General features: G+C 32.7%; 1 protein-coding gene across 1 annotated transcript; it reads right to left on the bottom strand.

Annotated features, from left to right (window-relative positions):
- Nucleotides 1–6,435: 6,435 nt before the first annotated feature.
- Nucleotides 6,436–113,882, bottom strand: LOC127712863 (uncharacterized). The gene is made up of 8 exons (XM_052219469.1): nt 113,776–113,882; nt 113,439–113,538; nt 112,883–113,135; nt 112,447–112,578; nt 111,461–111,990; nt 110,541–110,590; nt 10,694–10,814; nt 6,436–6,477 (listed from the first exon to the last, which is right to left on the bottom strand). The coding sequence occupies exons 1-8, from the start codon at nt 113,880–113,882 to the stop codon at nt 6,436–6,438; spliced, it is 1,335 nt and encodes a 444-aa protein (XP_052075429.1).
- Between the last annotated feature and the right edge of the window lie 30,297 nt (nt 113,883–144,179).

Below are 144,179 nucleotides of genomic sequence, written 5' to 3' on the forward strand. Positions count from 1 at the left end.
CTTTCGCCCTGGTTGAACTGGTGCCTTTCTTTACCCAACTATCAAACCAGGTTAAATCCACAATTTTTTACATAAGGAAATGACTGTACCAGTTCAGGAAAATGAGATCCTGAAGACAGTTGTTTTCCATTCGATAGATATGTTTGAGATTTGGAATTTTTCATTATACATGTATAATTGGTACTCATATCACATCTTCCTATATCTATATAAGGTTGAAGATCGATATTTTTGTTAATTTTTTTTTCAATGCCAATGATATCAGATTGAGAAGATTATATGACAAAATTGGAGTTTAATTGATTATTTGTTGGTTGCTTAACGTCTGCATGTTTAGGACGAGAACAAATTAATTATGATAACAGTATGAAGGTCATGCAATAGAGGCCATCAGAGATGAAGGTCTGGAAAATGAGGACAGACATTTAGCGTTGTAACAGACTACCTACGGACCCCTCAAAGAGTTGTCGCAAGGGTTCTAAACGTGCAGAGAGAACATGGCATTTTTACTACAAGAGACATCTGATTAATCGTCTATATGTTGATGAGACGTGGTTTCGTACTTGAACATCCCGCATAACCAAACGGACGCCCCACTTCAGCGAGGGTTTCTGTCGGTCGGAAGAAGACCTGTAGTGACCATATTTCTATTCTTTAGTCACTTTTGAATTGTCCGTCTTAATATATATATATATATTATTTCATGTCTTGTAGATGATCGGATACAATCAAGTTCAGTATAGTTACAGCTTGAATTTCAGGATGGATCTAAGTGTCATAAGTTCTTCTTGAGTAGATGCAGTGTCTTGTGGTGAATATTTTAAACATGTTCATGAAAGAATTTGTATTTCTATTGAAATTTTGAATAAATTCAAATCTGTTGTAAAGGAAGTTTATATTGGTTTTATTCGAGAATTGAGGTCAATTTGTCAATTGCAAAGTGATGACAAAGGTATTTTACAAACGTGTGACTTTAACGAAAGCAGCGCAAGAAGAAAATTATAATCGTTAAATAAAGTTGAAAAAATGATAATAAAACAAATTTTTTAGATAATATTTTTTTTTCAAATTTCCCGAAAGGAGGAAAGATGCATACATTTTGTATGTTGGTTCTTTCAGTGATGATAGACGTTTGCAAAAAAGGTTATATATAAAACACGTTGTAACAGAAAACAGATGTTTGAAGAGGAAACTAAAAGAAAATTATGAGGACATTCATGGTGCGTGAAAAAAACCAAAAAAAAAAACAGACATAATGGGAAAAATGTCAAAAATAGGGTAACATCAGTCAACATTATGTTGTAATCTTAATCACTATAAAAACAAACATGTGTCAACAAAGAAAAACAATATGGCATATAGACAAAGAACACTAGTAAGCATAAAAGATAAGAATAAACAAAACGACCACATCACAAAAACCACATTCGCGGGATGCACAAGTACCAAGCCACGCCTAAAGGATAACCAAACAAAAAAAGCTGAAAGGCATACAATTTCAGAACAAAATCAAGTATTAAATAAGCAAAATGTTGCTTTACAATAAAAATTTCCAAAAAAAAATTTGAGAAAACTTAAAGAAAATAAAACACTCAGACAACAAATTGAAATAGAAAATGGTGAGAAAATAAGAAATCAAGAGTAAGTAAATAATACTTCAGAGTGCCCCAATCCCTACTTTAAAAAAAAATGAAATATACAGACGAAATTGGAGAATGTTGCATGCAGCCAGTAACAGTTAGTTTGAATAAAGTTCAAATTAACAGAAAAACTAGCAGAAAAGCTACCAGAAACTTATAAGTAAACTTATGGTCCATGGCCATAGAAATAATTTATACTGCACTCGTTCTATTTGAACAGTCAAAATGCGTTGACTGTATATTCTATGTCATATACAGTCACTGACCTGATATCACTTTTCCTCATGAATATTTGAATAGTAGAGCCGGAACTATATTAAATATTCATGACGACCTCTTCAATCTGTCCTTGTTTCCAATGTATACAACGAAGCTTGGAACAATTCAAACTTATTTCTTTTACAATTGTTGGAAAAACATATTTCACTTGTTAATAATTTTTGTTTAAAACCTATAAATCATTGTTTTATGCTTATTGTTGATATTTTAGTCCATACTCAAACGAATTCGTTTACCACCGATTGGTTTCAATAGGTAATGTACATTTCATCATGTTAATTGTGTTGTATATTTCCCCGCCAGGTATGAGGACTTTTCAAAGGGGGATTTTTCCCAAAATTTTAATCAAATAAATAACAATAACACAATAAACAACAATTGAAAATGTTTTTTTTCTTCTCTTGATTGCAGTATAAATACAATAAAAGTGTATTGACTTGACATATAAACGATATATAAATTCGGCCCGAAACGGGGAAAAAGCTCGGCAGAGCCTCGCATTTCCCCGTTTCTAAGCCTCATCCTTATGTCGTTGATATGTCAAGTCAATAGACTATTATTTTCTATGTTATGATGTGCTGCTTTTTAATTTCAAAGAAATGATATTTTGGATCTCCACCATGATTACCCTAAACCAAATGGTTTGTTATTATATGACTTTTTTTTGAATATAAAAGCCGAAGTTTGTATTATTGGAGCTAGAGTTTAAATCATGTTAGATAAATCTAAAAATCTAGTAACTGCTCTTTGTCGGAAGATATGAAAGCAAGGATGCGACATCTTAGATTTCAAAATCATTTGCTGCAAATGTAAATTTGTCTTAGTCATTGGCCAGCTGATGGTTATGAATCTTTTAGTAAGGCATGCTTAGTTTAATGTCAGCTTGTTAAATTAAGATGACTTGTACATTGAACTTTCCTCTTGAAAAAAGAGGGTATATTAGTATAAGAAGCAATTTCCCTTGCAATTGGTCTCTTCTTGAAACGAATATTGTGAAATAAAATTAACAGTACCAATTTTTCTGCACCAGATGCGCCTTTCAACAATAAATGTCTCTTCTGTAGTGCTGAAGGCCAAACTATTTGAAAATATCAAGCTTAACGAAATGATGAAGAGCTACAATCTAAAAAGGTACGAAAAGTATAGCCAAAGCCGGGCAAGTAATCAGAGCTTTGCATAAGGGAGATACATTCTTTAAGGATTATGTACCCTTGTGTTTATTCAATGCTAAACATATGGAAATTTAATAGAAAATCCACAGCTTTTCCCTTTGTACTCTCATATTTGGCAATTTGGTGCTTGATAGATAGAGGATTATTGCATGCACTGCTAGCAATGATTTCCTTAAAACAAGTTTACAAATTTAGATATTGGTTAATACAAATACAATTATGGACCCATTCGAGTACACCTTCTAAGGTGCGCTTGACTTTAGTGACTCCGCACGAGGTTTTTTGGAATTTAAAGGTTGTTTAGGACTTTTTGTAAACAATAAACGCTAGCACATCATAGAAAAACAAGTGAGTAATCTTTGTTTAAATTTCTATAACACAAATCTCTGTATGACAGTCTGTGGATTTTCTACAAAAATCTTGGTTTTATTTGCCACAAAATCCCATTTTCTATTGAGGCAATGAAACAATGAAAAATAATTCTTTGCACGAAGTTACCCCTTGGTATATTTACAAAATGGCCCATCTCTATTATTCATTATCTTTGCTGTTTTGATATTATTGCTATTTGAAAATTTCGTAATTAACATGGCTACAGAAGGGGTCATAAACCTTAATTTAAAATAGTTTCCAACATTTTGTAAAAGTAAATTATAAAAACAAAATATCCGTATTTTCATGCCGGTACCGAAGTTCTGGCAACTGAGCTGGTGATACTTTCGGGGACTTGCAGTCCATCAACAGAGGCATCGAACCAGTGGTAGCTATAAAATTGACGGTACCATTTTTTCTCCACCAAATGTGCATTTCGACAAAAAAAGTCTCTTCAGTAATACTCGAGGCTAAAATATTTGAAAATCCAAAGCTGATTAAAAAAGATAAAAGACCTGAAAATAATTGTATACACCTTATCGCTATTTAGTCCAATCCGGGAAAAACAGTCATTTAGACAACTTCCTGTTTGGGTCAACAGGCCGCAAACAAAGGTCATCAGTAACGAGCTGAGGGAGGGAAAAATTTAGAAAGCGATCAATAGGAAACTTTGATAGATTATGATCCACTTTTTCCAAACTCAAATTATAGTCAAAAAAATATTGTGTTTGAAGTATTTACGATGTTTTAAACAGGTCTCATTAAAAAGTGTCATGCATGGTGCATTGTTTAAACAGGGTCCCAGATAGCGTCAACTGGATGAAAAAGTTGTGTAATTTTAGAACTTATCCGGAATGGAATAAATAGCGATTAGGTGTATTAAATTCGAGATTGCATGTTAGTTAACCGAGCGCGTCACTGATATCATGTGGTGTTTGTCGTTGATGGAATATGTTCATTGTTCTGCGATTGCATGTTGTATCGGCTATTGAGATGCCATTATTCCAGGTTCAACACACCATTTTTTCTGTAAATGTCATAAACCAAGTCAGGAATATGGCAGTTGTTATCAAATAGATCGTTTCTATGTGTGTTGGCTTTTGTTTTTGTTTCCCTCGGTTTTGGTTATTAACCAAAATTTGTTTTCTCTCAATCGATTTATGACTTTTGAACACTGCTGTTGTTTCACTGCAATTTCCCCAACCTTAGTAGCAATATACCATCTTCACCTGCACATGGGATATACATTTCCCAACTTATTCGGTATTCAAGAGCTTGCAGCTCCTACTCAGACTTTGTAAAACGTCACCAGTGTCTGAGCAGAAAGTTGATGAACAAGGGGTATGTCCAAGAACGTCTCGTCCTTTTTCTAAAAACGTTCATCGGAAGGTACCAAGACCTTGTTGATAAATATTCCGTATCAACTTCACAAATATTACATGATTGTCTTGGAGTATAGATTCTGCGTACTGTCGTTGTTTATCATCTTAATATTGTGTTATATTGTTCTTTTATTTGTCTTTATTAATATTACTTTTACTGTTTGGTCTGTTTTTGGTGATATCCATTTGACGTGGCTCGGTACTTATGCATCCCGTCAATGTGTTTGTATTATCTTTCATTTTTGCTAGTGTGCTTTGTCCGTGTGACTTTTTGTGTTTCTTTGATACCTATGACGTTGCTCTGTACTTTTAAACATCCCGCCGTTATGTAATTGTTCTATTAAAATTTTTGCAAACTTTGAACGACAAAATTATTTTATATCTGTACATTGTACCGGTGTGACGTTTACATTCTGAAGTCAAACACGCGATTCCAAACCAGAATTAATGTACATGTTAATCCAGCCATTCGGTCATAGGACTTATACATACATAAAATGCAAAAATAAGTAAGCTATGAACGTGGTTGTTTAATTTGATATATGCTTTTTTGTGCTTCTTTGTTAGATATTTGTTTGTTTTTGTTCTGATTGAGATGAATTTTTAGGCTGTGGCAATTATGTTGACTTACTAGTTTGTATGATAGTTCTTTGAAACTTGTTTGCAATGAATTTGGAATTGGTTTAACTGGAAACATCATTTATTACCATGACATTTGATATCAATGGTAAATTTCAGAGAGTTCACCAGCGTTGATTTTTTTTCATTACAATCAAAATGGATTGTTAAACGAGTAGAATTATGAGATAGAAAGTGATTTTTTTATTTTTGTTGACCAATTATTCCACACCTTTTCTAACAAAAAACACAAGAAACTGTCACCACTTCTTATTACTCTCACTTTCGTACAATAAATTTAATGCACCTATCTCTCACACTTGTCACATTACGCCAAATTGGTAAAGATTTTTAAAACTACAACTCAGTCTCACCTGCTCCGGAACAAACTTCTTGCATACACAACACTTTTCATCCTCTTATTTCTGACTCACTAGCACTCTATCTACCGTGCACTCCCTAAGTTCTTACTCCACTTCGTCCTGGCTCCTGAGAATCACCGTCACTCTTGCTAAATTTTACAATATTTTCTTCACTTGTTTATCTTCTTCCTGTATCCAACTAGTCCATTCTGGCCTTTCTTACTATCTTTCATATTGCTGTCACTCACACTACTACTTACCTTCTTCCCAGGATACTTGTGCAAATGTTTGATCACCCTCTCTAACAGATTATCCTCGGTCACTGTCTTTCCACTTATAATCCTATTTAAAACAATCCTCTTCTATTTCCCTCCCCTTTTACTCTCTTCATGGCTACCACTTTCTATACAAAAAAATCATTGTCATTCCCTTTTGCTATCCAAACTTCCTGACTATTTATCATTCTACCACTCACAGAACTTTTATTCCCACTTGCTTTCCCAGCTACCTCAAAACCACCACTCACTTCACCCTCATTCTCCTAATCACAGATAGAAAGCTTGTCATCATTTACAGCGAATAAGCTCTTGTCAGTTGATGAACTATAAGTTCAATACTTTGCCTTTCCACCTGCCAGATGAACTTGATTGATCTACAAATATAATACAAAACAATAGTAATTATACTGACCCATTTGTGTTTAAAAACAGAAAGGAGAACATAATTTATTAAAACATTTGATATGTATCTAGATTTAAATTACTTTATAAAACCAAAGATATTGTTTTAAATGCATTTTTTATTTATTTATTAAGGAACATGATAAAGTAGTATCTAATTTATCTATGTTTTACTAGCTATTTATTATTTCGTCGCTTGTCAATAACCTGTGAGAAGTTCTAATTCTGCTATGTTTTAGTTTAGGTTTGCCCTCATTTATTGAATTAACAGAGAAGGTGTATCCAGATCTTGTTGATAGACAAGTTCAATTATTGAATGTGCAGTTTTGGAGGATGATAAATCCGTTAAACTAGCTAAAATCTCTGCGTCATTGTCAACATAAAATATCTGTCATGAATGCATCGGCGTCTGAAGTGGCGTTCACGCCGAAAAAATCATTGGAATTGACAAGTGTTTGGTGATCACCAGTGCGATTAAGTCTGTGAAAATATATTTGAGTAACTTGTAAAGAAAGTGAGAAAGCCAAGCGGACTAGTAATTTGTGGTGACACAACGGTAGCTGATATCATATGGTAAGTTGATGGAGTAGAAAGATCATTTGTACGTGTGCATGCCTGTGAAACAACAACAGTAGCAAGAGAAACAGCAGTAGCAGTGTGGGAAACAACAGGTTCAGATAGAAGTAACTTTACGCTCAGCCCATAACAATGGGTGTTTGTCACCGGGCAATCCTCTCTCCAACTCGTCCAACTCAATGTCCTGATTGTTAAATGCAGAAGCGGTTGCAAATGCAGACACTTGAATAGCAAGGGTATTCTAATCAACTATGCCTGTTTCCTCAAAATCGGACAATATTCGACCTCTTGAAAGATTTCTCGTATGCTCATAGGACAGTCATCCCTTCCCTACTGTTACCTGTTCTGCCAGGCACACTCATGGCTACAGGTGATACCAATACCTTGACGTGTCGATGTTCCACATTTAATTGGTCTCGTCCATGTTCGATATTTCTGTTGGAGATGGATCTTTGATATATGTGTGTCAATCAACAAAATACCTTCCAACCTTGATGGGATTCAGCATTCTAATTTTCTCTGGGTTACGAAGAACAAGCACAGGGTGTCTACGACGCAGAGCTGCAAGCCATTCCATACAAGGGACCCCATCCTTGAAGATGTTTTTCGACATCACCAGGATTGACCGGTTTCTTGACTGGTTTGGTGTCCACGGAGAACTTGGTCAGCAAGTTTGATACACGAAACTTTACGCTGGCTTCCCTGACGGGCATGTCTCCAAACTTTCTTAGTACAAAGAAGTAAAATGATCCCAGTTCAAGTCTGACAGAAGGTTATTTATTTATTTCTAAAGTACGGAATGTTGCATATCGTATAGGCATAAAACAGACTTCACCAACAGACCAAGGTTACACACACACCTACACTACTTCCTTATCTGAAGAAAACTACTTCCTTATCTAAAGAAAATACAAGAAACACAAAAAGAGATACAAGTAATTGATGGTTAGAACAATTAAAACATGTAAAAATGTAATATTCGGCCAAATATAACAACATAACTACAACACAGCAAAAAAAAAAAAAAATACAATAAGATTATCTAATGATTAACAATATCGCAATCAGCAGAATTTGGCGAATGGCAACTGCTGAAACCTTCAAAATGGTTCTTGGTCTGTATTACAGGGTTAATGACAATATGCTAAACTCTAGAAATACATAGTCAGGTGAAACTTAAACTATCATTTGAAAACAGAAAAAAAAAATCTAATTCTTACTTGTCATAGTGGGCATTGCAAAGATGTTTAGAATTAAAGTGCTGATGAGATCTGGTAATTTTAAACTGCCTTTATGTACGTTTACTACATTCAGACACTTGACAGTCTAAGATGTACTTCTATACCATCTAAATGGTCAATGTCGATATCTGGCACCTGTTTTGTCCATCCTGGCAATGCTGAAACATCCAAAATGGTTCTTGATCTGAATTACTGGGTTCATGACAATATGCTAAACTCTAGAAACATATAGTCAAGTAAGACTTGAAAAAATCCAACTTTAATGGTTGATAACTGGGTTATAGGAGACATTGCAAAGACGTTCTAGAATCATGGTGCTTGGTAATCCCTGGTAAGTTGATACTGCCTTAATTGAGTTTGACTATATTCCGACACTTTAGGAGGTACTTTTTTATCATAAAAATGTCAATGTCCATATCTGGCACCTGTTTTGTTAATCCTGGTAACTTTAACAGATAGTTGGAGCTCGTTTAGTTGCTTACTATCTAATAGGTTATTTTCTATCTTTGGTTCTTTCATGCAAAAATCTTTTTTTTTCACTGGTACCATAATTATGTTAAAAAGTTCGAAACATAAACAAATCTCCAACGAGTTGCAATCAACACCATCAGTGCAGAGGCGTTTATAATCCCTAAAATTTAAAATCTTTACATGTTTATATGTTTGAGGTGTTAAAAGACGAGGTTGTATAATGTTGCTACTTTTTGTTGCCGATGGAAGACATGCTGTTGTCTGCTCTATGGTCGGGTTGTTGTCTCTTTGACACATTCCCCTATTTCCATTCTCAATTTTATGGTATTCTATACTAGTATTATATATTAAGGCCACAGTTGTGTTTTTTTTTTTTTTTTTGCGTCAACTGAAAATGAAAAAACCTACCAGCCAGCCAAGAAAAAAAAAACACACACACCAAAAAAAACACAAAAGTTTAGAGCACCAAAAATGCAAAAAGGACCATAGATATTAGGAACAAAGTAAGACAATTCCATGCTAAACCCATTTGACAACATATATCAGGCAATAGGAGACGTTTAATTGGTATTAGATGATTAAATTAGTTGATAACATCTGTTGAAGATCTCATGGTGAACCCTTAACAATTTTAATTCACTTGAGTTGGTAAGATAAACCTTGTGCATATGTTACCTTTCAGGGATGTTCCAGAAAAAAAGACATCATGGGGCTTTGAAGGCACTTTTTATAGTACCCACCACCTTTAGATTTTATATCAATGTCTTTTGATGATGAAAAGACAACCCCTTGTAGTGTTTAAAATGAGGTGCTATCAAAGGGTCCCATGTATTTTTTTTTTTTTTTTGGTGCAGCCATTCTTTCTCAACCTGTAATAAATAATTATATAAATCATTTTTTCAACTTTTAATACTAAAAACTTTTAAAAATACAACAAAATTTATGACAATATGAAAAAACTGACTAGATTGGAATGTAAAATTAAAACAAAAAAAATGGGACTAGATCAAACAAAGAAACTGACTAGATTGATATGTAAAAATATACAAATAAAAATATGGGACAAGATCAAACAAAATAAAAAAAAAAATTGTTATATTTAAAGTAAAAATGTAAATTTAGTTTGATGATCCCTCAAAAGAAAGGAATGGTATTAACAAGAAATATTAATCTCAGAGGAATTGTCACTTAAGGCTATAAATCTATAACATTCTAATAAAACAACATATCAAATTCATCTTCAAATTTAAAATGTCTATTCAAAATAACTCCAACAACACCATGAACTAAATCAACTGTCAATGTTTTCTTGTTTTGGCTTTTTTCTCTCCTCTCTTTCTGGAAAGATGGCCAGAGTTAAAACAGTTTGTGCACACTGGGTAGACGGATTGATACGAACTTCTTTCCTCCACAGAAATGTCTTTTAGAGAAGGGTCAATTCCACGAACGTAACAAACGGGACGAAATTTCAATCTCGAACTATAGAAATGGGCAGATACTTCCGTTGCACAATTTATACCATCTAGTACACAACAGATCAGAAAGATAGGAAACACATTTCATATTTTGTCTCTTGACACATGAGAGTGATATGAAGTACCAGAGAAACCGACATAAATACAAGAATGGAAATATTTAAAAGAAAAAAACTGAACACCAATTGTTCATTTAATCAAGCATAATATTCATCAATACAGAATCAATTGTTGAAATATAAAAGATCCACACATATCACATATAATAAAAGACATTGTCTCAATGTGCAGATAAAAAGTTTTATTGAAAGTCTTCTTTTTTGCTAGTGTTTGCATATTTTAATAATGTACATCCCATGTTTGTTTTCACATGTATTGATATAAAGAATAGAGGCCCAAGTTGTAAAAACTACAAGATATAATACCTTCTGAAGAGGATGATCATCAGGGAAGAAGTCCATTCCACAGATGTAAGAGATGTCTTCCTCCAGGCTCTGTAGCAATATCAACTGGTCCTTGTCTAATTTCCTATTGGCATGGACACATCTGCAATCAATAATGGGAATCATGTATTTAAATCATTGTCAATAAAGATATAAGATAAACAATATATTCCTAGAATGAAGAACAAATTCTTGACATGTGATAAAACATGTAGTAATAAAAACTAGAAAAATGACCTGTCATAAAGGGCCCTATTGGCCTAAGTCCTCAAGTCCATAACTCGGAAACGAAAAATCTGAAACAATTCAAAATCGAAAGGGAGCTTTCTCTGGGAATGCTTTATATTGTTTTAAATAAATTTTATTTCCATTGGTAAAATATAGTTTCAAAAATACATATCTACATGAACAGTATATGGCATAGGATAGATACAAAAAAAAATGTGGTATGATTGCCAATGAGATAACTCTTCACAAGAGACCAAATGACACAGAAAATAACATGTATAGGTCACCGTACGGCCTTCAACAATGACCAAAGCCCATACCGCATAGTCAGCTATACACGGCCCCGAAATGACAAATGTAAAACCATTCAAACGTGAAAACCAACGGCTTAACTATTAAATGTACAAATAAACTAGTTTATTCCAGTTATCATACATTGGTTTATTGCAATCCTCACATCTTAGGACAGCTCTGACAGTTTTGCCTGATATTCTTATTCCTTTGTCTTTTGCTACACTCCCTATGGATGCTTTTTTCTGTTGGAGACTGGGTCTGTGTTCCTCTGAGGTGTTTTTTCCATATAGCTCAGAAAGTTTCTGATAGTGGTCTGGGTCTGTAGGCATAGGTACTGGATCTAAAAATAAAAGGATTGCTACATGCACGATTGAAAATTTAAAAAATAAAATGTCAAATTCTTACCATACATCATACATGTACCTATATGAAAGTTCAAGCAAAATTTCAGAATCCTGTGATTCATAGTTTCCATGCATGAGAAGTGTTCATCACATCTTGGAAAATCACAGATGGATGGGAAACTGATTCAAAGACATTGGCATCACTAAATACTACCGGCTTTTGAAGCGGAGGTAAAATTACATATATATATATATATATATTCAATCCAACATTGTAGGGATAAAAGAAATATATATGAATGCTTAAGTAAATGTATGCACAAATACATCTGCAAAATTCCATTCAATGCTTTATATTACATGTAAATAAGTACATGTACCATTATAGCTGTCAGAAGCATTGAAAAGATAAAATAAAATGAATCTTTAATACCTGGAAGGAAATGGACCTCATTAGAAGCCTCCTGTCCCCATGGTCCCCGTACTGGTCTGCAGAGCAACAGACTGCAAGGCTAGGTTCATGACAGAGTTCCATCTTTCTGCAGGGTTTTTGAAGGGCAACACCTCGCTGCCAACAAAACATCTAAGTCATCAATCAGAAATAGAGCAACAAGGGCCAGCTGAACAGACGGATATGTTACCCTATGGTCAGGACCTCCATCACTATAAATGACCCTGATCGGTTTACCAAAATAACCAGTAGCCCCTAACATTTGTCGAATTTCAGCTGAATGCCTTAACGGAGTTGACGACTGAAAAAGGCTATCCTTGAGTATTGTGCAGACAGTTCCTCTGTAAAAAGATCCATCCTCAATAGAATTCGGAATGTCTTGGATGAGAATTGTTGATGTATCATGATCAGCTACCATAAATGGCATGTCACCTTGAACGATTGTTTGTTTTCCCCCTGGCTACGGTTGCCATGGAAACACCAGGTTCGCCAATGGGTAAAGAAGCTTTGTCATCAACACAAACCAGTGCAGTAAATTCTTTGAATTTTGTACAAAATTCTTTCAAGTATCTGAATACAGCCGCACCATAATGTGCATCTTGGTGGTCAATGTTGAACTGACGAGACTGAACTTTAAATTTCATGTTAAATCGACCAGTAAAATGAAGCGCTGACTTCTGATAAGGATTTTTTGGTTGAAATTGTAAGAAAAGCCATTTTTCTGACGGAACAGGTACATTTTCTGGTAGTCAAGACTTAATAATCTTCCGTAAGTCAGGCTCCGACATAGCAATTCCACTATGACAAACTGTCCCGTGACGACGGTCACCAACAGCTTTTGCTGTTTGTTCATTGAGATATTTGTCAAGTTCTTCCCAAAACACTGTGAAACTTTCTGGTCGGCCTTCATTTATGTTTCTTAGATCATATACTATATCAGGATCATGAGAATCAAGTAACAACTTGAGTCTAGCTTGAACATCTTTGCTTGCTTGCGCTGACATTACACTCTGATCACCTTTGAGGTACTGATATAACTGAGTCATGATAGCGGGACTGATTTTTGTAACAAGACTAAATCTGTACATGAACTCTTTTCTCATAGCTCTGGTGTGAAAACTTGGAATAGTACCACTACTTTCAATTTTGTGTACAACTGCATTTGTTTTGCAAGGATCAACTGTTCCTGATTTCCAACAAAACCACAAACTGAACGATCGAGCCCCTGGGTGATATGTATACATTTCAATTTTATATGACAACTTGATACCTGTTATGTAGTCAAACCTATTCTTTCTATGTATAGTGAGAACATCATTGATAAATACTGGTTGGTAAGGTTCAACATCTTTTGTTATTTCTTCAAGATCTTTGTATTTTTCAATTTCAAATTGTATTCTGACACCGCCTTTGATGAATTTAACCTGAGATGATGTTCCATCGTCAATGCTTCTTGCTGGTTGTAAACTTTGATGAAGTTTCTTTTGTCTCTCATTGGTCTGAGTAAGATTGTCTATGTACACTTGAACGCCCCTGAGAGTGCTTTTTGAATCTAGGATTTGATAAAGTAACCGCAAAGTTTAATTTAATATCATACAATCCCTGTAGTTTCTGATCAAGGACATCTGCGCTCAATCTTGTTTTATTTTTGTGATTCCCAGGATTGTTGTATGTCTGTTCCAAGGTCATGGAATCGTTCAAGAAACAATTAAAAAGTTCTGGAAATTTGAAGCTCCTAGAGCATATTTTTGTTAAAAGTGGCAAAATATAAAACAGCACATATAAATATGCATCGACAATCGGTTTACCCACAGTCTTTACTAACCCACTAGGGAAGCCCATACTATTTTGCTGAAGAACTAAATCTATGAAGTCATTTCTCAAACGATAGTCTCCCCTAGTGCATTCATCTGGATTCGAGCCAAATTTTTCAGGGTATTCAAGCTTTACAGATTTTCCTGCAGACATCAGAACGTCAAATGCATTTTGTTTTGCTGTTAAGGGTTCATCAAGTTTGTAATCTTTAAGAATAAAATGCACAAAATGACCAAATAATTGGCAACCTTGTTTACATTTTACAGACAAGTTTGTTTCAATTCTGTCTTTCATATCTGCAGCTTGTGACACAAAGCACTTAATCAATGTTTTGTCCGAAATGGCGATGGCCTGTTTAAAACGAGTATTTGACGAGTCTCTTGCATTGGCCATAAAAAGGGCGTCCAACAGTTGGGAATATGTTTGATGTTGTTCAACATGGAAAGCGTATGGCGGCAAAACATCAACATTGTTATGTTTAACTGACACGCATACTAATGCTGCTTTGGAGGCAGCCGCCGTCATAGTTTTATTATTTTTTCTTCTCACATTTCTTGTCCTTTGTATCCTTGACACTTCCGAATCATTTATTTCCGTTAACACGAACGTTATACCACCGTTTTTGAAATCGCAAAAAAGATCTTGATCGAGGCGCCAATAACATTAGACATGTTTCCGGTAAATTTTCCGGAATTTATAAAAAACAAAACCGTTTCCGGTACATTTTCCGGATTTTTTTCTGTGTTTGTTTTTACGATTTCGGCAGTAAAAACCTAACCGCACGCGGACGCAAAACAAAGAAAAACACAACTTTGGCCTAATTGTCCATTTTTACATCTTCGCCGCCTTGTTTACATTTTACCGGAACTCCGCCAACGCGCTGTATTATGGGTAACTGTGAAATAGACTATAACCTCAAGTATTGCTCAAGTATACCTATGTACGTTTCATTGGCAATCCTATCTCATTAAATTTTGTTTAAAGAGGTCACGCAAGATTTGTTTCGGTTGTCCTAAAGTGTTGTTTAAAATCGTCTATTTGTGTGAGTATGAATTTTTTTAGACTGAATGTTCTTGACAAAATACATGCCAATTAAGTCTATTCGATGTTGGAATGAAGATCATAATTCTGAAAACAGCCTGTTGATATAGAATACCTGCATGTATATCATAGTTTCAAAGTTATTTGGGGGAAAGAGGTAAAATGAAACGCATTAAAATATTTAAATATATCAAAGGAGTAGGCCCAGTAAGACCCCTTTTTGGCCCCAAAATATAGCAATTTTACAAAATTGTTAAAATGTAAATTCTTAGCTTTTTATTGGAAAGAAGAAACTTCTGTTACATAAATATGGGCTGTTTTTGGCAATACAATGCACATGTATCGGGTACTAGCATCATTAAGTCATGCTAAATTACTGAAATCTTCGAAATTTTAGCATTTTGGTTAATTTTTAGACGGTTTTCGTCTGAAATGGAAGTGGCCGCATTTGTGTTCATTCTTAATATTTAAATGTAAGTTGTATTTGATGATAATACATAACATATATAAAGGTTGAGAATGAACACGGATGCGGCCACTTTCATTTTTGACAAAAACCGTCTGAAAAGTGACATATTATGGCATATTTGATAGATTTTTCATATTTAAGCTTGAATTTGAGCGTCTTTAATGACTAAATCAGTTCAAATCTTTCACATAAACTAATTGAATCGACTGAAGTAGACACTTAAGTGTTTAAAAAGTGTCCAAAATTTTTCATCAGATGAACCTGAATTTTGAGGCCAAAATCGGCCCTTACCGGACCTACTCCTTGAGGGTAAGCAGATTTTGAATATCATTCTCAAAAATCAATTTTGTAGTCCAGTAAGTATTTATATGTAAATAAAAAAAAATATTCAAACTTCCAATTATGTTTATACCAGACGGAATATAGAAACTAAAGGTATATCTGTCACACCAGACTCTTTGATGGTCATCGTCATAAAACATTCATGAATTTGGAAGTACACAGTACATTTAACTGATATACTTGAGTTATCTAGATTGTATTTCACTTGCACACTGGAGAAATAAAAAATATATTTTTCATGCATTTCCGGAGTAATAAAATAGTTCAAAGCTTTTTTATTGATATATTTAAGTGCATTTGCAAGATCGACAAATTATGTATAACTACAAACTTTTCAGGTAAGCACTTTAACCATTCAAACCAAACAGATAAATTAGATTGGTATTGAATGAACTTATCTGAGATACTAGGATATATATTTTAAACGCAAGACGCGCGTTTCATATACAAAAGAGTCATCAGTGACGCTCGGATCAAAAAAATCAAAAGGCCAAATAAAGCACGAATTTAAAGAGCATCGAGGATCAATCTTTTCGAACGGTTTTGACAAATAAATCTAAGGTTATCTATTCCTACGGTAAAAAATCCTTAGTATTTCGAAAAGTTCAAAGTTTGATAAACAATTAATTTTTAATAATGACAACATCACAATGATAATTATGTCAACACTGTAGTTGTGATTTAACAGAGAAGTTCCTGTGTATGATTCATTTTCATGTCTTGAATATAGTTATTTGATTTTCGCGATATGGTCTCATTGGTGTTTTCCGAGCAGCAAGAACACCCTTGCCAAAGTAAGTCGTCAGATTCGCCATGATTTCTGGTCAGAATGGGAACGTTAACTTGTGCGGCCATAGATCAGATATCAACCTCAATGCAAACGACATTCTGTACCAGCAGTTTAATCAGCCTGAGCATTCCATCGTTTCTATGACAGTTCGCATTATCGATAAAATATACCACAAGACTAACAATCCTCAACTTGCAACGCCTCTCCGTAGACAAAAAGAGGACTACTGGATTTGATAATTAAGAACTGCGACACCATATGGTTGCAATGACAAAATTGATGGTATAGGTATTCTATCTAGTCCTTCCTGTAGCTCGGTGAATGTGATGAATTTTCAACTCTACTCCTCGACGTAGACGCAGTCATGGTCATCGTCATTATACATCACCTACTCTGCATGATGTCTCTATTAATGACTTGCTGCCATTTATACAAAAGCCGTTAGGTATTAACCACATTCGCACGAAACTTCATTCATTACCCCTTTTAAAACTTCATTATCTGCTCAATTTATGTTTGGAAACCGCTGTTACAAATCCTCATTCAAACCAATACAAACTTACAGCTATCATTTCGGATATTGCAAGTCACAGACTTTTCAAACCAGTTCGCATTTGAAAAGATGAAAAGGAGAAAAGATCTTTTCTTAAACTTTCCTTTGCCAACAAAGGTCTCCATGGCGTCAACTTAGGCAATATCCTTCATCATAAATTAGTTCAGTCGAAAATACCTCCTTATTTTAAAGATCAGTCTGTACCAATAATTTCTTATACCTATACCAAACCAATTGCAACTAAAATTTTCAATTACAAACACGTTTTGCAGGATCTCAACATTGACGACAAGTCTAAACCTCCTGATTGCACCTGTGCTAGATCCCAATTCACATATAATCCGGCTGGCCACGTTATTACCGGAGACCTCAACATTGTCAATAACACTTCCCTGCGAGATTTGTTATCCAAAGGTCCGAAATATCGTGAGCCTAAATCCATCAATTGGAAATACAACTTCAAAATACTGATGGATTCAGTCGAGGATTATGCCAGGAAATGGGCTAAACGCGAGAAAGAAGATGTAGATACTCTTTCTGAATGGATTAAGTCTGTGAGGTCGTTGATACAAATCCGAATTAAGAAACTAAATGAGTCAATCAATACCCATGCTACGTCAATCTTTCAAGACCCCAAATGTTGCAAAACACTTGTCCTATCTCCATGACAAATATGTTGTTGTCCCCGCAGATAAAGCCCCAAACAACATCGTTTTTGTATGTAAATATCATTACATAAACTGCTTGATAAATGAATTAGGTATTGACAATTCACTTTGAAACTCAACATATACCCTCACGACACTTACCAAAGAGGAAATCCTTGATAATCATAGGTATGTTCTGTGTTCCTTTGGAATTTCAACCAAAGATGAAGAACTGGATCTTCCATCACTGTATTGGATACCTAAACTACATAAGTGTCCTTACAAACGACGGTATATTGCTGGGTGTTCCAAGTGCCTCACGAAACCTCTTTCTAAATTATTAACATCTATTTTATCAGCAATCAAAGCCAGGCTTCAAAGATATTGTGAAACTTCCTATTCTAGAGGTGGCGTGAATCAGATGTGGAAACTAAAAAATTCCAAAGATCTTTAAGAGTACATACAATCTAAGACTCTTTCATCTTGCAATAGTATTAAACATTTGACTTTTCAACACTTTACACAAGTATTCCCCATTCCAAACTAGAAGACAAATTGAGAGTTGGTATTGCTTTGTTTCATAAAAAAGAATGGCGAACGTAGATACAAGTATCTTGTCTTGGGGAGGGATACATCCTACTTTGTAAAGAATCACTCTGATTCAAACAAAAAATTCTCTGAAACTGACATTATCAAGATGCTTGATTTCTTGATTGACAACATATTTGTTACGTTTGGAGGACGTGTTTTTCAACAGACTTTCGGAAATCCAATAGGAACTAATTGTGCCCTTCTTCTTGCCGACTTGTTTCTTTATTATTATGAGGCTGACTTCATACAGGAACTTCTTAGAAAGAAAGATAAGAAGTTAGCAATATCCTTTAACTTTACGTTTCGCTTTATAGATGATGTTCTCTCACTAAATAATACAAAACTTGGTGACTATGTTGAACGAATCTATCCCATCGAACTAGAGATAAAGGATAATACAGATACAGTTAAGTCGGCCTCATATCTTGACTTACATCTAGAAATTGACAATGAGGGTCGGTTGAAAACAAAACTTTACGACAAAAGAGATGATTTTAGCTTCCCAATTGTGAACTTTCCATTTCTATGTAGCAACATTCCAGCAGCGCCTGCATACGGAATTTACATCTCACAATTGATACGATATTCCTGGGCTTGTATTTCCTATCATGATTTCCTTGATAGAGGGTTGCTGCTTACAAGAAAGCTTTTAAATCAAGAGTTCCAAATGGTGAAGTTGAAATCATCCCTTCGTAAATTTTACGGACGCCATCACGAGTTGGTTGACCGTTATGGAATAACCGTTTCACAGATGATATCGGATATGTTCCTTATGTCGTAACTACAATACCCTTCCCTTTTCACGAATGAGACCTACCGAATTAGACTATTTATCGGATTTGTAATAACATAAGCAACACGACGGGTGCCACATGTGGAGCAGGATCTGCTCACCCTTCCGGGGCATCACCCCCAGTTTTTGGTGGGATCGTGTTGCTTATTCTTTAGTTTTCTATGATGTGTCTTGTGTGCTATTATTTGTCTGTTTGTCTTTTTATTTTTTTGCCATGGCGTTGTCAGTTTATTTTCAATGTATGAGTTTGGCTGTCCCTCTGGTATCTTTCGCCCCTCTTTTAATTCCAATTTAGAGTGACGAGATGTTAGCATTGTCTTTGCGCGCTAAAGAACCCTTGCAACAACTCTTTCGGGGTCCGTAGGGTGCCTGTTGCAAGGTGAAACAGTGACAGTTCAAATTTCCGCTCTACGGTTGACGTCTTTCAAGCAGAACCTACCTGCTAGATTTATGGTTATCGTTATTTCGTCAGGCACATGCATGGAATATTTGCAATTGGACTTTCAACAGTCATCAATCAGAAAAAAGTTTTTTTTCGCTATTTAATAAAAAAAAAATCTTTTGATCTTCTTTTGTGGTAATTAATCATTTCACGCACCTCGGGGTGATGTGGGTTTTTCCCAGTCTAGTGGAAAGAAAATGTATAACATAATAAACGTTGTCCAGGAAAACAGCGATTTACAGGTACATGTAATAAATCGTCTTTAAAATCTAGGATGTTTCTCAGCTTCTCCCTATCCCGGACCTATCGTCGTTCGATTGTAGTTGAGAAATATCCTCTCGTTTTACAAAAAACATCGAAAAGCTTCAATTCTTTGATGACATTATTAATGACAATTAGAAAATTCACACATGATTAAAACAAGTTTATTAAATCACAAATGATTTACGTCATTGCAATTGATATTGTAATCAAAAAGACAAGAAATGACACCAGTTTAGGGTTAACTGTTTGCTATTTAACAACACGAAATGTTACCAGGTATATGCCTAGATAAAAATTCAGTGTTTCGAAATTCCAAAATGGCCGTCATTGTTATGGACTCAGCGGAAAAGTTTATCATTGACCTTAAGGGAAAGCAAATAAAAGCAGTACTAATAAAATATAATGAAATCTAATAGGTACGTAACATGTAATGGGTCAAAGTGATACATGACTTTGGAATTTTGAAATTTGCTAACGTTACCATGGAAACGACGGAAAGTTTGGAGCAAAACTTTATGAAACTTCACAAAAATGTTAACTGGGAAGTGCAGAGTTGACATATGAATTTAGAATTTTTAAAATGGCCGCCGTAACCATGGAAACATCCAAAATATGAAAAATTCAAAGTGGTCCAAACTTTCTGAAAATTAAGTAATAAAACGGGCATGCCGTAATTCTGGAAATGTGGAATTAGTATGGCATCCGTTATTGCTAGCAATTACAAATCTAGTTGTCGATACTTTTCTTTTACTAATCTTTTACAATTATGCATGTACGAATGTGAAAAATGAACGGCGTTGATAATTGAACATCACAACTCTCATTTCAAATTTATTAAAAACACCAATTTAACAACACAACATTTTTGAGATATAAATTTCCTTGAACAAATGGTATGTAAACACAATTTGCAATGCTTTCCTCGAGACTTTCTTATTAAATCTCTTCTAGTTAAGGGTATTGTGAAGTATTCACTTGAGTGGCCATTCAAAGAAGATTTTCCATAGTACATTTATCTTTCATTTTTTAAAGGATGAAATCAAACCATGAAGGTTTTGGTAAGGTTCGTGTTGCTTAGTCTTTTGTTTTCTATGTCGTGCTTTGTGTACAACTATTTGTCTGTTTGTCTTTTTTGTTTTTTAGCCATGGCGTTGTCAGTTTGTTTTCGATTTTTGAGTTTGACTGTCCTTTTGGTATCTTTCGTCCCTCTTTTTTAACGGTAGACATGCACAACAAGATAGATATAAGAAGATGTGTTATGAGTTCTAATGAGACAACTCTCCGTCCATGTCAAGATTTGTAAAAAGTAATCCATTACAGGTCAAAGTACGGCTTTTAACACGGAATCTTGTCTTAAACCGAACAGCAAGCTATACAGGGCCCCAAACAATTACTAGTGTGAAACCATTTAAACAGGAAAAACAACCGTCTAATCTATATGAAAAAAACGAGAACTGTTATTATCCACATCAACAAACGACAACCACTGAACAAGAAGTTCCTGACTTAAGACATGTACAAACAAATGCAGCGGGTTTAAATTTTTTAACAAGCGCCAACCTTCACCCTAACCTGAAATAGTATAACATCTCAACATAGAAAGACACATTATAAAAATATCAATTGAAATTGCTTAACTCAATCAAAAGACATATTAACAAAAATAAGTGAACATACACTGAACAAATAGATTTGATCTATGATGCAATGTAAATATAATATTAAATAAAAAAAAAAGGAGGGAGATGTAAAACAATATCAGAAAGACAATTTTAACCTTGGATAAAATGACGTTAAATAAAAGAACGTATACAGGTGAATATATTATTTTTGTTGTTGTAAAGAGTACATGGAGTACGCAAATACTTATAACAAGTTAAATAAATGTGTTGTTCAAAGTAAGAGAACAGCAGTGAAAATGTATCGTCATACGAAATACTTATTAAAGGTTGTATATATCAAAAATAGTGAGACGCGATATAACACAAAATTGCATTACAAATTGTATCAACAGGTCAAATTAACACACAAGAACGATTTGAGATTACTTGCAGTTACTCAAAACTAGTTAAGCTACAAACAATTAATAATAAAAAATCATATATCAAAACATAAAAATCAACTAAAAAACATACCATTGATTTGGTGTTTTAACGCCATAAACAGTCAAAGACGACATGTCATGTGCAATGTCAAAATAACAGTATCGACAGCTGTAAAAAGTAAAATCACAAAAATACTGAACTCCGAGGCAAATTCAAAACGGAACGTCCCTAATCAAATGGCAAAATCAAAAGATCAAACCTTTTAATAAATATGTACTAGTATACTGTTATATTTAGATAAAACAACATCTATATAGAAAATGAACGTGGATGTGTATTTATACATCCAAGAAAAACAAACTTCGAAAACAGTACAAATTTAGCTATGTTATAATTTGTTAATAAAAAATTTGATATTTGTGCCAATGTAAACAAAATTCAAAGATCTAATTACAACATTGAAATTTTTTTAAAGGATCACATAGTCATTTCCGCGTTTTATGAACAAAATATCACCGTTAAATTTAGGATGTGAAATACCGTTTATAATAAGTTCCAGCTAATTTTACAAATCAAATCTTTGTAACTATGAAAGAATTTTCAAAAAGTTAATATTTAATAATGTACCGGTGATGTATTGATTATGTTCGTTAAAATCTATGACATCACTACGCACACGGGCACAACGAACTAGTTCGGATATATAAACACCGTATGATGGATCAAAACGAACATTGCCGTCTAAAAAAAGAAAAATAGAGAATGAAAAATCGTCTCTTTTGTCGCAAATTTTAGTATAAAGATTCCCTTTAGAAATTGAAAATAATTAGAGCCTTGTGTCGCTCACCTTGATCTTTACAATGACATCTAAAAAAAAAATCATCAAGAAAGAGTTATAACTCAAAAAAAGAAGTCATACCCCTAAAGATAATACAAAACTTGCCTGTAACCCCTAATTATTAATTTTGACAATTTCGACTATCTTGGTTTTTAAACAGATCATCGGAAATATTGCATGTATTGTTTAAACACGATAGCGAAATTGCCCACGTTTGTTTATTTTGACACAGTAGTTTAAAGATTTTTTTGTTAAATTTTTGGGATGATGACGAACGCCAAGTGACGAGGAAATCTGACTTGGCCATTTGAGCTACATGTACAAAAAATGTAGACGAGGTAAAAATAAGATAAAAATGCACACCATGTTACAATAAAAAAATCAAACACTGACTAACAACGATTCAGTGATTCTTAAATTATATGTGCGAGCCATTAAAAAAAAAAAAAAATTTCAAGTAGCATAAACATTTTAGATCTGACTTCATACATTACAATACATATCAACAATGGTTGATACTTTTTATATTGAGGCATATGCTTTACAGGTACAGACAACGATAAGATTTCCATTACAACACATAAGATGATGACTTAATAATATATCTATTTCACATACATATTAAACATAATTAAACTGGTCCATATCTTTATATAGCGCGAATTGAAACAGGTATCTTCTTGATTTTTTGTCTAAAAAGGGTTTAACTTATTAACTGGTACTTCTGCTCAATGAAATGAAAAAAAAGATCCTCTATATTTTGATAACCACAACCTACTTATCATATATACGTGTTTTAACTATTTTCCGAAAAGGGTGACTGTGGGAAAATATTTAGTCACTAAGGTCTTCTTTCCGACCGGCGGTAAAAACTTTGACAAAGTGGTGCGTCTGTTTGATTGTTCGAAATATACAGGTACACAGCCACTTCCGGTCAAAATTGGGACGTTTTATATTACGCCTATCCTATAAGACACCTTCATAAACACGTTATCTGTCTATGTATGTGTGTACTCTGATAGTATGGTTGATTCGTTATTCTTTTAATGACTAAACGAAACCAATTGTATTTATGTTTTTATAATTCAAATGATCAGTGCTTCCATGAATAACGGAGATATTGGCTTCATTATCTGATATCACGAGGTACATTTAAAGTCTACAAATTACAATGTGAATGTTAACTACATGATACAAGTACACAATGAAAATAAGTTAAATCTGGTTGTTGAAGAAGTGACACAAAAATCAACATGATCAAACATTTTTGTCGATGAGAAATTCAATAATTAAATAATTCTCACTTGTGTGGCATCTGCCTTCTTTAGATGAATGTATATATGACGATGGTATACGAATTTAGTCTAAGGTTTATTTTATCATGTTTTATGGACTTTTCCTATTTCGAAGTCCTTTAAGAAATATTGTGATTGCTTAACTCTAAGATGTGATGACAATTAAATATGTTTAGCGTTAACTACATATCAAAACATATTTCAATTTAATATTTCAACCGATGACTGTGTGACTCGCAGAGATATTGTTTTCTTTCGTTTTTATCACTGTCATTGTCGCCACAATCTTTCAGTGTACTAAGTTAGTATTTGACACAAGGTCATGTTTTTTTGGTTTTTTTTTCTCAGATAATGTATAGTTCAAGGATAAAGCAAGTCAGACTATCACTCAGATAATGCGCATGCATTCTGAACCCCTCATCATTTAATTGAAGCATTTAGTGTAAAATGTCCAGTCAAGATCAACAGACTTGACAACAGGTTGACCTCTAGCAACGAACTGACATTCTCTGGTTTTATGATTCATGTTGATTCCCATACAATCTTGTAATGATTCACATCCTAATGCGCAGCTTAGTTCACTGGGTTTCGTTGTAATGGATAGTAAGGTCATATCTCCGTATGTTCCTTTTACACCACAGTACTGTCCACTGAACAGGGCTGAAAAAAATCAATCACCATGGTAAAACAGATATATAAGATACCAAAGAGACATTAAAATCTCTAAAGCATAGAAAAATAAACAACGCAATGACAAAAAAACGAAAGCCGACGAACAACCGATACAATTTTAACAACACTACATACAAACATTATTGAGCAACCCGAATCCCACTAAAAAACGTGGGACTGATACAAATGCAGTTATATTACAATCCAGTTAGTGAATGGGATTGTGGTAACGTTATAACGTCATAACTGGCTATCTGAATACTGTGCACACACTTGGTAAAGGTATAAGATATACACTGCTGGTAAGAGTAGGTATAGATTTTTGATCGTACTGATTTATGATGTAGAAAAAAATCTTAAATTGACAGTAAAGGAGAGTTTAAGAAAATATAAACTTTTCGTAGCATCTTTTACAAAATGTTAAAACAACCATTTTTGTATTTCTAATGAGAAAACTTAGTTATATAATAGATAGAGGTATGACCATTTTCAATTATTATTGTTGATGATCCCCTTAGTATGGTCTCCCCTTTTTATATTTTTATCCAAAAGAAAAGAGGAAACATATTTATAGGAATTAATACAATCGAACATTAACAACACTATATATATAGGAACAAACACTAACAAGATGCAAAAAACTGTCTCACGTATTAAGAATTAAGGAGCACTTTTGATATAATATTGCAAATACGACAGTCTTCTTAATGATTTAAAACAGGTGAAAGTAAGCAAATAGTCATCTGTCATGACAATATATAGTACACCTTTGTATTGAATAAAATATATAATATATTAAGACCGAAAAAAGTTTTGTCAGTATGGAGACTGATTGCCAGGTTTGAAGTATCATTCGATACCCCATAAGCAATGTATCGATACATTCCGTGTTACTTCTTTACATATCTTTAAATATATAATGAAATAAACGAAAACCTTTTTTTTTATTTTGCATTTCTTTTTTAAATATTTACTGAAATTACCTGTATTCTATTACATGTATTCCAGCTGTTTATTCTCGTAGATTGTGCAAATTTTCACTTTGTGTACAAAACATATTAGTATCTTTCATAAAACGGAATAAAATAACGTTTCTGATAACTAAGTTTTCTCATTAGAAATAAGGTTGTAACGATCGTTCCTCTCAAAAAGTTTTAAAATGATAATAAATATCAAATGTTCCATTCATCAATACTTTCAAAAAGTAAAATACGACTTTCAAATATAACTATTCAAACTTATTATTACTTACAAGAATTGATAGTAGTGTTGGCTACTGTAATTCGAACAATTTATCAATAACTATTGGAACTGACTGAAATGAATTGTAAACTAATTTTCAACATTCATACAGCGCTTACTTATTATTTTTTTTGATTTAATACAATAAAACCAAATAACTTACCAAAATGCTCAACAATCCATGTTCCTCCAGCTCCCCAACCGGTCATAAGTCCAACGCCTTGTATATCTATAGGTGATGTGTCCGTCCAGTTTACGAGAATTCCATCTTTTTCTGACCTTAAAGTTATCCAATTTGATATCCCCCAATTAAGTTCAAACATCCTGTGCTCTTCACAGCTTAACACATCATCAAATCCATTAAACCCAGACTGTAGTTTTATATTGTGTCTAACTTTACGTAGGAATATTCTGTTGTCTGTGTATGAAGTGATGCATACTTCGTAAAATTCGGGAGATTGTAGATTGATTGCACCAGAAAGTAGAATAAAGGCCGCTGCACATGTTTTAATTCGAAATTTAAGTGATCTTCTGAATGCGGGAAATATCTGGAATGTTGATAAACTGGTGTAATAGTTAGAAATATCTGGAGTCCTGTAATCAACCGCACCACTGTTTGCAGTTACAATCCGTACTTCTTCCAAACTATTGCCTGAAGCTACAATATACATCTAAATATAGTACTTTGGACATTATTAAAGCGTACATACTTTGATCGATAAAGACAGTGTGACTTTGTATTTAAAAGAATAGTAGTGAATGATATCCCACAAAATTGTGGAATTCATACGTGCATAAGTTTAATAAAATTGTTTGGTGCTTCCATATTGAAAACACCATGATTAACTTGGATATAGGACTATTACTACATACTTGGATTGTACTTATCTTCAGTAAAAGTCTATAAATATGCTGGGGTACGTTTGGCTGTGCATAGTGTATAAATTACTGGCAACCAATACATGTACGAATGAGAACGTTAAATCCGATATATCATGAAGGATGAGTGGATATCAATATGCAAATTAAAAAAAATTTTCAAAAGTTAAGTTGAAACTTCATCACTAAAATTTGTCATACAAGAGGTTCGCTGAGCTATCTTATTATGTCCTTTTTTTGGGACACATTTTCAGTTTTCGACACTCAACTAACCGAATACTTTATGGAAAACGTTACCTATTCTTTAGTCTATCCTATTCACTATATTAACGTAAGACCAATCAATTGTTGTGGGATATCGATTTTTATTAAGGGCAATCGTATTTAGTCGATACGATCGTGTCACATTGATCAACTTAATCGGAACTATAACTTCAATAGGTATCCATGATGAGTTTATTTACAACCACTTGGTCGATATCACTGCTGGTGGATATTTTATTCCCCGAGGGTATCACTAGCCCAGTAGTCAGCACTTCTGTGTTGACAAGAATTATCATTGATATGGTCATAATTATAAATTAACTGTTTCCAAAACTTTGAATTTTTGAAATACTAAGGCTTTTCCACTTCAGGAATAGGTAACCTTAGCTGTATTTGACTAAACTGTATTTTTGGTCCTCAATGCTCCTCAATTCGTACTTTTTTTTGCCTTTTTAATTTTTTTTTTATTCGAGCGTCACTTATGAGTCTTCTGTAGACGAAACGTGCGTCTGGCGCAAATACAAAATTTCAATCCTGGTATCTATGATGAGTTCATTTACTAGGGGCACGATCATATCCATCGTATTCAATTGATACGATCGTATCACAGTTGATCAACTCAATCGATTGTTTGCTTCACTTTACTTAAGGGAACGATCATATATAGTAATTTCATTGAATCGATAGGTTTGGGCCTCAGGTGATCTATTCAATCAATTCTTTTACTTCAATTTGTAGGCGGTCTTAGAAGTAAACAGAACAGAGGTTTGTCAAACCGAATATGGATTTATATGGCGGGAGCTGCATGCAAACCAAGAGACTCTTACCATGTCGACACACCCGGTCGCGTTTGTTTTTTAGTTCATATGGTCTTCAGCTTTGGTTGAATTAAAAAAAAGATTTACATGTTTCTTAAAATTGGAATACTACTGTTGCCTATTATTCTCCGCGAATTACTGTGTATGAATGTAATTCATCTAATTAATTGAAGTTTCTATGCTTACGTTAACGATCACATAATTATAATAATTACAGTTCTTTACATTCAACAATTATAGTAGCTTGCTCAAGTAATATTAATTAAAAAGTCCAAAAAGTCTGAAAGTGTTGTCTTGATTTGCATGAACACTTACTTGGTATTCTCAGAAAGTATATATATATATGACTTGTCTTAATTTTTCTTGACATTTTCTGACTTGTATAAAATTTGAGACAATATCTCGACATATTGCATACGGTCTTAAAATGTCTTGATAAATTCTCGGCATCAAAACTGTCATGAAATTTCTCGACAGTCTTTTTTTTACTCAGTATGGCTTGACATATTCTGAATTTGTGAATTGTGTCTTGAATTTACTTGAAAATTCTGAGATTAACAAATCACAACAAATAAACCAGGTTCAATCATCCATTTTCTACATTTGAAAATGCCTGTACCTAGTCGGGAATATGACAGTTGTTGTCCATTCGTTTGATGTGTTTTATCATTTGATTTTGCCATTTGATTAGGGACTTTCCGTTTCGAATTTTCCTCGGAGTTCAGTATTTTTGTGATTTTACTTTATACATTATATATAATGTGTTTTATTTCTCATTTAAAGTATACTGTTATTTCAAGACGAAGTTACACCAAAAACAAAAATTGGGCATGTAAATATTTTATAATTAAATTAGTTAGTATGTTAATATTTTTATAAAAACAAATATGAATATGAAAATATTATCAAATACAAATGAGTTTTATAATATAAACCAATTTATATGTGTGTTTGTAAATAATTACAATAAATATTGATTTATAAATATGTGCTAAATGGTTGAAATAAATCATACAGTAGACATATTTCATGTATTATAATCAATGTTAACATGGTGAATAAACAAATGCTGAATCAAAATACTGTTTTTTATAATAAGCACTGTATTATTGTATCTAAATGATAAGTTTCTTTTACCAGTGACAGAAATGAGTATATATCAGCATGAGAAAGTGTTGAGACAGTCAGGAATGTGTCGATACACAATTCAAACGAAATTTATACTGTCGAGACATATTTAGACATCTTTAAAGATTGTGTCAAGAATTTCATACAAAAGAGAATGTCAAAAAAAAGTTCAGTCAAATTCAGACAAAAATTGGACTTTTCAGACTTTTGTAGTGTACCCGGCCATGGTTTTGTTAAGAGAAGATCACCACGTTCTTTACAAGATCTGCTTTGAATGATGGGTAAATTTGAATAAATGTATTTAATACTGGTCACTCTTTTAAAATCAGTGACATAAGAAGACGTGCGGTTATTTTATAAATAATCACAAAATATATACTTCATTCTGTGGAAAATTTTTTACCAAACCAAAACTTCAAATTTGATGCACTGAATTCGGTTTTGACCTGAAACATTTCAAAACGTATCATTTTATAAATTTATAAATAGTAAAGAAGTAAGTGTTTCAACTTCCTCAGCCAATTTTGCTATCATTTTCAGGTCATATAGCTATTCAACTGTTTCGGCTCTTATACATTCTTGACTTTCATATATTAGGCAGTGAGCATTTCTGATAAAGGGTTAACCCAGAAAATCGTTTTTGACCCGTGAAATGTATCATGTGGTTTTTTTCTAAAACAAAAAATCATATCTATGAGCAGTAATAAAGAAAAAACAACATCATATAATTATATTCCGTTCCTAGTTTCAAAAGGTTTTTTTATTTGCCAAACAAAGATTCGTTGTCCATTTTAATTATACATAAAAAATTTAATATAAATCCTGATAATGAAAGTCATAAAACTTTAAATGTTACTTTACCATATCCAACTGTTACCAAAACAGCGAACTCAAACACCATTGTTATAATCATCTTTCCCCGATTCGTATAGCTCCTAAAAATACAAAGACACTTAATACGAATTCTTTGTTTCTATTATCCTTTACAATAAACAAATTCGTCAATCACTTCGATTATATAATAAACACCACAGTTCATTGCACAACATTTTAATTATTCAGTATGCTTTTTAAAAAAGAACATGACTGAATTCTTTAACAAATTATTATATTTTCATAGCTATGATATTCAAAAATTTATTAACACATTGTTTTTATTTGAGGTATGCCTGTAATATTTTTCTGTGTATGAAGCGATAACATATATATAAAAATAAGTGGTGCACACTGAATTACACGCGAAGCTGTTTACCTGAAAGTGTGCCCCACATTTTATTGTTATTTCGAAAAGACAGAAAAAAAATATAAGTAAAACATACGTTGATGAAGTCACGGTCACATGAAAAAATTATGTTAATGAGCTGATAGACAAAACACTTCCAGCCAATCAGAAGACGTAATACATCCAAAATTAAATTGTCAAAAAAAAAAAAGATACCAAAAGGAAAGTCCTGTACAATAAATCATAAGTCAAATAAATACAGACAATATGGTCAAAATAGAAAACAACGAAAATATATATAAACAATTATATCAAAACAATACACAGAAAAACGAAAGATTCAGCAAAACGCCACAAAAGGGTGATCTGAAGTGCTCTGGAAAGGTAAGCACTGTCTTCTTCACTTGTATATGTGTGACTTATTTCAATTAAAAATACGTCGACAACTCTTGTATCTTTTATCAAAAGCGATGATACTTTGCATGTGATATGTGATGGCATAATATAATGTTCGTGTGTTTTAGGCGCAGCAATGTGCAATGTACATGTTTAACAAGAAATCAGTTTTTGAATAAAAGGAGAATACCCTGCAACAAATCATCATTATATATATATCTAGAAATATCAATACTTCATCGATTGTGTATATATTTCTAGAAAGTAAATAGCTAAAAGGTAATTAGGATTTAAATCCATAAGTGCTAAATTATGTAAACAATTTCAAAGAAACGATTTCAAGAAAACGGAAGCATTTTAGTAGATGAATATTTCATGTTTGTTGATAAAAAGTGCAACACAAAATATGAGATTTTAATTGCTCCATGGTTATTTTATTTAACCTAACCCATGATAGTTTATTTCTCATAAAACCACTACAAAGGTTACAGAGAAGTTTAAAACATGCATTCAAAATAGTAGATAAGATATATATATATATAAATAATAAATACATAAATACAAATAGTTAAATATATAAAAATACAAGAATACAAAACAAGTATATAAACATGTTTAAAGAAATAGTTTTAGTGTTTAAGTATATCTCTACCTAAGAATCATGCAATACGAAGAAAAAGTGATTTACCTTATGTTACCAATGTGCTTAATATTTGGTTATGTGACACATTTTGGGTAAAAATTAACATATATTCAACCATAATTGTTGATACCTACTATTAATGTCATTTATACCCTAATAAAAATTCAGATGGGCATGTTTTCCTCACTATATAAGTATTGGAAATATGATGGATGTTATAACATATATCTGCTGTGAACAGGCTATCTGTAGTAAACCATTTAGCATAACAGAAAATATGGAATCTGCCAAACAACAACAGACAATATGGAATCTTCCAAACAACGTATCAATTTTTTTATTTGTAGCCTTGCACCTATCTCCAGTTATTTTCATTTTAAATTGTCCGCTTTTTCTAACTATACCAAGAAAGACAACTCTTGTTAAACTTTAAAACAAGTAAAAAAATTATTTCATATTGTATGCTGCATCTTTTGAAAAACAACAACTAACTGTTTTAAGAAATTAATAATTTAGTAAAGATTAATGTGTTTATGGTGTTAAATTGGATAGATTAATCATTTTTACTAATCATTTTGGCCAGTGCATCTTGTATATTGCCCCCAAGGGTGACTGGGGAATAGAAGTATGGTCACCATTGGTCTTCCTCCGACCGGCAGTAAAACCCGTGCTAAAGTGGGGCGTCCGTTTGGCTGTGCGGGATGTACAAATTTGCAGCCACGTCCGGTCAGAATGGGGACGTTAAATCCAATGCCTCGTGTAAAGCGAGTGCCACGCTCTTTGCACGTTAAGAACCCTTGCAACAACTCTTTGAGGGGTTCGTAGGTGACCTGTTGCAAGGCTAAATTTCTGTCCCTATCCAATATACCCTCATTTCCCGTGGCAGTCTAAATTTCTCCGACCTTAATCCCTTAATCTATTACAGAACCTACCTATTGTATTTATTGTGAACTTGTTCTCGTCCTGAATATGCATGAAATATTTGCCACTGGACGTTTAGCAACCAACAATCAATCAATCAATCTTGTATATTGTTTACATTCATCACTTCCGGTTCTGCTTCACTACATGTGGAGGCAAATTTACGATGTTGTTTATGCAGCTTTCTGCAAAGTAATTCTAGTTGTGGTCTTTACTAACGTTACTCTAAAGACACAACTGTTATTAAACTAAGTTTGTGTCACAGAGATATAAAATATCACTTGACATTTATAGCTGTTGGACAGAATGTAGAAGTATCGCTGCGTTCAAATAGTTTACTACAATCATGAAATAACAACTGAACTGAAGAAAGCAGACCTGTTTATAGTGTTTTCCCACAGAGAATGGATTTTTACTGCTAATATTTCACTCAGAGTTTATCCATTACTTTGTAACTAACTTGGTATAGAGTTTCGACAGGGTAAAGGTTGCTTTAACTTGTTCACATCCTGACTATGAAGGCAAAAGACAGACATTCAGAGGCCTTTCAAGTTTCCATAGCCAAAGGATCCTGAAGGAATACAAATATTTCTCCCAGTTGGAAGTGGTAGGTTTAACATGATTACTTTTTTTATTATTAAATGTGAAGTACAAGTACATTAATAATAGGATTATTTTTTATTTTGTTTTTGTTTTTTTTTTTTTTTTTTGGGGGGGGGGGGGGGGTGTCTCTATCTACACACTGTAGTATTTGTTCAAGTGTTCACTGTGTTTCATGTATGTGACCAATAGCTTTCATGTTGCTATGGGCCCAGCGAGATATGTCCCTACGGTCAAATAAAACAATATGTGTGTTTCCTATTTCCCTACCTACCCTATATTTTAAGCTTAATAGGAATAGCATGTATGGTACCTTAAAGTTTTTTTTTCATTTTTCAAATAATATTCAATAAACACTGTTAAAGTCAGAATTTCTCTCACATAGACTCAATGTAATAAAAAAATTCCCCACCTACAATGTACCTACCCTATTTTTTTCAAAGATGTAATCGTGGTAATAGGAAACACACATACATGTACATACATATTATTTTATTTAGCCTAACCCATCCATCCCTTAAAACTAAAATCTACCAGTCCCCGTACATATTATAATTATAATGTTGCAATTGAAATGGAATGCTAGACATGTAGTCATGAAAGTTGACTTGTTTAGTTAAATTATTTATTATTACTAAAACATGTAAAAATAAACCTACATGTAAATATTTGAAATATCAAAATAGGAAGATGTGGAATGATTGCCAATGAAAACATTCTCTACTAGACATGCTAGAGATCAATTGACAGTCACATAGAAGTTAACATGACTTTCTAGGTTACTGTCATCCTTCAACAGTGGGTAAACCCAGACTGTATAGTAAGCTACATGTATAAATAGTCCAGAAATGACAAATATAAGCATTTCAAATAGAAAACTAACAGTCTAATTTATATACAATTTAATTTTTTAATAAATAACAAATATGATAGATACAATGTACAAATTACATGTACCGAAACAAAGTACAACTGAATTACATGCATTACAGGCTTTTGAGGCTTCTTTTTATGGATTTACCATTGTATACTTCCTTGTTATCTTTTATGTTATTTTTTTTTTTGCCATTTACTTGAATATTGGGGATTTATGGATGCAATACATGTATATCTGGTTCTCCAATGTGCAACTCCAGATGTACAAAGACCAGGACTTGGATTGCATGAAACTTCAGAATTCCTAATTCATTATCATGATTACATGATGCCTTTGTGAAACTATTATTCTTAATATGAGTGAGGAATGGAAATACATACATTGTATTTACTGTATTTTTGTTTGTTATATATCATGGTGGACATCACTGAATTTATATCACTCTTTAGTGTTGCCACACTCACTTTAAGGAACCTTGGAATTGCATTTGTATTTCACTTTTTTTCCTTTTCCTAATTAAGACTTATACAAACAAAAATATTATTTGAGAAAAGGTATGAATATAAAAAAGAAGATGTGGTATGATCATGATGATTGCTAATGAGACAACTATCCACAAGAGACCAAATGACACAGAAATTATAATAATAATAATAAAATTCTTTAACGAAGGTAACACATTTAACAATGACATGTTGATCTTCCATGAGGCCTTCAAAAACTATTAATACAAATAGAAAAGAAAACAATACAAACAAAATAAAATACATAATACAGTTATATATAGCAGCTTAAATTATAATTAACAATAATAGGTCACTGTACGGCCTTCAACAATGAGCAAAGCCCATACCGCAAAGTCAGCTATAAAAGGCCCCGAAATGACAAATGTAAAACAATTCAAACCAGAAAACTAACGGCCTAATTAATGTGCAAAAAATTAACCAAACACAAATATGTAACACCAACAAACGACAACCACTGAATTACAGGCTAACAATGAACATGATGAATGAAAGTTATTTATCTATATTTATACATTTTTTTTGTTTTGCTTTATTTAAAAATCTTATGAATATTAACTTGTTTTTAATGTATCTAGCTGCTACCAGTGCCATTTAAAGTTACCAGAGAAGAAATTTAAGTTATGGAAAAAGTGATACACAAGGTAATTTACCAACAGAATTTTTTTTTTTTAAAGATATTCTTATATCAGAGAATTTACTTGTCAAAACAAATAGAGAAATGTTAGTAGATTGCGCCACTTTTGTTCTCCTGTGTACACTTTTTCAATGCCTTTTTTAAACTGCACTGATCCTTTTGACTTTTATACAAACATTATGTAAAAGTACATTAGATTACAACTGGGCTTGAAAAGTTCAATTTCATTGATATGAAACTTTGACCAATTTCATTTGTAACTCTATATCATATATAGACATGGTGACTGAATCAATGTGCTTGCAATTTTTGGTTAGAGTCTCATGAAATGGTTACAATGTACCATAGCACGCAGGGACTGGGTTGTTAATAAATTCAACCTATTGTGTTGCAGAACTTAAAATACTAACGCATATTACATTAACACTTCAAAGGGCCCACAATGTTTTAAAACTTGGATCAGATATATAATAAAGAAAAATAAATCTACTATCTACCTTCACTTTTCAATTATTTCCTCTGCCAGAGCAATACTGATTTTGATACACAAATATAATGTAGAAAGATATGAACTTCAAAAAAACAAAATTTAACAGTTGTTTTCGAGTTTTTTACATCACATGCTTGTTTAGTTAAACAGGCGATTTTAAATATTAAAGTCAAGTTTTAAATATTAAAAGTGTAGAAATGGGGTTTATTTTTTTTTCCAAATTTATTTGAATTGAATTTTGTTGTACACACTTGTACATAACCCGCTTCCAAGTTACTCAATGTGTACTTCAAGTACAACATTACAAGTACAACATTGAGTAGTTTATTTCTCCATAATAGAAAACAAAAGCTAATCATTTCTTAATCATCTTTTAAAATCCGTTGGCAGTCTGGCCAAAATGAATTCTTAAAATAAAATTTTCATGAACATGATAGATGTAGTTGAGATAGAACTAAACTTTGTATGAATTAACTTGAGTTGGACTTTCATTTCTGTTTTGCAGTTTTTCCAGAAGAACTACATAATGAGCTACATAACAGACATAGAGCTATCAGAATCACATATAAAGTCTTGGCAGCAGCATGTTATAAGATGTTTGAACCAAGACCGTGGAAATACTACCCTTTTGGATGAATTAAAGCCTGAAGAAGTTAAATTTTGATCATTATGGACTTAGCCATGAATTTTTTGCCCTAATCCTTCAAGGAAAAGGAATCAAAGTGGTTTGGTTAGAAGGGACTGGATTGGCTTGTGTGTGTCTACATCTTCAAAGATAATGACTTGATTGATTATTTCGAATAATTTGTATTCATAGCATTATAAAGAAAATAATGCTTTAAACTGGTTTTTGTCTTGCCTGTGAAAAAAAAGAAGCACTATGCGAGACTTAGGGATTACTATCTGGCTGCAGCAGTGTGAACTATTTGTATAAATCTTAAATATTTAAGAAGGGAGAAGTCCTTGATACTTCACACCTTGTATGCAGATACCTTATGCTAAGAAGTGTCCTTCTGTCATGTGTCCCTTTTCTTTGACCTCATTTTCATGGTTCAGTAAAACCATAAAATATTTATCTACCAGGTGGTTGGTGTTGAAAAACTATTAAAAAAAATCTGTTTTTTTGTCATGTGAATTTCTCACTTATGAATAATAAGATTTGTTATGCCCTTCTTAGGGCATTATGGTTTTTTTGGTTTGTACTTGTTAGTTCGTTCGTCTGTCTATTTGTTCGTCCATAGCCCACTTCAGGTAAAAGTTATTGGTCAAGGTAGTTTATGATGAAGTTAAAGTCCACTCAACTTGAAACTTATTACACATTTTCCCTATGATATGATCTTTCTTATTTTAATGCAAAATTAGAGTTTTGACCTCTAATTTCACAGTCCACAGAACATAGAAAATGATAGTGTGAGTGGGACATCTGTGTACTTTGGACACATTCTTGTTGTATATATGGGTACTTGTAATGCCTACATGTCTGTCAGAGAGGGTTCACATGACCTTGACTTCATTTCATGGATCAGTGATCTGTTTAAGTTAGGTGATTAGGTCCTTTTCTCAGATACTGGAAACAGTAAGTCAACTGTATGTGTAGTATGGTATGATTGTAAAGGGACGCAATAACTATTAAATTCAAAGAGGTTCATAACCCCCCCTTTTCAAAAGTTCCCATGGAATTCCTCTAAAATTTAAAAGAATAAGTACATTTTTCAATAATTTAAAGGGTATTATCCGTGCATTACAAACATATCTGAAAAGCTTTCATGTATTTATTATAGAGCTGATACTGTCAGAGTTAACAACCAGAAAGGGGGGTGACAAATATTTTCAAAAGGTTATTTGAAAGTATAGAGTCAATATTTAATATTGATGCTCCTAACAATGAATTTGTTCAGAAAATGACAGTTTGAACAAATGTTGTGATTTGAAATGAAAATTTTGTAAATCTAGGCATTTGTCTCCATGGCAAACAAATTTACTTTTCAACTAATTTCTTTATTTTGAATAATTTGATGATACTTGATGAAAAAAGTTGAGAAATAAAATGCTTAATTAAATATTTGATCATTATAAAGCATACATTTATTAAAAATGTGTATTTCTCAAAATCGTTGTGTTCTGTTTCCATGGAAACTGGTAGTTTGATTTGAGGATAATGATAAATAAATAACTGTTTTCTTTACTATGTTATAATGTTTAGGTATAATACAAGTTAAACAGACATAATCAAATGACTTGTGCTATGAATATATGAAAATAATTTAGCTTACTGTAAAAAAAAAAATATCATCAAAATAAAAATGAGACAAAAAAAAACTTTTTTACCCCAAAAATCTAAAGGAGGCTACAAACGATTATTTTTAATATGTTATAGAGGTCCAATGAAGAAATAAAAACAAACAGGTTATTCATAGGACCCTGTTCTTGGAAGAAAATAGAATTTGAAAAACGTTAATTTCACTCCTTTAAAGAAAATGAAAAACTGCAACGATTGGTTGCCATGGAAACAAGAGTTGCCATAGTTGCAACTTCTGTTTATCAACTTTAATTTTTAGAACAAATGGGGAACTATGATAATATGTATTTGTTTTATCGAAATTAATTAGCTGTTGATTAAAAAATCTGTGATGAAAAACGGAAATTTTTGAGGATTTAGGACTGAAATTAAAGGGTTGTTACGGTACCACTGTAACCATAGCAACCAAATGTACAACACACACATGTTTTATTGTTATTTGTTTTAGTTTTCTATCAAAATAGAACATATGAAGCCAAAAAAAGTCAATTTAACAACTATCACTGTATCACCCTCTGCATGATTCTTTGGTGGAGCCATACTTAATATGTTGAAATTATGGTTGAGAAGAAGGAGTAATTTTACTGTTGACATTGTTGATACATCTTATAAATTATTATACATTGCAAAGCTGTCAGAGTGTCTGGTTTCTAGGAGTAAAACAGTGTCTTGAATTTTAAAACAATATGTCTGCCTATTAGTTAGTTTGATAACTTTGTCGTGAAGAGGATTTACCATTTAATAGTTTTGAACATACATTCTACTGGGCTGGAAGCGCAAATTTTCACATAAAAAGAAAACTATTTACTAGAAGAAAACATTTCCATACTTTTTTTTTATATTAATCACTTACAAAAGTCAAAAGAGATGATTTCAGCTTCCCAATTGTGGATTTTCATTTTTAAACCAAGAGTTCCAAATGGTGAAGTTGAAATCATCACTTTGTAAATTTTACGAACGCCATCACGAGTTGGTTGACCGTTGTGGAATGTCCGTTTCACAGATGATATCGGATATGTTCCTTGTGTCGTAACTGCAATTCCGTTCCCTTTACACGAGTGACCTACCGAATTAGACTATTTACCCCTATTTGTGACATTTTTACCTATTGTTTTTGTTTGTTTTGTTCACACATCGTTGTCAATATAATGGAATTTGATGCGACTGTCATACAAGTGAGAGGTTTAGCTAGCTTTAAAACCAGGTTCAATCCACCATTTTCTATATAAGAAAATGCCTGTACCAAGTCAGGAATATGACAGTTGTTATCCATTCGTTTTATGTGTTTGTTTTTTTTATTTTGCCATTTGATTGGGGACTTTCCTTTTTGAATTTTCCTCGGAGTTCAGTATTTTTGTGATTTTACTTTTTACAATGACTTTTACTGCCTATTCAGACCAATACCAAATGTTATGTCCTCCTTAACACCAGATATTTTATGTTAATACTTTAATGTCTCTGGGGGCAATACACCTGCTACTGTCCACATAGCCAGTAAACAAGTAGATATAAGAAGATGTTGTATGAGTGCCAATGAGACAACTCTCCATCCAAGTACCAATATAAAAAAGTAAACCATTATTGGTCAAAGTACGGTCTTCAACACGGAGCTTTTGCTCACACTGAACAGCAAGCTTGAACTTACTTTAAATAAAACTAATACTAACAATGACCACTGCCCTTTCCTCGATCTTGATATATATATCACTAATGTAAAGCTTAATACTAAAATATATGATAAAAGAGATGATTTTTGATTTCCTATCGTTAATTATCCATTTTTACGGTGTTTATATATCTCAACTTGTCAGATTCGCTCGTGTATGTAACAATGTTTTAGATTTTAACGAGAGAAACTTATGTATAACTGAAAAATTATTACACCAGGGTTTTCGATATCACAAACCAGTCAAAACATTTACTAAATTTTATCATCGGTATAAGGACATCATTCGTAAACATAGCTCAACATGCAGACTTCTTATACGTTCAGGTATTTCACATCCAATTTTTTATGGAAATATTCTTTATAAAGCACAAAAATGTCAGTATTCACCTCTGAAGCTAACAAAACCTTTAAACAGACTTATTAAGAAGGGATATAGTTACGATACTGTTGTCAGGTCATTAAAGATTGCATATTTTGGCGTTATTATTGATTCACTTATAGGGTCTTTGCATCGGCACTAAGCACATTTATTTAAAAACCAGTTGTTGGCATGACACGGGTTATGTTCTTCTCATATATGTTATGATGGTATGATACTAAACCCCTAACGGGAAGGATTGTGCCTGATATTCATATGATGAAGACATAATCTTTCAATCAGTTTAATTGAAGTCTGGAGCTGGCATGTCAGTTAACTGCTAGTAGTCTGTTGTTATTTATGTATTATTGTCATTTTGTTTATTTTCTTTGGTTACATATTCTGACATCAGACTCGGACTTCTCTTGAACTGAATTTTAATGTGCGTATTGTTATGCGTTTACTTTTCTACATTGGCTAGAGGTATAGGGGGAGGGTTGAGATCTCATAAACCTGTTTAATCCCGCCGCATTTTTGCGCCTGTCCCAAGTCAGGAGCCTCTAGCCTTTGTTAGTCTTGTATTATTTTTAATTTTAGTTTCTTGTGTACAATTTGGAGTTTAGTATGGCGTTCATTATCACTGAACTAGTATATATATTTGTTTAGGGGCCAGCTGAAGGACGCCTCCGGGTGCGGGAATTTCTCGCTGCATTGAAGACCTGTTGGTGACCTTCTGCTGTTGTCTGTTCTATGGTCGGTCTATGGTCGGCTTGTTGTCTCTTTGACACATTCCCCATTTCCATTCTCAATTTTATTAAAGGGCCCCAAAAAATAACAAGTGTAAAACCATTCAAACGGGAAAACCAACGGTATAATCTATATAAAAAACAAGAAACGAGAAACACTTATGAACCACATCAACAAACGACAACTACTGAACATCAGATTCCTAAAAGTGTATACTATTGCCTTGAATAGAAATTTAAAGGACAGTTGCACTTATATTGTTGAAAATTGCCAAAATAGATCATAGTAAGACAATTTTTCTATAAACGAATATTGTTGAAGTCCTGCCCTAAAAGAGTTTTATCTAACATTGTCGAATGTTGCCCTGATTGACTATTAATTAATATATTTTTAAATATTGCCTTGAATGACTATAAACTAACATTGTAGAATGTTGCCTTGAATACAATAAGTATAGGACTTTACAACAATATTGTTAAACGTTGCTCTAAATAGAATATAATGGGACTAGTATCATATAAATTGTTGAATGTTGCCCTGAATAAAATATTATAGTACAATGCCGAATACTGTTGAATGTTGCACTGAATCATGGCTTCTTAAAGGGTCCTATTTGACAGACATTATGTGACACTACCGACAAAGTCTATCATGTGTAAGGCTGACATCAGATAAAGGTTTCCCATTTTGACATAATTCAGGGCAAAAGCCCTGGCCTGATTAAAATAATATATCACACCAGCTTGTGAGTACAATAAGTTATTTTGCAGATATACATGCAACAATAGTCATACGAGTACCCCTAAATTGTTTAACGGTACATAAATCTTATAACCAAAGAAAGTGTTTGCTTACATTGTCATTTCAACAAAATTAACATCCATTGGAAAACTGTGCAGTAAAATTGGTAGAGTTTAATGTTATACTGTCAATTTTTTATGTTCAACTTGGAATATTAAGTTACTCTGAAACAAAATACAGTCCAAGATTGGTGTTAATATCCCCCTAACACAGTTCCAAATTGCTCATTACACCATTCCCTTTCCTCAATTGAATCACTCACAATATTACACTATTAAAATTAATCAATACGGTAACCTTATTTCAATCCTGGTATCTATGATGAGTTTATTTATTAACTAGTTATCCTGCCAGCTATCAGGCCAACAAGCATTCATGTGAACACAAAATGCAATGTCAGTGTAAAAAAAAACCAGCAATGAAACCGCTGTTCCTTTGCTTTTTGTGTGTTTTTTTTTTTATTGTGTATGAACTGATTTTGTGTCATGGATGGGTACTCCATATCCTTTGTTTTTCTATTTCTTTATCATGTTAAAGGGTCTGTATAGACTCTGAAGTAAAGTTGTCAGACTCAGTTATTTTCAAACCATCTTGCTCAAAACACAATGTTTAATGTTTGATACCAGTCCTGGTATTCCTCAATGCAAACGTTGTCGAATTCGACAATCCTGTACGTAATCAACTATCGGCATGTGCCAATGAACATTGGCATTATCTCCCTTTCATAACAAATCGCGCCAGATATCATATTTTCATTTTGCCAGTTGTTAAAAGAGTTCTGACAAAAAAACATTTCTTATTTAATTAAGCTACAGTTTACAGCTGAGGTAAGTCAACATCAACAGGCAATAGGCCATCTAAGATGCCCTTTACCTCATAATAGAAGTCAACATGACTTTTTTTCACTGCAAGGATAAATTTTCGTCATTGATCTCTTGGATTGTCTGAACAATGTTTTGTTTTAATTTAATTATGGTCCAATTACTGGCATTATTAAAGTCAATTTCATCCTGATTTGTGATGAAAACAGGTCCTAACGCTGCAGCCTTTTCTTTCAGAAGATAGGACTTGTAGTTGTCCCGACTAACATGCAACACGTTCACTAGCCCAGGGTGTAATGTCGCTCCAGACAAAGAACGTAGTTGTGAGTCAACCTCGGGATACTCGAGCCACTTAGAAGTTCTTATTTCTCTTCGTAGCATTTGAACTTCATTATCTACGTTAAATGCCTGCTTGTCGGAAGACGGTTCATTTAAACCTGCATTTAAAAATACCTTCTTGCGAATTTTATCTTACCTGTCATTACGTCGGCTGGCATTAACCCATGACTGCAGTGTTGGAACACCGGGAGGAAGGTGATTTTTAAGAGCCTTATTTACATTTTCCGTGACATAATCACCCCCTCTGCACGCGCAGGATCGCCACTTACCGAGAACGATTCGTTCTTTTCCATATATTCCTTAATAGGATCGGGTGCATTTACACGAATCGCCATGTCATTGCATATCAAATTTTGATATATGGTATGTTTCTTAATAAACATAACCGGTACCGCGGTTTGTCTACCAGCCAACATGAATGTCGAGTTGTTTCTCCTAACCCCACTTCGAAAACATTTCATTGCAAGGAAAAATGTAAATACAATGTTGTACATCATGGAAATGTTTGGATTCCTTGCTTCAACCACCCACAAAACAAACCCCGCAGAAGTTGGAGTCTCGTTTTTCTCCAAGCAAGAAATTACGTAAGACCTACTTAGTTCCGCAGCAAAGGCATACAATACAATTTGAAATATTTGCCATGTCAGATGGTGATTGCCACATCCAACAATAAAATCTTTTGTTCTCTTAGACGCGAAACCGAGCTTTTCTGCCAATGTTTCTAAGAATACATTTCGACAAAAAGAAAAAAAGGCACGAAACAGGTTGATCTCCATGTGTCCAGCACCTGGCACAAGGAGAATATAGTCAAACAATATTTTGAAGGATATCTGATCACGCTGTTTTCCTTGAGGAACTTCCGAAATGTGTTCATCAATACTTGTCAAATTTGTGTCAATTTCATACCCACATTTGCTACACACAAAAACGCTTTATAGGTTACAATCAACCATTAGATTTTATGGGCGCAGCCATTTTATGAGCATAGCATTGTATTCAGAATTAAGAGTATAGTCAATCCTGATTGGTTGATATGTGCGCCCGTTATATTTTGTTATCAGAGACTTCGTGCATTCTGCATTATACCAAAGGCCAAATAAATTATTTTCCATAGCCCTAACGGAACTGAGATGTCTTTTAAACGCTAGGATGAGACACGTATTTTTCAGTGCAAAATTGATAGGCATGGGAGATAAGTACAAATTACACTAAGAAAAGCAACGCGAACCTATGTTTTTTTGACCAAAAAATACTGTCCTACTAATAACTTTTCTTTAATTCTAGCAAGGTTTTGTTAAAAAAATCAACTTTCTAAAGTCTGTATCTCGAAAAAGTCTATCATTGTCGCCTATGGGGAAATTAATTGTTTATTTCAATCTATAGTAAATTCTTTATTATATTGTACGGCACACCATCGCATCCGATCCTGACCCATGACCGATTTTTACCTATCTCGCATTGCGTGCCCAGTTCTTTAAGAACTGATTTTATCGTGATTTGACTGTTGGGGTTTACACCTATTATTTCAGTGTAACATTAACATGTTGAGTAAAGCCATTAGGAACATATCCGTACAGTGTGTCCCTTTCGATAGTACCGGATTCGTACCTACAACTACATGTAGGACATGCGGTTGTCGTTTTAGGGCAAGTTGCACTACACCAACTACAAATGCGTTTTGTAGAGCATCTTTCAGATAATGTTACATTGTATGAGACATGATCCTTGTATTCCCCAGTAATATCGACAACGATAAGTTCGTTCATAACTTATACTCAAAGACCTGACCAGAGACATTTTTCCCCAATTCAAAGTTAAAAAGTCTATTACTTTTTTTGTAATTTTTTCATCCGTGATCAGTTCTTAAAGAACTGGGCACGCAATGCGAGATAGACCCATCGAAACAACATCTGATACAAAAATTTAACAATACTTTTAGATATTTGGATGATATATTGGCTCTCAATAATGACGACTTCAGTATGTATACTAAAGAAATTTATCCTGTTGAACTTACTTTAAATAACGCTAATACTAACAATGACCACTGTCCTTTCCTCGATCTTGATATCTATATCATTAACGAGAAGCTTAATACAAAAATTTATGATAAAAGAGATGATTTTTCGTTTCCTATCGTTAATTATCCATTTTTAGATGGTGACGTTCCCTTGTCACCATCTTATGGTGTTTATATATCTCAACTTGTACGATTCGCTTGTGTATGTAACAACGTATTAGATTTTAGCGAGAGAAATTTATGTATTACTGAAAAATTATTACACCAGGGTTTTCGATATCATAAACTAGTCAAAACATTTACTAAATTTTATCATCGGTATAAGGACATCATTCGTAAATATAACTCAACATGCAGACATCTTATACGTTCGGGTATTTCACATCCAATCTTTTATGGTAATATTCTTTACAAAGCACAAAAATGTCAGTATTCACCTCAAAAGCCAACAAAACCTTAAAACAGACTTATTAAGAAGGGATATAGTTACGATACTGTTGTCAGGTCATTAAAGATTGCATATTTTGGCTTTAAAATTGATTCACTTATAGGGTCTTTGCATCGGAATTAAACATATTTATTCTAAAACCAGTTGTTGGCATGACACGGGTTATGTTCTTCTCATATATTTTATGATGGTATAATACTAAACCCCTAACAGGAGGGATTGTGCCTGATATTCATATGATGAAGACATAATCTTTCAATCAGTTTAATTGAGGTCTGGAGCTGGCATGTCAGTAACTGCTAGTAGTTTGTTGTTATTTATGTATTATTGTCATTTTGTTTATTTTCTTTTGTTTCCTATTCTGACATGGGACTCGGACTTCTCTTAAACTGAGTTTTACTGTCCGTACTGTTGTGCGTTTGTTTTATTGTGTTTTATGATGTATTGTAAACTAATTTTGTTGATGTATGCCTTAAACCCCATTGGGGTATAAATGTGCATTATTCAATAAACTTAAAAATATTGTTTTTTTTTAATATGACCCCCTTCTGAAATTTAAGTGGCTGAATTTAATAACATTTGGTCAAGTTACTAAGTATAACAGAAAATTTCTGTAAAAGGTTTTCAAAATTTAAGAAAAAAATTAACTTTAACATTTTGGTCATATTACCGTGGACATTTCCTAAGGAAATATGTACAAAACGACACTGTATTTTAACAAGTAGTTTGATCTATTTTTATATTCTCCAACTTAAATCACAGGCCAAAATAAGGGTACATAAACCTTAACCATTTTTCTCCTGGTTGCCATCTTTAAAAGTTAATCGGCCACAAAGTAGCAACACTTCATCCTCATCTCATAAGGAACATTTATGCAAAGTTTGAATAGAATATATTCAGTTCATAGTTTGAACGACAAAATTATTTTATATCCACCTGTTTGACGTTTTAATGCTGATCAACTAATGCACGTCAAACGCGCGATTCTACGTCAGAGTTAATGTTAACCTAACCATGTGCCTGTCAGGGTAAGGATTCGGTCCCATCCATTCGTTTGATGTGTTTGAGCTTTTGATTTTGCCATTTGATTAGGGACTTTCCGTTTTTGAATTTTCCTCGGAGTTCAGTATTTTTGTGATTTTACTTTTCATTCCGTTAAGCAGCATTTGAATGTATTTTCCATAGGTTTTGTGTTAAACTTTGTCCCCCTGCTGGCAGCCATCTGGGGATGATGGTTCGGCTATAAACGTCACAGTACCCAAATTGCACATATTCAACAAAAATAAGTGTTCTTTGAGACTAAACACTTGGTATTTTTATGATTTGACATTATACACTTCTTATACACGTCTTTCAACATAGCTGAATATAATTAAATATACACAAAACGTTCACAGTAAATATCAACAGATGAAGCGTTCACTGGAAAAAGTAAATCTACGGAAACGTCGTCATGCGGAGTTCTCAAAATATCATCTTATAAAAATGAGCAAATTAAATATGTTACAAGCATCCATTTCTTATATAATGGATAGTAAGCATGGACTAATGTCAAATTGTTCCAAATATTTGAAGAAATGGAACAAAACATCTGTTATTCAATTTTTAAGGATGTGAATTTAAACATGGATGCAATTTGGGTACTCCTCATAATGGAATCCTGGATCGTTTTGAGGTCGGTTCAACCCTATTTTTCTATGATTCAATATGGATTCAAAATTAAATTGGTGTAACTATATAGTAAACAAGGATACATCTACAAAATAAACACAGAATGGACCTCATTTGGAACAATCATTCCATGTCAAATACCAAATTGTAGAAAACGTCTCCATTTTCACACCAAATATGTACGTGTACATAAATTCATCTAGTATTGCAGGAAGTTTATTTGGTAAAATTCATTTATTTATTTTTTTATTATTAGTTTTGCTAGTCCCCACAATACCTCAATGTAATTCGTACAACAGCTTTCCTCGCTTTTAAATTCTGCGCCGGGGTTGACCGTTGAGTGTGTAAACCCCTCGTTATCAAGACTCTTGTATGTTGCCAACATATCCGGATTTTCCGGAACAGCGTATCTTCTAATAATAGGAATCAAGATGTTCTTATCTCTTCTATCTACAAAATTGCATAACATAATTGCTTGTGCCCCTCTCTCCCATACCAAAAAACCAAAAAAAAATGGTTACCCGTATGGCGATTGTATTTGCGTTTTTTTCCAAAAAGACTTTCATTAATTTCCATAATTGATGAATTAACACCATTTCCAAAAACTATCGGATTTTTCATAAGTCCATGTGAGCTAGCATCTCTCAGCATATCGTACCAATCAATCAAAGTTTTTTTAATCAATATCTGGCAAAATATTGTATCTTTATAAATTAATGTTTATTAAAATGGTTCAAATTCAAACGCAAGATAAAAGTAATGCAAATACGTAACCACTATTTTGCATACTTAAATATATTCATAAAATACAACTTAAACTTTAAGCGAAATTATATAATGCACACACCCCTTCAATCTTTTTTTCTTAAAAAAAACAACATACTGCGCTTTTGCACACATATTAAAACGCAAACTACGACGCTAGGGGACACAAAATTCCTTTCGCTTTAGTATCGTTCTCCATTTCAAGTAATGACGTCATTTACGCCAATTGATATCGCGTCATCGGCGTAATTTTTTTTATAGAACTCGAAATATGAGCACATCGTTTTAATACTTTTCATATATCAAAGATACGGTAACGTACCCCGTGTTTGCAACTCTCCTTTTTTATTACGACTCTGGTCGATGTTACGTAGATTTTTCTTATCAAACAACTTCACATAAGAATACTTGTTTTTTTATATATAAAAATAAGGAAATAGCCTGCTATCCCTTGATGCTTCATTAATATATCGCTCATTACTAGTAAAGAGAGAACGGAAACGGCTTCCTCCGCTTCATTTTAAGACTTATACCTCGAATTTGACATAAGCAGCCATCTCAGTACCAGAATCTAAGGCAAACGAGACGATTTCAGTTTTGAAATTATCAATTTCAACCAGCTTTGTAGTACTATTCCAACTTCACCTGCATGTGGGGTCTACATTTCCAAACTCATTCGGTATTCAAAAGCTTCCAGTTACTAATCAGACTTAACGTGTTATAGTGTTCTTGTGTTATTATTAAATTAACAACCTCAACTGTTTAGTCCATTTTTGATAATATCCTTTTGGTGTGGCTCGGTACCTATACATCCCGAAATTATGTTATCGCGCTATGGTCATGTTTACATGTGTCTTGGTGTTCGTTTTTGTAGCAGTTTAGTGTTTTTATTGTTCCGTTGTTTTCCTCTTATAGTTGTGTTTCCGTTGGTTTTGGTTTGTGACCCGGAATTATTTCAGTTAAAACGATTTATGACTATTGAACAGCGGTATACTACTGTTGCCTTTATTAACATTCTTGACTTTCATTTGCTTATGTGCCATTTTGTTCTTCTTTCTTGACATATTTGTTCATATAGTGATAAGATTATAACACAATTGTGGCTGTTGTATCCTTATTTTTTAAACTTTTACTTATGTGTCTATATAAAAATAAGGAGAAGTAGTATGAGGCAACTATCGACCGAAGTTCTAATGGAGTGGAGGAAACGGAAAAGTGTAACAATAGCAACTGGTTCTTTGGTTCACACATTATTGTCAATCTAATGGAGTTTTTGCAACTTTCATACAAGTGAGAGGTTTAGCTATTTTACTTTTTATTATAATGGCTGAGCTCTACCTCCTAGATCCCTCTGTATCACACTGCACGGAGTGAAACAAAAATCTGTGTTAATCTGATTGGCTTATCCAGCATACTAAGGCGATATTACGGCATTTCCATTGGCTACTCATTAGGCCATTAATGACTTTCAAAGGTTACGACGATGTACATTTCTTCCATGGCAACGGACATACGTGATTTCTTCAATAATATACAAAACACTCACACTTTTCACTAAAAATCTTCTTTTAGTCAAATTTTATCACATTCCAAAGCGTACAAAAATGTCTGATGTAAAAGTTTGACAGCGGAAAAGGATATATGACCTCGTACTGGAATGTGGAAAAGATAAGATCAACGATTCGCAGACTTTTTAAGTTAACACAATGAGAGTGTTGACCATAAAATAAATAGGTTTAACAATTTGTGAGAATTGGATATCGCTTGATAACAACTCCCGGTATTTAATTTAAAAAGTATTACTAAACTTGCCGAAGGTTCGTTTATAACTTTATATTGAAATTAAATAACTTGATTTGACATCAAGCAATATCCCATTCTCACTCGTTATGAAACCTATAAATATCGCATTGCTTAGTTGGATCACACAATAAACATATAAGGCTCTTGATTGGTGGTTGATTAACGCACATTGACAAATATTAAATGCATGTTCAGGACGAAAAAAAATAGCAAATAATATGGAATGTAAGGTTTGTATACCAGTCCGTCCGGGATGATGGTCGGGGAAATGTGGACAGCCACTGGAAAACGAGTGTTAATTGGGTACAGACAGAAATTTAGCCTCACAACAGCTAAAAGAGATGTTGCAAAGGCTTTTAATGTGCAGTTATAGTAACACTCTGTCTTCACGAGGCATCACATTTATGGTCCCCGTTCTGACCGGACGTGGCTGCGTACTTGATACATTCCGCACAGTTAGCAAGGGTTTCAAAGCTGGTCGGAAGAATACCCGTAGTTACCGTATTTCTATTTCCCAGTCACCAATAATGCGCCTCTTTCTTGAAAATTAAAGTTTAGACTGCTTGTTAAAGCTTCTAAGAGGTAAAATATGGAGGCTTCAAATCACTTTATTTTGTCCCGAATTTATACAAAAACTAAAAGTATAAACATAGAAAGAAGAAAAATTGGCAATTAACTCTTCTTGGTATAATAGTACAACTAAAAGACTGCCTTCCCTCAACTATATATTATTGCTTGTCTGTTGTTTTGGTTTTTTTTTTCATTTTTAGCCATTGCGTTGTCAGTTTTATTTTCGACTTATGAGTTTGAATGTCCTACTGGTATCTTTCTCCTCTCAAATTGTTAAAATCCTCCCCAAAATGGGATGTTGGTTTGGATGTGCGGAATGAAAAAGTACGCAAGCACGTCCTGACAGAATGTGGATGTTTCATTCGATGCCTCTTGTAATGAGAGAGCACCAATGTCCATTCTTTATAAATTTGTCGCAACGGTTCTGAATATGCTTAAAATGCTGGAAAAATCTTAAAAAAATTAATCACACAAATATTCTGCATTCCTCTTCGGCAAGTATGACATGTAATTATTGAAAAAAATCTTGCTTTTGTTTGGCTAAAATCGTAAACTATAAAATCTGGCTCGGTATGAATCCCCCCTACCCCCCCCCCCCCCCAAACCCTGAAAATAAAATGGTCCTTGATTTGTTTCATAAAGTACAGAGTCGAATTGTGAGTAACGAAAGTAGAGTTATCAGCATATGAAAGATTTGTACATTAAATAGAAATATATTTCTAATGAAGCATATGTCACGCACTATTTTATTTTTTTTAAGAGACAAAATCTGACATCCAATTTGATAAAAGAAAAAGCAAAATCTGCCCTTGACGATCTAATGATGTTTTTTTTTGGCCTACGAAACAATGGCTGTTATAACCCTTACTTGACGATGCGTTCCGATGCCCAGTAATGTCGATTACTCAGCTCATGGCCGGCGTCGTTCATACTCTGAATAGCTGTCGTTCCCAAACAGTGAAAGGTGTAGAACTTTCTGCATTTTTTTTCAACTATCACAACATCAAATGTCTGTGCGTTTTGCCAAAGCTTGGGTTGTATACAACACATTTGCACCTCAGCTGACATCTAAGTCCTTTATAATACGATAAAAAGGGATTTGCCACATGAGTTTTTTCAATGCAGAAAGTGGACATTAATGCGCACTTCCTTCACGACGGGGCATGACAACTATATTTAAGTAATGTAGTATCACTATAACTCCTGCTTGCAGTTAATTTTTATATAGCAACAGCAAAAATATTGCAATCTGTATTAATGTCATACCCTAAATAGTAATTGTATCTCAGCTTCATAAATTATTTGGTATATTTTTTGCAGTAAGTGGTATATTTCTTGCAGTAAGCACATTAAGCTCAGTTTATGAAAAATAATATTTTAAAATTTAGTCTTTTTTTACATGTATCTTTTTCTAACACCAACAGAGGTTGACGATAACTTTGTAATTTCTAAACAAAGTAGCGCCTATCTTTAATATCATCGATAAACCAAAATATGTATGTTGCTTCATGTAACTACCCATATATGAAAATAACTCAACCAGGAAAATAGCTCTTCCTTTTTAGCTCACTGGGGCCCGAAGGTCCCCATGTGAGCTTATGTCATCACTTGGCGTCCGTCGTCTGTCGTAAACTATTTAAAAAATCTTCTCCTCTGAAATTACTGGGCCAAATACCTTCAAACTTTAACTAAATGTTCCTAAGGGTATCTAGTTTATAAATTGTATCAGAAGTTTTGATCCATCGAAAAACATGGCCGCCATGGCTAAAAATAGAACATAGGGGTCACATGCAGTTTTTGGCTTTTATCTCAAAAACTTAAGCTTTTGGAGCAAATCTGATATGGGGTTAAATTGTTCAATTGGTCAAGATTTTCAGACAAACCGAACAACCCATTGTTGGGTTGCTGCCACTAAATTGGTAGTTTTAAGGAAATTTTGCAGTTTTTTGTTATTATCTTGAATATTATTATAGATAGATATAAACTGTAAACAGAAATAATGTTCAGCAAAGTAAGATCTACAAAAAAGTTAATATGACCAAAATTGTCAATTGACCCTAAAGGAGTTATTGCCTTTTAAATACAATTTTACGCAATTTGTTCATCAAGTTTGCTAACATTTAAACATCTTCTCTGAAACTATTGTCCTTAATACTTCTTATCTTTAAATGAATGTTCCTTTAGAAATCTAGTTTATGAATTGTATCCGAATTTTTGATTCATCAACAAACATGGCCGCCATGGCTAAAAATAGAACATAGGGGAGAAATGCAGTTTTTGGCTTATATCTCAGAAACTAAAGCATTTAGAGCAAATCTGACATGGGGAAAATTTTTTTCAAAAGGTCAAGATCTATCAGCCCTGAAATTTTCAGACAAACCGAACAACCCATTGTTGGGTTGCTGCCACTAAATTGGTTATTTTAAGGCAATTTTGCAGTTTTTGGTTATTATCTTGAAAATTATTGAAGATAAAGATAAACTGTAAACAGCAAAAATGTTCAGCAAATTAAGATCTACAAAAAAGTTTATATGACCATAATTTTCAATTGACCCCTTAAGGAGTTATTGTCCTTTAGAGACAAATTTACACAAGTTGTTTGTTTTTTAACTTTCAAATTTTTTCAAATGAATCTAGTATAAATTTTGTATGTTATTTCCTTGTACGTCAAAAAACATAGGCACTATGGCTAAAATGGAACATATTGGTAAAATGCATTTATTTGCTTTTGAAGAAAATATGACAGATACAATTAACATTTAAATGGCATTTTTAAGCCACTCATTTATATATATTGAAAAGCAAAAATAATCATTGATGAAAGATTTAAGCAAAAAAATAACAGTATCAGCGTTTCAGGCTCTTGAGAGCGTCTTGTTTGTGTATTATCATTTTCTAAGAATTGCACATTATCTGGTCGCATATCTCAAAACTTTAATCAGTATGGTAATAATATTATGGTTAAACTTCGGTGTAAGAGAGAAATTTTCTTCTTTTGAATTTTTTTTTTTTTAATTTCGTCAGGTGACATGAATCAACATTGTCCGAACATTTCAAAACCCACTTCACTGTAGAACATGGATAATAAATGCATAAATATATAAAACATACTTTGTTTTGAATCATGCATTTAAAACATATTTAATCATCATATACAAATACAATTTTAAATTATATCAAGTTTTGAAAACTGATTTAATTTATAATTCTTTAGAGCTGAAATTTATATAAATTTAACCACAGGGTTGCCCGAATGCTGAATACCTTACCACGAGTGATATCAAATAACTGATTCACTAATTCAGTGGTTGTTGTTTGTTTATGTGTTACATATTTGTTTTTATGCCCCAATTACGATAGTAGAGGGGCATTATGTTTTCTGGTCTGTGCGTCCGTTCGTCTGTCCCGCTTCAGGTTAAAGTTTTTGGTCAAGGTAGTTTTTGATGAAGTTGAAGTCCAATCAACTTGAAACTTAGTATACATGTTCCCTATGATATGATCTTTCTAATTTAAATGCCAAATTAGAGTTTTTATCCCTATTTCACGGTCGACTGAACATAGAAAACGATAGTGCGAGTGGGGCATCCGTGTACTATGGACACATTCTTGTTCGTTCATTTTTTGTACATAAATTAGGCCGTTAGTTTTCTCGTTTGAATTGTTTTACATTGTCATTTCGGGGCCTTTTATAGCTGACTATGCGGTACGGGCTTTGCTCATTATTGAAGGCCGTACGGTAACCTATAGTTGTTAATTTCTGTGTCATTTGGTCTCTTGTGGAGAGTTGTCTCATTGGCATTCATACCACATCTTCTTTTTCATATTAACAGCATAAGACATGATAGTTGATTGAAACAGCCCAAACAAATCATGACGTTGCCGACCAACTGCCATACAAAATATTTGTATTTTACCACGGGTGTGTACTTTAAGCGTATATTATCATCATATAAGAATCATCTGTTTCCCCAAAAAAATGAAAATTAATTTCCATTCAATGTTAATAAAAAAAAAATAAAAGTATGGAACGAGTTGTTTTTATAAATGTAATTCAAAATAGTTATATCGGAGCATGAGTAAACGTTTATAAGTATGTTCAATTTCATCCTGTATTATCATTGTCTAAAGTTTATTAGTACGCGTACTTTGGTCACAGTCAAAACGTTGTTTGTGTTCAAAAAGTCAACAGAATTTCAATATTAAAAAAAAAAAACCTCTAAAAATATATCTATTGATGTAAATTCAACTGAAGTATATGATACATAACTTACTTAACTTGCATAAAATTGAATGTTATAATAATAATAAACTTAAGTGAAAAAATGTAGTAAGCGTAACATTTCTTGCGCTGCACAGTGACTGATAGCTGCTTACATCCATGTCCTTTTGGTCACTTGTAGATAATTATATCGTTGGCAATCATACCACATCTCCTTATTTTTATACCTGTAGTAGGAGTTTAGTCAAATTATTTTATATGTAACACATAAGAATTGATATTTTGTGCACTTGACATTAAGAGTAGTATATTCCCCAGTGATCAAGCAGCTTTTGTGCAATCTCTTTGTCAGCTAACAGATTCGCTCTGTTCTCCTTTCCATTATCTTTTGGTGTCTCTTATTTCAAGGTAAAATATTTCTTGCTGACCTGAATTTGTAGCCTAGATAAAGATTGATCAAAAGTCAATATATAGGATTTATCTTCAATTCCCTGTTATTTATGCAATCATCCACATCTGATGATGGGCTAAGTAGTTGAACAACCAGTTCGAATGTCGTTTTCTATCAACATGATGCTGTATAAGTATTAAAAAAAAAGTATATACTGACCTATACTGTATATAGTAAAATTATACCGAGTTTTCACAAACATTTGTTCTTACCGTGATTTTCATTTCTTTTTTTTTTTGTAATTTCAAAGATAGCTGACTGAAAATTTATTTTTTATTCCTAAAATACAAGAATCAGATGCTGTATGCAGTGAGTAACTTTAACCGTATAATAATAATTATCTTCTTAGCACACAACTGACAACAAAATTGATTAACAACATGCATTATAAATACTATTTTTTGGTATTTACAATACCAATTAGATTTAAATAAAACTCTTCCGAACAATTCATTTCACATCTTATCAAGTCAGGAATATGACAGTTGTTATCCATTCGTTTGGTGTGTTTTGGCTTTTGATTAGGGACTTTCCGTTTTGAATTTTCCTCGGAGTTCAGTATTTTTGTGTTTTTACTTTTTTCTTACTTTGCCCCAATGAAACAAGAATCAAATTTCAGATAATAATACTGATATTTACCAATTTCTTGGTTGGAAACTTCAGAATCAAATAGTTTCCTTTTAAATGCTACATGTAATGGTTTCTTGGAACTGTTGAAATTTCAAGTTTTGTTTTGAAAAAGGAGTGATGCACAGCAATCAAACAACATAAAGAAAATGAGTAAACGTTCATAAGTATATCCCATTTCGTTTGATGGGTTTTATCTTTTGATTTTGCCATTTGAATTGTTCTCGGAGTTCAGTATTTTTGTGATTTTTTTTTCATCCTGTATTAAAAACAATTATTAAAAAAATACCTGTATATCAGTATTAAGGAAGAGAATATGAAGAATCTACCTGGTAATATTTTATCCTTATATGATTATCGTTGATATGTCAATTCAATACACTATTATTGTCTTTATACTGCAATCTAGAAAAAAACATTCTCAATTGTTTATTGTGTTATTGTTATTTATTTGATTTAAATAATGGGAAAATCCCCCTTTAAAAGGCCTCATATCTGGCAAAGTAATATTATAAAACTATAAAATGTGATCTGTTGAAACCAATTTGAAGGGGAACGAATTCGTTTGTGTGTGGACTAAAATAAGCTTAAAACATAATGATTTATAATTTTAAACAAAAAAACATCAACAAGTAAAATGTGTTTTTCCAACAATTGTAAACGTTTTAAGGAAATATTTAGTTTGAGTCGTTCAACGCTTCGTTGTTTACATTTGAAACAAAGACAAGTTAAAGAGGTCGTCATGAATAATTAAATATATTTCTGGCAACTACTATTTAAATATTCATGAGAAAAAAATGATATTGGGTCAGTGACTGTAACGCATTTTTGCTGCTCAAATAAAACTAGTGCAGTATAAATCAAATTATCTAAATACTATATAGAGATATGAAATACAACTTCAAATACTGAATGAGGTTTGACGGTTGTTCTGCCTCTAATGAAATTTACCAGATGTGTGGTTAGTAAAATAATTTATCTTTAGATAAAGGCAACAGTAGTATACCGTTGTTCAAAAGTCATAAATCGATTGAGAGAAAACAAATGATCAACAGAAACACCAAAGTGCAACAACAAACACCAACCCACATAGAAATTAAATATTTGAGAACAACTATCATATTCCTGACTTGGTACAGACATTTTCTTGTGTGAATAAAGTCTGGTTGTATAGCTAGATAAACCTTTCAATTGTATGACAGTCGCATACAATTCCATTATGTTGACAACGGTCTTTGAACAAAACAAACAGACATGCTATTCGGTGTGAGCCAATGCTCTGTGATTGAAACCGTACTTTGATCTATAATGGTTTACTTTAACAAATTATGACTTGGATGGTGAGTTGTCTTATTGGCACTCATACTACGTCTTATAATATCTATGTAACAAGAATAAATGTCAAATATTGGGGAACAGCAGTCAACATTGTGTGTTATTATTATTATCGCTATACAAACAAACAAATATGTATCAAAGAAGCACAAAAAGGCATATAGACAAATTAGCGAAAATGAAATACAAAAATTATACAATTTAACAATGACGGGATGTATAAGGACAGAGCTACGTCAAATGGATTTCTCCAAAAACAGACTAAACAGTAAAAGTAATATGCAAAAAGACAAATCAAAGAATACTATAACACGTGATTAAGATAATAAACAATGTCAGTACCTATCCATCATTAAATTCATTTACTGGCAGATAACTAGACTAGTGTCTCTAACCTATTCGATTGGTTCGTCATTCTCCTTGATAATTGTAATCGCTTCAAAAAGGTAAGTGCTTCTTTCATTATCAACCCTTGCTTTAATATTAAAAAGGTATGACAAAAAATGCAAGACATTCATGTTCATGTACCCATTTTATGAAAAAAAGCATATTTGTGAATCTTTGACAAACATATAGCTGATGTTGATAACCGATGCTTTGTCACCTGTAAAAGAGAAATTTATAGATTATTAAAAAAAAATATGCATGTTAGCAGTGTACAATGGGTCATCTCCTACTCATTATAATGATTTTTTTTACTTGTATGTATCTATATTTATTCAAATTCAATAATACAAATATATATATGCAACTTTGGTACCATAGCTTTACCTTCATAATCAAATATGTCAGGCTGATAGTTGATGGTGATATCTGATTCATTGTCATCTGTAACAGAGAAATTTATTGATAATTATAAAATTATGCATGTAGCAGTGCACAAATATATCCTTTTGAGAAGATTAAAACAAATATTCATTTAATTCAATTTATCCATAAAACAAATTGTGAAATTACATTTCAATGTGTTTTTTCCACAACAAGACACATTTTTTTTAATATCCATCATCATCATACACCTTAAGTTTTTTAAAGGTAGCAGTAAATATCCACATTCAAATTTATCAGCTACCTTAGCCCAAGTATATTTTAATTTTTTTCCCTCGTGACGTCTTTCGACTAGATGAGATGATCTAACATGGTGAAGTGACGGGCCTTCATGTTTCGAAGAGGGATAATTTATGTCATCAAAAAGACTAACCTACCATTTTCGAAGAACCACCAGCCGAGACATCTTGACCTTGCAACATTAAATCTGCAGTTCTCTCTAGATGACTTTGGACAAAGAAAGATCGCTTATTGAGTAGTTCAGCTCAAAATGTAGAACTTGGTCTTTCTGGCAACAGCCTTGCCTACCGGCTTATTGAATCCTGTATTTGAAATGACTCCGGTTTATCTGGTGCGTTTTAACTATTAAACCTAAGCATATGATTGTTAGCAATCCATTTGGTTTGTCTGTTGGAAGTAATTTCTGAAATTCTTATTAGGTCGCCAAAACATCTTTCCTCTTGTTCAGTGTGAACAGATCTTGCAGTGAAAATCCTGAAAGTGTTGGGAAGATGGATCGTGACACTGAATATGACTGTCATAAACTTTCTAGCTGTCATTTTAATGGTTTCCAATGTCATTCCAACATACCATACCAAATATTAAAGCCTGATTGAAAATTCGTAAAATCATCTTTGGTGTTGTTAATTTACTAGGAATGTATGAAATATTAACAATTGCAACAAGTGAATTTATTAGCTGCATGATGTTGTCTACTAGTTTTACATTAGCGTGTAAATCGAATGTTAACTGGGCTAATTTAATTAAAAACAGACGAGCATCTTATCCTTTATTCGGCCTTTTAAACTTTTTTTTATTCGAGCGGCACTGATGAGTCTTTTGTAGACGAAACGCGCGTCTGGCGCAACTACCAAATTTCAATCCTGGAATCTATGATGAGTTTATTGATCTGGTTTTTTAATGGATGAATAAGAGTTCTGAAACGGTAACTCTGAAATTACATTTTGGATTACATTCGTCAATTCATGTTTGGGTTAACAGCCATGAATTTCATATTTACCAATGTTTAGAGATCTTGAGATGTTGGGTTTCGGACTGTTGGTTTACAAATAACATGCAGTATGTATGTCAAAAAAGCTTGAAGGTCTGCTTTAAGGGAAAAGTCAAAATCAATTTTCCTGCAGTCTAACTCTTGTCATGATTTCATCTTTGTTCAGGTTTTGATAGGGGTTTAGACAGCTTTTTTCTAATTTCTGTAGGGAACTTAATGAATTGGCAAAGCTGCATCTGTCATCCAAATCTTTAGCTGAAACTAGATTGTTTTGTTGTTCAGCATGAACACCACAAACACATTGACAATTTCCCCCTCGTTATTGATAACCATTAAACTGTCTGCAGGTCCATCTCCGCTGAAAATCGTATATGTAAGCAGTCCTGTATTTCGTTGCCGTCATGTTTGATTGGTGTCTTTATCTTTCAGGTGCTCCACCCGAGTTTCTACATACGCCATTTGCTCATCATCTTTACAACCTGCATTTATTTAATATTTGATTGAATTAATTTTACGAGTGACAATTCACAGGCTAGCGTTTCACAAAAAGTCGTACGATTTACGTTTAAGATTAAAATTACGTTAAGCGTAAGATGTTAGCTACGAAAGTTTTACAAAGTTGATCGTAAACATAAACGTTTACTTGCGTTTACGTTTGTCTTTTAAGATGAGCTCTCTAATGTATATAAATATTTAACCTAGAATTTGAAAATTTACATGTTTTGAAATGTTTAGAATTTACAATATATAGGATTGCATTATGTGACTTCTATCCATCACCGAAATTGAAGACTAGTTATTTTTTATAACTAATGGATTATGTTTTAATAAACTGAGAATCTTGCTTATTTTGAAGTAAACTATTTAATGTTTTTCCCAAATTAGAGTTGGAACTAGATTTCACGGTTCACTAAACATGTCGATTTCATAGGTTTTCAGTTTGAAGTCACTTGAACATGAAAAGTTGTCAGTTAAATATTTGTGCCGAAATATGGCTTTGACAAAGTTTGATTGTTTAAATGAAAGTGGTAATTGATGAACTGAATAATGTGGTCGTTGGGACACATATTCCTGTTTTACTTTAAATTAGAGTTGACAATAGCCTGTACATTTATAGCTGGGAAGCCTTTTCTGCAAACATACGCATGCTCATCCTCATGTCTCTGTAGTGGAATGAGGGTACCATCTACTGCTCTAACCACGTTTGTAAATCCTCCAATTGCATGTATTGTGTAGAACCCTTCCTTAATGGAATCTATTTCTGCATTGCCCTTTGGCATTTTTATTTTATTCAATCTCTTGCAAATTGAGGATGTCACCTCCTCTACACACCGGCTAACCGAAGCTTTCGAAATCCCATGGATGTCTGCAGTTTCTGACAGAAAATCTCCTTTCGCCAAAAATCTTAGTGTAACCATAACCTACACATATTATATTTTGATGTTATTATTTTTTTTCTGAGTGAAATATGATTGAAAAATGATTGTATGATGTAAATTTTTATATGGCAAACACAATAAAATATCTTGAATATAGTAGTACATGTACCTATACAGAATTATTAGTGTAGAAAATATAAGTCTATTTTCATTTTTGTATTACCCCGCCGCAGCGGAGGGGGCTTCAGATTTACTCTTGTACGTCCCAAAATTGGTTTCCGTTCTCTTAACTTTAGTTTGTCTCAACAAATGTTATGAATCTTATACACAATACATCTACAAAACACAGTTCAACTTCGAATTGTGAGAGCATCACTTTTGCTGTTTTAGAGTTATGCCCCTTTACAAATGGAAACATTGCTGCATTTTTAGTTTCCGTTCTCTAACTTTAGTTTGCCTCAACTAAAGGTTATGAAACTTATAAACAGTGCTTATTAACACAAAACTCTGATGATACAAATTTGGATAGCGTCACTTCTACGGTTCTTGAGTTATGTCCCATTATAACTTAATGTGATGCTAAAGGAATGACCAAGTGTGATGTTATAGGAATATCCTAGTGGGATGCTATAGAAATCACTTAGAGTGATACTGTCGGAATGACTCACTGTGATGCTATATGAATGTAATAGTTGGCTGCTATAGAAATGTCCTAGTTTGATACAAGGATATTCCTATAACATCACACATAGTCTATCTTATAGTATCACTCTAGGACATTCCTATTGCATCCAACTAGGAATATCCTATGTGATGCTATAAGAATGTCCTTAGTAGATACAAAAGTTGATGTCCTAGTGGGATGCTATAGGATTATCCTAGATTTATGCTAAAGGAATTACTTAATGTGATGCTAAATAAATGTCCTGGTGTGACGGGATATGAATGACAGTGTGGTGCTATTAGCGTGAAGTTATAGGAATGACTTTGTTTGATGCTTTAGAATAGACTTTATGTGATATTATAAAAATTACTTAGAGTAGTGATATAACAATTGCTTCTTCTGTAATTTTTGTGTTTGAAACGCCTGCTGCTTATGTTAAAAGACAATTCTTATTGCGTTTAAGTTAGGACAGTAATTCTGTATTTGAAGCAGAACAAACGGGAAATCCATTATCAGAATTGACCATTGTCAAATATGGCTTGTTCATATAAAGCTGAATATGCTGTCAATGTAAATTTTGTTTCATGATTTTTCACAGTACGTCACTATTTTTTTTTTATCAATTGTAGTACATTGTAGTGATATACAGTAAGAGTGTTTATTATCAAGCGATTATTCTATTACAATACGATACAAATTAACCTAGGATAACGTTATAATGACATACTTCCGTCTTTATATACATACGCTTAATCATTATATATGAATCATAATTTTATGTATCATGCTGCGAAAATAAGGTCGTTAGTTTTCGCGTTTGAATTACATGTATTTTACATTTGTCATTTCGACGCCTTCAATAGCATATCTGTTTAAGCGATTTTTCATAAACAAACTTAAAGCATGATCTTTTATGCTTGTTGAATTTTTCAGTCCCACCGTCACAACGCCCTTATTATAAAAGTATCCAAATTGATAGACTATGCGTTTATAATTTATTTGACTAAGTACTTGTAAATGGTTTCATAATGAATTGACAGTCGAGGAAAAAAGTAATAAACGTACCAGTTGTTAAAACTTAACTAAGAGTTGCGACTTTATCCATCAAGATTATAATACATAATTAGACGTAGACGTCGCTTTAGTTTGAATATACTCTTGCCATATTGTGAGGATAATATTCATCTTGATTCATTAAAAATATAACTTTAGAAAAGGTAGAATGGCGTGGCATCTAGCTGTTTGTCTCTGAACATCAGCTTTCACAAGATCCGTTAAGGACAAAATTCCCTGACGAGGAAACCGGTAACGTGCAATTAATTCTCTATTAACTTTTTTGGATTCGAGCGTCACTGATGAGTTTTGGAGACGAAACGCGCGTCTGGCGTAAATACAAAATTTAATCCTGGTATCTATGATAAGTTTATCACTCTGTCAAAATGTCGAGCACGGTCGACCCCTCTCTAAACGTTTGCTCTTTCCTCAGTCTTTCTCCCTCGTTGTAAATTAGTTTAAGTGCAGCCATTTTGTCTAATTTTATCGTACGAGTACTAGTTGCATTACGATCAAACTTACCATAAAATCTACTTGCGATTGTTTATGAAATGGTCAAAAACTTACGATTTGACATACGAAAGACGCAGGATTGTCGTGCGATTTTAGTGAAGACTTTAAGGTTCAAATATAAATCAAATCAAGAGATTTTCAGTTTTCCATTCTTTTGGTGCATTTTTGTTTATAGGGGGTATATACTCTTTACAAATGACTGAGCAGGTATTGTTTTATTTTAGTGGTAAATGTATTAATATAAAAAAAAGATCTGGTATAATGGTAATTGAGACAACTTCATAATCTACCAAATTTCAAATTAATTGGTTGTAAACATTCATATGCCACTGACGGTCTTCAACAATGAGAACAACCAATACTGTATAGGTGGCTGTAAGAGGCACTGTCAAGAAAAATATGAAAGGATTTAATTAGGAAAATTCTACTTTTGACAAATCAGAATTGCTACTTCTTGAACATTAATGTAAATACAGTCAAACTAGATTTGGTTCTAAGTCCCAAATGCCACATGCTTAATGCAGCTACTGCCAATTTTAAAAAGACTTTGATCTGACCAAGCTTGGAATTCACTTAAGGTTAGCACCCCTTCCACAAGACCATTATCAAGAGGTCGTTCAAAGAAAATTGAAAATGTGCTAAATGTAGTGTGTTTTGAATATTGGACTATTACCTGATTGTCTAAATTTTTGGTTTTTCAACTTCTGCTTGTACATTATTTGGTGTTCTGTCTGGATATTTGTCCATGTACCCTTGATTTGTGAAATAGTTAACTGTTTCATAAAGCCAAGACAGCATAAAACAAACATTCGAATGATTGACAATATCGCTGTGTTCACGACATAGTTTATATATTTCTTTCACGTTCCACAGATGTTAGGAAACTTATGGCATTTTCTCTATTTGAGGGGTAGACTCTCTCGGATTCGCAAGAATCGTGATTTCAGCTCGTGGTCAGCTATTCCTCATCAGTGAAGAAGCGTAGAGTTCCAAAGTGGGTTTTATAACATGTTGTTCTGGAATTTTTCTACCATATATTTGTTCCTTCTCCTGATTAAAAGTACAGGCATCTCTTATTTTGGTTTTAATAATTGTTTTAGGGGCAACTGGTTCTCCAATAAGAAATTCCCCCGAAGAAGCATTTCTCTTGATATCTATCTTTAGTTTCCTAGCTGGTCTCTTGGTTGGTATGACAATTTTTATATTCCTTTGTATTATTAATTTTTTTAACCCTCCTGATCCTTCGCAATCTGAAATTTTGAGTGAAATTTAGATTTTTGGTTTTATCATACTCCTTCCAAACTTGACCGGCATTTCTAGGGATTATTCCATTTTTAGTTTAAACGACATACTTCCTAGGTAACCGTGACCAATCAATGGAGCTACCTGCTGGATTTTGTTGAATTTCTTCTTTGTTTAAAAAGTAAAATCACAAAAATACTGAACTTCGAGGAAAATTCAAAACGGAAAGTCCCTAATCAAATGGCAAAATCAAATGATAAAACACATCAAACGAATGGACAATAACTGTAATCTTCCTGACTTGGTACAGGCATTTTCAAATGTAGAAAAAGGTGGATTGAACCTGGTTTTATAAATTATAGTTGTCAAATGTACCATGATGTTTCTTTGGTTTGCATTCTGATTTTTCTCTTTCTAACCCAGACCGGACCCTTTTGCAGCCTTTTTTTGAACTCGAAACTGGAAAACATTATGTTCCTGGTATATTGATTGAAGTATTTTCCAGATGCAAAAAATACATGATTGTTTTCTCCAGCGTCATTTAAAACATCGTCCATTTTTTTGTTTAGTTTCTTTTATATAATGACTTTTGTCAATATAATGGAATTTTATGCGTCTGTCATACAAATGAGAGGTTTAGCTAGCTATAAAACTAGGTTCAATCCACCATTTTCTACATAAGAAAATGTCTGTACCAAGTCAGGAATATGACAGTTATTATCCATTCGTTGGATGTGTTTGAGCTTTTTGATTTTGCCATTTGATAAGGGACTTTCCGTTTTGAATTTTCCTCGGAGTATTTTTGTGATTTTACTTTTTAAGTTTCTTTCAGATTCCTTCCTCTTCTGATCTAGTGTTTATCTGCAAACCTTAATTGCGTGTTCAAATTTGATATTTAAGTTTTTTTTCTATCATCGGTTGCACAATTTTTACCATATTCTGTACAGCCTTTAGTCCCTTTGCTGTTGTTCCATCAGACTTATTGAGGGACGAGTACACTCAATGTGAACAGAATGGCAAAGATTGCAATTATCCACAATGCGTTGTATGTTTCTCTTGCTCTGGTAGTTTTTTTTTCAAATTATAATAGAGAAGTACTCCAGAAACTTATTTTGTTGTCCTTGTTTCAGTACTTTTTGTCAGTTATATAAAACTGAAGCCTTTAATATTTAAAACTCAAGTCCTTGAAGTTCATAGACATCTTTGGGTACTGGACTATGATTATTTCATAATTATGAAATCGTCCCAGGAGACTTATATGGCTCGAGTAGTCTTTTTGTTTTCTTTTTTCCTTCCAGACATTTATTGAGGAAATGTCTTTGGTTGCTCTTGATATAATTACTTTGGCAAAGTTACAGATGTTCATTTTGTGGCCAGAGGCTAAATGACACAAAATGAAGCAACTATATATTACTGTATGGCCTTAAACAATGAGAAAAACCTATTCTGCATAGTCATTTAACATTTGTTCATTATTTATTTTTTATTTGGTGATATTGTACCTTTCAGTTGAACGGTAAACGCCTGAATCTGACAGATAAAGGTCAATCTGTCGACACAAAAGGTACCCGTATGTAAAATGTTTACGCCCACAAACAGCGCCACCTATATATTTTTTCTTCGGCATCTTTGAGAATGATGTTCCGTTCTGTAGGAAATTAAAACATTAAATTAACTAAAACATAAAAAAGTAAGTGTTAAAAACTAATTAAATGATATATTTGCACATGACTGGCTATGTATGATACGATGGCAATGTGCGCAATGTCCTTTAATCCAAGATTAAAAATTAGTTAACTTTGTTTCCTACGTCAAAATGGCGGATTCCAATGTTTACATTTTTCCATCTATTTGAGAGCTGACACAAATGCGTATCCAATCATTAATTTGCATATTATGTACTGTGTAGGGTAGCTTATCCAATGAGATTTACTGTTATAAAGTGGCTATACGTTACCACCCATCGTTACAAAAGTAGGATGTGTTTTGTGTTTATAGCTCAGGAATGTTGTGTATTCACTTTTTGCATGTTTAACTGTCTGCTTTAGCTTAAATTCGTGTAAATAAACCTGATGGGTCGTTATGAATTCAAGCACAGCAGACAAACACGTGGTTGATCATTGATGTTTGTTTACCTAAATTGCACGTTGTTGTTACTTAATACTTAGAAATAACCAATATTGTGTTATTATTGTTTAACAGCAGATAAAATTAATCTTACAATTGCATTTTAATGCGTTCAAGAGTTTTATAATATACCTTGCCACTAATGTAAGAAATAGGTCTAGCTAGGTCCAGGGACTTCCTTTACTAGGTCCTTATTAAAAAAATGAGGTTGTAATGATGAAAATAACCATATTTACATTACAGCATTTTTTTTGTATTTGATATTTTTCATATACATGTATGTATAAATAGAACATATATAGTGTACATGAACATACATGGGTTTAATTCCCACCCTAGGCATTAATTTTAATACTCATTATAGGTTGGAGCAAATAGGGTAGATTCCAATTGGCCATAATGAAGTGTCTAAAAAGTGTCTAAAAATGCTGTTTGATGTGGCCAAGTCCTCAACATCCTTTTTTTTTAAGTATACAGCAGCTCCTCTAAGGATTAGTAAGGGAACACTTTATATATAGTCCAGTGTCTAAATCCTGTCTTTTTTGTTTCTCTTATTTGCTTATTTATTTTATTATAGTTCTCATATTCTCATGTAGTAAGCTAAGAAGCTACAATTCCTCTTTTTCCTCATCTGCCTGAAAACAATGAAATGTATTCATTGTTGATGTCTGTAAAGTGACTTATAACTGCTTACAGACATCACACACACATTATTTGGACTCTGGTGGATAGTTTTTAGTCTGTTATCTCATCGGCAATCATTCATGTACCACATCTCTTAATTTTAGTACAGGTTAAGTATTTAAAGTACTAAGTGACTAACAAACTTTAAATCCTTTGAAAGAAAAATTCTGCAATGATTTCAGTTTACATATATCAATAATAAAATTTGATTGTATAAATTGTGTCATTATGTTTTTAATAACCACTGTAATTGTGAACTGCCATGACTGTCTTGTGCAAAATTTCATTTAAATAAGTTTCATAATGAACAGTATATAGATGTTTAAAAAAAACAAATGTATATACTGATTCCAGGCTATCAATTCAAAAATAATTGATGTTTTTTAATTAATTGAATAACAACTTATTGCAATAATCATGATAATCATGATGATACAACTAGCATTCTGATATGTGATACATATATAACTTTATGCAACTTTTTCTGAAATTGTAATGTATGTCATAGAAAAGAGATTTTCGGTAAAAGTTAGCAAAATTGTCAATATTTCAACCACATTCATGACATTTAGGCCAAGGAAACTTAAATTTTTAAGCGCAGATATTGACAAGCTAAGTCATGTCATGACTGTAAATACAGAAATTATCATGAGGTTTTTATTAAACAAAATAATGTGATTAAAATGATTATCGCAATAAAAAGAACTTGCATTTTGATTTGATACTATGAGGTTTTTTCTGATATTAGAATAGAATAATAAATTTCTCATTGTTGTCCATTCTTCAAAAAATGTCTGAACATACTGTTTTTTAAGTCAGCTTTGTTGACTAAGACTGAGACTACTATAACATGGGAATTTACCAATCTCCACGTTAGTAGTCTCAAGTTTTTGTTTTGTAGTTCAATTGACTATGCATTTTAGAGCAGTTAATTGTGAATTTGGATTAAATTTGAAGTTGATTCAGTAAATTTTATGTCACAATAACACTCTTTTATTTAAACAACTTTGAAAGCATTTTCAGACTTTATTCACTGATCAGCTTAACTAATCATTCATTATTCAATCAATAATTTAATTAAAAGACTCAACAGTTGTTTGTAAGACTTTTGTATTCAAATTTATTAAAAACAAATTCAAAAACTTGTAATAATAGGAATAATGTGAACTGCATGATATCAGATTGCAATACAGCTTTTTGTTCAGTTTTCTCTGTGTTGATTATAATGTTTCAAATCCTTTTCTGGCTTTTTGGATGTTCAGATTTTTTCTCTTGATTAAGGCGAGCAACAGAACTTGTACATCTTATATAGTTTCTAATCTCGGGGGAGGATCCAGCCAAATTTGAAAGGGGGTGGGGGTATTCCCAACCTAGGATAAAAGGGGGGGGGGGTTCCAACTATATGTTCCCATTCAAGTGCATTAATCGTCCATAAAAAGAGGGGGTTTCAATCGCCAGACCCCCGGGATCCGCCACTGTAACGTAAAGCAGGTATAATATAACAAAAATTGTACATGTACTTCTGTCCACTGCAAATTGACTTTTTTTCATTCAATGTTAATGTTCACAATTTTGAAGCATGCATTTCCTTTTTTCCATATTTTTATTTTAATGTAATGCAAAGTTTAATTCTATTGTAACACAAGTTCTGCTGACAAATGGCTGATAAACCCCTCTTGAATGTAATTTTTTTGGTATGAAATAAAATATATGTTTCTGTTATATGGAATAATCCCCCCTCACTTAATAAAAGACCCTGATCTGCTAAAAAGTTCTTGCTTTTCTCAGAATTTGTCATTGTCACATCAGGAAAAAAGGCTACTGATAATCATGCCTGACGATCATTGAGGTCACACATAAAGAACCCATATCTTTGCAGATTATAGTAGAAAAACAAAGATAGTTGGTAACATAAATATATTGTTTAAAAACAACAAGAGAAACATTCCTATACAGAATCTCTGTCAATAAGTTACTTTTCCACTCTAAACAGTGAAATCTTAAATATGTAAATTGACCGACAAGACTCGCATCTTAAAACTAAAATGTCTGGAGGAGAGAACTATTGTTTCACAATTGATGCTAAGTTAGAATTTATAATATCACTCTTTTTTTCCCCATAAGATCAGCATACAAAGTGACAATCTATAAGTGCTTCAGTCTAAATAACTTTGTTAAATCTCATTTCTGATGCAACATTTTTAGTGCACCAGATTAAAAACTTTCTATTTTAGATAATATTTATATGTAAAAATTGAAGTCTAATTTTAGAGTGAAATTTTTATTTAAAAAAAATGTTCTACAAACAACCAACATGTACAAACACTGAGTTTATTTTCATATACTTTCTGAGAATATTGATACAAAGAAAGTAAAACAAAGACTTATATCCTTCAATCTACCAAAAGGGTGTTTGAGAATATTCAATAAGTCCAAGTTTCAGAGAAAAGTCAGTTAAATCTTTAATTTTTTTCTTTGGAAGTTTTCAAAAACCAGAAAGTACTTGAAAAAAATGCCATATTCAACCATTCCATGACTATTTTAATGTTATAAGAGTAGAGGAACATGAAATATTGAATAATTATTCAAGAAAGTGTCGAAATATAGCTACAATCATTAATTTTACTCGAATTTACTGTTGTGAAATTGCAATAACCTACGATGCGTGTACGGAGTTATCTCCCTTTGATCTCCACTTCGCCACGAATAAGCTGACACAAATTCGTATCCGGGATTTTTGTGATCAATAATGAATAAAATAAGAACCAAAAAATGGTTTTACTTCATATTTTATACCCCCCAACACGTTACCATACCTATTTAAGGAAAAGTTAGGGATTTTCCGTGGACCTACGCAAATTTTCAGAAAAAAAGTTTCATTTGACTCGTGAAATTATAATACTTTAACAACAATTTTTAATAATAATTATATAGAATAATGAAGCTTATTTAATATAGAATTGAAAATTTTGATTTTTATTAATGTACGAGTACAAATAAGACGATACGAGTAAAAAAAACACGAGGTATGCACGTTTACCAAAAAATCGTAAACTCTGACCTTTTGTCACGTGACCAATGCCTTGACCTTAGAAGCCATTAAATCGTTTGCCGTCCAACTGTTTTTAAACTTGCTTTTATCTGATATTTTGTAGTGTACTGCATCTATGATTGGCTATTATTCAAGACATTTTAATATATACAGGGACCTACTCAGAATAATCTGGTGTTGATTTTGAATCAGTTGCGGTTGGTATGCTCTGGTATAGTTAGCAGGGTGAACGAATTGTCCCTTGTATCGGGTCGCAACCTTAGAACCACAGCAAACGAAAGATGACCATTTTAAACGTAATGCCTAAAACCCCAGTCCTCCTAAATCGACTATGTATAGTTATTTTTTTTTAATTTTCATTATCATGTCATATAATTCCATTTGCTTATGGAATTGTTCCATTTGAGTCTGATTTTTTCAACTCGCTTTGCAACATCTGACACTTCATCTAATATAACCAAGTTGCGTCTGTTGCAGAGTTCTGTCTTTCTTCCTACTTGCACTAAAATATAAAATTGTAAATATGTGGTAAGTCTTCTATATAAATAAATATCCGGTATATACTTTAATTTTTATTTTGGTATGATTGTTTCCCAGGGGCCAAGATTTCTACAACTTCAACAATATTATCGTGTAAACCTATGACTAATACTCTTTCAAAACATGTGAAAACTTAAAGGGATTAAATGCATAAGAGAATAGTCTGGTCATAATGAATTGAGTGCTCCTTATTTAGATTGAAACAAAAGTTTCATGTAATGAATTCTACGAATGAGTATTTGGGATAATATATTTGAATCTTATTTTGAACATGTATTTATATTGGATAATCATATTTTGAATGATGTTACCTATTCACAGGACATATATGATCATAAAAGAATCAGTTTTATATAACAATTCAAAGAGATAGATAACTTGATTTTATACAGAACTCATAGAAGCACATTAGAGCAGTAACGTTTTAGTTAATATACATATAACATATTCACCTGACACTTCCCTTACTGTAAATCTGCATGAGAATCTACCATTTTATCTAATTTACTTTGTACATACTAAAAAAAAACGTCTTTATAATCAAGATACATTTTGTAGTATACACCAACAAAATCTCCCATTCTACTTTGAGTAAGGTCAGTAACACGCCGTTTTAAACAACAATAGATAAGGCTGGATAAAAAGATGCAGCAACATCGAAGTCCTCTTGAAACTTCCACTCCCAATCGACAAATCAAATCACCTTTACTGCTCCATTGCTTGCATTAAGTAAGATATTTCGGATCCCTAACAGCTGCTTAGCATTTACGATTGCCAGGAATATGCAATATTCGTCTGTTGTGATTAGACCTTAACTGACAGAAGCTATTTGGTACCTTTGAATATCTGCTGCTGTGTACAACTCTGTCGATAACTTTTTCCAGTTTTTTTTTCTAGGCTATTGTTCATCACTGGTTTAATTACATTTTCATACGTAATACGTTTGGACCTCCGGGATCACAACCGGCTGACGGCTAATTATTGCTGGTTGTTAAACCATTGGATTGTTCCTATATACATGTCTGTTGATCTAGTAGAGCCGTTGAAATGGTCATAAAGACTGGTACGCAGAGAATAGTTATTTCCTTTTTAAAATAATTTCAACCAAATCAATTCTTGAAGAATATGCTGATCTGTATGTCTCAAAGGAATCTGTTTGTGACAGTTTCAAACACCACACCATGTTGGTAAATTTGTCCACAATGCAAATGAACGTTGTTACTCCCAAGCCTCCATGATGTCTTTTTACTCTGGGAAAATTTGGCTGTACTATTTGAAGAGAATGGAACAGATGACGTTTTGCGTTGATTCAAAACTACAAAATAATTGGAAAACCAGCATATTTGATGCGGATGATTACCATGCTACTTACAACGTCTACGTGCATATCATGTATGAGTGAATTGTGTAAAAGCTAGACTTTATTTGCGAATAAGGAACCAAGACGACAATCAATCAACAAACGAAAAGACATCAGTGATGGACAAGATAGGAATTGCAACAACTGGCTTTAAAGAAGCCTATACAGACTGAAAAAGTTTTTGAGGTACAAATGTACTGTTTCCGAACAGTATTTCTTTTTTTGCAATCAATACTTTATCACTGGGGTTAATGTAATATCCGGAAATGCAGTTACGTATCAAAAGATGGCGGACGATGTTTCTGGTCAATATTTCTTCTGTTTATTCTGTAATAATTATGTATTATTCTTAAGTATTTTGTGTCTTTTTTAACGTATTTTTAAGTTTGAAACTGAAATACAAAGGGTTTTTTTTACATATTTCAAAAACTAAATGGAGAAATCAGTCTTCCAAAAAAAAAAACAACGCGAGGATATGGGTAACTGAATAGACTGATATCCGTAATTGTTGAGTTTCGTTGTTTCTGCTTAATCTAATTGGATTTAATTGGATGAACAATTTTTCGAAAATAAATTGTCTTAAATTCGTCAATAGATTAGAAATTATCGGAAATTGAAAAATATATATGCCTACAAAATTATTACAGTGTTAGAAAAATGCCACTGTTTATGACGTCTTCACACTAAATTCACTAGATGTTGGATATGTTATGATTGATAAGTTAGTCTGCGTTGCCTGATTTTTTTAAATGTTTTTTTTTTTTTGCTTTGAACTAGCTTTCAGTAATTGCGCGTACTCTCAAATCTGTACTTGGTGTCTTCTTGTTGTTGGGATGTACAAGTACCCTCTCATGTCCCCCTGATGAGTTAAGCCTTTTCAACTTATTTTTATGGTATGTTATGTTGTACTGTTACACCACTGTCCCATTATATGGGGAGGGTTGGGCGCCCGCCACTTTCTGCATGTGCCTGTTCCATATCAGGAGCCTGTAATTCAGTGGTTGCTGTGTTACATATTTGTTTTTCGTTATATTTTTGGTACATAAATAAGGTCATTAGTTGAATTGTTTGAGTTTTGCAACATTTGTCATTTCGGGGTCTTTTGTAGCTGACTTTGCGGTATGGGCTTTGCTCACTTGTGAAGGGTGTTTGGTGATCCATAATTGTTAATATCTGTGTCATTTGGTCTTATGGGAATTGTCCTTCAATTTAGATTTTAGGTACTGACGTTGTTTATCATCTTAATTACTTGTTAAAGTGTTAGATTCGTTAGCTTTTACATATTGTTAACCTTTACTCAATGTTATTGTTTGATTAGTTTTGTAATTTTTGACCTGACTCAGTATTCATACATACCGCCTTGATGTTATGGTGCTATGGTCAATTTGTACAATTGCCTTTCATTTTCATCTCTGTCAGCTGTTTTGCTTATACATTGTTGTTAATATAATGAAATTATATGTGACTGTCATACAAGTGAGAGGCTTAGATAGCTATAAAACAAGGTTTACCATTTCTACATAAGGAAATGCTTGTACCAAGTCAAGAATATGACAAGATAAAACAATATGTGGATTTAAATCTTAAGAACAGCCTTCCTGCAACAGAAATTTCTTTTGTCAAGATTCAAATTTACTTTTGCAACGAATATAAAGGCAGTTTTGAAAGGAAAGTTAAACGCTTGTAATAATGATCTTATTCCATGTGAATCTCTTCTGTTAGCTATCTGTAAGTGCAATACAGATATGCCATTTTTTACAAGTCTAATGCAAGTGTCTCTGCTTACAGTTTTGTTTTGAACGAATTTATCATATTCAGATTTGCAACTACAATAGGAACTGCTATGAAGATCAATATCTTTACATTTATTTTTCATTTCTTGATGAAAGAGATGTTGAAGTGACTGTACATCTTCCATGGCATTGTGAACACTGTATTTCCACCCAACAGGTGAATGTTTGTAATTTTCTACTTCATATCGGGAGAAAACTCTTTTAGTAAATTTAAGTGTTTCTAGAAATACAGTTGTAGCATTACAAAAGGAAGACAATAACCTGAACTCTTCCAATTTTTGGACAAAACTGCCATGTTAAATTGTAAATATGTTGTCCAACAAGGAGTGGATTTTTACTAATTTTTAAAAACTCAATAACATCTAAGATCATACTGGAATTTCGTTTCCACTTCCTTTTGTTTTATTTTAAGCTTGACAGCAGGTAATTCCAGTTACTTTCGAAGTTTAAATGGAAATATCACATCTTGGTAAAATGTAAGATTGATACAGTTTCTTATCGTTAACATTTACTATCGCTGACTGCTTAAACCTGTGAATTTAAGATAATAAAAATGTAAATGATTCTGTTTCGTCCAGTTTCAATGGGGATTGAATAGTTATTACCGCAGTAAGTCTACTGTTTCAATACATAATTAATATGAGAGATTCGTGAATATTGAATCGCCTTTCATTCTTGTTCCCTTTTTCTTTAGTTCATATGTATAACCAGGTTTTGTAATATTTATGTACCAAAGATTTAGTCCAAAAACTTCTTTTCAAGCCACTGTATCGCGGGATGATGAACCTTTAAAACTCTCCCATACAGTATTTTTTTGGTGAGTATAGAACATATTCTCTTTCAGGTATGTGCCTTTGCTGTCGAAGTATATGATTGGTGTATAGGTTTTTACACCGTCAAGTTTCAACGAACTTTTCAAACTTCATCGCGGACTTAAATGCAGGAAAAAGACATAACAAAGCACTATAAAATTATAATATTATATTTATTTCCGTTGTGTCCAGATTATTGATGAGTTGAAATGTTTCTTCTCTGTGAGATTAAAATGTTATATGCTTAGTATCGAGCTTATCCATAATTATACTTTGATTTTTACTTATGTCTTTCACTTCTTTATCAAGCGAATTTTACTTAATATGGAAGTATTTTACAAAGGAATTGCTGATCTTCTGTGGCATTGAGTTGATCTTTAATTTGCTTTGTGTGTGACTGAGCTGATTTTCACTTGTTGAAAAGAGATTGTCAAGATCATCCAATGCATGTTTGAGGTCTGATATTAGACCAACTATTGAAACCAGTGGTCAGTTTCAAGCACAGTAAATATACTAACCAAATTTGTTTTTGCTATGATTAAGGGGTCCCTAGGGATTTCGTCATCAGAAGTGATTGGTAGCAACAAAGTTTACATATTGAGTGACAATGCAGATAGTTATCAAAGGTACCAGGATTATAATTTTATTCGCCAGACGCGCGTTTCGTCTACATAAGACTCATCAGTGACGCTCAGATCAAAATAGTTATATAGCCAAACAAGTACAAAATCGAAGAGCATTGAGGACCCAAAATTCCAAAATGTTGTGCCAAATACGGCTAAGGTAATCTATGCCTTGGATAAGAAAATCCTTAGTTTTTCGAAAAATTCAAAGTTTTGTAAACAGGAAAGGAGTAGGTCCAGTAAGACCCTTTAAGCCCCAAAATATAGCAGTTTTACAAAATTGTTAAAATGTAAACTTTTAGCTATTTATTGGAAAGTAGAATACTTTTGTTACATAAATATGGGCTGTTTTTGACAATACAATGCACATATATTGGTTACTAGCATCATTAAGTCATGCTAAATTACTAAAATCTTCACAATTTTAGCATTTGAGTTAAATTTTAGACGGTCTCCGTCTTTAATGGAAGTGGCCGCATTTGTGTTCATTCTTAAAATTTAAATGCAAGTTGTATTTGATGATAATACAAAACATATATAAAGGTTGAGAGTGTACACGGATGCGGCCACTTTCATTTTTGACAAAAACCATCTGAAAAGTGACATAATATGGCATATTTGACAGATTTTTCATATTTAAGTTTGGATTTGAGCGTCTTTAATGACTAAATTAGTTCAAATCTTTCACATACACTAATTGAATGGACTGAAATAGACACTTTTTAAGTATATAAAAAGTGTCTAAAATTTTTCATCAGATAAATCTGAAATTTGAGACCAAAATCACTTTTTACCGGACTTACTATATAAAAATGACTATATAAATGATGTTCATGTCAACACCGAAGTGCTGACTACTGGGCTGGTGATACCCTCGGAGACGAAACGTCCACCAGCAGTGGCATCGACCCAGTGGTGTAAATGGTTATCAAAGGTACCAGGATTATAATTTTATACGCCAGACGCGCGTTTCGTCTACATAAGACTCATCAGTGACGCTCAGATCAAAATAGTTATATAGCTAAACGAGTACAAAATTGAAGAGCATTGAGGAGCCAAGATTCCAAAAAGTTGTGCCAAATACGGCTAAGGTAATCTATGCCTGGGATGAGAAAATCCTTAGTTTTTCGAAAAATTCAAAGTTTGGAAACAGGAAAATTATAAAAATGACCATATACTTGATTTTAATGTCAACACCGAAGTGCTCACTACTGGGCTGGTGATACCCTCGGGGACAAAACTTCCACCAGCAGTGGCATCGACCCAGTGGTGTAAATGGTTATCAAAGGTACCAGGATTATAATTTTATACGCCAGTATGACAAATGACAATGCATTCGAATATGATGGTCCAAACAAATGAAAGTGGCTGTTTCTATTGTAATTATTGTAATTATTAGTGTTATATAGATTTCAACCTGGACCATTAAGCTTTCGTCTAATACAAGATCAGAGGGTGCAGGGAGGCCGGTCTTCCCTATTCTGGGACTTTTTTAAAATCACAGGGATTTTGGGCAAAATTTGTCCGGGGCCTCCCTTATATAACTCGTTTCAGAACCCTAAAATGTAGCACCCACTCCCCCTTGTTAAAAAATTCTTGATTTTTTTTATTAAATTAGAACTAAAAAAGTTACCAAATCATTAAATATATAATTTTGTAGTATTTGCAAGTATGGAATATATATATTTATTACACCTTTTCAGTTGAACATTTATTGTAACAAATCTTGTATTTCCATCTTTCTTTATCATTTTGAATGTATTGGGTAATGAGTATATCAAGTTACATTCCATATTACAGCTTATTATAAATTTGACTTTATTAATCGATAATGCTAACCAAATTTGTGCAAATTACTGAATCCTTAAATGTGGTTTATATGAAAACAACCTTCATAAAGTTTTCGAAATTTGAAATTATTACTAGAGTAAAATTGAAGGCAAATGTAAGCAGCATCAAGTTTTTTTCAACTATGCAAAATTGAATATATTGGGTATTTTGATATTTGAATCTATCCGTCTAATTCTGTATTTTTATTTTGTAAACTTTTACGTTTTTCGAATATGATATAATATTGCTAAAGTGACATATAGGTCCAATGGGCCGGGTGTAAATATCAAATTGCCATGTATATAATTGTATAAATGAATGTTATGATACACATGTCACTATAATGAATAATTACTTACTTACTTAATATTCATTTATTGCATTTGGATTTTGTGCTCAGCTATCAAATATGTCAATGTGAAGTCCAAGATAAAAAATTGATTTAAACAAAAATAGTTTTTTGTGTATGCTGAATCTTACCACAAACAGTTTATTTAGATTTGGTTAATGTCCCATTTCAACTTAATAAGTTATTTGATTACATTTAATCTGTCAGAGACATATGCTGTGTCAAATATATAAGCATAATCCAAATTCAGAGCTGTAATAAGCTTGAATGTTTGTACTTACTTGCCATAATTGTTCCAGGTGTACCTCTGGTTGTATCAAGCTCCATCCTGCTAAGTATTTCATAGCAGTATAAGGTTTCAGCTATTAAATAAGATATTTTGAATATATTTTTGCAGAACGATATTACACTGCTTACTTAATTGGACAAAATAGGTGCTGTATGTTATGATCACAAAGAAGCAAATAATCGTGACGACGAAGGCAATGATTTAATGTCGTCCACAGTATGCTCAGGCTATCATACACATTTTCATACTACATGTAATATTCTCTGTGTACTCTGATGTCATATATAGATGCTATTTTTTCCTTCGCTCTTAACTAAATAAGTGTGTATAATTATTCAATCATGGATTTCGTTAAAATGATTGACATCATACCTGCAAAATTTACCCCTAATTTCGATTCTTGTATGACTCTAACAGAGCTGGACTGTCAATGTTGAAAAGGTATCTTCGTCATGAGCTTCTGATACCCAGCTACTGTTAGTCGTTGCACTTAACAGTTTTTGCCGTATGGTATTTGGTGTATGTTCTTTTAAATCCATTCTTTCAAACAGACTTTGACCAAATTGAAATATCGAATCATCATTCAATTTTCATGTTTTTGATTTTATAAAATCGTCTTTCATTTCAAGAATGTTTTTTGGAACATAACATTTTTAAAAGTACTCCAGGTTTCCATGAAAATTGAAATATTCTGTCCTGACTGATTTACTTTGAACCATTATATCTTGACTCTTGGAGAAAATGTCATTTAAAAATGTCCAGTACAAATTTTCTTTCAGTGATGTCCCCAAAGCATGGTATCTCTTAAAGTGACATACAGAATATTTTTGGTATGACAAATTATTCGAATATGATGGTCCAAATAAATCAACTGATGAAAGTGGTTGTTTTTATTGTAATTATAGTGTTCTATAGCTTTCAACCTGGACCATTAAGCTTTCGTCTAATACAAGATCAGAGGGTGCAGGGAAGCCGGTCTTCCCTATTCTGAGATTTTGGGCAACATTTGTCCTGGGCCTGCCTCCCTTTATATATAACTCGTTCCAGAACCCTAAAATGTAGCGCCCCCTCCCCCTTATTCAAAAATTCTGGATCCGCCACTGAAGATATGAATTGAGATGACAAAATCAAAATGTTGAAGTTGACCGCTATAGCAATGGATTAAAATTGGATTTTTTTTTTATTAAATTAGAACTAAAAAAGTTACCAAATCATTTAATATATAATTTTGTAGTATTTGCAAGTATGGAATATTAATATTTATTACTAGAACACACCCGCGATATCGCGAGTCCGTGACTGAATTAAAGTATCTAATTATGTGTAAGCCTTATTTTAGCCTGAATTTTTAGTATTGGTATTGTCATCTTATAAAGTCATGATGATTATACGATGCACAGTTTTCTCTGCTTTCAAAATCTTTCTGTTTGAACCCGTCGACCTGGAACTTATCAATTATTTGTAATATATTTATTTGGAAAACAAAAGGGCCTGGAATGGAGTAATTGTTAATCAACCGCATTGTCCTATATATTAGTTATAAATAAAGTTCAATTCTTTGATTCGCCGTTTTTACGTCATGTCAGCTAACAAATTGGAAACTGTACATACGCCCTAATTTAAGTCGAGATTTGTAGTATTCGTATTGTCATCTTATAAAGTCATGCTGATTAAAATACTACAATAGAAAACAATGTGACATTGATTGAATTTAGTAGTGTAAACCCTGTGATTATGACCCGTGTATATAGCAAATCCCAAATACACCGTTTGGTGGTGCGCCTGACAGATGCGGAACGTATTGATAAGGTAATAGGTAACATGTGACATATACTATTGGTATCGGTATCGGATTTTTGGATAGTTCCGGAACTAATCAATTTGTCTAATTGCTTATTGTTTGAAACAGTAATCGATCTAAAAAGGTAAAATTTTCAGTATACCCTATCAAGTAAATATACCCTTATATAAGTTTGACTTGTAGCTTTCTTCGGTTTTACGTTTATTAGGTGAACAAAAAACGGTCTTTAGATTTAGTAGTATAGATACCTTGTCAGTTGAACATTTATTGTAACAAATCTTGTATTTCCATCTTTCTTTATCATTTTGTAATGAATGGTTGCACATGTTGTTGAGGTACTCGATTATTCAACCAGCTACACCCAAAACTTTCGATGTGTAATAGACTTGGTTTGGAGTGGTGCAGAACTCAAAAGCTCCCATTAGTTTGGGTAGTGTCAGCACTGCTTGTATTGCCAACGGTGACTCGATGGACATGGTAAAGACTGAAGACAACCATAGAAAACTACAGCTGTTTGTATAAATAGTGTTCTTCTCCTTAAAACGATGTTGAAGACTTGAGTAGTAGTACTTGTGATTCAACTTCATAATGACGGGAAATTTGCAATCCCAAATTATCAGTAATCTTTGAATGAAAAGTATTACCAGGTTGAAATACTGTTACAAAACATCACATAATCTAGTCAAAGGCGCTCACTAAAAAATACTGTACATAATTCAGAACTTTAGTCTATTCTCCAGACAAAACAAAAATGGCGCTATTTTATTTCGTGTGCATGATCCTGTCAATGTCAATATTTGCAGTACTGAAATGAATAAAAGGTATGAACTAATACTTTTTTTTACATTCTGATTTATAAATTATCTTCAGCATACAGTATGGGGATATATATACATTGTAGCGATATATATGTCGTGTGGTATAAGAATAAGAGAGAAAATTCTAAAATATACCGAAAGAGATTTGGCAGAAACATCTTATATTCTTTCTAAAATAAATCAAATGAATGCAAATGATTCAATAATGACTGTTTCTCGTTCCGGGAATATAATGTTTTCACCTCCTCACTGTCCGAACTGATGATTTGTCAAAGCAAAGGATTGTTTTAGTAAGACAGCAATGGCTGCTTCTGTTCACTGAGATCGTATTCCTTGTTTATTCAATTGTCAATAATCATAACAACACTTGCACCATCATTACTCGGTTTTTATTTAATCTTTTCTTCGTCGTTTTCTTTGTCGATAGGATTCTGGTTGGTTTGCACCTTCGCCCTCTCCATAACCAGTTGAGATTTTCTTAGAAGATTTATTAGTCTTGTTGAACCATTCAATATGTTTGATATTCTAAAGTTTTTATTTAAGGGATGGAGACATAGAATTTTCAATAAGATCGCCACGTGGAAATCCTCTACTACTTGGTCATCTAGATAACAACATATATTAACGTTCGTAAGAATTTTTTAGTCATCAACTCACACATCGTGATGGCAGCATCTGAGGACTTTATCACAAAGTTCAACAGACATAAGCTGAAAAAATTGGGGGACATATCAATCTCACTATAACCTACGCTTTTTCCGTGCTCCACCGCATGGGCTTCGTTTAGCACAAGGGAACCAAGAGTATTACACATATACAAGCTGATCGCGACGACATCAAGCAAGAGTATATACATAAAAATCACCAATGTCGTTAAACAACTTAAGTATTTCAGATTCCCTTTTAATAAACTGAGCCCAAACCGGGTGTCAGGAGGCGACTGGACAATGGAGCAACAGGGTTCACAAAATGTTCCAATCACCAGTAATTATATAATGACGACAAAACGTCAAATCACGGTTCGTCTAGTCACATCAATGAATTGTTCTCTATTGCCAATTCAGCTGATCTACCAGGGTAAAACGGACATTGGGTTACAATAAGGATGTATAATTGCATGCCATTTTTTGCGGAAAGGAAGCTATTAAACCAAGAGTTCCAAATGGTGAAGTTGAAATCATCCCTTCGTAAATTTTACGGACGCCATCAACTCGTGTTGACCGTTATGAATAACCGTTTCACAAATGATATCGGATATGTTCCTTATGTCGCAACTACAATCCCCTTCCCCTTTCACGAATGTGACCTACCGAATTAGACTATTTACCGGATTTGTAATAAGATAAACAACACGACAGGTGCTACATGTGGAGCAGGATCTGCTTAGCCTTCCTGAGCACCTGAGATCACCCCCCAAGTTTTGTCTTGTGTACTATTATTTGTCTGTTTGTCTTTTTCTTTTTTCGACATGGCGTTGTCAGTTTATTTTCGATCGATGAGTTTGACTGTCCCTTTGGTATCTTTCGCCCCTCCTTGTGAAGTTGTCTATGCTGATTCTCCTGAAACATGTTTGTTCAGAACGTATCATACACAAGAAACACAAATTAACAAATTATGATATCATCAAAAAGTATTCTAAGAATTTATCTATTTATTCTAATGTTTCCCTGAGTAGCTTCTACATTGTAAATGTGACTTGAGTATATATTTCCAAGTAGCTTTTTCCATTCTTCTTTTATTTGGAACTACATGTATAGCTGTTTCTCCTTTTCCCTTTGTTTCACCCCCAGTTTTTGGTGGAGTTCGTGTTGCTTAGTCTTTAGTTTTGATAAACATGATATATAGATCAGACTTTTTGTTTTCATAATTTTGTTTTACTTAATTGCGCAACGACAACATTGAATCATACCAGTTTAATCTTGTCAGATGAATCTCAATTCACACCCTTTGAACGGTTTTGGGTTCCGTTTTGTTATGAATTTTTCTTGTGTCTCACGGTTTCACCGCACCAATAGCATCAAATGTTACTTTTTTCTCTTTTTATGGGTTTTCTTTTGTTGCCTTAAGATTTTCAAGAGCAATGACGTAATGTGCAGGAGCATTGATGGCATTTCCTTGACCATTGGTGTCATATGCTGTAATTTTGATGCTGTTTGCTATAAAATCTGCATGGTTAGGCCCGTTATCAACTTTTCCTAGCTCATATCCCACCGCCGGGTCACCGGAAGTGGCCCAGCGGGGAATAGATAATGGTCGGAACTAAAACAAATATTATAAAAAGGGGGAAAGAACAAATCGAAAGAAATTTAACCAGACACTGAAATATGGAAGGATTAAGAAGCAAAAAGACTAGCAACACTTCGAAAAATTAAATATGTACAACGTAGGGGACATTATATCTCTTTTCCTTTATTCCAGTTCTTATCCTATCGCAGCAATATTTTGTGATAAAAATATAAGAGTCCTATTATTTTTCCAAAACACTCTATTACCAAATTTATCTTGTTATAACTATATCTTCAAATGTTAAATTTGCTTCAAAATACAGAGAATGTTGGAACAAATGAGTCCTGGTATCAATATATCAACTAAATTTGTTCACAAAGCAAATTCTTGGTTGATATGTGAAAGCTATTCGCACATATGTTTACGTTCTATTAAAGGGTTTGAATCTAGGACTAATTATTTTTTAAAGTAGCTTTAAATGATCTTTATTTCTCTAACACTTTTACAACATGTCACAGGTTATACACTTTTGAGTCCATCTTCGCCATTTCTATAGTAGACAAGTACAAATTATACACAGTTAAATTACTACTAGCAGAGCAGCATTCCTAGAATCGACTGTGATCCATATTTTCCTTTCCACGAGAATATTGTTAGATAAACCATTTTTCTTTATACACATAGTAGGCAAGAGAGGATATAACTTAAATACAACTAAAAGCAGCTCCAGAACTTGAGTGAACACTAACATTGCTTTTATCAATTAACAGCTGTATAGATGTGACATCCTCTCAGGCAGATTGTGCATTCTAGACATTACGTTACAGTACGATGTGCAAGTGAAGACCAATTTGACAACTTGTTTTTGAAAAAGAATTTTAGTATCAATACATATCTGCTCTTTGGTCGGGTTGTTTTCTCTTTGACACATTCCCAATTTTAATGTTCAATACATTGTGAAAATGTTTATATCATAGAACTTGTGAATCTTGTAGATAAACAAAGATTCACAAGATCTATAATATAAACATTTTCACAATGTATTCTCAATTTTATCTACAAGATTCACAAGTTCTATAATATAAACATTTTCATAATGTATTGAACATCAAAGTACAATCAAAGTTCTTTTTATATAAAAAGAAATTGTCTTGATTTACCATACTTACTATATACTAGTAAATATGTACAAACACACTTTCGAACGGTTGGTTCCTCAATACAAGGATTTAGCCTTGGCTTTTGTGACTTCTTTGTATTCTGAACTTATTTTTTCTATTGGTTGCCAGTCCTTTTTAGATGCCAACAGGAGTCATAGGATCAAATTACTATGTATCTTAAGCCTTGAAATGTTCCAGGAGATTCAGAATCCTCATTTTAACAGGAATGTCCCAACTTCAACCGAGTGTGGCGTATATATTTCTAGGCTCATACGATATTTGAGAACTTGTAGTTTCTACTTAGACGTTGTAAAACGTCAACATTGTATGAGCCATAAAACAATGAGTCAGGGTTTTGTCAAAGAAAATATCGTCCTTTTTCCTAAACAAGAATTATCTGAAAATACTAAGACCTAATTATAGATAAATATTTAGTGTCTACTACACTAATAATACAAGATGGTCAATAGTTATAAATTTTGGATTCTTAAGTTGTGTGTCTTTTATTTGCTTACAGTTTTCCCTTTGTTTGTCTTCGTGTTTCTGTGTTCCTACATGTTCCATTGGGTATATGACTTTGACGTGATTCGGTACTTATGCATCCCGCTATCTGGTTATTTTGTTTATCGTTGTTTTCAATTTTTCTTATTTGTGCTATCTTCTACTAAAACTATTTTGTTGGCGTCATGTCAAACTCACTATCAACTACAACACCCTTTTGCTGGATAATTACATATTATGTCATTTTCGGTTGCTCTCGCAATTTTTATTTATATAACGTTTCATTCGTTCCGTTGATTAACCACGTTTGATTTTATCACTTTTTGTGTACTTCCCTTTTTTGAATTTACCATAGTGTTCGGTATTTTTGTAATACTTTTTTGTCGATGTTTATATGTTCATTAAGAAAATACCAAATGAAATGAAAAAAAGACTCCAAAAGGAGCGAGACCATGTTCATTGACAGGGTAAACGTACCCTACATTGTTCTGATTAAACAAGCCAAAACTAGATTAGGGATCCATGCAATGAATTGTTAAAGGACTGCGATAGAATATGTATACATTGCTGTTAATACTAGTTAAGCATACCCTGCTCCACATGTTGAACTCGTCGTTGTGCTCATGTTAGTACAAACCTGGTGATGAGTTTAGTTAGAGAGGTCAAATCGAAATGTACTCCATTTATTTGTATTGTAGTCCTGTCATGTAATGTTGTCATTTTAGTGTTATATTTAAAATAGCCATAAAAGCGGGAGGTTTGGGTAGCCACAAAACCAGGTTCAACCTACCATTTTTTCTTAAAATGGCCTGTAACAAGTCAGAAAAATGGCAATTGTTATCTTATAGTTAGTTTCTGTGTATGTTGCATTGTCGTTTGATTTTTTGTTGCACTTTAGTGTTTCTGTTGTTTCGTTGTTTTCCTCTTACATTTGGTGTGTTTCCCTCAGTTTTAGTTTGTAACCCGGAATTGTTTTCTCTCAATCGATTTATGACTTTCGAACAGCGGTATACTACTGTTGCTTTTATTTACGGAAATGAGAGCTAGATTGTAGTTACGTCAATTGGATCATATCTTTTGTCATTTAATAACAGACAATCATTACAGCCAACCAACTCATGATGGTAACCGTAAATTAACGAAAGGATGATTTCATCTCATCCACTTTGAACACTTTTGTTTGATACTTCCTCATGGGACCTATCATTATAGGAAATAGAAGCCCTGAAATATCAACTGGGTGATATATACATGTACTCAATATGCATGCGCTGTCGGAATGTTGCTATAAATAAATTGACGATTCATAAATAGGAAACTGAAGTCATCTTTTGTCATTGTCAAGATATTAGGCAGACTTTACTGTACCTGTTGTATCATTGGTCTCAAGTGCGATTGGATAGATGCATTAAAGTAGTCACCAAATTTGATGATTAAAAGAAGATATTTTTGCATAAGCCATAGAAGAAACAGAATTATCATAGTTGGTAAATATGTTAAACACAGTAAAAGAGATACGAAAGATACCAAAGGGACATTCAAACTCATATGTCGGAAAAAAACTGACAACGGAAGACCAATCGACAAACAAGAGTACACAAAACTGACTGAGCAACACTAACTACAAAATATTTAAGTTACTGACATTATCACCTTACTTTTTATATAGTTCTATAAATACAAAACTGGTAGAAGTACCTAAAATTGCATCTAGATTTAATTATGATCCATGCAAGTATTAGCGACAACAAAGATGTCCCATCCTTATCCAAATCAATTCGTATATATTTTCAACATACAGTGAAACATGATTTAAGAGACCACTCAAGGGAGAGCAAAAAAGTGGTCTCATAAGACAGGTAGTCTATTAAAATAGGTTTAATCTATATGAAATGCACTACAGAGGGATCTAAAATTAATGGTCTTATAACACAGGTTTTTGCCTAATACAGATGGCCTCTTAAGCAGGTTTGACTGTATGTGTGAGTCTCACAGTAGGCTAAATATCATGTTTAAAGTGGTTCTTTTTTTTATATAGAAAACAGTTTCAATTTTGACAAATTTATTTTGAACAAACAACACAGTTGACCTGATGATTGTCATGGTAGGGTGGACAAGGCAGAGGTCCACATTTAAAACCAACAGGATAAAACAAGTGACCATCTTCATTCTTTTCTCCAGAGGAAATGTATTCTGGATTCTTGTCCACACAGGTATATGAAGAGGCAGCCTCACCTTCATGACCGCTTGCAAGACGACCATTATATTCTTCTATCCAACCGGTGTAGCAGGAATGTCGACCTGGTATCATAATGGAGGAGGAAGCATTTCTATTTCTACATACTGCACATGGAACATCATTATCTGCTGAATCTTTAGCAAATCCATTACCTTGATATTCAGCTCCAAAAAGATAACTCGAGGAGCCTGTAAATGATGTGTTAGACAGTTCAGGATCCTTAGGTAAACATAAGGTATTAGCTGGTCCGCCATATCGAGTGGTATAGGTGATATGACTATAAGGCTGTCCTGCAGCAAATCCTGAAAAAAAATCCATGCTAAAATTGTTTTAATTTGCAGCCTAGGTTTGAATAAAAAAGACCGTTCATATTTTTAAGAAAACCATTGAACTTGACAATTGAAATGAGTTCAAAGACAGAAACCAAGAATTCGCAACTTTTCTCTAGATTCATGATCAGACCCGTCTCCTTTTTTCTTGATACATCTAAGCAAACATTGTGCAGATTTTAATTCTATAAACGCCTAATACGTGTGACATATAAAAAACGAGGAGCAAGTGCGGAGAACAAATATATTAGATTGGCATAATAATATGCGAAGTTCGTTTCATTCAACATTTTGAAACTCAGTACTATCAATATAACCTGATCAGTTCGTATTTTCATTATTAGATACATTTTCGACAAGTTAAGTTAAATAGTTTGATTGCAATGGCAGAACTTTTACGTAAATAACGTTCCTGCAAAGGAATTAATTAAAAGTCGATGCATGAATATGGACTACCAGCTTTGAATATTACTGATCCATTGAAGATACATTCCCAAGTTAGAACTTAATACAGTAAGGATCTTATACATGGTTGTATCAGAGAAAAGGGATTCTGACGAAGAAGGCAGTCGATCTGATTAAGAATTAGACGAGTTTCATAGAAAGCGGGAGGAGTCAGAAGATTAAACTTAGTTCGGAATTTTCAGAGATTAGGTCTCTGATTACATGGATTATGAGGTAAATAGTAACAAAATAGGGAACAATGATGAAAAGAAATGTATAGCTGTTCTGGTAGTTCGTCTAATTCTTTAGATTCAGGAGATCATTCTGAGGGAAAAAAAAGAAAGAGGAGAGACGCAGTAAAATAAAACTAGTTAACTAATTGTTCAGAGAACAATTGGAGGTATTTCCACCCAAAACGATATATTTGATTTCAAAAGAAATAACAAAATCAAGATTAAGATGTCATATCCAGTGTCAAATGATAGATTCCAAAAATATATGGTTTCTTTACACTTTTGTTTGAAATAAGGGAGATAATATGCTAGGTCCGGTATGAAAAATGTAACTTCCGTAATTATTTGATAGTTTACGTAACAAGGATTCCAAAAATACATGGAACGATATTCTTTTACATTAAGTAAGTACTAAAAATAGCTACTTCCGGTTTACACAGCGATTTCCGGTTGGCTTTTTTATGGTCATATTGCTTACAACCTACTGCAAAAAGTCCCATACTTTATCATGTACATGTTACAGTTAATAGGTGAAATTAGGAATTACATGTAATTACTAAAATTTAGGAATTACACGTAATTCCTGATGCACTTAGTTTATACAAGTAATTCCTAAAACTGGCCAGTTATTACCAGTAATAACTAATTTTAAAATGAATTTTTACACCTATTTACTAACTGTTGACAAACATGACAAAGACATTTATTTTTGTAATACTTTAAGCAAATTATGCTCATCAGCATAAGACTATGTGATTCAAGATTATCAGGTTCAAAAATAAAGCCCTTACATAATGTACCCTTGCTGATTATTGATATACTAGATATATCTTTTTGATTTTTTTGGAAATGTTTTATTTCTGTAATACGTTAAACAAAACATATACTATGTAAAGATCTTTTTTCAAAACCTGAATTATGTCAATTAGCTGAACTAGAAGTGGTCTTTAGTGGTTTAGCCAACAACATGTTTTGTAAACTCACAACCTTACACTAACGATGAAGATAAAAAAAAAAACAAGAATAACCTAAAAATTGCCAGAATCTGTTTAGGGATCGGAGCTATCCAAGGGGAGACCTATACTTATATCCTGAAAGATTCGCAAATGGTTAAAGGCTCCGTGTTGAAGGCCATAATGTGACCTTTAACTGTTTACTTTTACAAATTGTGACTTGGATGGAAAGTTGTCTTATTGGCACTCATACCACATTTTTATTATATCTATTAAACAAAACAATATCCCATTTTCATTCCAGTACATTATAACTTTCATGTAGTTTTCAAAATTTGGCTGTAGTAGGGTTAAATATTAAACAATTAAGTGTATTAATGTTGGTTCTTTTTGGCATTTTCAGTTTGGCGCCTATCTTAAAAGTAAATAACAAAAATACCAAACTCTATGGAAAATTTAAAACAGAATGTCCTTTATCAAATGGTAATTTTAAATCTCAAACACATCAAATGAGTGGAAAACAACCGTCATATTCCTGACTTGGTACAGGCATTTCCTTTAATAATATAGACAATGGTGGAGTAAATAATTCTAGGTAGTAGGTGCTACAATGTAGAAGTAGAGCAGGATCTGCTAGCCCTTCTGCAGCACCTACGGTCACCCACATACTGTTGTGTGGTTCATGTTCCTATGTCTTTAGTTTTATGCATCTTTAATTCACCAAACGACTAGCTTGACATGAGGCATTTAGACTTACGTTTTCAATTTTATGAGCCTGGTAAAAGCCCCGTATCTTACTTCCATAGCATAAAATACTACTAATATATGTATGAAACAAATACAAGTATGTGAAAATATTAAAATATAAGAATGATGCTTTTGATTTCAAGGCAAGTACCGCTTTTCTATCTTGTTTTGCACATTGTTTCTAAGTTTTAAAAAAAGTACCGTTATAAATCAACAGTACTCCTAAGTAACAAAATTCATCAACAATGTCATTAACATTACCATCATAAATACAATTTTTCTTCTACCCTCACATAACAACTTTTTCTAAATAACATGATTCTGTGAAAGAATTGTTAAACTCTATTTACAAGTGTTCAGTAAAATTGTGTCTAATGAAATTGAGAATGGAAATGGGAAATGTTTCAATGAGACAACAACCCAACCAAATTATAGAAAAACAGCCGAAGGCAACCAATAGTTCTTTTTTATACTAGTACCTTTTACAGAAAAGAAAAACAATCATGTCATCGGCATACATTAGCCACTTTAAAGACAATTCCTATATTTAATAGAGCGAATTTCCAATACTTAGAAATTCATTTCAAATTCATTCACATAAAATGAAAAAAGTATTGGAGAAAGTTCGTCCCTTGCATTAAGCAAACTTTCTAGTCAACTACTCTGAAAAACACAATTGATCCTATTCTGTACTTTTACTTCAAGAAACATTTAACGTGATAAAAAATTCACATAGTTTCAAAAATCATAAAACAGCTGTTTTCCAGTTTCAATACACAAACTGTACAAAAGAGCATGCAATTGAAAGGGACCTTTGATTTCTTAACCCTCAAGTCAGCCCTACATTCCGTATCTCTTTACTTTCAACTCGCTCAGGCAAAGTTGGCCTTAGATGGTTTGGCTATTATATTTACATGATTTAGTCCCTTATTTTTATAGCGCTTCAATGTTTTGGGTCCTTATACATCCTTGTCTTTCAAATATTCGTCTTTGAGTGTTCCTACTTAATGAAGGTTAATCCAGAAAAGCGCCTTTTCTTAAAATTCATAACGTGTTGTTTTCATTTTTTATAAGGTTTCTTGAATTATGTTCAAAATATGAAAACAAAAATATCAAGTTAGTAAATAGCTGTAAAAATGACGAAAAAAATCAGTGATTACCTGTAATCACTGAAACAATCAGTAAATACATGTAACTACTAAATTGATTAGTAATTACAGGTATTGACTAATTGTTTAGTAATTACATTAAATTCCTTATTTCATCTTTTTACTGTGACATATACATATGAAGTAAAAGCAAAGGTCAAAATCCAAAACGTCAGATTTACCTATGACCTTGACCTCAATTTCAAGGTCATGAACCAGGGACCTCAAAGACACTGTCTTTATTATATAAGAAGAATAATAATATTTATTAAATCCAATCAAAAGGCCCGTTTCCGAGCATATACATATGTATATATATATATATATATAATATTAATTATACATTATATTACATTAAATATAAATGATTAAATAACTAAACTACATACTAGATGGTGTTTAAAAATAAATGAAACAGAATATTTTGTCTCTATAATACATAAAAAAAATTAAAAAATAAACTACATCACTACTATGTATATTTTGTTTTTGAAATGCAAATTTTCTCTTATTTCAAAACAAGTACTTATAAATCTAGACACTGACATTAACATTTTCAGACTCACATGACATCAACCAAATAAATTATTCATACTTTGAAATGTAAGGAAAGTTTTTACATTGAATGCTTGCTTCATTAAAAATAAAATCTCGTTCTTTCTCATACATGTATACAGTGCATTCCATTAAAAATGAAACTCGTCTTCAACCTGCATATTTTTACACTGCCCACAAAATCTCTTACCTTTATCGATCTTTTTATATCTACCTTTCTCAATAGCTAACTGATGAGCACTGATTCTAAAGCTTTTTCGATACTGAAATTTATTAACTTAACATAAATATGCTTCCTTTTGAAGATATTTTTAAATTTAAAATAAGTACGCAATTTTCCTTTATTAACATTCGCATTATCGTCTATAGCATTTTTCCAGTAAATTCTATATCTACTATCAAAATATTTTTCACTTTTTCAACGTCAAAAGTTTCTATATCAACATCAATACATTTTTAAATATATACAATATTAAAATACCAAGATGACTTATTACGTGATGATTGTGTGATTTTCAATACTTGTGAAAAGGGCTTGTTTAAACAAATGATCCTTTTCTTAACCCTTTAATCTTTGCAAAAACTTAAGAATAGACCAAATAATGTCAATATGCAATGGAGTACGACCCAATTCTCCCATAACAGCTAAATTAAATGACTTTTTATTTACCCCGAGAATGTATTTGTAGAACTTTAAACTTAAGTTCTCGCAATCAAACTTACTAAATTTTTTCTCAATATAAAAGGGGTTGTTTGTTTGACATTTTGAAAAACGAAAAGAACAAGTTACCCAAATTTCTGAGCCATATGTTGGCTTTACTGTGTGGTCAAATATATGTAAACAACTATCATTTTTGGGATGTTATCACCGAAAGTACTTTTTAACTTGAAAAAAGCTTTTAACCCCCTTTGATGCAAATCATATCCAGCTGTAGAAAAACTTCCGGAAGCAGAATAATAACACCTAGATATTTATAATTTTGAACATTTTCAATTGGTTCACCATTGTAAAAAAAGGTACTTTTAATAATTTTACCACTTTTGTTAAAAAATTACAAGTTTTGTCTTCGTAAGATTTACCTGAATACACCAACTTTTACAATATTCTTTTTATTTATTTAAACATCTACTCAAACCTGAGAAGCACAACATCATCGGCATACATTAAACAATTAAGTTTTGTACTTCCTTTTTCAGCTGGTACACAGTTATCAGCAAAAATACACGACAAATCATTAACAAATATCTTGAAAAGATTGGGACTTAGATCATCCCCTTGTCTAACTGCAATGTTAGCTTTAAGTTTATCTGTTTATTTATCATTTAATCTAATTTGTAAAAAAAATATTATACATGTTCTTAATAATATTATAAAAATAACCCCCTATCCTAATGTTTTGGAGTTTTAGCAACAAGGCTTCATGCACTACAGAATCAAAAGTTTTCCTATAATCTACAAAACATGTGTATAAGTAAGATTTGTTTGCTATACTATACACTTTTCAATTAGGGTCCTCAAAATAAACATTTGATCTACTGTTCTTGATTTTTTCTGAAAACCAATCTGTGATTCCGAAATTACATTAAACTTAGTCAAATAACTATCAAATCTATTATTAAGAATGGAATTAAACAATTTTCCAGTACAACTTATAATAGCAATATCTCTATAATCAGAAGGGTCATATTTTGAACCTGATTTAAATATTGGTATAATATACCCTGTTTTCCAATGTTTTGGATAAAAACCAGTGCACAATATACTATTAAATTGTTTAACATAACATGGAAGCAAAATTACCTCACTACATTTGAGCATTTCGTTTGAAATGCAATCTAATCCAGTAGATTTACCATCTTTAATGCATGTATTGCCTTTGTCACTTCTTTCTCTGTAATTTTATAATCTAACTCAGAAAAGGTCTTTCTTTGTTCAAGTGGACAAAGCATATTCTTAAATTCTATTATTTTTGATTGATATTTTGAAGAGACTGTATTTAATTCTTGAAAATGTTTAAACCACTCATCAGCTGAAATTGTACTATTACTTGACAATTTATTTTCGTCTTCATATTTTAATTTGTTTAAAAGTTCCCAATATTTTGATGGATTTATTTCAAATAAATTATCCTCTTTCGAATAATATCCATCTTATATTGTCTATACTGCAACTTACATTTTTTACCATATAGTTTACGAAATTTAAAGAAATGTTCTCGTATAATTGGATCTTTTGGATATTTTGCTAGCATTTGACTTTTATGATCTAATTCTTTACGCATAGTACTCAACCCTTTATCAAACCACGGCTTAGACTTAATGCCGTTACGCCTGGATTTTATTTTCATAGTCATGTCACAGGACTTAGGTTCTAGTTTTCATCAATGTCAAAGTCTCATCAGACTCTGCACATTAGGCACAGTCTGGTAGGCCTATCAGTCTAGTACACTCATTTGGTTTGTATCCTGGTCTTTTATGTTGATAAAGTATTGATTATATGATTAATACCTTACTTCAATCAGCTTTGTTTTAATATATTAAAATTTTTTTTTCAAACACAATCAACTATTGTTTTGTCTTCATATGATCAAATATGATTTTATGGATTCGTTTCTGTGCCGGTGCCGAACTGTCTTGTTACCTTATCTACAAAGCGCATCGCTGATTCCGATCAGTAATACTGGTTTCGACCAGATGGAGTCGAAGTCACATTTTAAAAAAAAGTTCAGTTAAGGCTATGATACAATACCAGTAATGCATAGATGGTAATAGTATGTCCCATTATTTGACCGGATTGAAGAAGTCCAAAACTTTCTTGTAGTCTGGATGGGGGCTCCTTAAACATGTTAATTTTTTGTATTCTTTAAATTTGTAGACCATTTTTCATCATCTTTGAAAAAAGTGTTAATTCAGTTAAATTCTTTTGAAAATCATTTTACTATTAGATTTTATTGTATTAGTTATACAAGTGTATGATTTCTTTATTCTGTACTTCATTCATTTCTGTAATCAGTATTGCAATTTTTATTTACAGCCGTTATTCTTTATACTTTGGCACTCCATTTATCTCTATTCTTTATATTTTTTTTTGCCATTATTCTAGATTGATTTAACCCCATCCAGACCTACATTACTGCGAATTCTTATATTTTTAGCAAATTCACTTCAGGAAAAATTGTATTCTTGTGGATATTTAATTTAGTAGGTTTGCCAACGTCTAAATACAATTCTTTAGAAAATATGTACTTCGTTGAACATTTAATTTTGTGCTTTATCTATTACCACGAAATCCAATATTTGGTATCCCAAACACTAATGAATCCAAAGTAGCAGACATCTACCCATCAACAAAAAATTAACAAATGTCTTAAGGTCATGAAGGTCAACATATACTTATAAAAAAAAATTTTAACTAGAGAATAAAAAAAATAAGTTGTGGTTTAGTTGCCAATGAGACAAAAACCCACCAGAGACTAGATGACCTAGAAGTTACCAACAGACAACTATATATAGGTCACCGTACAGCCTACAGCAATGAGTAAAACCAAGAATGTATCTATAAATCCTTGGCAAAACACAAACAGCATATTTTCTCCAAAGAAAATTTGGTCACGAAGATTGAACCTCCCCGACTAATTTTGTAAAATAACCTATTTTATCTCGATTATGATTCATTACATGCACTGTGTTTCTTATTTGAGTCTCGTAGACATTCACACGATACATAGACCTTTCAATTTGCATTTGCAGTGAATAAAATTTCCGTTTTCAACTGACTTTACCGGTCCATGTAACCACGTTCCTCCTTGCTCTTTATCGACGACGAACACCTAAAAATACAATTGTATGTACCACCAAACTTTTTTGGTGTTGTTTAAGCATGTATGCATATATTTCTAATCATATACAAATATGTTGTTAATATCTGTTTCCTTGTCAACCATGTCAACAGAAACCACTTATAACTACAACAAACACATTTTCGGGAGATGGATTTATAAAAGTTTTTCCAAACTTGTTTCCGAATCCCTTATTTGAATTTCATGTACCATTGTACTATTTAATTGTTTTAATTTTTCATTAATAAATACTGCTTAAACTAAACACATTTAATTTGCCGCATACAGTTATGCCGTCGACTGGTTAAATCATTCGGCCATCGGATGTCAAAAGCAAATCCAATGAAATCAGTGAACAGGATTTAAATTATTTTTTGTAAATAATTTGTGAAAGGAAACCCCAATAAATACAAGGCACGGGCTATGATTACCCGCAAAGAGTAACAATAAGAAATAATTATTGTTACTTCCGAGACTAGTTGCCGAAATGTATTTAAGGACAAGGACCTGATTTCATACGGAAATTGCAAAAAACAATAATATAGTTTAAAAAAAAATATTATGATTTTGGCACCATTCATAAAATATCACATTTTTTCTGGTTCAATAATCACAATTTACATAAATCCCGTTACAGATCCAGACACGTGCCAAACTGCCCCTTTTAATTAAATTTGATTTTACAACTTTATAAGAGAAGAAAGGCGAAGGATACCAAAGGGACATTCAAACTCGTAAATCGAAAATAAACTGACAACACCATGACCAAAAAGGAAAAAGAGCAACAACAGCACACAAAATTAACCTAGAAATCCAAAAGACTGAGCAACACGAATTCGAACCCAACCAAAAACTTGGGGTGACTTCAGATGCTCCGGAAGGGTAAGAAAATCCTGCTCCATATGTGGCACCCGTCGTGCTGCTCATGTTAGTACAAACTCGGTGATATGTCCAATCCGGTAGGTCATATATTATGTGAAACAGATATTCCATAACGGTCAACCAACTCGTGATGGCGTCCGTAGAATTTATAAGATACGCAATTATTTCCTGATTATTATTGAATTTTGAACATTTACTCAATAGCTACATTCAATTCACTAGTGAACGACGCATTTAAAGTTGTTTTACTTAAAAGTGCTTTTTGGATGCACCTTAATATCACCCTTCCAGTCTTAGTAGGTCGTAGAAGTTCAAGAAGCCTGGCATCCTGGTCAACCTCCTTTTTGCGTCGGTACGAATCAAATCGACATGTAACCGAATTTATGTGACAATTTAAAAAATTCCAAACAAGGTAAAATTGTCCGTTTGTTGTTTACATGTAACAGGATGAATAATATATCGGTATAAGCTAGTTCTGCATTTCTATGGGTTACACGTCAGTATGACAGCAACCGAACGACAAAAAAAAACAACCAAAAGACATCTTGAGAGCAGCATGGATTATTCAACAAAAGACCGGAGTATATAGACATGATAGAATATAGCAAGCTATAAATCGTCCAAAGTTTATAAAAAAAAATGAAAACAACATGTTTATAATTTAATGTGTATTAATGTCATTATCAAGAGTGCATTTCTTTTTATCACAAACGATACAAACCGCTAAGCGCGCACATGTTTTGATTATTTGTTTCTAACATACGTTTGCAAAGTTTACCTAAACTTTGACAAACTATGCACTCGCTAAAACTGCGTCTACAGTTTGTGAATGAATTTTTTTTATTCTCATAAACTAAATACAAAGTTACAGAGAATGGTACATATATATATATAAATAAAAAGACTAACTACATGCATGTGTGAAATACTACATGTAAGTTACATATTTTAACTAGGAGGACATACTTTCACATTAATAATTTTAATAAGTTTACACAGTTTTTCTAATTGTACAGTATTTGTAGAATTGAATAAAACATAAAATTTGTATGTGTTTGGTTTTTTCCAAAGATAATTAGATAACAATTTTGTTCTATCTGTTTTAAGTGCTTCGCAAGTCATAATGTAGTGGTATTCGTCACCAATGTCAGTTGAGTCACAAAGATGGCATACTCTATTGTCTCTTGCAAGACCCTGCCATCTTCCCGTCTCAACTGGCAATCGGTGACTACCACATCTAAATTTGCACAATGTATACAAATGGTTATTTGACAAAATATTGAAATATTTCTCAAACTTAATTTCTGTCTAAAAAATTCTATAACATAACCCTTTTGGTGAACATCTATATCTGACAAACAAGACTGTTTATATTGGTCTTGCAATTTTTGTTCAACACTTTTTGATACCCATTTATCCGCAAATTGCATATTCCATATGTTTGACATTCCACAGCTGTCTAGAATATTTTTTATATAAACAAGCCACTTGTTTTCATATCCATACATAGTAAAATTAACGAATAAAAGTTTATATAGTAGACAAGATATTTTTCTTTCTTTATCATTTAATAATCTGCCCCAGAAATTTATCGTAGATTTTTTGCCTTTAATGATATAGGATATCTGCCAAAATTTCTGAGGCATATAGAAGAACTGGCACTACAGCTTTAACGTAAAATATCTAACTGACACTCTATAGATAGATTGTTCTGTCTGCATTTTTTTAAGGCAGAGTACATTGCTTTCATACCTTGGTCATATAAATATTTTTGTGTTGTCAAAAACGAACCACTTCTTGCGAAAAATATACCAAGGTACTTGTAGTCTTTGACAATTTCAATTTTACTATCATCTATAAAAAAAATCAAGTTTTGTGGAATTCTACCACCTGAAAAAATTAGTTTTTTTGTTTTTTCGACATTAACAATCAGCTTCCATTTTTTACAGTAACTTGAGAAAGCATTTAACATATTTTGTAAATCAGAACTGGTTTCTGCTAACTGAACAGTGTCATCAGCATATAAACATAAAAATATTTTTAAACATTTTCTAAATCTGAATTAATAGAAGTCAAACCAGATAAATTTGATCTCTGTAAAAAATCTTGGAGATCATTTAGAAATACTGAAAATAAGGCAGGAGATAGGATTTCTCCCTGTCGAACACCGATTTCGCATGGGAAAAAGGCAGATGTCTCATTATTATAAATTACACATGACTTTATATCTTTGTACATGTTCTGAATAATTCGATAAAATTTACCATCTATGCTATTATTTAACAGTTTGCATAAAAGTAAATTTCTCTGAATAGAATCAAACGCGTGTTGGAAATCATTAAAAGCACAATGTAACTTTTTCTTCTTTACTTTCAATAGTTCAAATAATGCGTACAACGAAAATATATGATCATTCGTGCTATATCCATGCCTAAAACCTTCCTGATTTTCGTAAGTAGTGTCGGTTAGTGTATGGAAAGGTATATAATATGAAATTTAGAGCGAGGGGCTTGCCCCGAGCTCTTAATTTCATAGTATATACCTTTCCATACACTATCCAATTTAGCAAATATTTACAACTTGAGTAATCCTGTAATTAGTCTATTGATATGTTTTGGCTGAGGTGTAGCTCATTTACGTAGTTTTGTAAATCTACTCACTAGTATCATTGTAAAATATGTGATTTTAAAAGGCCCTTGACTCCAGAATGAAAAGATGGTAGCTGCTGGTGTAAGTACGTTTATTGATATAAAGCGGTGTTTTACGACACATGTACTTTTTGACATGGTAAGATGACAAAATAAATTGACCAAAAGCAGGCAGTAATTAGATTGCAGTGGAAGCTTTACATTCTTAAAAACATTTTTCTATTTCACATAAAAACTAAAACTATGATAAATTTTACACATATAGATAGTTTTCAGTGGCGGATCCAAAAAGGGGGAGGGGGTGGTGGTGGAAAACGCCTTTTTCGTAATGATCAATGGGTTGGAACCCCTTTCAAAAATAGCTGGATCTACCCCATAGGTAGTCTAGTGGATAGTTTACATGCATGAAATATTTGTCACTGGACATAAAGCAACCAATAATCAATCAATTCATGACGAAATAAATCAAATTGCTTTAATTTCCCTTCACAGGGTTTCATGGTTCACTCTTTTTTGTGTACAAAGTAATTGCATGAAAAATAAACGATTACAATTTTTAGATGGCGTTGTACTCTAATCAAGGTATAAAGAACCATATTTGTTACTTTTTATTTAAATGAAAGAAACTTTTAATCGTCAAAAACATTTTAAAATTCAAAGATTAATAAGCAAGATGTTTAAAAATCAATTTGAAAACTAATTACAAACTGTTTAGTTTAATTTAGAACACAGCATTAATTTCAAAATAGCCAGTAGCAATTTTTGTTTTAATATCTTGATTACGATACAATGAAATCTTACACTTGTGGTCATTCATGCATAGTTACTTAGTACACGGAAAAATATGTACTATGAAAATTAGAAGGCAAATTCAAGCAATTTGATTGGACCAGAAGTTGTAAGTATGTGCTAATTAAAAGTTGTTCTAGGTAATCACATAGTCTTGTATTCAATATAGAAGTAAATATTTTCCCGAGTCTAGGTTAGTCTATGGAAAGGTATATACTATGAAATTTAGAGCGAGGGGCTTGCCCCGATCTCTTAATTTCATAGTTTATACCTTTTCATAGACTATCCAATTTAGCACATATTTACAACTCGAATAATCTTTTAATTGGTCTATTGATAGTTTATTTTGGCTGAATACATGTATCACAGGTGTTTGTAAAACGGAGCTCATTAACGAAGAATTGTAAATCTACTCACTAGTATCATTGTAAAATATGTGATTTCAAAAGGCCCTTGACTCCATAATGAAAAGATGGTAGCTGCTGGTGTAAGTATGTGTATTGATATAAAGCGGTGTTTTACTATACATGTTCTTCTTACATGGTAAGATGACCAAATAAATTGACCAAAAGCAGGCAATAATTAAATTGCAGTGGAAGCTTTACATGTTTTGAAAACATTTTTTAATTTCACAGTAAACCTAAAGCTATAATAAATTTGAAACATATAGATAGTTTGTCCCCATAGATATAGTCTAGCAGATAGGAATTAAAAAGCAACTACCAATAGATCAGAGATTATAGGTTTTGTGTTTTGTTTTTTTTATTATTTGAAAGTACAAACTAAAAGATTTATCAGAATATGTTTATATATATATATATATATATATAGGTGGCACATTATCTTCAGACATAATTTTTTCAATTTATGACATCGTCCTGAACATGCATGAAATATTTGCCACTGGAAATTAAGCAACCAATAATCAATAAATCAATCAATTCATGACGAAATAGATCACCTTCCTTAAGAAAGTTTAAAAAATTATCACCAAGTTGCTTTAATTTCCCTTCACAAGGTTTAATAGTACACTTTTTTGTGTACAAAGTAATTGCATGGATGATACATTATCATAATTTTAAGATATCGTTGTACTCTAATCAAGGTATAAAGAACCATATGTATTACCCTTTATTTAAATGAAAGAAATTTGCAATTGTCAAAAACATTTTTTAGATCCAAAGATTTTAATAGCAGGATATTTAAAAATCAACGTGAAAACTAATTACAAACGATTTAATTTAATTTGGAACACAGCATTTTATTTCAAAATAGCCACTGGCAATTTTTGTTTTAAATATCTTGATTACGATACAATGAAATCTTACCCTTGTGGTCATTCATGCGTAGTTACTTAGTACACGGGAAAAGTATGTACTATGAAAATTAGAAGGCAAATATAAGCAATTTGATTGGACGAGAAGTTGTAAGTATGTGCTAAGGCAAGATAAAAGTGTTATTGGCCGGTAATTCTTCGGCTCTGATTTACTACCTTTGTTTTTAAACACTGGGATTACATTGCCTATAAGCCATGCCTCAGGTAAAATACCGGTATCAAAAATCAAATTAAAAAGATACACATAAACATCACACAAAAGATCAACAGTTGAACATATGTATTCATTTATTATCAAATCATCTCCAGGTGAAATGTTATTTTTAACACTTTTGATAGCTTTGATAACTTCGTCTTTTGTAATACTTTTGTTCAAAAAATCATTTGATTCCTCGTGATTAATATCGAAATTAGGTTCAGATTTTGCCTCATAATCTTTATTTTCATTCATATCCTTAAAGAAATGAAAAAGAGATTGTAAGTCAATCTCATTATTAACTGTCTTTTTTTTCACGTTCAAAAGTTTCCAAAATTCACGGGGGTTTTTGGTTCTTAATTTGTTTATTTTTTGTCTAAAATCAAAATTAAAAAGACGACTGCTAGCGCTCATAGTTTTCTTATAATGTTTTTTACTATTTCTTAATCGTTGCGTAAATACATTAGAGCCATAATGTTTAAATAATATTAATGATTTTCTATATGCTTGTCTACTTTTAATACAATCTTTATTAAACCAGTCCTTGTTATTATTATTATTATTATTCTCATATTTAGACATATTGACATGTACACCAAACGTTTTTTTAGCAGGGTTTAAGAAGAATATTTGTTACATCATCTACTATAACATTTATACAGTTTTGATCTACAACATCTAGATTTACACTCTTTTCTAATAGACGTGAAAATAGTTCATCAACCTCATCAGTATTTATATTACCTTTGAATTTTAATATTTTTTCATGCTTCCATTTACCTATATGTTCACTATCATTTGTTGAAAACGATTAAGTCTCCTCTAGTGAGACTTTTTCACAATTTAACTCGAGAAATAATGGAGAATGAATATCTGAAAAAAGACTGCAAAAATCTAGAACTTCAAAATCTTTAATTTTACACATTAGATTTGCTGAACTTAGCACACAATCAACAACACTTAAATTTCTACTAGTTGGTTTACCAACTCTATCTGCAAATAATCGTCCGTTTAGTATAAACATATTGTTGTTTTTACAAAAATGAATAAGTTTTCTACCAAAAGAATTCACATAATTATCAGGTGAAGTGCGTTGTTTAGGAATATCAAGATTATCAAATATATCTACATCTGAAAGGTCAGTATAATCAAATAAATCATTAAGAGATCTATCATCTAAATCATTTACTTCATAAGGATCGGTGAGATTTCCAGTGCGACTATTAAAATCGCCAAATAAGATGACATACGGCGTGTCTTTAACAAAATTATGAAACTCAATCTCTATTTCTGAAATAGCATCATTTACAACATAAACTGTGTTCTCAGGTGGTATATAAACAATCCCCAAAACAACATCTTGTGACAAATTTAAAGTTTTCCCATTAATTTTGAACCAGAATACAAATGGACAGCCCGTATTTGATAGATGCACAATATTTTCAAGTGATTTTTTAAAGCTAATAGCAATACCACCTGATCTATGATTAGACATTTTTTTTCTATTTTTGAAATGAAAAATAAAATTCTCACAAGTTATGTCATCAAGATCGTCTATTTTTGTTTCAGTGAAACAAACAATGTCATGTTTTTGTAAAAGGTTTTTAAACTCTGGACAAAGGAGTCTAGTCTTCAGACCACATACATTCAAAATAATAAATTGTAAATTGTTATTTGCATTTGACAATAATTTACTACTACCGTTACTACTGTTTAGATAGTGAAAGTCTGTTCCAGTAGAGTAATCATTTGGGTAATAAGAGTCACGTGATCCTCCATGATAAACCTATGGATGGTCGTTTTGGGGCTTGCGACGGGAACTTTCATTCTGTCGTGGTTTCCATGTATTTTTCGGGCGCGCTCCTTAGCCAATATACAGCTGTCTTTCGTTGGTTTCTATTCTGTTGTCTACAGGCGGGATGAATTCGACACCATCAATAAACAGTTTGTCTTTTTTGAAATTGGCTTTACGCTTCTGTTTTTGTGCCTCCTTAAAGAATGGCCACAATGATTTGCAGCGATCGTTTATTTCTTTAGGGTATTGTTCGTTGACACCAAACCTGGTTCCTTTTAATTCTGAGGCAGCAGAACGAACAGCTTCTCGGTCCTTGAAATTTTTGAAGCGGCAAACAATTGGCCTTGTTTCAAAAAGCGTTGTGCCATCTCTGTTTTTCACCACCGAATCTTTTCCAAACCTATGTGCTCTATGGAATTCCATTGGGGGGTCCATCTTCATCTCGTTTGCCATAAATCTGGAAATTAAGGCCTCTGTGTCTTCAGTTTCAAATGAATCTGACAATGGAATCCCTTCGAATACTAAATTTTCTCTCATTGTCCTTGTCTGTAGGTCTAGATGGCGCTCAAAAGGTTGAAAAAAAGTCTCTCTGCAACTGACCAACATCTTGGGTCACATCACCATGCTCTGTCTGTAGTTTTGAAACTGATGTTGTTAAATTCTCCCTTTCTTTTTTACTTGATTCAAATTTGTCATTCATAAATTCCATGCCTTTTTCAAAATCGTTCATGCGTTTTGTAATTTTATCAACATTTTTTACAAAAGTGTTCATAGTGGTTTCAAATTTACTAAGTTTATCATTAAGGTTATCCAATGTAGAGAGTTTCTGAAACATCTGATCAACTGTTTGGGTGAGAACATCGATTTTATCAACACCCTGGTTCATGGTCGATTGCATAATAGGCTGCATCATATTTGGAACTGGGCTTGGAGCATAAGTAGGTCCTGTGAAAAAATCGGGTGATCTAGGATTGAAGTTTTTAAAAATTCTGTTGTGGAATATGATTTGCTTGCATCTGTTGCATTCCTTGTACATTAGGAGACACGCAATAAGTATTCATAGTTTTTAAAGTTTGGTGAACTGGGTTTTTGATTGTCTTTTGTTTGTTTACATTTTCGGTTTGAGAGTGAGTACTATTCTGTTGTAACTTACTAGGTTTTTCATTGCTATCATTCTGACCTCTTGATTTCTTTCTTTTCTTTCCAGTTCCGGCATTCTTTTTCGAATTCATAAGCTATCTTCATCAGAAAATTTAAATAAGTTCATTTGAATACTCAGGAATCAGTCTCTTAAGGTGGTACATAACACTACAGGGAGATAACTCTGTAAAAATCAGCTGAACGTTTTAATCACGTTCTATTGTTAAGAAAATATTAAGCTTCTCAATGATAAATATTAGTGTTTGTCAAACTGCTATATATCCAATGAAATTTTTCCGATAAAGTGTGTGGTTCAAGTTTTTTGAAATTTTTATGTTTTTGACAAAGGGTCAAAGTAAATATTTTGTCAAAATTTTATGAAAATTAAACGAGCCAAATTAATTTTAGTCAAGGTGTTTGTACCACCTTTACACTTAAAATCCATTTTTTGCACAATATTTCAGGACTAGAAAATTTTACGTCCATATCTTTTCACACATGCGCATATGTCGTTCATCGTTTGTTAGTACAAACGCTACATTTGTTTTTAACTTCATCCTGATTAAACGATGTGTTTGTTTCAACTTTTGTAATAAGTCTTTTTACCAGCAACGTTTGCATGCATTATTGAAAGTTCAAACAGGGTCAGTAAACATTGATTAAACGCTGTATTTGTTTCTACTTTTGTAGCGTTTAGCAAACGATAACAAACGGCACACAACGTTTACAAAATTTTGGTAAGAAAGAAATGCACCCCAAATTGTGAATAAGTCAAACAAAAACCATCAAAAATCTGAGACGATGGTCAGTTTCTTTCTTTGAAACCGGTTTACGTCTATCAAAATCACTCACAAGAGTTTTTGTGTCGGACATATAAATTATATAATTGTGACTTGGATGGAGAGTATTCTCATTGGCACTCATACCATATCTATATATTTGTATCCATCCAAGCACTGTATATTAAAAATAAGGAGATGTGGTATGATTGCCAATTAGACACCTATCCACCTAAGTTCATAGGAAGTGGTTGTAAACAATTATAGGCAACCACGCGACGCGGCCTCCAACAATGAGAAAAAAACCCATATAATAGGCCCCGAAATGAAAAATATGATTAAATAAATTGAGAAAAACAATTTACCAAACACAAATATGACAGACATGAACCAACAACAACCATCGAACTACAGGCGGGGTAAAACATGTATGAAGGCGGCAAACTCCCCCCCCCCCCCCCCTTTACTTTTTATCTAGGGCAGTGGTGTAACAGTACAACATAAGAACAAACTATAAAAATCAGTTAAAAAAGTCTTAACTCATCAGATCAATACAAAGTAGAAAAACATCTAACAAAACACAGACTGGACGTGGCATGGTATTTATACACCCCCCAAAAGTCAGATCTGAGAGTACTCGCAGTTACTGACAGCTAATTCAAAGCCAATAACAACTAATAATAATAAAAAAACAATGTATATAGGACTAAAATGATCACGCGTGTGAAATCCTGGACAGGTCTACTTTCTTATTCATAACAAATTACTTTTTTATTTGTGTGTGTAAAAAAAGGGGTTCCTTTATTTCATACACTTCATTTTTTATCAACAGGATAAAATGGCCTGAGACATTACACCTGATGCACTGGCCGGGTAAAGCCAGTGCTTGGACACATACAAACCTTTGCAAGAACACTTTTGAGGGGTCCTAAAATGATATGTTGCAGGGCACTCACTGCCCACATAACACTTTGACGGATGACGGTTAAAATATTTGCCCTTCATCACGGTTGACTTACTTTGCAAAACCTCATTTTTATTGTTCTTGATCACTGAAATGTTTGTCACTGGACATTACAAAAAACCACAATGATCGAATTCGTTCCAGTCAATTTTTGATATGAATATTGTGGATGGTTAAAAGTTAATTCTATCGATTGAAGAAAAATAGTAGACAAAAAGGTATATGTTAACAAAGAATACAAAATATTTACCATTACAAACCGAACCACAGACTGTGAAAAAAGTGACGCGTCATAAAATCGACATAACAGGTTATATCTCTTTGATACTATATAAGCTAGATAAAGATTTCTGATTTTTCGTACCAGGCTAACATCAAATGATTTATTTTTTGTCGCGATTTTTTTTTTATAAACTTAAGATTAAAATAAATGGCAAATACTTTCAATCTGGCTAGTTTTTTTTCTTTCTACCGGACCAAATTTTTTTCCAGAAAAAAATATAACCCCATTTAGTGGTCGGTCCCTATGAACAAATTACATGAGAAGCTATATGAGCAAATGGGACCTTTTTCATATTTGAATGATTAAATTTGTTAAAGATATAATAAATACATGTACATGTATATCTTAAGATTAATAAATTTGAATAACGACAACTTGAAACTTAAATTACAAATGTATATTAATCAGTAAAATGCAATATATTGTATAATAAAAAAAATGTAATTCAAGTATTTCATACCGATTAAAAACACTTTAATATTTAGGGGTACAATGTACGTCTAACACTGCTCAGGACCTCCTGAGTGCACCCAGGACTTAAAAAGTGCACCCAGGACTCTTTATAGTTATCGTATATGCAGGACGGATATAAGTATTCGTTGCACCTGTTTATTTTAGTGGTAAATGTTGGTAGATTTTAAAAACGCGGAACTTCGAGAGATATTTATTATATTTATAAAATAATGAGGGCACGTGTCACTGATTACACAGCTACTCAGCCGTGAATTATCAAATCAACAAAATTGATTGGATTATCCTTATTGTTTATGAATATCATGTTATTACAACAGTGTTTTTGAATAAAGTTGACTTATACATGTTATACAATGTTTTTAAGTTATTTCGGAATTGTTTCATGTTACATGTATTAAATTTACTTTATGCGTGGTGCATTTTTACGATTATGAAGGGAAAAAAATAAAAATTCCCTTTCAATGCATTTTAATACAGTTTTTCTTATGATCGTGATCTGTTATATATTTCTTGCATGAAGACATATTTCTCGTATCACACTGCACGGAGTGTGATACAAAAAACTTATAATTTTGATTATTAGAAAAATACCTAAATATGATGAATGACAGAAACTGAGAGGAAAACGAAGATTAATTAATATTTCAGAATTTATTTAAATTCATTCAAGGCTTGTTATACTGGACAAGAACAATTTTAATAAGAAATAAAATCTTACTATATGAGATTTGATCATATGAAAATCGTACAGCAAGTTCAAGAAATGTATTACTGGACAAGAATGAGTTTTAATGGCAAAATATTTTTTTAGATACAATTTGCATATGTAAGCTATCTATGATCAAAACTATCAGGGGGTACAAGAAATTTAATGGGGGAAACGATTAAAGACTTGCAAAAACAGTCTTACTTGCGAAGCCTTAGGCTACTATGATATTCTATACGACAAAAAATAGTGATTCTTTTTGTAGATTTAGAACTTTGAACACAAAAATTCTATTGACATTGGTAGATGGCAAAATAATCAGAGAGATATACAATATATGTACATTGTCGGAAAATATAAAATTTATTTGTATGAGCTTTAGAAACAGGACGAAAAGCGAGGCTCGCCGAGCTTTTCTCCTGTTTCGTAGCGAGTACAAATACATTTTATATTTTCCGACAATGTACATATATTGTTTTAATCCTGAAATTTACACCCAACACTTTATTTGTTAAAATCTAAATCATTGTTTCTAATTTTTCAAAGAAATCGACATAGTTTACCGGACCTCGAAGAGGACCCCAAAATGAACTGGTACGCATAAAAAAAATATCCACATTACCGATTGCTCAACATGAAAATTTATTTGTGTACCTGTTATTTGTACAATAGTAAGTTGATTGCAGGATAAAAAAAAATATTTGTACTTTATGTTATTCCGGTGATATCGGCGACGAGTTTCATTATGTTTTAGAATGTTCGACAATAGACAAAAGTAGACAAACGCTGTTTAAACGGGGTTTTGATCGCCAAGGACGCCACATTTTGCAATGAATTTTATCGATATTTTTTAACGTTTTCAAATGAAATAAATTGAATAGAAAATTTCCAGACTTTGTGAAGATTTCTCAATTGGCTTCAATAATTACAAACAAAATGAAATGTTTATTATTTTTCAAGGAAACCTTTTATTATTTGCCAAGTTTACTTGTATGTGTTTATTACCATCACTAATCACAGTGACAGTCCTGATTATTAAAGTCAAACTACCTAATCAACATGATAATTGGTATTGAATATGATCATCGGTCATGCCTATCCCAAAAAACGGCGCGTGCCGATAAAAACTTAAATAACTTCTCAAATATTGAACTGATTTTATGAAAACAAAAATTATAAGATCAAAAATTAAATTATCTATCGAATGCATACCCTTAACGCACATTAAATCATCTATTACATGTCCTGAGTGCCCTTTTATGTTCTGAGTGCACTCAGGAGGTCCTGAGCGGTATTTAGACGTACCGTAATTTTAGTGGCCGAATAAGGCTAATTCCATGACCAGGTGTTTAGTGTTCGGTGACCCGTATTGGCTCAAACTATACATGTATCAGACAAATTAGCACATATTTACAACTTCTCGTCCAATCAAATTGCTTGAATTTGCCTTCTAATTTTCATAGTACATACTTTTTCCGTGTACTAAGTAACTATGCACGAATAACCACAAGGGTAAGATTTCATTGTATCGTAATCAAGATATTAAAACAAAAATTGCCAATGGCTATTTTGAAATAAAAATTAAATGCTGTGTTCCAAATTAAATTAAATAGTTTGTAATTCGTTTTCACATTGATTTTTAAATATCCTATCAAAATCTTATTAAAATCTCTAAAAAATGTTTTGACAATTGCAATTTTCTTACATTTAAATAAAGAGTAACAAATACGGTTCTTTAAAACTTGATTAGAGTACAACGCTATCTTAAAATTGTAATAATTTATCATCCATGCAATGACCTTGTACACAAAAAAAGGTGTGTACTATGAAACATTGTGAAGGGAAATTAAGGCAACTTGGTGATGATTTTTTTTAACTTTCTTGGGGAAATTGATCTATTTTGTCATGAATTGATTGATTGATTATTGGTTGCTTAACGTCCAGTGGCAACTATTTCATGCATGTCATGAATTGAAAAACCGTTATAATGTCTGACGAGAAAGTGCTACCTTTATATATATACATATTCTGAAAAATCTTTTTAGTTTTTACTTTGAAAAAAAAAACCAAAACACAAAACCTATAATCTCTGATCTATTGGTAGTTGCTTTTTATTGCTATCCGCTAGACCATCTATGGGGACAAACTATCTATATGTTTCAAATTTATTATAGTTTTAGTTTTACTGTGAAATTGATAAATGTTTTCAAAACATGTTAAGCTTCCACTGCAATTTAATTATTGTCTGCTTTTGTTCAATTCATTTTGTCATCTTACCATGTAAAGAAGTACATGTATAGTAAAACACCGCTTGATATCAATATACATATTACTTACACCAGCAGCTACCATCTTTTCATTCTGGATTCAAGGGCCTTTTGAAATCACACATCTTACAATGATACTAGTGAGTAGATTTGCCAAACATAAAATTCGTTAATGAGCTCCGTTTTACAAACACCTTTGACAGGTTGGGAACAAACCCTCTGTACGGTTATTATACCTTGATATGGGGTTTATCCGCCTAGACGGGTATAAAAAAGACCGCGAATCGAGGGTATTTTTCATTTGGAAGCTTGGCACTCGAGAGAAATACAGATCCGCACCATGTCAACTCATGTGGTATGTAAATGTGAACTTTATCTTTCTAATTCTGTAAATAATGTTCAATAATATCAACCATATAGTAATTGAACATTAAGAATAATACACTCACTTCAACCGGAAGCTGTTTTATAAGCTTCAATATCGACTAAAATCTGTATTTTTCAACATTTTTCAGAAAAAGTTTGTACAGCCACATTTCTTTCGTTGTCTTCTACCATTTTGAACAATATGAGGATCACGAGATCAATATAACCAATCAAAATTCAGCTTTTAAAACAATGGCGCAAGGAAAAGTATGGACCGCCAATTTCACAAGAATACACTCACTTGATTTATGAATGTAATTAATAAAGTTTTATCCAGTGAATCTTTACATCAATTTGTTAGGGGGTATTTTTTGTTGTTGATTCAAATATTATAATTTCAATATTGAAAATATATAAATTTACACCAAATCATCCGTTGCACATCTTTTTGGGAAGATAGAATATCAATTAACTCCTTGAATATCAATTAACTGAATGAATGATATTTGTATCAAATGCTTCAAGATACATTAAAAAGTAGCCACAACGGAGAATACTTAATGTACAAACTAACTATATAAATTTGATATACTTCACTTCTTTTGGTTTTGATTTTTGAATTATTATCTCCCTTGTTTTTTGCGTTTGTACGTGTTCTTATTCTATAAAAAACGATGATGGAAAAAAATCATCAAGTTTTTAAAATGTTCGTTTCCTGATAATTTACATTGGTGTAATTTTTTGAAAATCTTTTAACATGATGCTTAGAAAAACACATTACCTACATTTATGTAGGTACGTTTATTTGATTGGGGATGATAGATGATTTTCCATTTTGATAACAATGAAGTGACTATGTATACATTCAGCTGATTTCTTTTTTTTTATTTGTTTGTAAATAGGTAACTTTTATTGAGGTTGTCTCATCATGGAATCATGGAAAGCTCCAAACCACGATAAAAAATAAACAAAAATAAATGCATAAATAATGAATCACAAATTTCATTGGTGTATTTTAATATCCATATTTGTAATGATTGTTACTTTTACATATCAAACAAATACAATATACAAGTCTTACATTAACTTTGTTATTTTCCCCCATTTAAGATAAAAGTTGCTCATAATGAAAGAAATTATAAATATGTGTCTTTATATTGTTAGATAATATCACTATATACTGCAATCATTGATACTCACAGTTGACATACATTTTATTTAAAAGGAAAAAGTCAATAAAGGCGGTAAAAAAAGCTTACACACCATCAAAGTAACACCAAAACCCACTAACAGTAAGAAAAGGGGCCTTAGAACAATGGTGGCATCCAAGGACATCAACAAATGCTGTTCAGGAAGAAAAGACACATTGTTCCAGAAAGTATGAAATAAAAACAAATATGAAATAGTAGAATGTAGTTAAATATTTCTCTTCAATTATTTATCATGCTTAATCAATATAAAATCAAGAGTTCAAGTTAAAGATAAAAATGCAAGCATACATCAGCAATAATTTATCGATCGTTAAAGCATATCCTATTAAAAATGCAAAAGGAGTTTAGAATTTTAGTACTTAACATATTCATTCAAATCTAGAAAACCCTTTCTGATTCATAAATTGGATAATGTTTAATGAATGCCAAATCCGACAACTATATATCTCCAAAATGACATAGAAGTTAGCAAATAGTAAGGCATCATGCAACCTTCAACTAAGAACAAAACCAGTATCTCTGAGGTAGTAAAAGGAATTACAAAGTGTTTTAAAAATGCATTGAGAAAGCCAACGGACTGAATACTATTTCGGCGTTTGTTTGTCTTATTTTCCTTGGTATTACATATATTTAGCAATGGTTAAGAGTAATTTTAATTTAACATTGAAGTACAAAATATTGATATGTTACACATGTATGGTGATCAAGCACTATTATCAGCGGTTTTGATATCTTCGATCTCTTTGAGAAAACTTAGTAGGTCGGTTTTGTTCTTTCCCTTAATTTTGGTCCACCTTTTGTTAAATTTCTCGTCATCGAGGCCTTCGAGTTCAAGCTCCACAGCTTTTACTATATCTGCTTTGGTTCGGCGTGATATGTCAAAATACTCGTTTCGGTCAGTTGGTTTGATGAATAACGGCTCATATTTCTTTTTTGTTGCCAAGTTGTTCTCTACCACTTGTGACAGAAAGTCTTTCCTATGGGCCCTGCTTTTGTTGATAAAATTAAGTAGCTCCTGATCTAATGGTTTACCTCGGAGTGTTGTGAGCTCTCTCTGGTCAAAATATGACGAATTACGAACGATTTTTAGAAAATTAAAAATTTCTTCTGAAAGATCATAGGAGAATATGTACTCATCGTCAGCAGGTTGTAGATGTTGAATATTGTACATGTGATCTTGTACCTGAAATAGTATGATTGTTTTAGAATTCGTAATTTCTTCATATTCATAGATAAAATAAAATAAGCATGTAATGTAAAAATGTTTTTTTTTCATAGGCTTTAGAGCTAGAAGTGGCAACTTCAGCAACCGTATCATTGTCTGTGACCAGGACTAATGGGTCCTCATTTCGGTACAAAAGTACCAATGAAATAGATGCAGCAGTAATGACATCAGTCAACGTGAATGAGGTATTTATTTCACTCACTATATTATTGTCTGCAACATCTAATATAAATACACTAAAAGAGGTGCCGCCTGATAGTATTATTTTACGAAGTTATGATGTATTTTCTTATTTAAAAAATCTTTGGTTCTCTATTTACTAATAAGTTTAATCGTTTTGTATTTTGATTAATATTCGTGTTAAATTTATATTTCATTTCAGCATTATCTTTTTTATGAACAACATGCATACTGTTTTTTTTTAATTTAAATTTATATCATTTCCTTTGTTATTTTTTTTATTTCGTTTTTCAGACTATTGTTATAGATACTGAACAACCCAGCACAAGCAACAACACTACAACCAGCGTTTCGTCTCCCAGAAACCAACCCAGGATGAGGGCAGAAATAGCAACACAAACCCAAGAAAGTTTTTTAAAGGAGCAGCTGACAGTTGACCCCAGTAGCTGCCGGATTCGTGGCGAAGATAAAAATGATCAAAGGAGGCTCCGGGTTGGCTGCTCCTTTAAAAACTGCAATTTCTGGGTACATGCTATGAGTCGAGGAATAGGATCGAAAACAAAATGATCGCTTAGCAAGATCAAATTCTACTGTCCAAAACACATTGGAAGTGCATAAAAACTGAATAATAAATTATTTATAACTCACCTCATCTAGTCTATCTATGTTGCAATAAACTTCAAGCCATTTTTTCTTATCAGGTAGGCCAGATGGCATCCACATCTTGCTTTTGCGGTTAATGTTCTCCAGTACAAAATCACCACCTTCTCGTTTTGAATCATGACCACTAGCACTGTAAGATTCGTTTGCTCCAATGAACGCCAAGACTTCTGGCGGACATTGTACTCTGACAAATGAATCTCGGATAAATGTCTCCATATAAAAGGGCATATTGAAACCAAAGAATAATGGCGAAAACTTAACTTTTCCTGCTTGAATTGCAGTAGAGTTGTCACGCCTGATTCCAGCTCTAAATACATGGAGTGCCAGGCAGTAAGTGAAAACTACTTCTGACATAAACTTATAGTTACTAGAAGTAGCACCATTCAAATAGGAGAAGTACCCAGTCAAGCTAGGATTTGCATTTTTCTTCACTTCTTGACGGCAGTAAGGGACAAGAAGTTCTTGTGCCATGGAATGCATAAATATCATAAGACTCTGCCAGCTTTTGTGATGGTCTAAAGAAATAGATAAAAAAAAAAAGAACTATAATAGGAGATCAAATCACACTACACTAATTTTTTATGCAGTCATTAAAAACTCATATTTTTTTCAAAATTTCGAAATTAAATTGCATACATTTCATTTTTATGCCCCACTTAAGGGCCTTGTGATTTTAGGTCTGTCCACCGGTCGGTCCGTCTGTTCGTCCGTCTGTATGATGAAATTAAGGTTTTATCAACTTGAAACTTGGTTAACATGTTCATTATGATATGATCTTTGTAGTTTTGATGCCAAATTATACTTTGGACCAGAATGTAACGCGGTCCACTGAACATAGAAAAGGATAATGCGAGTGGGGCATCCATGTACTTTGGAATATTATTGTAAAATAAAATTGTCTTTATTGATATTCAAAATGAAATGAATAATTTTCATTTAGAACAAATGCAATTATACATAAATTTAATTACCTCCAGCATTCTGAAAGCTCTGCAAGGCCTTTGGGCTGTGAAAACCTAGCATCTTTGCCAGATCAAACACGGCAATATCCCACAGCAATTTTATCAACACTTTCACCATGTTTATTTCATAATGTCCAAGACCTAAAACGAGAATACTAGGAGCTTGTAAAATATGTAGAAAGGTATTTTACAGATTAAGATTGACAATTAGTGTAACATGCAGTATCAACATATACATTGGTTTGGATCATTGTTGAAATGTGTACGATGATATTGTATTGCTTGCATCCGCAGGTCAGGTTCACTAGTTAAAATTTTATCTCAATTTCATTCAGACACGTGTTGTATTTTTATAAATGCATATCAAATATACCAACAACAACAAAAATACAATCATTACTAGTATTTTATGGACACCTTAAATTTAATTGAATCCTTTATTTACCAGGTATCATAACAATATTGTTATATTTTCTACAATCATTGGCACTCAGTTCTTTACAATGGTCGTTTTGCTTAATGTGGTCTTTGAAATTAGCTTCCTCATCAAACTCCATTTTACAGTCTTGGCACACCGACACGTTTTCTATGGTTCTGCTGCCTAAGGTGTATGGTAATCCATCACACCCTAGCATTGTCCACTGCCTGACCTTGCTGTTGTCTGTCAAACCTGTCAGGTCTCTGATATGATCGAACACCTATTTCGAAATAAAATATTCATATGTTATGTATAACAATTTATTAAAAACACAAAAAAAATATTCAGACTATATGTATAGGCATACATAGTACAATTAACTATTTTGGACCATTCAACCAAAAAAAAGGGTATAGTGATATCCAATCAGGTATATATATATATTGGCATAGAAACGCTATGTAAAACCAAAATAAGGAAAAGCAATCACTATCTTAGAAAAGTCATTTCTGAGCAACACGAACCCATTAAATGTTAATAAAAAAAATATTTTTAACACAAAACCAAACTATAAAATTATTACCTTTTCCACAGATTCATACGAGCACGGGTTCTCAAAGCATGGGTCTCCAACTGTAACATTGACCTTTTCCTCGGGATGTTTAGAACTGACAAAATTGTACCTAAATGCAAATATATATTTAATATTGATAAAAGGTTTTTTTAAAATGTGCAGCAGCCACTTTTTCAGGCATGCCGAAGTTACTAAATAATAAAGTTGAACAAGTATTCTTACTTCAGAGAAAAAGGGTCATAAAAGTTATATTGCATTTCATAAATGTTCATTATGATCAAATTAATACCATTTTGAAATAAACAAAATATGCAAATAGTACGAGAAAATAATCATCAATATTCACCTTTCTTCTTTCTTTATTTCAAAAGTAGCCCCTTGATAATCATCTTTATCCAATAAGTCTGTCAGTTGGTCGGTTCCATGTTCATGTTGCTTCCACACAATCTCCATTTGTCGGACAATAAATTGATTTCTGAAAAACGAATAAAGTATATGAATTAAGTTATTGTCCGAAACTTTTGTTTGTTATTAATTCCATAGCATTCCACGAAGAACTTATTTATAATGCATGATATTGTACTATTACTTGATGAAACTCAATTACAGACCTTAAATTATTAAGTTTACATTTTTATATGTATGAAGTGTACCTGAATTCTCTAAAAATCTCATCTTGTTTGTCAAAATCGGTCAATATTTTTTGTTTGGCAGTTTCTTTTGATTGACGGTCTATCTTGAACCAGTGTTTGGGGGACAAATCTGTTCTTTCTTGTAGCTTGGATGACTGGTCAGGAAAGATATGAGCAAGCATTGTTATTACACTAGTTTGTGATTTAAAATGGCTCTGTACCCTCCATTTACGCTGCAAGACCTGAAAAAAAGATAAAGTTGAATTGATTGTTAACACCTAAAATTGATTACTTTAATTAATTGTATTTATCTCCTATTTTTTTTTTTTTTTTTGATGATTTGACAATAAATATTTTCAAATGAACAGCGCAAGTACGAAATTGTTTGCTGTAGATTTTGATCCAATTCTGCAGTGTAGTGTAACTTCCAGATGGTGATCCTGCAGAATTGACCAACACTGAGCCTTTGCTGCCTGTCTTGTAGAACATCAGCAGATTCTTCGAGAATGCTAGCGGTGAAATAAATTTAGCATTTCGGAGATGATATATGTGCTTAATACATTGGAATAGACTTATTGTTGCAACATCATTTCCAGCTATTCCCTCCAAAAAATGTATTAAGCTTGAGTTTCTTTTTGACAGCCAATCTATAAACAAAGATCAGTTGGAAATTACCATTTGTTTTAACAGTTTGACATTTGTTTCTACATTTACTACTTTTAAATACTTGAAGTATTTGTTTTTTTATTAAGATTCCCGTCATGCTAAATACAATGAATTGGATATAATGTTATTGCTAATTATCAGATAAATGTATCTATTATGTGGCTTTTTTTCGCGTTTGAATTGTTTTACAACGGAGCTTTTGCGGTGCAGACCCAGACTCCTCGTAAAATGCCTTGTTTTGTCTTTAACTGCTTAATTCAATTCCATCTAGCTTAACTTGGATTGAGAGTGGTCTCATTGGCAATCATGACATATCTTAATATCTCCACTTGACACTTTGAATATAAAAAAAGAAGATGTGGTATGATTGTCAATGAGACGACTCTCCACAAGAGATCAAATGACACAGAAATTAACAACTATAGGTCACCATTTATCAATTTATTTTTCTTCAGAAAAGGAGGCGGGCAAGATTATATATCATAAAACTTTTATTAAAAATTATAAGTTTTATACCTTTTAGGTTTAAAGTTTTCAAGAAGTCATCATTCTTGTATTGTTGACAGATTGTGGAGGAATCGTCAAACACCAACTTATTTTGAGATCTTCCAAGTGCCTTTGAAAGTTTTACCATATCGCTGTCTTCTAAAATACCGTTGTCAAGAGCAGAAATAACAGTATCCACACACTGTGAGGCTGGCCACCTGGTCTGTTTTTTGCTTTTTGGTTGGTGGATCTTGCACTTCAAATGTGGCTTTTCCATATTCATGGCAAACATTACATAAGTATTTTGAATACGGTGTAAGGTCCCCTCTCTGTATGAATTCATCGATAATAGATCTTCTAATGGTTTTTCCCTTCTATTGTAATAACGTGTTTAATGGTGTTGTCCGAACAGTACAGGACATGGTTTTTGCAACTGCATTTTCTTCTTGAAGCCATCTTAAAATTGGGAAAAATGAAAAAAAAAAATATTGATAATTCATTTGTTAAATCAACGGAAGATAAGATAAGATATGTTATTGGTTTAAAATTCGAAATTATAGGATTGTTATTAAGACCTGAGACTACTATAATATAGTAGTCTCAGCTAAGACAATAAACATTTGCTATACGGAAGAAGGTATATAATATTTTATATAACTCTTATATCAAAATAGTGTAGCCTTTATTATTTTATTTGATTTGTATATATATATATTCATTATATAATGAAAATCATACATTTACCTACAATAAAGTTACACGTTTGTTTTATAATCGTTCGATATAACCATGATGTGTAAAAAGTTAAGTTTTTTTTAGATGCTTTGGGAACCCCCCTTTTTTAGAAAGTGATCAACCATATGACCATTGGTAATCCTTCACTAGTATTCGTACTTTTAATTCATCATATCAATATCAAATGTCGACAAATTGCTAAAATTTGCTAAAACGAGTAAATATATTAATTAGAAAATATTTATACCACAACGTTAGCGATAAATTTGGACAATAATGGCTTTCCATATAAAAACTGAAACAGGTGATCTTTTTTGCAAGATCAACATTGATTAGTCAGTTCATTGATCATGTGCACATTGATGTTTAACAAAATGGTGGATGATCATACCAAGAAGAAGTACGCTTGATGGTGATGAGGTTTTTTTCTCATATTTGCATTATTTTTAACAATTTATCACTGATTAATGGCGAAAATTACAAAGATACTTACTTCCGGTAATTGTACATCCACTTTGGCGTCTATCTGGGTATTGAAATCGTTCGAAAAGGACGTTTTTATAGAGGGCAAGTTCTCAGGTTTGCCGCCAATGCACGGGTAACATGCGGATCCATGATTTTATGCTTAATTTTACACATCAAAACAAATATCCAGTAGTTCAAGGACAAATTTACCCTTCTATAGAGGTATAAACCCCATATCAAGGTATAATCACCGTACAGAGGGTTTGTTTCCAACCTGTTTGATACAAGTAGTCAGCCAAAATAAACCATCAATAGACCAATTAAAAGATTACTTGAGTTCTAAATTGGATAGTCTATGAAAAGGTATATACTATGAAATTAAGAGCTCGGGGCAAGCCCCTCGCTCTAAATTTCATAGTATATACCTTTTTATAGACTAACCTAGACTTAACAAAAAAGCTAATTGCCAACCCAATCAAGGATGTCCACCTCGACTTTAAATCACATGTTACAGTCGGTTGAAAGTTACCTGTGTATATTTAGTTCTAACTTTTAATCTAAAAAAAATGCATGCATATGCACAAGCTTTACATGTTTGCACATTTTATTTCTACAAATTACCAAACTATTTCAACTCTCTTCTCGAATGTACTTTTAAGGATTATGATACAATGTAAAAAAAGGTTGTCAGCTCTTTGGTCGGGTTGTTGTCTCTTTGACATATTCCCCATTTCCATTCTCAATTTTATTAAAATAGTCAGTTTTAAAACATGCTATCGTGTTATCATTAAAAAATACAAACTACAAGAACTGCACATAAGTTTCAGACATAAGCTTTCCATGAAGATTATATAAAATTAGATCATGATAAAATAGAGAATGGAAATGGGGAATGTGTCAAAGAGACAACAACCCGACCATAGAGCAGACAACAGCCGAAGGCCACCAATGGGTCTTCAATGCAGCGAGAAACTCCCGCACCCGGAGGCGTCCTTCAGCTGGCCCCTAAACAAATATGTATACTAGTTCAGTGATAATGGACGTCATACTAAACTCCAAATTATACACAAGAAACTAAAATTAAAAATAATACAAGACTAACAAAGGCTAGAGGCTCCTAACTTGGGACAGGCGCAAAAATGCGGCGGGGTTAAACATGTTTTTTTGAGATCTCAACCCTCCCCCTATACCTCTTGCCAATGTAGAAAAAACAAACGTACAACAGTACGCACAGTAAAACTCAGTTTAAGAGAAGTCCGAGTCCGATGTCAGAACAGGAAACAAAAGAAAATAAACAAAATGACAATAATACATAAATAACAACAGACTACTAGCAGTTATTGACATGCCAGGTTCAGACATCAATTAAACTGATTGAAAGATTATGTCTTCAAAATATGAATATCAGGCACAATCCCTCCTGTTAGGGGTTTAGTATAATACCGTCATAAAATATATGAGAAGAACATAACCCGTGTCATGCCAATAACTTGTATGTATATATACGAAAGATTTGCATGTACTTTCACGGCAATGGCTGCATGACTGCATTCTCCATAGACAACACGTTAGTGATCATATTTTTTTGGAACATTGAAATAATCCCACACCAAATTTACTTTTTTTAAACACTTATTTCCTAAATGAATTCATATTATACACAGACCTTGCTGAGTGAATATGTTTAACTTGAAATAGAGATTCTAAATAAGCATTATCTTAAAAACATCTTCACAAAAAAAAAAGAAAATCACAGTATCACAAGTTCACGTGTTACGGTGTCTATATAAATATATACATACTTTGAGCTTCAAAACATAATGTCATTCATGAAAATGATCGATTGATAATTGCTTAACGTCCAGTGGCAAATATTACATGTATGTTCAGAATTTTTTTTTAATAAAAAATAAAATGGGCGTTGATGGTAGATATTTCGTTGTTTCCGTTAAATTAATTCTCAACTGTTATACACTATATGGGTAAACCTGTCTACTGTTATTGACTGTATGTTGGTCTTGTGATGTCTTCTGCATATTGTTTTCGTGGGGTTGCTGTCTTTTCACTTATTCTCAATATATTCTTACAAATGTACATTTATACTTGTCGGGTTGGTAAAATAATTGAATGTCGTGGTAACGAGCAGTATTTTAGATTAAGTATAATCGTGGAATAAAAAAATTACATACTTGGACATTCGTTCATTTTCTTGATCAACATAACTGACAAATAAAACCCTCAAAAATTCGATTAATTTTTATTGTTAATTTTCACTGAAAAGAACAATTCAAACACAGCACGTGAGAAAATAAACGGAAGCTTCAAACAAAAGTGTACATTATATAATTATGAAAAATTCCAGACTTTCATCTGGAAAAGTAAATGTTGATATTTGGTTTTACGTAAACAGAAACATTAGTTCATCAATATTATCATTTATTATACTTAATCGCTGGCAGTGACATCTTATTCAAAATAAAAATAAGGAGAACTGATGTTGTATGATGCCAATAAGACAAATTTCAATGAGAGTTCCAATGACAAATATATCAGCAATTATATGCCTTTAACCAATACAGACATGTACAGACCGAATAATCTGTCTCTTGTGTGTTTATACTTGTCATTTCATATATAATTTGTCCACCGACATGAGAAGGAACGACATTCTGCATACGGCACGCATATTGGACTTATATTATCGATCGGTCGCAGTCACCTGGACAGTGGAAATTTGTAGGATGATATTATACACATAAGCAATAATATACAGTTGTGATGATTATATAATATACATACATGTATACATAATAATTGAATTTGGTATTTGTCATTATTTGCCGGGGATATACGAATGTATCCCTTTATTAAACTGCAATTTCCGTGTGCTTTTTTGTACGGCATAGACATTATAATTCAATACTCGTTTATTAAAGTAATTTAACAAATTTTGGGCTTTTATTTTGGTCAAAATTTTATTTCAATTATCTTGAACATCTAAAATACACAATACATGGTATTTGTTGCTAAGGTTTACGTATTTACTCACGGATTTGACAACTATTTTTGGACATTTTATTTGAAAATCGTCGTTTTTTAGCGACTCATTATGCAGCAACGAATGGAGACTTAAGGAACCTTTTATGTTTAATTCTGTATAAACAATATTCTTTAACTGTTATAAATTTCGATTTGTTTTTACGTTCTAACTAACGAAGTATTAATACAAGTTTGTGTGAAGTTTTTTTACAGACCTCGAATAAAAATTCCTGCCATTACGGAACATAATCTTTATAGATACAATTTACTAAAAAGAAATAAAAAAATACATTACAGTTTTTATATAAAAGTTATTTTCGATCATTAATATTTCTTTCCATTTGAAAACTTTATTTTTTATGATTGCAATAGAGTATATTTGACATTAAAACATGAACAAATATACATTGCAAATTGAATGATATTCAATGAATTTTAATCTCATAATACTACATGTCATAGTTACAGTTAAAATTGATATTTACAATAACAAAGTCTAATTGTCATGTCCGATTTAATCAATTGAGTATACATTTTTTAATGGTTAAAAATTGTAGAATTTTACCGATAGCCGTTAAACATGTTAAAGCTTGGTAAATTTGTACGCAATAACGAAAACCTATTTCATTTTAGTTGTAATTTATGCTCATTTAACTCTCACATATATTTTATTTTGGATAATTGAACAAAGCAAACAAATTTTCACGGAAGGAAATGAATATAATTGAGAAATCAGGGTATTAAGAACAAGCTCGTATAAAGGGAGACAAACCTTATGAATCTGCACAAACTATTATATGTCAAAATTGATAGATTTACCTGGTACTTACACCCCAGTTCTATTGTTATACTTCATAGTTTCTACTTCTGAAACAAGTGTCAATTGAATAGATCTATTGTTACGAATAACAATGGATTCTGACCACAGGGTGTGACGAGCGGGGTTTCTGGAAACCCCTGCTTCTACATCCCGAAAACAAAGTCCATTGTTATTCATTACAATAGAAATTGATTATTTTTTTAATAGCATGAACATAAGAAATTACTATTAGTGTTCACCACAAGTTGTTTCAAGATATTAAAAAACACATTTTAGGAAATTCCAATAGCGAAAAAATATTAAGCATCCATTTTGAATAAAAAAAAATCCTTCAAGGAAAAAATAATTTGATTGATAGCGTTGAAAAACTAAATAAAATTGTTCGCGATTTCCGAGAAACAAAAATTTCTGACTCCGACAAAAAACCATACCCCCCTCCCCCAACCCCAAACCTCTTTGAAGTTAAAATGGTTGCTCCCTAAATACTCCTTTGCTTGAAGGTAAAATTTTTGATCTGAGTCATATGTCTCTATTCTAAAGCATTGATTAAAAAAAAAACAGGAATTCTAACTCCCGGACCCCCCCCCCCCCCCCCCCGCCTATATCCCGGTCGTCGGGTTTATAATCAGACACACCTATCCCTCAGTGTGTCCAAATATGAATGTTTGTTTATTCTCAAGAAGGGGGCTTCTTTTTTTTTGTTTTTATAAAACCGTAACATAAAAAATAGATTGATGATTACCTTTATTAAACTGATACAGGTAAGTACTTTGGGTTATACTATTGCCTTATCTTTAGTCTCTTCTACCAAATCCAACGCTTGACTCAAACTGTCGTCCGTTTTATACCCGTCCATATTGACAACTGCATACAAAGAGCATGATGTATTTTTTTTGTGATAAGAATGCACGAAACGGTCAACCTTGAACTTCTGATCAATATTAGCACCAGGATTTAACGGAAATATGCAAAACAGCAACTTGGACATTTGTAAAATCTACTCACTTGTCAAAGTTTGAAAGAACATAGCCAAAGTAAGGTTACTAGTGGGGTTTCATGTTAAAAAAAGAAAAAATTCTTATAATTCATGGTTCGATTTTGTCAATAAATATGCTATCCATTCTTTTTCATTTAATAATTAATGTTAACAACTATAGGGTTAAGCATTGGGTGTAAGTTAGTTATACACCTCGGGATACGGCGTGTCTGGATAAGAAACCCCTCCGGCCTCCGGCCGTGGGGTTTCTTGTCCAGACACACCTATCCCTCAGTGTATTACTATTACTGGATGCTACTGAAAATTCCCAAACAACTATTTTATCGATGAACTGACGTGTACTAAAATGTACTTAACAATACTAGATTTAACGCTAGGCGTTTTTTTCTTAATTACCTGAACCAGTACTGACTGGTACTTAATCGATTTCGATAGTTAGTGTACTGAACATGTACTGAACAACTGAAAAAGATCTTGACATTTTTCCTTGCGGTAAATTCAGTCATTTAAGAGTTTTTCAGTTTAAAATGACCGTTTCAGTAGTAAAGCCCGTTATTAGTGTTACAAATTAGGCGGCAAAATTGGAAAAATTTGAATATGCAGGTTACCCCATTTTGTTGTGGCATCTACCAGACACCAACATTAATTGCCGAGCTGGATATTTTTCTCAATTGGGTATATATAGTTAACTCTTGCAGATATTATGTTGTTTTACAATAATTAATAGGTCTTGGAGTATTTTGGCTCTGAAAGATGACAAAATCAGTCATTTTGGATATTTAGCGAAATAAGACATATTTAAACAGTTAAATTATAAAAAAAACACAATAGACATCATTTTTAATTCTATGCACATGATGCATTAATACACTCAAAGTAATGTTTTAATTAAAACAACTATTACTATTTCATTTTCAATGCCATATTTTTTTTCATTTTAACCAGCGAAATATGCCAAAAAAGGCTTATTTTTTGCCGTTTCTGTTAAAAGATGGCGCTCAAAAAGCCCCAAAACCGTTCAAAATTTAAAAAAAAAAATTTGTGTGGTTATTTATATTACAAAATTAAAGGTGTATCAATGTGCTAAATGTAATCTGTGTTTTTATAGTAGTAAATTCTCCACTAGTGATCAATAATTCAAGAACTGTCTGGGTCGGACAAATAGCATTTTTTGCTTGTCCATTCAACATGCTTCAAGTAGGACAAAGAACCGAAACGGGTTAATTTGGGGTTGGAATAATGAGTCCAGATAGGGTGATATTTTTTCTTTCTGACTCTTGATATGTGAACTACTAAATCTAAAAGAAACACATCACAGACACCAGGCTGATAAGTTTTGAAACCCCGAAATAATTGACACCAGGTATTTACTCCCGATCTGCAGCTCAACAACATGTCAAACATATGTTCTACATGTTTAATTTAAGCCAATATCTGGACAACTAACGCCAACAGCCACATGCAGGTCAGTTGGTCACACATTGTCGTGAAAATATTTCCCTAAGTACATGTAACTCCCGTTTTTTTTCCTTCTTGGCATCTTCTAAAATTTAGTCAATTACCGACGACGATCTCTTAGCAAAAAGAACCGGATTATGTTTGTACTTCCAGATCATTTAATGTTGTTCTTTGAATTTCGTTTTACGTAGAACGCGTTTTTTTATGTTTCCTTTATTGGTAAATTGTGTACTTCTGTCATGTTACTTATGATTTGTAAACGTGAAAGAAAGGTCTCCCTGATTGTAATTAGCATGACTAATACTTATTTGTAAATTGTTTTTAAAAGGAAAAATAATTTGTAGATTGTAGGGGGGAAAATACAAATATATATACCTGAATAGACAAGTTCGGTATGCGTGCCTTCACATTGAGTTCTTCCCCAACGAATATATGTGGATCCATGGTCTGCAAGCAAAGAAAGAAATTAAAATATCAAAACTCATGCGTAAATACTTTTAAAGAGAATTCAGCTTTACTTATATGAAACTTAATAATAGTGATTCCACATTATTTAGGGTAAAAAATCCTTAGAATGATTTGGTTACTTAACTTATTTTTAAAAAATTCTCACATTGTAATATAAATACGATAATTCTTAAAATAGACTTTTCATCAAACAAACAAGTTTTGTCTGTGTAACTTATTTTCAAAGTATCAAATTTAAACAGGAACTCAACACATTATCATAAAATACGTCTTGCTAAAGTGTTTTGTAGTGTTGCTAAAGTAAGTTGTATGAACTATTGTAAAAAGTAAAATCACAAAAAATACTGAACTCATAGGAAAATTCAAAACGGAAAGTCCCTAATCAAATTGCCAAATCAAAAGCTCAATTCACATCAAACGAATGGATAACACCTTTCAATATCCCTGTTTATCTTCAATGAAAACGTTTTCGACACTTTGCATGCAGAACCTGTTTATACTATTGATTGTTAATCTATTCACGTATTAAATATAAATGAAATGTTTGTCATTTGTTTAGATGTTAAACTGAAGATAAGATTGACGGTTCAAGCACAAGTCTTAAAAATCGGCTTCTTTTTTTTTTTTCCTATTTAGGTGGCTCGGGTGTCTTCCTCCATCTTGGATTTCGAAGTAACAGGTAACAATTGGTCTAGATCTTTTATGAAATGTGCAAATTTTTAGATAAGTATGTAATTCATTTTTTAAACTTTAAATGAAAATATATAGAAAATTAGGTATTTTATCATATTTACGGCTGTAATGTCTAAAAAAAAAAACCACCATATTTGTGCTTGCTTGATTTTTTTCCCAACTTTGCCACAAAAGGGGAGATAACTCAGAAAGTAGAGGAGATAACTGAGATAAAGTTATTTTTTAAAAGAAAGTGTTGTGAATTTACCTATTTTAATATGTAGCAAGAAAACAAGTTCGGTGACCCCATTTTTTCTTGTTCTTATCTGAAAGCATGTTATAAGAGCTATCTTCTCACATTTTATCTTAAAATTATATTGTGAATTTTTTTTTTATCACACAAAATTGGATTTTCCTAGCATAATCTATACAAAATCTGACAATTTCGCACAACCTGTAGCAAGAAAACAAGTCCGGTGACCCATACTTTTTATTATATCTTTGAAAAAAAACATGATAAAAACTTCATTTTGACAAATTATTAAAAAATTCTATGGTTTTTAATTAAGACAATTCAGCCACCTTAAAAATGAAATATCACTGTTTAAACAAATATTAGTAGGATTGTGGGATGATATCAAATAAATGTAAGATCCGTTTGCTAACTGTTACCTTTCTATTGCTCGTACAATATGTGACTAAACATTTTTATATTAATAAATAGATGTAATAAGAGTGCCAATGAGACTACTCTCCATCCAAGTAAAAAAGTTAACAGTTATAGGTCAAAGTACAGCCTACAACACAGAGCCTAGTTATATATTTTAGAAAGCTACATTCGTATATGAATAAAATCATGTTGCTGGTATATGTATACTATTACTTTATACCAAGATATTTTTAAAACGGAGAGAACTATTCTTGCTACGCCCAACTAAATCAACACTGTTTTAAGTTGCAGTCCAAATGTTTATGCCTTCGTCGTTTTTTCCCCTTCTCAATTGGTCTGTACATTTCATTATGTTTTCTTTTATTTCACTCTTTTATGTTACTTTTTGGAAGTGAAAAGTTACAACAAATACTGGATAAACTATTTCGGTATTAATATCAGTTCATTTTCATGTTTTTCTTTTGTTTCGTTTCTTTTTTACTCTCCATGACATCGTGTACGTAAAAAGTATCCCAAATCAAACAATGTAAGACATTCCACAGTACTCTATTTTTAGAGCCTACATATTATTGTCAATTTGTCGTTGTCTCGAGTATATACTATATTTGCACAAACCATGTTTATAACTTATCGCAAAGACTTACTTTGGATTGTGGTTATTATTTGGTCCTGATGCTGAATACGAGCCTCCATTTGAGTCACTTTAGACACCAAATCCATGTACTTTTGGTTAAGCAGTTGGTTTTGTTGTTCTAAATTTGCAAAGCGAGCGCCGATTACATCTGGATCATTTAACAAGAGACGTTTGTTTTCATTTCCAAGGGCACATATAATCAATTCCAGTGATATAAATGTAAACAAATGAAAGTTTTTCATTTTATTCGTTCTTCAAACGACTTCACGAGAACCTATTGCGATTAGATTTTCAACTTTATATACGAGAGATAAGATTTATGTAGGTAAGTGAACATTTAATAAGATCACTTGTTGAATTGATATTATATATTCACAAAAGAAGATTACACAACACTTACAACTTGTCTCTGTTTTAGGTCTTGATATAAGTGAATATATGCATGTATATTAAGTAAATGTTATAATTTTCCAGACATACGGGATATTTGTAATTAATATTACACTAATAGTAAACATACATTTAATATAAGTGACGCTCTCTTTTAGAAATATTTGGAAATATCATTTTATACCTACATAGAGTTATTTTCTTTCAAAACGATAAGTATTTCTTTTGAAGATTCAACACGGACGATACCAAGTTCCAATGAAACAATCATTCTGAATAGTTCGTTAACAATTGTTTAAAAAAAAAATAGTCCACCATATTGTACAAATATCACGAAAAGAAAAAGGAATACACAACACCCCTTTCCTGAACCAAGTTGATACAATAAATTAGTTAAACGGAAACTTGTATTTTTCATACACCGCAATATTTCAAATGAGTCTTGCTTCACGAAGTTACAGTAATATTTTTATTGTTACTGGATATCAATTTCTAAGGTTTATATCGAGATTAATTAGCGAGTTGCATTTCACATTATAAATGACACATGAGAACCTCAACGCTTTAGAATAGAATATCACACTCTAGTGGTCAGTAAAATAAATGAAAATCATGAAAAACTTTGCAGAGGATAATATGTTTTTGGCGGAATAAAAGTCAACAAGAAAGTTTTTTAAAATGCATTATCTAACACTTACCTTGACCAAAGAGGCGAAAGATACCAGAAGGACACTCAAACTCATAAGTCGAAAATAAATTGACAACGCCGTGGCTAAAAAAGAAAAGGACCAACAGACCAATTATAGTACACACAACACAATATAGAAAACTAAAGACTGAGCAACACCTAACCCACCAAAAACTCGGGATGGTATCAGGTTCTCCGGAAGGGTAAGCAGATACTGCTCCAAATGTTGCACCCATCGTGTTACTCATGTTAGTACGAACCCGGAATGAGTCTTATTCGACTGGTCACATTCGGGAAAAGGGGACGGGATTTTAGTTACATTGTATGACATTAGGAACATATCTGCTATCATCTGTGAAACAGATATTCCATGACGAACAACCAACTCAATATTGCGTCCGTAAAACTTAAGAAGGGATGATGTTAACTTCTCCGCTTAAAACCCTTGATTTCATAGCTTCCTTGTGAGCAGTAACCCTCTATCAAGGAAATCAATAGAAATACAAGCCCTGGAATATCGTATCAACTGGGAGGTAAATAGTCCGTATGCAGGCGCTGCTGGAATGTTGTTACATAGAAAAGGAAAGTTCACAATTGCGAAGCTAAAGTTATTTCTATGCAAACTCAAGTAATGAGGCAGACTTAACTGTATCTGTTGAAAGAAGTCATCTTTCTCCGTTTCTCATGTTATGTGTTTCCTTACCGTGTGATCGAATATTAAATGCAAGAATAACTGTTGCAATATATTGAAAATGCTCAATTGCCGTTGAGGATACTATAATTTTATGTAAGGAACCCAAGGATCAGACCTAAGAAGAAAACTTGTATCAAAATGGGTTAGTCTACCAAGAGTACTTCCTAATTCATTAATCTGTCCAAAATGGTTGTATTAACAAATAGTGATTGAGCAGCTACATGTGTTAAGGTATGAAGTTTTGTAAAAAGGTCGGCAAATGTGTATTACATTATACAGGTAATAAAGAATTAAATCTTGTTATAATTATGTCAACACTTAAATTTGAAGTAGTTAGTAGCCTCCAATTGAGACAGGATAGGAAAATTGAACGCATGAAATTTTATTGAATCCCCAATGAATAAGGCATTTCGTGTCCGCTGGTATTCGATATCTGTATCTTTGCATTGCACAATGATTTTTTATATAAGTTTTTATCGGCTTTGAACTAGCTGTCAGTAACTGAGAGTACTCTCAGATCTGTAATTTGTCTCTTTTTTGTTGTTGTTCGGATGTCCAAGTACCTGGCCACGTCCACTCTGTGTGTTTGATAGATGTATTTCTATTTGTATTCATCTGATGAGTTAAGCCTGTTTCAACTGATTCTTATAGTTTATTCCTATGTTGGACTGTTATCCCACTGTCCCAGGTTAGAGGAGGGTTGGTTTTCCTCTAACATGTTTAATCCCGCCACAATCTGTATGTTTATAGTAGTAAATTCTCCACTAGTGATCAATAATTCAAGAACTGTCTGGGTCGGACAAATAGCATTTTTTGCTTGTCCATTCAACATGCTTCAAGTAGGACAAAGAACCGAAACGGGTTAATTTGGGGTTGGAATAATGAGTCCAGATAGGGTGATATTTTTTCTTTCTGACTCTTGATATGTGAACTACTAAATCTAAATGAAACACATCACAGACACCAGGCTGATAAGTTTTGAAACCCCGAAATAATTGACACCAGGTATTTACTCCCGATCTGCAGCTCAACAACATGTCAAACATATGTTCTACATGTTTAATTTAAGCCAATATCTGGACAACTAACGCCAACAGCCACATGCAGGTCAGTTGGTCACACATTGTCGTGAAAATATTTCCCTAAGTACATGTAACTCCCGTTTTTTTTCCTTCTTGGCATCTTCTAAAATTTAGTCAATTACCGACGACGATCTCTTAGCAAAAAGAACCGGATTATGTTTGTACTTCCAGATCATTTAATGTTGTTCTTTGAATTTCGTTTTACGTAGAACGCGTTTTTTTATGTTTCCTTTATTGGTAAATTGTGTACTTCTGTCATGTTACTTATGATTTGTAAACGTGAAAGAAAGGTCTCCCTGATTGTAATTAGCATGACTAATACTTATTTGTAAATTGTTTTTAAAAGGAAAAATAATTTGTAGATTGTAGGGGGGAAAATACAAATATATATACCTGAATAGACAAGTTCGGTATGCGTGCCTTCACATTGAGTTCTTCCCCAACGAATATATGTGGATCCATGGTCTGCAAGCAAAGAAAGAAATTAAAATATCAAAACTCATGCGTAAATACTTTTAAAGAGAATTCAGCTTTACTTATATGAAACTTAATAATAGTGATTCCACATTATTTCGGGTAAAAAATCCTTAGAATGATTTGGTTACTTAACTTATTTTTAAAAAATTCTCACATTGTAATATAAATACGATAATTCTTAAAATAGACTTTTCATCAAACAAACAAGTTTTGTCTGTGTAACTTATTTTCAAAGTATCAAATTTAAACAGGAACTCAACACATTATCATAAAATACGTCTTGCTAAAGTGTTTTGTAGTGTTGCTAAAGTAAGTTGTATGAACTATTGTAAAAAGTAAAATCACAAAAAATACTGAACTCATAGGAAAATTCAAAACGGAAAGTCCCTAATCAAATTGCCAAATCAAAAGCTCAATTCACATCAAACGAATGGATAACACCTTTCAATATCCCTGTTTATCTTCAATGAAAACGTTTTCGACACTTTGCATGCAGAACCTGTTTATACTATTGATTGTTAATCTATTCACGTATTAAATATAAATGAAATGTTTGTCATTTGTTTAGATGTTAAACTGAAGATAAGATTGACGGTTCAAGCACAAGTCTTAAAAATCGGCTTCTTTTTTTTTTTTCCTATTTAGGTGGCTCGGGTGTCTTCCTCCATCTTGGATTTCGAAGTAACAGGTAACAATTGGTCTAGATCTTTTATGAAATGTGCAAATTTTTAGATAAGTATGTAATTCATTTTTTAAACTTTAAATGAAAATATATAGAAAATTAGGTATTTTATCATATTTACGGCTGTAATGTCTAAAAAAAAAAACCACCATATTTGTGCTTGCTTGATTTTTTTCCCAACTTTGCCACAAAAGGGGAGATAACTCAGAAAGTAGAGGAGATAACTGAGATAAAGTTATTTTTTAAAAGAAAGTGTTGTGAATTTACCTATTTTAATATGTAGCAAGAAAACAAGTTCGGTGACCCCATTTTTTCTTGTTCTTATCTGAAAGCATGTTATAAGAGCTATCTTCTCACATTTTATCTTAAAATTATATTGTGAATTTTTTTTTTTATCACACAAAATTGGATTTTCCTAGCATAATCTATACAAAATCTGACAATTTCGCACAACCTGTAGCAAGAAAACAAGTCCGGTGACCCATACTTTTTATTATATCTTTGAAAAAAAACATGATAAAAACTTCATTTTGACAAATTATTAAAAAATTCTATGGTTTTTAATTAAGACAATTCAGCCACCTTAAAAATGAAATATCACTGTTTAAACAAATATTAGTAGGATTGTGGGATGATATCAAATAAATGTAAGATCCGTTTGCTAACTGTTACCTTTCTATTGCTCGTACAATATGTGACTAAACATTTTTATATTAATAAATAGATGTAATAAGAGTGCCAATGAGACTACTCTCCATCCAAGTAAAAAAGTTAACAGTTATAGGTCAAAGTACAGCCTACAACACAGAGCCTAGTTATATATTTTAGAAAGCTACATTCGTATATGAATAAAATCATGTTGCTGGTATATGTATACTATTACTTTATACCAAGATATTTTTAAAACGGAGAGAACTATTCTTGCTACGCCCAACTAAATCAACACTGTTTTAAGTTGCAGTCCAAATGTTTATGCCTTCGTCGTTTTTTCCCCTTCTCAATTGGTCTGTACATTTCATTATGTTTTCTTTTATTTCACTCTTTTATGTTACTTTTTGGAAGTGAAAAGTTACAACAAATACTGGATAAACTATTTCGGTATTAATATCAGTTCATTTTCATGTTTTTCTTTTGTTTCGTTTCTTTTTTACTCTCCATGACATCGTGTACGTAAAAAGTATCCCAAATCAAACAATGTAAGACATTCCACAGTACTCTATTTTTAGAGCCTACATATTATTGTCAATTTGTCGTTGTCTCGAGTATATACTATATTTGCACAAACCATGTTTATAACTTATCGCAAAGACTTACTTTGGATTGTGGTTATTATTTGGTCCTGATGCTGAATACGAGCCTCCATTTGAGTCACTTTAGACACCAAATCCATGTACTTTTGGTTAAGCAGTTGGTTTTGTTGTTCTAAATTTGCAAAGCGAGCGCCGATTACATCTGGATCATTTAACAAGAGACGTTTGTTTTCATTTCCAAGGGCACATATAGTCAACAAGAAAGTTTTTTAAAATGCATTATCTAACACTTACCTTGACCAAAGAGGCGAAAGATACCAGAAGGACACTCAAACTCATAAGTCGAAAATAAATTGACAACGCCGTGGCTAAAAAAGAAAAGGACCAACAGACCAATTATAGTACACACAACACAATATAGAAAACTAAAGACTGAGCAACACCTAACCCACCAAAAACTCGGGATGGTATCAGGTTCTCCGGAAGGGTAAGCAGATACTGCTCCAAATGTTGCACCCATCGTGTTACTCATGTTAGTACGAACCCGGAATGAGTCTTATTCGACTGGTCACATTCGGGAAAAGGGGACGGGATTTTAGTTACATTGTATGACATTAGGAACATATCTGCTATCATCTGTGAAACAGATATTCCATGACGAACAACCAACTCAATATTGCGTCCGTAAAACTTAAGAAGGGATGATGTTAACTTCTCCGCTTAAAACCCTTGATTTCATAGCTTCCTTGTGAGCAGTAACCCTCTATCAAGGAAATCAATAGAAATACAAGCCCTGGAATATCGTATCAACTGGGAGGTAAATAGTCCGTATGCAGGCGCTGCTGGAATGTTGTTACATAGAAAAGGAAAGTTCACAATTGCGAAGCTAAAGTTATTTCTATGCAAACTCAAGTAATGAGGCAGACTTAACTGTATCTGTTGAAAGAAGTCATCTTTCTCCGTTTCTCATGTTATGTGTTTCCTTACCGTGTGATCGAATATTAAATGCAAGAATAACTGTTGCAATATATTGAAAATGCTCAATTGCCGTTGAGGATACTATAATTTTATGTAAGGAACCCAAGGATCAGACCTAAGAAGAAAACTTGTATCAAAATGGGTTAGTCTACCAAGAGTACTTCCTAATTCATTAATCTGTCCAAAATGGTTGTATTAACAAATAGTGATTGAGCAGCTACATGTGTTAAGGTATGAAGTTTTGTAAAAAGGTCGGCAAATGTGTATTACATTATACAGGTAATAAAGAATTAAATCTTGTTATAATTATGTCAACACTTAAATTTGAAGTAGTTAGTAGCCTCCAATTGAGACAGGATAGGAAAATTGAACGCATGAAATTTTATTGAATCCCCAATGAATAAGGCATTTCGTGTCCGCTGGTATTCGATATCTGTATCTTTGCATTGCACAATGATTTTTTATATAAGTTTTTATCGGCTTTGAACTAGCTGTCAGTAACTGAGAGTACTCTCAGATCTGTAATTTGTCTCTTTTTTGTTGTTGTTCGGATGTCCAAGTACCTGGCCACGTCCACTCTGTGTGTTTGATAGATGTATTTCTATTTGTATTCATCTGATGAGTTAAGCCTGTTTCAACTGATTCTTATAGTTTATTCCTATGTTGGACTGTTATCCCACTGTCCCAGGTTAGAGGAGGGTTGGTTTTCCTCTAACATGTTTAATCCCGCCACAATCTGTATGTTTATAGTAGCACAATCTGTATGTTTGTGTCTGTCCCAAGTGAGGAGCCTGTAATTCAGTGCATGTCGGTTGTTTCTGTGTTACATTTTTTATACATAATTAAGGCCGTTAGTTTTCTCATTTGAATTGTTTAACATTTGTCATTTCGGGGCTTTTATAGCTGATTATGCGGTATGGACTTTGCTCATTGTTGAAGGTCGTAAGGCGACCTTTAGTTGTTAATTTTTGTGTCATTTGTTCTCTTGTGAATGTTTGAATGTCCTTCTGGTATCTCTCGTCCCTCTTTTACATAAAGAGCATCTGAGTAGCAGGCACATTCTTCAATCAAATCCTTTAAAAGGCAGTTTGTATGCGATTTTAAGAATTCATCTTTTTATTCTTATTTGTCCCTGAGTATAATTTTTATGCGACTCGATTTTTTATTTCTATCTATGTAGCCTTTTCTTCTCTCAATTTTACTACATGTGTAGCTCGTTAAGAACTCTGAACTTTTTTACTTTTTGTGACGAATCCGTCGTAGTAGATGCTTTCATGTTATGGCAATTATAAACCCCATGGCTAAAAAAAGAAAAAGACCAACAAACAAACAATAATACACAACACACAACATAGAAAAATAAAAGACTGACCAACACGAACCCCAACAAAAACTGAGATGATCTCAGTTGCTCCGGAAGGGTAAGCAGAACATGTTCCACATGTGACACCTGTCGTGTTTCTCATGTTAGTACAAACCCGGTAATAAGTCAAATTCATTCGCTCTGTCACATTCGAGAAAAAGGGGACGGGATTGTAGTTACGACATTAGATACATATCCGTCATTTTCTGTGAAACGGATATTCAATAACGGTCAACCATAATTGTCAGATCTGACGCATAAGTTTTCGCCTAAAGGTATCCTGTGCATTTTTGTTTGTTTCTGAATTTAATAACAACTAGATTTCCTAGTTTTTTCTAGTTGCATGCGCCCTTGGCACACTTATTAACATCCCTCGTGAGTTACAAATTAATCAACTACGATTCGGACGCACGAAATTTTTAAAGTGTTTTTTTAATCGTTTCATTTGTTTCACATTATAATTATATTGTCTTTTAGAGCCTCATTAGATTAAGCACGCGGGAAAACTTTGAAGTACGTGCAATATCAGTTTGAATTTTATAAAACTGCATCTGAGAGTACATAAAAGTATTCATGATGAGAAAGATATAACACCATTATATCAAATATTGCGTATCTATTTTCAGAATTTAAGGGGGAAAAAAATCCATTTTGAATTATTCATTTAGAACAAACAACACAGTTAACCTGATAATTGTCATGGTAGGGTGGACACGGAAGAGGTCCGCACTTTAAACCAACAACATAAAACAAGTGGCCGTCTTCATTCTTTTCTCCAGAGGACATGTACTCTGGGTTTTTATCCATACAAATATAAGACGAGGCAGTGAAACCTATATGTCTACTCGCCAGAATACCATTATATTCTTGCATCCAACCGGAATAGCAGGAATGTCGTCCTGGTATCATAATTGAAGAAGAGGCGTGGTTATTTCTACATACTGCACACGGAACATCATTATCTGCTGAATCAGGAGCGAATTCATTCTTTTCATATTCAGCTCCATAAAGCAAACTCCAGCTGCTTGTAAATGATATGTTAGAAAGTTCAGGTTCTTTAGGTAAACACAAAGTATTGGCTGGTCCACCAAAACGAGTTGAATAACTGATATGAGTACATCTCTGTCCTGCAGCATATCCTAATAAAAAAGACATTACAGACTTCAGCTATTTTATTGAAAATTGTTTTGCTCGCTTTATACTTTATACTTTATACCCCATCCTTTTTCCTCTTTTTTGATAAAATTACACTTTAATGGCATCCGGCGATACCTATCAAAGTGTAGCACTTAAGGCGATGTCGTGTGAATATAAAAAACAACAATACATGTTGATAGGATGGATATTAAGATAAATATCATAAGAATTGTGTGTCGTACACTTTCTCCTGATAACCTTATTTGTAAAACGTATCAGTTTAGGAGATGAAACTTCTATGTATTTAATATGGTTGTCAATAAGCGATGACATGTTTTTCAATACAAATGTATCAAATATACGTAATGGGTATGCTGTTTAAACGCATCCTTGTTGTGTACCTGTGCTTTTAAAGGTTCTTGTAGACTTCTAAGGATTTACTCTACATCGGAAATATTGTTACATGGTTTAAACTTGACTGAATGTTACTCTGAGGTGTACTGTTATCTGGTCTAAAAATAACGTTTTTATAAAATTTAGTGTTTTAGATGACAATCGTCCGGAAATTCGCAACATTACAACAAACACGAGTTTTATTTTTATATATATTGTATCAATGTTGAAATATCATAGTTTGTAACAAGATTTGTTTTCCTTATCGCCTTTGCGATCTTGTGGTAGCATATTCGCGTCAAGCGCAAGGGGTCGTGATGTGTTCAGTCCACGTTCGAGTTAAACAAAACACTATCTGCTGCCGCTCCATAGAACACTTGGCATTTCGGAGTAAGAACAAAAACTGGTTGACTAGGCGTGTTAATAAAATGTCCGGGTAGGATGACATGCCTATTTGCTGACTGTTACAATGTTAACTAGCACGTGAACAATCGGGCTATTTGTGTCGGTCTAGTATATGCCAGGGTTCATCTTTATATCACAACAACATGTTCTCGTCCTGGTATGCTAGTGATATTTATATATAACTTAAACACGAATCAAACTTGGTTTTTCTTGTGCTTTAACGTATGTTAAAAGAAACATAAATGAGGTCTTCCTGATTTGCAACTTAAACACTTGGAGGATTCCTTATGAATTTTAAATGTTAAAAAGGAGGGTTAAAATGTTTAACAACATCTTATGCTGCCAAGATCTTGGTATACTAATTATACCAAACAGACATAAAATGATAAGAGAGGTTTTAAAAATCATAGGATTTATGAACGTATCCAATTTGAATTTACCTACATCGTCGACTTATATACCAGAGCGACATAAATTTGTATTTCAAAAATGCAGACTAAGAGGGGGAATGCATAACCCGCAACGACTGACAAACTAAAGATCTGCAGATTAAAACAATGATTTCTTTGACACCAAAAGCATGATATATTACAGGTTTATACATGTCAGCTAGATCGATATTATGACTTCACACGTTCTAGAGCCACTTACACTTGTTTGTCAACGGCTACAATGCGTGTGGTTCCTTCATAATCATGGACATGTTTAACTAAGATTGATTGTTGATTGTTGGTTGCTTAACGTCCAGTGGCAAATATTTCATGCATATTCAGGACGAGAACAAGTTCACAATAAATATAATAGGTAGGATCTGTAATAGATTAAGGGATTAAGGGATTAAGGTCGGAGAAATTTAGACTGCCACGGGAAATGAGGGTATATTGGATAGGGACAGAAATTTAGCCTTGCAACAGGTCACCTACGGACCCCTCAAAGAGTTGTTGCAAGGGTTCTTAACGTGCAAAGAGCGTGGCATTCTCTTTACACGAGGCATCGGATTTAACGTCCCCATTCTGACCGGACGTGGCTGCAAATTTTTACATCCCGCACAGCCAAACGGACGCCCCACTTTAGCACGGGTTTTACTGCCGGTCGGAGGAAGACCAATGGTGACCATACTTCTATTCCCCAGTCACCCTTGGGGGTGTTTAACTAAGAAACTCACGTGTAGATCTTTATTTTTTAGTTAAGAGCAATTTTTTTTTTATCAAGATCGCTAAATAATACAAAAGAGGGTCGCATTCGACGTACAGATGGTTGGTTCATCCAAATCATTTGGTATTTTTGTATGGAGTTCGTTCGTTTTCTTCAGTTGTGTACTTCTGTCATGTTACTTTTGATTTCCTTATTTTATAGAAAATGTCCCGGTTTGGATATATAAGAACATTTCGAATGACTTCTTTCTGCATAAAATGGAGAAAAGGGTGCAAAAATTACCTGAATAAACAAGTTCAGTAGTTGTGCCTTCACACTGAGTTCTTCCCCATCGAACATATGTAGATCCATGGTCTACAAGTAACAATTGTATGAAATGTTTACATGCGTAGGTAACTATTTCATTCGATAAATTTAGGGCTTTTTGCTATGATAGCACAATCAAATTGGCATAAAGGAACACATTATTCAGGATCAAAAAAGGACAATAAGAACAGTTAAAATCGGGCATGCGGTGTAATAAGTATGATTAAAGATATCATACTAGATAAATGGTTTGAAAGTATTTAGTAGAATTATCTAGAGTAAACGTACTCATATAATATATTGAATGAGAAAATTACAACAAGTGAAACTAATAATTTTATATTTAATAGTCGAATTGAACAAATCACGACTCGCACTTTGAGAACTTTATGTAGTCCTTACGATTCCGTAAAGAATCGATCTGTTTTCGATATTTCATCGATCGTATATTCTACTGTGCCTAACGTCTAGTGACAAATATTCCATGCATATTTTGGCTGAGACAATACTGTCCAATACGTCACATAATAGGTGTGCAATTTTGATATTTACCTGAACGAAGGGTGGATAATTGAGACTGCCAGTTAGGAAAGGAAAATCTCGACGTTTGAATTCCCCTCATCATTTAAAGTGAATATTTGTCAACTTTCCAAAACCAAATTAATAAGAAAGACAATGACAACTAATCAAAAAGTAATCCAATCACATTATCATGTAGTTAATAGATCGCATCGATTCTCAAAATATTACATTGTAGTTTTTCAAAATAATTTGGGTTCCTGTTGTTTGAACTTTTTTAATAAACTCATCAAAAATACCAGGATTAAAATTGTGAACACCAGACGCGCGTTTCGTCTAGGAGAAACTTTTCCGTGACACTGGGATCAAAACAGTTAATGTACCAAATAAAGTACGAAGTTAAATAACATTGTAGACCCGAAGTTTCGAAAAGTTTTGCCAAATATAGCTAAGGTAATCTATAACTGTGATAGAAAACGATCAGTATATAATCACTGATGAGTCTTTTGTAGACGAAACCTGCATTCTGTGTCAAACATTAAAGTCTGGTATCTATGATGTTTTATCTTCTGCATTCTTCCACGGCCTTTTTCCAGTGCTAGCACTTATAAATCTTCGCCCTTCATCCTATTTGACCCCCTTTGCAGAACCTTCCTGTAAAATGTATTCTAAGAAATTATTGTGTCATGTCGTGCTCGTATGTCCGTTTGAACATGAGTAGGCATTTATATTTTGCAGCCATTTTGATTTAATAAAGTAAAAGCATTGTAGAAACCCAACCGGTTTAAATAAGTACAAATAGTTTCCTACCGAGTGACATGCACAAACAGAACCGTTTAGATCTCCGGTGTTATTCAATATAATTATTCAATTGACGTTGCACATCACATACGTTTTGACCCAAGTTTTATGTAATTAGAACATGTCTTTGATGACAAAGCGAAAGTATAGATTGATATTAGACATGTTGTAATGTTCATTTGTCCTGGTCCTGAGTATGTATAAAATATTTGACTTTTGAGGTTAAGCAATCTCTTAACGTTAATCATCCTTCAATCAAAAATAGCATATTTAACAGAATTACTCCATTAATTGACAGTTAAAACTTTTTCCTGAATATGCATTAATTATTTTACGCTTTATTTGAAGTGATTAAAACGTTAAATAAATCATAAAAGGATTTTGGTTTAAATATGGTCTACTTTCCAGTATGTTCATTTTGACTGGGCCCGATTTGACAAAGTTTACCCGAATTTTTTGTAATGTATTCCACTCAGACCGCTGCTAGGGGCCTTCTCCAACTTGCAGTAAGGTGAGAGTTTTGCTCCACATTGAAGGCCTCACTGTGACTTTGAGATGACAAACATCAATAAAAGCGCTGTTCTTTTCATGTCATCGATGGATACCCATGTCCTTCGCTTTTCTTTTATGTAAGCATAAGTTGTTCATTTGCACAGTTAACGTTAAAAACCTTTTTAAAGGCTTACCCTGGTTTGCACTTATTAATTGATTTTGATGCGGAATAGTACGGTGACAAGTAAGGTAAATTTAAAAATTTAATGGACCGAAATACCTCACTGCTAATATTGGTCTTAGTTTGAAGATACATATAATACCCTTTGATTAGGGCATGTCGTAGAGTTCCAAAGTAGTGATTTTTGAAAACTGTGGTCAAAGATGAAAATGGGAAATTTCAAATATCGCAATTTTTGGACATTTTGGACAATTTCTCGGTAGTCCCTCATGATAACTGAGCATTGTTTTTCTATGGAAGCATGCTCTGAGAATGCTCCACGAATTCGGCTACTTATATATATGCCTGATTGCCAGAGATTAGTGATACAAACCCTCGCTTCCAACATGCAAGAAAATGAAAAAAAAAGATCTTTATCTACGGAAATTATCGACAAAAAATATTTTAATTTGATATTTAGCTATGCAATAATATGTGACAACATATAAAGATATTTTTGGGGAAAGTTTTGTTAAAATGTCATAAAGAACAGGGGAGAAATAAGCACAGTAAAGTTAACACCCGGTCCATGATTTATTGAAAACATGATGAAATTCATTACCTAATATTGAAACCCAAAATAATTTGGAACTAAAAAACATAGTCTTGATGCATAAAAGTCAGCATGAATATTACAGTATATGAAATTTTTTTTTTATGTTAATAGGTCAATCAGTTCAAGATGGCGATATTAGCATTCAACGAGACGCACATTTAGAGTGAAACTCGAAAAAAAGGCTGTCTGAATGATGTATCTAAATGAGGTAGTCTCATTAAGTAAACACCCTAAGAAAGTACCGACTTCACTCTTGAGTATATTCAGATCACCATGTACTTATTGAGCATTGCTTCTTGGATCCTATTGATCCGCGATGGATTGATTTTTCACTGCAACAGATGTGTCAATATTAGAACCAGCTAGATTGACAAATTTTGATACATGCATGGGTTTTGTTTCCACGCCTTGTAATCGTCTCTTTGCCAATTCCGATTAAAGAAGACGTGTCGCATCCTGTGAGAGCGTGCGCAGCTGGAGGTGTGCCAGACATCAGTGGTCCAATAACTATAAAAGTTGCATATGTCATGAACAGGTAAAAACCGTATTGCGTCTTTGGTTGAAGAAACGCTTCTAGTCTGAAACCACAATTCATCATGTTTGACATCAGAGGAAAAGCCCTTATTAGAAATACAACGTGTGTCTTGATTTTAATATAATGAAACACCCGGAATAACTTTTTACCATATGTTCGTTAGCAAACAGAGGCGGCAGAATAATTCGTATATCTGCCTCTTCGGTCACTTACAGATCTTACACAAAATTGTTTCACAGTCTATAGATTTTGAAAAGATCCCGCTCGGAATATTTCGTCATGTTCTTGCAAATCAAAATCAATGTAGTGCGAGTGCATAGTCACCTACAAAATCTTATCAACCCCTGTTTATTTTCAGGTGCACAAAGAGATTTCTTACAATCTTTAATTGATCTGCATTCAATGAATTGGAGAACCTTAGATCTAGACTTCCACCATTTGAAGTAAACCTTGTCTTTTTGACGCATTCCCCGTTTTTATTCTCATTTTTCTCATTCGTTCTGTTGATTTTGTCGATCAAACATGTCCACGACACACCCGAAGTTTTCAAAACAAGCTATAAGGGTTTAAAAGGCGTCCTTGGACAAAGCTCAATAACTGTTGTACCTTTTTACATAAAGACTTTGTACAATACTCATACCATATCTGATCAGGTGTGTACTGGTTTTTAATACAGGGATATCACACACTCAGCTAAAGATAATAGTATACATTTTCGTACAGTATCACGTGAGAGTGCATTGTAATCATTGTCCATATGAAAATAATTGTCATCTACTAATCAGGCAAAATATTTATCATAGAGGTAGGAATAAATTGTAAATCTGTGGATTACTAACTTTTGACAGAAATAGACAGAAATAATTTGAAATTTCGAACGATCGTATGCTGCTTTTCACATTTTTTTTTCTGCGTCATGACGGATCTGGAAGAGAGAAACATATGTAACTAGCAAACTCTACGACAACGAAAACAGATCATCATGTAGGCTTTCTATTAGATTTTGGTAAGCAACATCATACTCCAACTTACTTGAGGCATCAGAAGCAAGTTATTTTTTTCATTTCATCCAGTAGTTAACAATGCATGCTGAATGATGCAACGCCTTGTCGTTGAAGTTATCTAGGGAGAGTAAACTCACCACTTGATAGCCTGTTTGGTAATTTGAGTTATTTAAAACATAATCGGCATGCTCAAATGACGCGACATGCCTTAATTGCTTAGCTTGTTGAATTACTTTTGTCTGCAGAATAAACATTTGGACCAGTCTAATGGTAATGCCATGGAGCGTGATTTATCATCACACGCGTTGGTTTTTCCTTTCCCTAATTTAAATGTATCAAAATGTATTCTTCTTGTATAGGCAAAGGCTTTATAACACGATCTAAGCTACTTTACTTGTTCTTATTAAATGGAATGAGCACTGCCCATAATTTTCCGGATTTATTCGGATGTGTTCCAATGTTGTTTAAAATTAGTCTATTCGAAAAACTCAACAAGAATAAAAACACCTCAAAAGTTATTAAACCTTAACATCTGTACTTATTCAAACACCTAGACACAAACATTGATACAAATCAAAATTCTTATTTACAAAAATTAAGTCAATGCATATTTTATTCATTGTGAAAACACAGCAATTCATAAGTCAGGGGAAAATAGGTAAAGGGAGCGTTACACGACTTATTGGGGTGAATATTGAATAATAGTAAAACTGCTATATGAGTAGAATTATAAAAAGGCTGGTAAAAGTTGTTTTGGATGTTCTTTCAAACTTTGATATGGTAAAACTCCTTGAGTATTGGTTGTTCCACTATTTTTTGTCAAAATCGACTACGGTTGATGTATGTAAAAAAAATTATATACTTTGGCAGACGGTAAGATTGAAAAAAAATATCACATGCAATTGAATTCTTTAAATTCACTAAATTTGTATTTTCAAATGATATTTAATTATGATATTAAATGAAACCTAATACATTATTATTTCATTTCATAGCAAATATTTGCTGATATCTTCTTTCAGGAATTAATTATAAGCGTTCCCGTGTTTGATAATGAAAACGAAAAAAATCAGAAAATCACGCTTTACCGCTATTTTACAATAAACTGCACCGTCAGAAAACCCTAAGACAGGTCTAAAATGATAGTGTAATGTATACTCTATCATCATGTAGATTTTCAGCCGTATGGTATGTCGGTCCATTAAACTCTTTAAATAAGCGACTTTTTCTTGATTTGTCACTCAACTAGAATATGAGACTCCAATTTAGACGTTTTAGACACCAAATTCATGTACTTTGCCTTTAGATCTGCATATTCTGCCTGGCATGTAGCATTTATCTGATTAAACAACTGTGTTTGCAACTGGTTTTGTCGTTCTAGATTAGCTAAACGAGCGCCTACCACATCTGGGTCATTCAGCAATAGGCGTTTATTTTCATTTCCAAAGGCACACATAATAAACTCAAGAAATATCAATGTTAACATATGAAAGTACTCCATTTCATTCGTTCTTTAAAAGAGTTCACAAGAACTTACTGTCATTAGCTAATAAACTTTATAGATGGAAGATAAGATTTATTGAGGAAAGTGGACAGTTTAATCAGTTTACTGGTTGACCTTATATAATTCTCAAAACAAGATTACACTACGCTAACAACTGATCTATGTTTAAGTGCTGGCTATAAATTAAAATTTGCAAGTATATAAAATGAATAGTATATTTTTCCGCCATACGCGATATTTGTGATAAATCAAACACATATAGTAAAAAACGACAAAATTATAAATGACGCTCTAATGAATAATTATGGGTTGCACACTTGTCTGGATCATATTATTATATTTTATTGAGAAAGAAAGGAAACTTTTCCAACATTTTTGTAATGTTTAAATCATTGTTTATATTGCAGAGAGAGAAAAATATTATTGATATTGAATGAATACAACGCCGCATGCAGTTTTGTGAGTTGATACAAGTTACCAGTGAATAAACTACACTGAGAACTCTAGCGATTGTATTTATTCAATTGGACAAGTGAACTGACAAAAGTTTAAATACCTTGACTAAGCGGAAATGGTCCTGTGGAAAGGTAAAACACAGGAATTATTTGTAGTTTCCTCTTAATATCTGCTATACATGACCCTCTTGAGAATTTTCAACTGTAAATATGTTTGTTTGTTTATAATATGCAAAGTATTTTCGCTCTTTACTTGCTTATGCTTTACTTTTGTAAATTTTACAATTTAACTGAATCCTAAACCTGGCTTGCTTTATGGTAATCACAGAACAGAGGCAAAAGACACCAGAGGGACATTCAAACTCATAGGTCGGAAACAAATTGACGTTCTTAAGAATGAAATTTTAAATTCATCTACATTCAAGTCCATGCGCCCCACAGAGAGTCATATAGTTAACAAACATATCATAACCACATCACAGCTTTAGGCTTCTTCTGAACATTTGAAGGTCCCTACTATGTATTGGTTACCTAAACTACACAAAAAACCAGTAAAATATCGTTTCATCTCGGCCTCTAGTAAGTGTTCTACTACTAATCTTTCAGTGCTTTTAACAAGTTCCTTAACTACTATCAAAGAGCTTATCATAAACTATTGTAATAAAATATATGAAAATAGCGGAATTAACTATTTTTAGAGTGAAAAAAATTCTTTGGATGTTTCAGATAAATTACGTGCTTTTGATGGTCCTTTTGATTCTGTTGACAGCTTTGACTTTTCTACTCTTTACACTACACTTCCACACAATCTTATCAAACAAAAATTATACTATTTAATTAAATGGTCGTTTGGTAAATCTGAATGCAAATATATTTGCTGCAACTCATTTAAATACGGATTTTATGTTATTAAAATTTGCTGTTACAAAATTTTGGAAATTATTTAAAATTAAGGAATGTATCTCCCTCATGCAGAGCTCTGATTCCTTGCCCAGCTTTGGCTATACTTTTTGGTCCTTTTTTGTTTATAGCTCTTCATATTATAAATAAGCTCAGGATTTTCAAATATTTTGGCCTCGAGCATCACTGAAGAGACATTGATTGTCGAAATGCGCATCTGGTTCATAAAATTGGTACCGTTTATGTTATTAAAACTTTCGTTCCCTATTGTTAATTTTCCCTTTTTGGATGGTGATGTTCCTTTGGCACCATCTTACGGTGTTTATATTTCACAACTCGTTCGCTATGCCAGTGTCTGTTGTGACGTTTTTGATTTTAACGAACGTAATCTATGTATTACTGGTAAATTATTAAGCCAGGGATTTCGTTACCACAAATTACTTAAAACCTTTACTAAATTCTTCCACAGATATACAGATTTGGTTTTGAAGTTTGGTTGTACCTGTAATAAACTTATTTCAAACGGGATTGCACATCCTCATTTTTACGGCAATATTGTTTACCGTGCCCGGAAATTTAGAAACGATCCTGGTAAACTTGTCGATCCTTTAAATAAACTTATTCTAAAAGGTTACCAATTCAACACTGTAATTAGATCATTAAATATTGTCTTTATTGGTACTTATATTGATTTTGTTATCAGTAAATTAAAAGCAAACTAAATATAATTGTTATATACATATACACATTCATGAATCTACAATCTGTCGATACCTGTATCTTGGCATTGCACAAGGTCATGTTTTTCTCTGACTGTTTATGACGTCTTTACACTAAATCCACTGGATGTTGGATGTGTACGGATTGATAATTTAGTCTTAGATGCATGATTCTTTTATTAGTTGTTATTGGCTTTGAACTATCTGTCAGTAACTGCGAGTACTCCCAGATCTGTACTAAGTGTCTTTTTGTTGTTTGGATGTACAAGTACTCGGCCACGTCCACTTGTATTTGTAGTATTT

This window comes from Mytilus californianus, unplaced genomic scaffold, assembly GCF_021869535.1.
Source record: "Mytilus californianus isolate M0D057914Y unplaced genomic scaffold, xbMytCali1.0.p SCAF_8, whole genome shotgun sequence".
Taxonomy (NCBI): domain Eukaryota; kingdom Metazoa; phylum Mollusca; class Bivalvia; order Mytilida; family Mytilidae; genus Mytilus; species Mytilus californianus.

What these genes read in the sequence shown, in the direction of transcription:
- LOC127712863 (XM_052219469.1), bottom strand. Translation starts at nt 113,882, where the DNA reads ATGGAGATTGTGTGGAAGCAACATGAACATGGAACCGACCAACTGACA. An exon ending in GAAATAAAGAAAGAAGAAAG is followed by an intron (nt 113,539 to 113,775) that starts GTGAATATTGAT and finishes ATTTGCATTTAG; the next exon opens with GTACAATTTTGTCAGTTCTA. An exon ending in GAGCTTTCAGAATGCTGGAG is followed by an intron (nt 111,991 to 112,446) that starts GTAATTAAATTT and finishes CTATTTCTTTAG; the next exon opens with ACCATCACAAAAGCTGGCAG.